General features: G+C 45.7%; 3 protein-coding genes, 4 long non-coding RNA genes and 1 pseudogene across 27 annotated transcripts; 5 read left to right on the forward strand and 3 right to left on the reverse strand.

Annotated features, from left to right (window-relative positions):
* The first annotated feature begins 709 nt into the window (after nt 1–709).
* On the forward strand, nt 710–4,771 carry LOC122462047. The gene is made up of 3 exons (XR_006284381.1): nt 710–1,499; nt 2,105–2,346; nt 3,927–4,771. It is a non-coding gene; the product is annotated as an uncharacterized LOC122462047 (long non-coding RNA).
* A 601-nt stretch (nt 4,772–5,372) lies between these two features.
* Nucleotides 5,373–34,313, reverse strand: IL4R (interleukin 4 receptor). 13 transcript variants are annotated; one of them, XM_037910592.1, is made up of 13 exons: nt 33,861–33,998; nt 32,648–32,716; nt 25,118–25,182; nt 20,938–21,017; nt 20,579–20,692; nt 15,700–15,841; nt 14,624–14,793; nt 12,678–12,835; nt 11,525–11,684; nt 10,776–10,875; nt 9,796–9,874; nt 9,563–9,648; nt 5,373–9,465 (listed from the first exon to the last, which is right to left on the reverse strand). In XM_037910592.1, the coding sequence occupies exons 5-13, from the start codon at nt 20,646–20,648 to the stop codon at nt 7,998–8,000; spliced, it is 2,433 nt and encodes an 810-aa protein (XP_037766520.1). In that variant the 5' UTR covers nt 20,649–20,692; nt 20,938–21,017; nt 25,118–25,182; nt 32,648–32,716; nt 33,861–33,998; the 3' UTR covers nt 5,373–7,997. The 13 variants fall into 13 exon arrangements, with proteins under 13 accessions (XP_037766520.1, XP_037766519.1, XP_043380059.1 ...); XM_037910591.1 differs by lacking the exon at nt 25,118–25,182; XM_043524124.1 differs by lacking the exon at nt 25,118–25,182 and having other exon boundaries at nt 32,432–32,716.
* On the forward strand, nt 33,907–66,416 carry NSMCE1 (NSE1 homolog, SMC5-SMC6 complex component). 5 transcript variants are annotated; one of them, XM_037910597.2, is made up of 8 exons: nt 33,907–34,032; nt 39,771–39,914; nt 60,212–60,333; nt 61,648–61,725; nt 63,227–63,373; nt 64,533–64,649; nt 65,539–65,659; nt 66,128–66,416. In XM_037910597.2, the coding sequence occupies exons 2-8, from the start codon at nt 39,797–39,799 to the stop codon at nt 66,211–66,213; spliced, it is 789 nt and encodes a 262-aa protein (XP_037766525.1). In that variant the 5' UTR covers nt 33,907–34,032; nt 39,771–39,796; the 3' UTR covers nt 66,214–66,416. The 5 variants fall into 5 exon arrangements, with proteins under 5 accessions (XP_037766525.1, XP_043380065.1, XP_027681926.2 ...); XM_043524130.1 differs by lacking the exon at nt 33,907–34,032 and adding an exon at nt 34,944–35,086; XM_027826125.3 differs by lacking the exon at nt 33,907–34,032 and adding an exon at nt 37,675–37,945 and having other exon boundaries at nt 63,227–63,349.
* On the forward strand, nt 43,643–44,432 carry LOC122462046. The gene is made up of 2 exons (XR_006284380.1): nt 43,643–43,912; nt 44,146–44,432. It is a non-coding gene; the product is annotated as an uncharacterized LOC122462046 (long non-coding RNA).
* On the forward strand, nt 58,028–58,164 carry LOC114020357 (annotated as a pseudogene).
* Nucleotides 66,417–66,922: 506 nt separating the features above from the next.
* KDM8 (lysine demethylase 8) lies at nt 66,923–88,908 on the reverse strand. 5 transcript variants are annotated; one of them, XM_043524127.1, is made up of 8 exons: nt 88,778–88,908; nt 85,764–86,372; nt 84,063–84,229; nt 82,124–82,256; nt 80,654–80,695; nt 73,312–73,461; nt 68,607–68,699; nt 66,923–68,511 (listed from the first exon to the last, which is right to left on the reverse strand). In XM_043524127.1, the coding sequence occupies exons 2-8, from the start codon at nt 86,298–86,300 to the stop codon at nt 68,347–68,349; spliced, it is 1,287 nt and encodes a 428-aa protein (XP_043380062.1). In that variant the 5' UTR covers nt 86,301–86,372; nt 88,778–88,908; the 3' UTR covers nt 66,923–68,346. The 5 variants fall into 5 exon arrangements, with proteins under 5 accessions (XP_043380062.1, XP_037766523.1, XP_043380064.1 ...); XM_037910595.2 differs by having other exon boundaries at nt 88,758–88,863; XM_043524129.1 differs by lacking the exon at nt 80,654–80,695.
* Nucleotides 88,909–88,973: 65 nt separating this feature from the next.
* On the forward strand, nt 88,974–94,124 carry LOC119567182. The gene is made up of 2 exons (XR_005227059.2): nt 88,974–89,132; nt 93,101–94,124. It is a non-coding gene; the product is annotated as an uncharacterized LOC119567182 (long non-coding RNA).
* Nucleotides 94,125–123,651: 29,527 nt separating this feature from the next.
* Nucleotides 123,652–124,921, reverse strand: LOC119567183. The gene is made up of 3 exons (XR_005227061.1): nt 124,871–124,921; nt 123,851–124,062; nt 123,652–123,742 (listed from the first exon to the last, which is right to left on the reverse strand). It is a non-coding gene; the product is annotated as an uncharacterized LOC119567183 (long non-coding RNA).
* Between the last annotated feature and the right edge of the window lie 17,689 nt (nt 124,922–142,610).

Consider the following 142,610-nt stretch of genomic DNA (forward strand, 5'->3'; position numbering starts at 1 on the left):
CCATTGCCCACTGACAGCTGTACAGCGCGGGGCTCACAGGCCACGCTCCCCCTTGCAGCAGGGGGAGAGGACAGCTGAGAGGAGCTAGTTCACCTACTGTACAACTTGTGGCTTCTCCTTAATGAGCCCCACTGTCAGCCCCACAGTCAGGAACCACAGCTGTTTCTTTTCTCCAAGGCTCTTCCGCTCAGCCTGGCTCCTGCCCCTTTCACAATCTGTAAAGAGAAGCTACTCAGAGACTGTGGAGAAATGGGGTCTCTGTTAAAGCACCTGCTTGGCCAGCCCCTGGAGAGGCATGTGTGCTTCGTGTGTACAGCCATATCCTGATGCCTTTACACAGCATCCCTCAGGCTAAGCTCCTGCTGGCGTCAGTGAGTTTGGCCTGAGTAAGGGTGCCTGGGCTCAGGGGCTGGCTGGTTATTGCTCTCAGTGTGTGGAAGGTAACGGTGAACTCTTGATGTGGAGGGAGAGAGCACACAATGCAGGCAACTGATGGCTATGAAAATCAGCTCCTGTCCTCTTCCCTCCCCCTCTCTCGCAGATTAGAGACCTCATCTGACATGTAGTTTTTGGATGAGAGAATCTCCAACACAGCAAGAGCAGATAAGGCCAGGTGTGGAGACCAGAGCCTCCCCTGTCACCCGGTGAAGCAGAGCACTGATACCCACAGAAGTGCAGAAGCAAAGACATATGCAAACAGACTATGAGCTCAGAGTCCCTATCTCAGCAGACCTGACAGAGTACGAGCTGTCAACATCTAGTGAATTAACATGACTACGGATGAGCACACTTCCCAGCCTTTCTAACTCATGTATATACACCTTAGCGAGAAACTCTGGTACGGGGATACTGTGTGAGGGTCCATGTGAGCCTGAGGATAGAAGAGAGACAATGAGTGCATGGAGGCGTGTCCCTCCCCATATCTGCCGAGTCTCTTTACTTCTCAAAGCAGATTTTGCAGAAACAAAGGAAAGACCCTGACGCTGACATCCGGACTGCTTGACTGTTCTCATGCCACATGCTTGGTGTCAGCAAGGTCACGCACAACCCCACTTCCCTCCCTGCCACCACAGAGCAGTGAGCCATGGCTTCTGCGCTGCGTATGACAAGGGGAGGAACTGACGTCTGGCTAGGGACGCTGCAGAGCAAGATAAAAGACAGAATTCTGGGCAGTAAATGGTGATATGATGCAGCATTTGAACGGAACAATCTGCAGAGGTGGGGGAATGGTCCCTCAGTGCATGTACACCTGTGTGTGTGTGTGTGTGTGTGTGTGTGTGTGTATTGCAGGAGTATCGTTCCCTGGAAGCGGCTGGAAACACCTGTCCCTTGTGCAATCCCCATGCCTTCCAAACATACACTTCAGAAATGTCTCTGACGCCTGGTAGCTGTACAGTCTGCAGAGCCCAGGCTGGAAGGGTTTTTCTACGGACAAAGTCCAGGAACAAAGAGAATGAGCTGTGACTAAGGAGGCTTCTGCTGGCAGATGTTCAGCACAGGTGTGAATTTCTAATGAAGCAACATTGTTTACTGAGCAGAGCTGGCACTGCAGGTGCCTTTTTTGAAGAGACAGCGTCATCAAATGGAAATAAAAGGCCTGGGTATTACCTTTGCCAAGGCAAAGCAGTTTGCGAGAACCACGGCTCCCAGCAGTGGGGAGAGGCAGCGCCTATCCGGGGAAACTCGCCTGTTTTCTCCAGAACCAGCTTTGCATGTTCCTGTTTCACTGAAACATAAGAATGAGAAATTGGAATGGGGGTATTTGGAGAGGAAGGAGCTGAAGGAAAAGTCAGACAGTGTGTGAGCAAGGAATAATGGCTTTGGAACTAGCGCTGGGTCCAAAGGACACATGGGTCTGAGAAACAAAACTAGGCACAAGCACCTGCTCTGTAATGTCCTCTCAAACCAGGAATGAAATACACTGTAAATGTGTAAAGCAGAACGTGGAGTAACGCTCCAGGGGGGCTCAGAAGGGCAGGCGCCCTGTGCTTGTTCACAAGGGTAGAGGGTCAGGGGGTTGCAGGGTTAGTGTTAACAAGGGTAGGCTTGCTGAAACCCCTCTGGCAGCGACACTCAACTTTGTTCTTTGTCTTTTCAAATACAGGCCTCTCCCTGCAGGTCAGTAATGCCATTTGATTCAGACCCAGCACCTGGAACCAAACCCCACCTCTACATATCCTCCTCAGAGCTCCTTCAACCAGCTGGATATTCTCTCCAAGCCATTAACAGGATCAGTTGGGACACTCCCTTACCCTGGGGCACAGAAGCACAGAGAGAGAATCCCTGGTCACTACAATGCAGGACAACACACGGGGGAGGCAGGGAGCGGCCTGATCTCCAGAGAAGGTAAACAGCCAAACCAATGAGTGCAAACTGTGCCAGGCAGCTTACAGCAAGAATGTCAGTCCCAAGTTCCCACTCACCCTTCTCAGGCAGAGGGTGTTAAATGGTGCACACTGTGCCTGGTAGTCTAAGCAACGCTAGTCTGCCTGCTGCCATACACAGTCAATGTCCTATTCTGTTCGACTTCTATGGCCTGTATCCTGTAATCTTGCTCAAACCTTGAACTTGACTGGCTTTAGGGAAGTGACTCATCTGCAAAGGCGGGCGTGAGGCTGGGCTTGGTCTCTTTTCCTGTTCCCTTTTCACGACATTTTGTGTGTTGTCCTGCAAAGCCACCTCTTTTCTTTAGCGTCACACAGCTATTCCTCGGCTCTGTCTACCCACAGAAATGGCACCCATTTAACTAAATCAGTGCAGTGTAATCTGTAACCCCCTGGCATGGATACTCTGAAACTGATTTAAAAGTTGTTGAAATCACTGTAGCTCAATTCAGTAACAAATCAAATACAGAGACACTGATTTTATGTACTTGTAATGGGATTTAAGAACATCCACACTGGGTGCTAAATGGGTGGTTTGTGTGTGGAGGCCAGATAGGGAGCCCTGTGCACTGAGCCCTTGCTTTTAACCCAGGAGAATGCTAGTGGTTGGCTTGAGCAGCCCCAAAGATAGGCTATAGGGGGAGTTTCCAATGCCATGTTGGTGAAGGGAGCTGTTCTGTCTTGGTTTGATGCCAGACTTGGTCCCTCGGCTAAAGGTAATGCTGCTGAACTGCTCATGCTTTCAGAGCGTTGCTCTAGTGACTCTTCTTGTTGACTTGTCCAATTTAATCCCTAATAGAATTCCACTCAGTGAAGTTACAGCCTGGATGCAACTGAATTTAAATATAAATATATGCAAAATAGCACGAAGGATCAGATTACGGCTTCAGACGCACCCAGATAGAATCCAGCCTGAATCTCATCCCAAACTGGCTGCTGTTCACATAGAATATAGAAAAACTGTTTACTAGCTTTCCACCCCACCCAGTCCGCAGCACTGCATGCTACGTGCAGCGATAACAGGGTGTGATGGACAAAGTACAGATCTGTGAACAGCACAGTCACGCCCCTCTCTGCTAGGGAGGTGCAGGCATCTTATCTCACAGGTCACTCTGTTAAGGAGGTGGCGTTAGGGTTTCCCTGTCCTCTACTTGTGACTGAGTAAGGAAGTGCAGCAAGCAGAGAAATCAGCCCCACTGGCACTGCAGCATCAGAAAACCCCAGGAAATCCTGTTACTGAGAGTGAGTTTGGCCTTGCTGTTCTGCCTACCAGTGTTCCTGTCTTTGTGTTGTGCCCTTAATAGTATTTATTCACAGTTCTTTGCCATCATCACCCAGCCCAGGGGGAGTGACACTAAGCTTGGGAACATGAGCTACATAGAGGCAAAGAAAGTCCCTGGGAAATGCCATACTTCACGTAAAGAGACAGGTGTAAAATCAGAATCACGTCCCAATACAATGTACCAGCAGTAGCAAAATGCGGCTCCACCATGCGCTCACTCTGTGGCGCAGGGCAAGTAATGTTATTACTCTGTGCTTCAGTTTCCCCAGGTGCAAAATGCAGCCAACAGTCTTGCCTGACCTCACAAGGAGAGGAGTGACTGTAAGCGTCAGTCAGTTACTGTCTGCCAAGTGCTATACCAATGCTGAGCATTATCTACTCTGGAGGGCTCTGCAGGAGGACACGTTGCTGTACAGTAGGCAAAGTACAGAAACGAACAAATAAAAGATGCACATTTACAGGTTTTAAATATTAAGATGTCCCAGTTCACTTTATACAATACAGCCTGAAAGACAACATCTGTACTCTGTCAGCCTGGCCCTTGTTACATGTTCATGCAAACAAACTGCTCAGGATACTTGAGTTGCAAAACCACTCTAATTTCTTTCACAAGGAGCAGAAGAGTGCCAGCTCCAAATTCAGCAGAGACACTGGGAAGGACCAGGGAGCCCCCAAACACAGTCTTTCTGACAAGATAGCCCAGGGGGAGTCCATTATTTTTGTGAAGGACCAAATGTCTTGATCAAGGTATAGTCAAGGTCTAGACTCCAGAGAAAATCATAATAAATAATAAGTAAATAAAAAGATTTTGGGGTCTGTTCAAAAGCATCTGGCGGTCCAGATTTGGCCCACAGTCTGCCTCTTGACTACTCCTAATACAGCCCAACAGATCCCTGAGCCCAGAGTGGGAAGTGGGCTGTTGCATCACATGAATATTAGCTTGTGTTATGTTCTGCTTGAAAAAACAAACAAACTAGATGAATTGAAATACAATACGTGCTTTTCAGTATCATAAGAACGGCCACACTGGGTCAGACCAATGGTCCATTTAGCCCAGCATCCTGGCTTCCGACAGTGGCCGGTGCCAGATGTTTCAGAAGAAGTGAATGGAACAGGGCAATTATTGACTGATCCACCCTGTCATCCAGTTCCAGCTTCTGGCAGTTGGAGGTTTAGGGACACCCGGAGCCAGGGCCGTCCCTAGGGGGTGTGGGGACTGGGACAAACCCTCCCCACCCCTCTGCCCCAGGTCCCACCCCCACTCCACCCGTTCCCCGCAAGTCTCTGCCCTGCCCCTATCCCGCCTTCTGCCCCCTCCCCCGATATTTTCTGCCTTCTTGTCTATCCCTTTGCTAATGGTTCCTAATTTTATTAGCTTTTTTGACAGCTGCTGCATATTGAGTGGATTTTTTCAGAGAATTATGCATGATGACTCCAAGATCTTTCTTGAATGCATCAGCTAATTTAGATCCCATCATTTTATATGTATAGTTGGGATGATGTTTTCCAATGTGCATTACTGTGCACTTATCAGCACTGAATTTCATCTGCCATTTTGTTGTCCAGTCACCCAGTTTAGTGAGATCCTCTTGTATCAAGTACTATGGTGATAGCTGGACTGTACTCATCCCTGGAATGAATATATAGAATATTTCACCTACAATTAAAGCTATTTTTCAATGAAAAAAATACTCTAAACCTGATAATTCTTGTATAAGTCTTTAATGTGTTCATCACCATGTTAACCATGAATAACGTGTTTTCGTTTATCAACATCCTCATTATAGTGGCGTAAGCACCAGTGTCCAAACAAATGCAAACACCCACCTTGAACACGTGCACCTTGCACTAGTGCCCTCCTGAGGTTACGCACTCCCTTTGCATGGCCACAAAGGTCTACACGGGGCACAAAACCCCTTACCTGCCTGCCCATCTGAGTTTTGTGGCTAGTTCTGCTGCCGTGAAAAGCGTCCCTTATAGAAGATGCCAACGCAGTAGCTGAACGGTGGCCACAGATACATTCTCTGAACTGGCCTACGCCTCTCTGTTTATGGCTAGAAATGGGAAAAGGGATTTCTGAATAATATGAGCTGGCTTGAAATGTAAAGAATTTGCAGTGGCCATTTAACTATCTGGACTCACCACCTTACTGTGGAATTTATAATGCCACAGTATATACTTCTATACTCAAGTGTTCAGAATCAGAGGAAAAACCTTTGGTTGTATTATCACAAAGGGCACATGTGATCCCAGCTGAATTCAGCTGTGGGAGTTGTTTCCAGTCTCTACCCCGGACACATACAGAAACCTGGTGGAATGCACACACAGCTTAGGGAGTTTGATCCTACACTAGTCAGGCTTTTTCGGCATACACAGTTTAAAAACATCTGATCTCAGTTACATTGATACCAGTGTGGAATAACACCACTGACTTCCACAGAGTTATTGCAGTCACATTAAGCTAACTGACCCTCATGAATACAGTTACTGAGGGCTAGGCAGTGCTGGCCTTGCAGCCAAGAGGGGGGCAGACTCAGGAGCCTTCTGTAAAAGGGTGGCTTGCCCATTTAAGGGCTAAAGGTTTGGGACCAACCAAGCTAGTAACTAACTAGTCACACCTGAGCAGGATCAGACGAGTCCCCTGTGAGAGCAGCAGAAAGCTGCAAGGCAAGAACGGCGCGTGTCTGCAGGAAACCAACTGCAGAGTGAGAAAGGTTCCTGCAAGGAAGACCCTGAGACCAGAGGAGTTGCCCCAGGGAGTAACTTACTAAAGCAGGGAAGACCCTGAGACACCAGGGGAGCTTGGAGGCCTACAGAGAGACATTGAACAGTGACTCAGCCCCAGGAAGGAGGGTTTGGGAGAGAGATTCTGAACTGGGGTTAGGGTCTGGAAGGCCAGTGTGTGTCAGGACTAAATAAACTGGACCCAAACAGGGGAGTGTTCTAATTACTTTTGGGCTCTGATCTGGAGTTTTTGGGGAGTCCACAAAGGGAAATTAGGCAGGGTGATGCAAAGCAACCTCTGGCCATGAGGGAGCTACAGCTTTCCTTCTCACATCACCCACGCCGGGGCCAGCCACAGTTACAATCCCTGCACTCTCCTGAAAGTAGCTAATGAGAGGCTGTACAAAGGTGTCCTTGAAAGTCAGCAAACTCCTGCTTTAACTTGCACCTTCTTTCAGTTCCTTGGGATGTGAACCAGCTTATATAGCACCTCTGAATCTGAGCTGCAGGCTCAACATCTTTCCCATGCAAGCGTATTCGGGCCAGACCAACACTGGGGAAGCCAAAATGAACATGAGTTCATGCCCCATGCAGCTGCTACTAGTTGTGGGGGTGGAATCAGGCCCCATCACAGACTCTAACTCAGTCTGTAGCTTGTCACTATCTTTACACTGGGAGAGCCACTGCTGGGATCCTCAAGTACCAACAGCCCCAAGAGATCAAGCCATTTACCAATCGCCAGCTCTGTAGCAAGTGTGACCATGACATCCCAGCAAATCTATTCTGATCTGTTCCAGAGCCCACCCAGTATCTGCATAGTGACAGCCTGCTCTTCTGGAGGGAGCGTGGGAAAACAAGCAACATTTCCATTTTCCACACTGTTTATTCCCAAAGGTTATCTTGATTGCAACCCCATGAAATTCATCTAGGTCATGTTCATATAGCAGTTACACAAGCTCCTGTCCATGAAGGTAAGTTTCACTGTTTACTGGTTCATCCTGGTGCTCTCACTCATTAGGTTCATTTGGCCTGTTTTTATGAAAAGTGACTTTTTGATCCCTCACCTGGAACTGAGCAACAATCAAAAGGACAGGGTCCTAAACAGGGGCTGTCCACAAATGGGCCACCCAGTGGCAACTCGGTTGAGTTCAGGGGCTCTGAAGTTTGATTTCTTTCTACGGATGGTTTAGATACAATAGTGTTGTGGTTCAGTGACTCTTCTGATAAATTAACTGCACGGCCACTTCCCATGCTCACAACATTCTGTAACTGCGCTTCACTTTCTTCCGCATTGACAGATGTCCTCAAATGGTCACGTGTATGACACAGCAGAAGAGGACATGGCATGTTATTGCTACTCTCTTGTATCCTTTCATCTGTACAGTCAGAAGTATAATTTTTTGTCTCCTGCATGGTCCTCCCAGTCTTCCCGAGAGCTAGAATCTAAAGACCACAGCAACTTTTTCACGCCCACAGTATCTTCATCTTCACCATCACTATATGGTTCATTAAAGCTGATAATCCAAGGGCTGCCACTGCTGTTTTGTGTGAGAGCTGCTCCTGAACTCAGACCAAAGGCAAAGCCTGTGGTAACATCTGAGTCAATGCTACAGAAAGTCTGACAAGTTTATCTCCAGGTCAGATTCACAGACAGTGATAGCTGGAAGTGTTTCTTTGAGGTTGTTGTTTAAAAGGTTGATAAAGGGTTTATAAGGCGACTCAGAAATAGCCTCACTGTTATTGTCACAGTGCGTATTATTGTCTTTGAGAGCAATACCAAAAGGCTGGTAACTAGATGGGTTAGAAACAGAGGGGCAGGAAATTGCAGCTGCTTTTTCTGGAACATGTTGACATGTTATTTGCTTGTGTATTTCTTTCTCTGGCAGGAAAAATGAAACTTTGTCATGAGCATGGGAGAAAAACCATGGAAAGTCTATGTCTTCTGAACAGATGGTTTGAAAAGCAGTCTCAGTGCAGTCACCCTTGTGGTTGGTGTAACAGCTTTGATCACCAAGGGGTTGATGGGCTTGTTCTTCTCTGTAGGGAAGTATTTGATTCTCTGGAAACTCTGCTAAGGAGAGTGAAGAGCTTGGGTTTTCCAAACACTGTGTCAAGCTATTGCTAACCGTGGACTGAGACAGCAGGCTGGCAAAGCTCTTATATGCTGTGCTACAAGACTCCGTGGACTGAGACAGCAGGCTGTCAAAGCTCTTATATGCTGTGCTACAAGGCTCTGTGGACTGAGACATCAGGCTGTCAAAGCTCTTATATGCTGTGCTACAAGGCTCTGTGGACTGAGACATGAGGCTGTCGAAGCTCTGATATGCTGGAGTATTTATTCCGTCTTTGATTATCTCAGAGGAAGGAGCATTTGGTGATTTTTTAATCAAGACCAACAAGTCATGCTGAGTCTCAGAACTGCAAAGAAAGTGTCTTTGATGCAACATGTCTGGAGGATTCTTTGCCTCGGGAGAAGCAGTGTCTATGTTAGAACTTTGATAACCAGATTCAAAAGATTCTTCTGATTGCACTGACTTTGTGCTAGCTGCTCTACAGTTGTAGTCATCCTGAGAGGCTGTAGTGGAAAAGGAGCAAGCGTGTGAAGTATCACCTGATTGTTGATCCTGGACTACATTTTCTTTTGGTGTTTGCTGTGATGAATTTTCTGATTCACAATTCTCAAAGGTTTTTTGCTCTTCTATGATGAAGTCTGGAATTTCAGTGTCATGGATACTGGTTCCACATTCTAGTAGCTTAATAAACATGTCTGCAAGTGCATCATTGTGTTGAGTGTGTTCTATAAAGCTATTAGCACTGCTCTCACAAGGTGGGCACAAGAGGATCTCACCCAGGTTGTCCTCATGGTTCTCAGTTTCAGTGTTTCTTGAAAACTCACAGATTTCAAGAGAATCTTCAATCAAAGTGATCTCTGGAATTAGAACAGCTTCATACTCTTCTGGGAACCACTCTCCACATTTATTCAGGCAACTGCCAGGTTTCTCACCACTTTTGACGTTGTCTTTCCCCTTCAAGGTTTGGCCTTGGGCATATTTTGCAAGACAGTTCTTACAGCTTCTGTTTTTGGGGATGAAAAGGAAGGCACAATTAATGTTCACTTGATAGCAAAATATTTTATGCTGTAAACCAGAGAAATGTTCTTTATTTTACTTACAGTTGGTGTTCCATGTGAGTCTGTTTCACATCATAGAAAGGTGCCTTAATTTCATCAGTGGACAGCATTTTCCTCCAGACTGAAATCTAAAAGAGGCATAAAACAGATTTAGGGTATGGTTGAATTAAACTTGATATTTCTCTGAATCACAGTCAGCACCAGAACATATGACCTCTTTCATTTTTTAAACACGTGGGAAATGTGTTTTTTTGTAAAATCTTTAAATCACATACCTGAGCTCCCTTGACATTCTTAACAACAAGATGGCTCTTGGCTGGATTTGGGATTTGATCCCACCATTCTCTCTTAACTCTGCAAAGCAAGAATCGTTGCTTACTCTTAGCTGTGTTTGGGCCCAATTCCCCAGTTTCACTACCCCTACTCTCTCTCCTCAACCAGTCTGTATGCTCCAGCAACTGGAAGCGCTTATTCTGTTTATGTCCAGGAGTGACAATGCTTTTCAGCAACGCTTGTGTAAACATTTGTGCATATATTAATGATTAACTGGCCTGAGCACAGTCACATGGTCAGATTATTATTTGAGATTGTGAGAAAACAGGAAAATCTATTAATGTGACCCAAGTCCAGCAAATTACTCCTCAAAAATAAAATACTGCAATAAGATAACCAGCACTATTGAGATACTTGCAGAGCTGGGGGCCCAAAGATGACAGATCCTGCTCTGACAAGGGGAATACTTTATAAAGATGAGGATGTTGGCTCTATTAACGTTTTAACATTATATTAGCTGCATTTGCGCTCTTCAAATTATATGGGCCAAATTCTGAGGATTTTACTCAGGCCCATTGAAATCAATAAGAATTTAGCCTGAGCAAGGACTGAGTAAAATCTGAGTAAGAACCTCAGATGCAGCCCTTAAAAATGTGTATTAGCCTTTCAACAGTAGGTCTCATGATGCTTTACAAACACTCATTAATTAAACCTCAGTAGGCTCCTGTGAAGTCCTGGCACTATCATACAGATGGTTTAGTGGAGAAAAGTGCTGTAATCTAATCTCTTTATATGCCTGGTTCAGAGAGATGATATGAAGGTTAGTTAATTCATGTTTGTAAAGAGATTGCTTGTATATCTTCAGACAATAGGTCCTTTATGATTACAAAGTACTATACTACTGTACATGCCATTACGCTCTTTGAAACCGAATATTTGGTGAACTGCTGCTCTGTAAACCCTTGTGCAGTATGATACATACATGGCAAAGCAGAAGTAACAGATTAAAATCAGAGCCGTGATCAACATGCAGGATATGAGAACAATCCTCTGCAGACTATCTTCTAAAGTTACTCCATAATCTATATATTCAGAAATAAAAGCACAATCAATAAACATAGTCATGTCAGTGATCTTCTGTACACCTTGAAACAATGCCAATTAAAGGGTTTAAAGTAAAGCCCATATATGTATCAAAATGTGCATGGGGGCCTACAGTTATGGTATGTGAGGCATTCTAGAACATAAGAACGGCAATACCGGGTCAGACCAATGGTCCATCTAGCCAGTAACCTGTCTTCCGACAGTGGCCCATGCCAGGTGCCCCAGAGGGAATGAAGAGAACAGGGAATCATCAAATGATCATCCTGTCGCACATTCCAAGCTTCTGGCAAACAGAGGCTAGGGAAACTTCAGAGAATGGTTTTGCATCCCTGCCCATCCTGGCTAGTAGCCACTGATGGACCTAATGAATGGTGGGAGCAGTGGAGTTGATTACTGTGTGGTTGTTGCCCTTTTGGTAATATGCTTTTTGTTTTCTTTGGAGTCTTTGGGCATCGGTTTACAATAAGTAAAAGTCTGAGGAGGATGATTTTATTAGCAGCCCTGGGACTCACTGGCTACCTCTCTCTAATTGATACAGAAAGGCAGAAGAAATAGTGGGATGTACACCATGTGCTTTAGAATCCTGTAAGATTCTTCCACTGTGTTGCAACTGTTACTGATACTTACCACTGTGAAATTCAACTGCATTGCTCCAGTCACTCCAGTTGGTGGAATAGCTGCCTGTATAATTACGCCGTACCCTTACAAGGTAGTCATACCCTTGCTTCAACTGCGTTGCACGAATTTCGAAGTGTGTCGTTTGGTAGGGAAGCTGTTCTACAAACTCCTGAATAAAAAGTGAAGTAACACATTTAGGTACTGTATGGAATATATGTTTAGTTTCCTGGACAGTGTTAGGTGTGACATTCAGTCCATATAAATGTGTTTACTGATTTCACTGTTATAACCATCTAATTGATACCTGCTGACAAACCAAAGGCTCAAGATGTATTTGAAGAGAAATAAACTCCTTTGCTGCACAATTTAAGGTGGATTAAATCCATTTTTAGCACACAATTAAAAAAAATATCAGGAATAATCTAAATAAAACACAGAACCTGGCTAATTTATTCTGAGAATCAGCCTATGACTGTTGAACTTTAATATGTTAAGTTTGTTGTTAACGACTTGAGTTTAATGAAATACGAATTCAGTGGCATCCAGGGCTCAAACTGGGGCAGTATGCAGTAGTATCATGTCCAAAGCTGCTATACTGTGCTACAGAATCTCACCTGGTCTGGATGGGACATGAGCGCATGGCAAACCAGAGTGCGAATGTCCACAACACTAGTCTGCCGTGCACTAATGTCTTGTGTGGCAACTGCTACAGCACACAAACAGTTCTATAGTGTGCTTTGTCATAAAGGAGGGGAAGTCATAGGAGGAGCCTGAGGAGCCCAGCAGAGCCTATAGGAAGATTCAAGCCCCACCAAGGGGACCCAAACCCAGTGGAGCTCTGAGAGCAAGAACAATCATATTCTGAATCTCAGCACAATCTACTGTGAGAGGCGTCTCGATCTGATGACTCACCTGGGGAGAGCTTATTCTGTGGGCGAAGGTCAGAAGATTACCACCAGTTCCACTCCTGGTGATGTCACTGAAGCAATGTTACCTGTGGCCATACTGCTTGCTGTCCCTTATGCATGAATGATGGGGGAAATGGTATCCAGCAGTCTCATCACCATTAACCACCTGGTTGAAAGCTCCTCAAGATTTTCTGAAGGACTTTTCATACCATGGATACCAGCTCAAGAAAGTGAAGAAAAATACAGTTTCCTACCTCTTCTGGATTCTGCTTGTTCCAGTATTTGACTTCGTAAATTACTTGCTCTCCATAGAGCATGTCCGCTGCGCTGTAGCTCTCGATCCACCTCAAGACGTAGAAGTTACCATTTTCACCCTTCTCAATGGTAAGATTTGTTGGGGGTCTTGGTTTAACTGTAAGGGGGAAACACTGACTCAGAGGAATGGACAGAAGTGAGCTATTCAGTCACAGACAATGGTGTAGTTACAGATGTGGGCACTGCATTCAGCCTTGTTTCCCTGTGCTCTGGTACAGGGATGTAAAAGCCAAAACCAGAATACTCCATACTGAAATGGGATTTTTGAGTCAGTGGAATTAGTTGTAGGTCTCAAATACATGTTATCAGTGGCCTGCTCCCAACATGAAAAAAATGCATAGAGTTGCTTCCTAGCTTGTGCTCTGGGGATGGGGATTTGCTTGTGGCATCTTCTTGGCCAACCTCTCCCTGGTGCCTATGCTCCGGGGATGTGGTCCCAAGGCACAGATTCATACTCATCCTGCTAGTGAGCAACAATGACATCAAAGGTTTCAGAGTAACAGCCGTGTTAGTCTGTATTCGCAAAAAGAAAAGGAGTACTTGTGGCACCTTAGAGACTAACCAATTTATTTGAGCATAAGCTTTCGTGAGCTACAGCTCACTTCATCGGATGCATACTGTGGAAATTGCAGAAGACATTATATACACAGAGACCATGAAACAATACCTCCTCCCACCCCACTCTCCTGCTGGTAATAGCTTATCTAAAGTGATCACTCTCCTTACAATGTGTATGATAACCAAGTTGGGCCATTTCCAGCACAAATCCAGGTTTTCTTCCCCCCACCAAAACACACACACACAAACTCACTCTCCTGCTGGTAATAGCTTATCCAAAGTGACCACTCTCCCTACAATGTGCATGATAATCAAGGTGGGCCATTTCCAGCACAAATCCAGGTTTTCTCACCCCCCCGCCCCCATACACACAGAAACTCACTCTCCTGCTGGTAAAAGCTCATCCAAAGTGACCACTCTCCCTATAATGTGCATGATAATCAAGGTGGGCCATTTCCATGCACAGTGTGGGGAGAGTGGTCACTTTGGATGAGCTATTACCAGCAGGAGAGTGAGTTTGTGTGTGTATGGGGGCGGGGGGGTGAGAAAACCTGGATTTGTGCTGGAAATGGCCCACCTTGATTATCATGCACATTGTAGGGAGAGTGGTCACTTTGGATAAGCTATTACCAGCAGGAGAGTGGGGTGGGAGGAGGTATTGTTTCATGGTCTCTGTGTATATAATGTCTTCTGCAGTTTCCATAGTATGCATCTGATGAAGTGAGCTGTAGCTCACGAAAGCTTATGCTCAAATAAATTGGTTAATCTCTAAGGTGCCACAAGTACTCCTTTTCTTTTTGCGAATGACATCAAAGAAGGGCTCAGATCACTGCTGCAGGTTAATCACTACACAGGTTTCTTGAAATATTTCTCCTAATATCTGAGGTGAGACAGATTTATCCATACAAACTATTTTAATACCAGGAAAGTATGTGGGTGCACATGTGTGTAATAGGTATATCTATGCTGACTGTATCCTGTGACATCAGAGAGACATTAACTATTTTACCAAAGGCCGTTGCAATCTACCAAGAATTAGTTCTAGAAACCCTGTTAAGCCCATTCAGACACTCAGGGTGGTGATTAAACTGTCATGAGATGTGTTGGGGGCCAAGAATCCTGGCTACAGACCTTTGTCCTCTCTCAGAAATAGGCAATGACATCTTACTCCTCATCCCTGAATTCTGTTGCCACATGAACACCACATTTTAGGTGCGTTTCTCTCAGAGGATAGGAAGGTGCTGACTGTGTGATGCTGGTGAGGTAGTTGGCTGGGGATGTGGAATGGGATATATCAATCACAAATATGTAACAAACTATATCTCACCAATGTATGCCACTTCCACAGTGTCATTCCATAGCACTGTCCCATTGGCCTGCAGTGCTAAATGATATGCGAGGCCTGCCGTGAAATATTCGGGCAGAATTATGCAAATGCAGTTGGAAACTGAATTCATGCTGCTGCCTTTTCCAGTCTCAGGGATGCATGTGTTATATCTGAAAAATATCAAAATTGATGTGATGTTTACATAGGATTAAGCACTCAGTTCATTTAAACTAAGCCCCCATTCAGTGTCATCAGAGAAGGCTCCCAGTGGGTAAGCTGAATCTGAGATGCACAAACTTAGTTCCCAGAAAGCATTTGGTACAAAAGTCTCAGCTATCTGTGTATCCCCCAGTGAAAAACTCAACGGAGAAAGCTATGGCCTAGTCTGTAAAGGAGAAATTAACACAGTGAGGACCCGTTTTTCACCTGGCTGCAAAAGAGAGAGCATATTGGTGACGGAAAGCCTTTTAGTCTGGAAAAGAAAGAGGGGTCAGCTAACCTGTTCAAAGTGACGCCACTTGCATGTCTCTGGGGAGAAACTGTAATCAGCTGGCGAGAGCAGGCTGGAACTGGCTTCTGTTGTGGGAGTGCCAGCAGGCCTCTCCACAATATGGCCAGGAATAAGGACTTGGCCCTATGTTCTTGCGCTATACGCAGAAGAGCCACTGGGCTCCAGGGGAGAGGGTGGGGGAGGGGAGGGCAATCCTTTCCCCCAGGCTGAAGACAGGGAATACAACCCCTTCTAGGTCACACAGCTACTGCTGAATACTCCCCACATGGAGCTTCATGTCCAGTGAAGGTAGCTGCAGATCCATTGGCCCTGCCACGTCCCTGGTTCACACCTAACGATCCCCTCTGCACCAGGGGTGCAGGGACGCCTGTAGAGTTGTACTCTACCAAACACAGGGGGTGAGGACCCCGAGCATTATGCCCTTCCCCATGCAGCAGGACCACATTGATTCTGCTGTGCTTCAGACCTCACCCCATGGCCATAGAGAGGTAGGGCAGGGCTGTTAATAATTGCAGCATATTTAATGTTTTAACAATGAACCCAGAAAGTGGCAATAAACACTTACACTGTCGATAAAATTTCCTTCTTGTAATAGAGCCGGAATTCCTTGGAGCAGTTTGTTTGTGCAGCCGCTTCCCAGTGACAAGACAGCTCCCTGGCATAGTCAGTGAAGCACTCAAACCTCTGTATACGCCCTGTTGCCATAACTAAGGAAAAACCACAACATTGAGCAGTGACAGAAATAGGAAACAAAATCAGCCAGAACAGGGTCTGGTGCTAAGAAGTAGAAAATTCTTCTTTTGAAACAGAACTATTAAAGGTTTCAGAGTGGTAGCCGTGTTAGTCTGTACCAGCAAAAACAATGAGGAGTCCTTGTGGCACCTTAGAGACTAACAATTCATTTGGGCATAAGCTTTCGTGGGCTAAAACCCACTTCATCAGATGCATGGAGTGGAAAATACTGTAGGGAGGTATAAAAACACAGCATATGAAAAGACGGGGGTTGCCTTACCAAGTGGGGGGGAGGGGTCAGTGGTAACGAGCCAATTCAATTAAAGTGAACTATTAAAATCTCTTAAAGGGAGCGTGAAAGCTCAATCATTTGACTTGTTCAGATTAAATGGGAAGAGAAACTAAACTTGGCCCACTACAGAGCACACCTCAAAATTCTATGGGACAAAACGAAAGGGCTGTACAATCAGAATTTGGATCAAAGACCCCAAAACAGCTCCCAGCTCACCTACTCTCAGGCCCCGAAACATTATCATTGGGAAATTAGTTTATCACAAGTTCTGTGTAAAGGTTATTAAAGATTAATCAGAAAATATCAGAATCATAGATATTAGTGACAGAAAAGATTAATTAGGTGCCAGTGCACTCTCCTAGGAATCAGAATAAGGTTCCTGCCTACAGGGCATTTTCTAGTGTTTTGTCAAACATCCCAAGCAAGCAGGCTTCCCTCATTCCCTGCGATAGGCTTCTCCATAGTCTAATTAACTTTCCTGTTTAAAAGAAGTTTTCTCCTGATACTTCATTCCCTTATTCCTAGTTATGCCCATTATTAATTAATTAATTATTATTATTAATGTGTATTGTAGTAGGGCCCAGAAGCCCCAGTCAGGATCAGGACCATGTTGTGCTGGGTGATGCACAAACACAATGGGTATGTTTACACTGCAATTAAACACCCGTAGCTGGATGCCAGCTGACTTGGGCTCAGGCTAAGCGGCTGTTTAATTGGGGTGCAGATATTCAAGCGTGGGCGGAAACCTTGGCTCTGGGACCCTCCCCACTCACGGGGTCCCAAAGCCCAGTCTGTAGCCTGAGCCAGAACATCTACACCACAATTAAATAGTCCTTTAGCCCGAGTCACGGGAACCTGTGTTAGCTGGAACGGGTCAGCCACAGGTTTTTAACTGTAGTGTAGAGATACCCAGCAAGACCTGCTCCCTACTCCAAAGAACTTACAATCTACTTTGAAACAAGATGCCATATGTGACTGTACTGAACAGCAGAAGGGAAGGGGGTGGGAGGGCAGGTGTGACAATAATCTCATGTAGTTATAAAGGCTAACAACATGCCCCGAAATTCTGAAACGTGAACTTTTAAAAAAACAATGTCAGTAAATACCACCCACTTTTCCTGTCCTAGATAATTCCTCTCCCTCTCTGGCGCTTGACCCTTTGGGTATTTGTAGACTTTTGTCACATCCCCCCAGTCCTCTCTTATACAAGCTATGCAGATCTAACTCTTCCAGTCCTTCTTTTCACGTCAGTCTCCTCCACCTCCCTGGTTATTTTTTGTTGCTGCTGTCAGAACTCTGACAAACTTGTCAACATCTTTCTTTCTAGTAATGAGGTTCCCAGGACAGAGCCTGCTGGCAGTATTCCAGCTGAAGTTACACAAGGGTTAGATAGAGAAAGGATTCCTCCTCTGCTCCAGGACAGGATGATTCTGCATATGTAACCCAAAACTCTTTTGGTCCTTTTCTTGCTGTCATATCACACCGCAAACTGAAAATTAATTTGCTGGGAAGTCCCACTCCTTAGGGTTCTTTCAGCCACTTCTGCTTCCCAGGTTCCTCTCACCCATTCAGCATTTGGGCTTGGATTAATTCTCCAATATATCAGCTTGCATTTTCTCCAAGTTGAGTTTTACTTGGTAACTTCTTGCCCATGTTTCTAATCTCCCTAGGTTCCTCTGTATTATTTCTCTGGTGTGATGGGTATTTCCACCTACTCTTTATGAAGTGTAATCTGAAAATTTCATGAACATGCCGTTCACTCCTTCTTCAAGAGCATTAATGAAGTTGTTAAATAAGACTGGATCTAACACTGATCCCTGTGGTACTTTACTAGAAACTTAAGGCAACTAATACTTTGCTGCTTATCACTGTCATTTGTTTATGGTCTTTCATCCTCATTAAATTCCATATATATTACATCTGTTACTTTCACTTCCTCTTCTAAATGCCCAGTCCTTCTAGTCTTAATCACCAAGCAGTCCCTATTCACTTGAGTAATTCCATTTACTTTAGAAATCATCACAGAAATCATAGAATATCAGGGTTGGAAGGGACCTCAGGAGGTCATCTAGTCCAATCCCCTGCTCAAAGCAGGACCAATCCCCAACTAAATCATCCCAGCCAGGGCTTCGTCAAGCCTGACCTTAAAAACCTCTAAGAGTGGAGATTCCACCATCTCCCCAGGTAACCCATTCCAGTGCTTCAGCACTGGGACTCACTTACTTGACTAGTACTACTAGCATGTGTAAGAACTGAAGCTTCAGGAATTAATTTTTTTAACTCTATAAAATAAATAATTTAGTATGTTTGGTATGATTTACTCTTTATAAACCCCAACATTCCTGCTGCTCATGGTTCCATCATCATCTAAATTTCTAAACTGTTTTGCTTGTGTTTTATTTTACTGAGGATAAACATGAATCTTATCGGTAAATAATTAACAGGTTCTTTCTTCTTTCCTTTTCTGAACATCAGTACCACATTTGCTTCCCTCGTCTTCTGATATCTCCCCACCGTCCATGTTTTTTTCAAAAACAATTGTCAGTGGTTCAGTCAATTAAGGATAAATTTCCTTCAATACCCTACAATGCATATTGCTAATTTGTATAGGTTTACAATTTCAAAGTACTCTTTAACTACTCTTTATCCATTGTGATTTTTACAAGGTCTTTCTTACTTTTTATTATTCAAACTTTTATTTATTTTTCCTCTTAAAGACAGATTTTAAAAGAGGAGTTCAGTGTATCAGTCATTTTTGAATCAGCATTAATTTCACTCCCTCCTAATTTTTAATGGACTTTCCTTCTCCCTTGAGGTGTAAAAAGCTCTCCCTAGTCTCCTAAACTACTTTGACTAGCAGCATTAATTCATTTGGCCTTTTACTTCCCTTATCTTTTCCCTACAACTTTTAACATACTCTGTATTTATTTTACTGTCTTCCTTTTTCATCTCTAGCACAGTTTTTAAAATCTCAGATCTTTGAGAATTTCCTTTTGAACCCACATACAATTCAAAGTTTACTTTCAATTTGTATAGTTGAAAAGGGGAACTGAGATACTGAACTTATTTTTTTATCTTCAACAAGAAAAATTCAACAAAGAAGCTTGAAACATGCAATTCATAAGGAAGAAACAAACCTGTAAAACCAAACATTGACAAAAAGTGGGTTAGAAAATTTTGGAAAATCTAAGCATATTCAAATTAGATGTCTTAGCCGGTATACGCCTGTGGGGCTTGATTCTTCTCCCATTTAATTCTATTGCAAAATTCCCACTGATATCACTGGAAGTAGAACTGGGACTGTGGGTAGTAAAGAAATGAGCTAATGCAATTTTTGTACCACAGACAGTTTTCGTTTTTTATTTAAACCATGGACAAATGAGGTGCTAACAAAAGACTGCACCAAAAGTAAAATGTAGGACTGATTCTCAAGAGGGTAAAGGAGGTACCCTGGCAATTATCATCCTATAAATCTACCTTCTATTCCCAAGGAAATATTGGAAAAGATATTAAGAAAAAAGTCCCCAGACATCTAGAGCCCAATCCTCCTCCTGTTAGATAAACTGCACTTCAGTGGTCTCCAGAGGATAACCAAAGAGCAATGAGCAGCACCAGCGGTTTATAAAGGTTAAATCTTACCAGAAAAACTTGATTACTTAAAAAAGGACAGAATTGGTGGGCAAAGGGCACATAGGAGACATCACATATATGGGCCTCAATCATCCCTCCCTATGGAGGCACCAAAAGGGCTGGACAGCACCAGGAAATTCTTCAAGGTTTACTTCACAGTTTACAAGAAATTTTCTCCTCACGCAGTGGGATTTGAAAGGGATTACAGTGTCACAGCCTGTAGGGGAGAAACCCCTACACACACTGAAGCATCTGTGCACTGGTCTGCTGTTTCCCCCTCCTCCCTGTCACCATAGCTTTCTCAAGAATCACGTTGCTGTTGGCTGAGTCTCCGCATGGTGGGCAGTGGTAGTCATGAGAGGACCCACCGGGAGTTTAATACTCTGTCTCTCCAGGGCAGATATCCACTGGATAGCCTTGGGCCAGCAGGGGACAGTGCTGCAGAGAATGCAGACTATAGCAATATGAGCACGATAAACAAAGCAGATAGATTAGATCAGAAAGCCAGTGGCAACAACAGGGGAACAGAAAGACAGTCTCTCCAAACATCCGTTTCAGCTCTTTATCAATTCCTGAGTTTTTCTTTGCATGTTGAAAATATTAGTGGAAAGATATACAAGAACTGAGACTATATTCTAACATATAAATATTGTTGATATTTGCAATCAGACATATTATTATGGCTACTGAATTATGGTAAAAATGTTGCTTGCTAATTGTTCTATTCACTTTAAAGTGTTGTTGATAAATTACTTTTAAATGAATTATGTTACAACATTAGCAAACTCACTGTGATATGTTGCACATGAAAAGAAAAGGGTCCATAAAGCAAGCACTGCAGCCTTCAGGCTGTCAGCCATTGTTAGCACTTGTCAGTTTCTGTAGGAGAAGCTGTGCTGAGATCCTGCCAATAGAAAACATTAAAAGCTTAGATTAGCGTACAAACTGGTTAAAGGACACAGTTCTTTCTACCCTTCACCCTCCATATTGCCCCCAGTGCCAGATGTTAGCACATCCAGTATATTCTGAATCCCCTGAAGTTTTGCCATGGAATAAACGGAACAATTTAGCAGATAAGGATATTACAAAAGAGTTAAATGAGTTCTTTAAAAAAGTCTTCACACCAGAGACTGTTGGAGAGATACCTACACCAGACCTACTCTTCTCAGGTACTAAAGATGAGGAACTGCCAGAAACTCAGGTCCCAAAGGAGGATGTACTGGAACAAACTGAAACATTTAAGAACAACAAGTCACCAAGACCAGATAGTTCAACCCAGAGTCCTGAAGGAATTTAAGATTGAAGCAGCTGACTTGCTAACAAAAACATGCAATTTCTCATTAAAATTGCCTACTATCTCAGTGAACTAGAGGCTAGCAAATACCATACCAACCTTTAACATAAGGCGCTGGGAAGATCCTGGGAATTACAGACCACTGAGCCCTACTGCGGTTCCAGGCAAATTTGTTAAAACAGTAATATGGAGTTATAAAGCACCTATATGACCATGCTATAATAGGGACAAACTAGCACAACTTCTAAAAAGGAAAATTGTGCCTCTTTAATACACAAGAATTCTTTGGGCCTATCAAGCACATAGTGGATAAAATAGATCCAAATGACATTATTTGGACTTTCAAAAATCTTTTGACAAAGTCACTTAAAAAAGCTATTAAAGAAAATAAGTGGCCATGTAGTGAAAATACTGTCTTGGATTAGAAATGGCTAAGGTCTTGTCTTCACTAGAAAAGTACAGTTAGAACACAACTTTGAAGAGTTGTGTTAACTAATACAGTTGTGACCATGACTTTACAGGCAGTGTAGACAGAGACAAGTCTTGTTCAGCATTATGTCAGCTGGTTACAAGCAAATGTTAGTCCCTTCCTCTGCTGCATATGGTCCTGTCTCCTGTCCGATATAGAATCATAGAATATCAGGGTTGGAAGGGACCTCAGGAGGTCATCTAGTCCAACCCCCTGCTCAAAGCAGGACCAACCCCCAACTAAATCATCCCAGCCAGGGCTTTGTCAAGCCTGACCTTAAAAACTTCTAAGGAAGGAGATTCCACCACCTCCCTAGGTAACGCATTCCAGTGCTTCACCACCCTCCTAGTGAAAAAGTTTTTCCTAATATCCAACCTAAACCTCCCCCACTGCAACTTGAGACCATTACTCCTTGTTCTGTCATCAGCTACCACTGAGAACAGTCTAGATCCATCCTCTTTGGAACGCCCTTTCAGGTAGTTGAAAGCAGCTATCAAATCCCCCCTCATTCTTCTCTTCCGTAGACTTAACCATCCCCAGTTCCCTCAGCCTCTCCTCATAAGTCATGTGTTCCAGTCCCCTAATCATTTTTGTTGCTCTCCGCTGGACTCTTTCCAATTTTTCCACATCCTTCCTGTAGTGTGGGGCCCAAAACTGGACACAGTACTCCAGATGAGGCCTCACCAATGTCGAATAGAGGGGAACGCTCATGTCCCTCCATCTGCTGGCAATGCCCCTACTTATACATCCCAAAATGCCATTGGCCTTCTTGGCAACAAGGGCACACTGTTGACTCATATCCAGCTTCTCGTCCACTGTAACCCCTAGGTCCTTTTCTGCAGAACTGCTGCCAAGCCATTCGGTCCCTAGTCTGCAGCAGTGCATGGGATTCTTCCGTCCTAAGTGCAAGACTCTGCACTTGTCCTTGTTGAACCTCATCAGATTTCTTTTGGCCCAATCCTCTAATTTGTCTAGGGCCCTCTGTATCCTACCCCTACCCTCCAGTGTATCTACCTCTCCTCCCAGTTTAGCGTCATGTGGGTGCAATCCACACCATCCTCCAGATCATTTATGAAGATATTGAACAAAACCGGCCCAAGGACCGATCCTTGGGGCACTCCACATGATACTGGCTGCCAACTAGACATGGAGCCATTGATCACAACCCGTTGAGCCCGACAATCTAGCCAACTTTCTATCCACCTTATAGTCCATTCATCCAGCCCATACTTCTTTAACTTGCTGGCAAGAATACTGTGGGAGACGGTGTCAAAAGCTTTGCTATAGTCAAGGAACAACACGTCCACTGCTTTCCCCTCATCCACAGAGTCAGTTATCTCGTCATAGAAGGCAATTAGATGAGTCAGGCATGACTTGCCCTTGGTGAATCCATGCTGACTGTTCCTGATCACTTTCCTTTCCTCTAAGTGCTTCAGAATTGATTCCCTGAGGACCTGCTCCATGATTTTTCCAGGGCCTGAGGTGAGATTGAATGGCCTGTAGTTCCCCGGATCCTCCTCCTTCCCTTTTTTAAAGATGGGCACTACATTAGCCTTTTTCCAGTCGTCCAGGACTTCCCCCGATCGCCATGAGTTTTCAAAGATAATGGCCAATGGCTCTGCAATTACATCCGCCAACTCCTTTAGCGCTCTCAGATGCAGCGCATCCGGCCCCATGGACTTGTGCTCGTCCAGCTTTTCTACATAGTCCCAAACCACTTCTTTCTCCACAGAGGGCTGGTCACCTCCTCCCCATGCTGTGCTGCCCAGTGCAGCAGTCTGGGAGCTGACCTTGTTCGTGAAGACAGAGGCAAAAAAAGCATTGAGTACATTAGCTTTTTCCACATCCTCTGTCACTAGGTTGCCTCCCTTATTCAGTAAGGGACACACGCTTTCCCTGACCTTCTTGTTGCTAACATACCTGAAGAAACCCTTCTTGTTACTCTTAACATCTCTTGCTAGCTGCAATCCCAAGTGTGATTTGGCCTTCCTGATTTCATTCCTGCATGCATTATTATACTCTTCCCTGGTCATTTGTCCAATCTTCCACTTCTTGTAAGCTTCTTTTTTGTGTTCAAGATCAGCAAGGATTTCACTGTGAAGCCAAGCTGGTCGCCTACCATATTTACTATTCTTTCTACACATCGGGATGGTTTGTCCCTGTAACCTCAATAAGGATTCTTTAAAATACAGCCAGCTCTCCCGGACTCCTTTCCCCCTCATGTTATTCTCCCAAGGGATCCTGCCCATCAGTTCCCTGAGGGAGTCAAAGTCTGCTTTTCTGAATACTGAACTAGAAGGTTGATTCGGCATTGCATTTCCTATTTTCTTATATTTTCTTCCTGTGTGAGGCAGTTCTTCTGTTGAAAATCACGAAGCCCATAGCTTGCATATTATCTGTTCATCTGCTTCTCACTCTGTGATGTGCTAGTGAGAAGAAGACTTCTTTGAATATTTCCTATGGTGAGAGAGATTTTTCTGTAGAGGATTTAATTTACGTTAAAGTAGAGGAGACCAGAGAACAATATTTGCAGCTGATGGGTCACTGTCCTCTCTTGCTCACCTCACTACCAAAGTAGAAGAAACTCTTCTGTACCTTCACTGGGTGTGAGTTTCACCAAAGCACAAGACAAGAACTGGCTTCAAGAGCCACAATTCTGCTGTGGAAGAAACTGGAAATACTTTGGCCTTTTATTTGTGGAAGTGTGCACATATGTGCAACTATGCAGGCTGTGGTCAAAGGCTAGCTGCAGCCACGTTCCTCCAAGCATTGCCTTTCATCGAGTGTTGGGAAGAGTTGCAAGCTGAGTTGCTCCTACATTGGTTGTAAATGATGGGAACACAGAAGACAGTGTCTTAGATTTTGTATGTGTGTAAATATTTACACACATACAAAAGCCCAGTTATAATGAAATGGAGTAAAAGCACCTGAATTGCTTAAATACATTTCAAAGGACTTCTCCTGTAATGAAGCTTCACTCCACTCTAAGGCGGGTTCCGCTGTGCTATTCCCCTCCTTACCACAAGCTGTATTAGTTGTTGAGCTATTCAAAATGGTCAGGTTTCAGAGTAGCAGCCGTGTTTGTCTGTATCCGCAAAAAGAAAAGGAGTACTTGTGGCACCTTAGAGACTAACAAATTTATTTGAGCATAAGCTTTCGTGAGCTACAGCTCACTTCATTGGATGTACCCTGAATGCACCCGATGAAGTGAGCTGTAGCTCACGAAAACTTATGCTCAAATAAATTTGTTAGTCTCTAAGGTGCCACAAATACTCCTTTTCCTTTTTCAAAATGGTCACTATTTTTTAAAATGGTATATTGTTTTCCACTCTCCTCATATGAAAAAACCTCAGTGAAAGCATTGGAAAATTTTAACCTTAACGGTTAGGGTTTCACAAAGTTATGAGTGACTAAGAATAAGGAGTTAAGATGGAAACTGTTAAGCAACCTTAACTAAGCAGTCACTGCTGATCCCACTATAAACTGCAATGCATTTCTATTTATCTCACACACACTACCTCAGAACTGACTTATCAGCATTTGAAAACAGACAAAAATTGACTAACCAAAGAGTAAGAAATAATTCCAAAAGGACTCAGCTGCCTTTGGATTTGAACAGAATTTTCTGCATCTGAAAAATAAGAACAAATTCTCCAAGATACAAATTATTCCTTCTCTGTCTGGATTTCTCAAGAGAGGAAATGGTTGATTTCCAGTCAACTGCTGAGTAATGGTGTCTCATGACTAGTGTTCCAAGAAATGCTTAAAAGATTTGGCAAAGAATTCCACATTGCATAAGCATATACAAATCAACAGAGCCCAAAGCAAAAAGATCCCCCCACAAAAAAGATTTTTATGTTTTGGCGAAATGGATGCAATGTACTGCTCAAAACAGCAAAACGTATTTTTTCTTTCTAATAAAAGCAGTAGATTATTAAATGAAGCTCAGGAATTAGGAAGACTGTCAAAATCGCAAAAGTTGTCCCATATGTATGCCCTAAAATTTTTCGTAATAACAAATAATAAAATAAACATAACACTTACAGTGTATATTTTCAAAATGCTTTACATACCCTAACTTCACAACACCCTGATGAAAACAAGTATTATCATTCTAATTTTATAGTTGATGGAAATAAGGCATGAGGTTAAGGGACTTGCCCAAGACCATAGAGGAAATCAGTGTCAGAGCTAGGAGTAGAACTTGGAATTTCCTGGTCCTGGGTTCTATGCTTAGACCATTCCTCTCTCTTAAAAAAAATGTGATGGCACACAGTTAACTTAATATAAGGCAAATAATCAATAATGTCCAGCCCTGATTTTTAAATAAATTACATGTATAAATGCATCAAATTACATGTGCACTTAGCATGACTGTACACATACTGGATAACTGCACACACATATGACTAATTATGGTCATTTCCACCCAAGATTGCTCAATTGTGGTAATTGTGCATGTAAATGGGTACCTAATTTGTTTAAAAATCAGGCCTTTTAATTTTAAAGAACAATCTGTGACACTCTTTAGAATTGACATGTCTGTTATAGTCAGAGCCTAATCAATTTAACAGTACAGAATGATAGAGTAAAACCTCATTATATCATTAATGAACTGGATGAATAAAGAGCTTAAGAATCATAAGAACACAAGGACATAAGAACCAGCTCATGTTGTATCCAAATCTGAAAATAAAGAAGCCAGGAAATAGATTTTATTGCATTGCTGTATTATTATTGCTATTTACTGTTATGTTTTGTTAAGTACCAACACAAAATGAGAGACCCAGAAAAGGAATACAATTTATAATGGGCTTTTTTTTTGTTTGCTTATTTCTTGACATGGGATAGTGATTTCACAGTGCAGACATAGGCTAGAGTCTGCAGGCCTCCTGGAAGAAGTGGGTTTTGGAAAGAATTTGAGTTATGAGGGGGAGAGAGCAAGGGATGTCATTTCTGGAACAGGGTGGTGTAGAAGGTCTAAGGGGGAGAGTGAAAGAAGATGAGACTGGTGACACTGGGAGAATGAAGGGGTGAGTGTGTGTGTTGGGGGCCACTCTGAAGAATGAACAGGGTGAATTAATTCTCTGTATTTTACTATTTCTGTTATTTCAAGGATTATTAATGTACGTGACAACTCAAATTATCGCAGCCCAAAGCTCTCATGCTTGCAATATATAAACATAAAATGTTTCCTTAGACTCTTTGCCCCTTGTTTTGTCATCCCCTTAATCTCCCTTCACGTTATTTGTTTTCTCCACTTGCACAAGGTTAGTTGCAGTAGCAAGGCCTTAGATTGTAGAGTCACAAGGCAATGACCATGTCTTATTTTATATGTTGTGCACATCCATGGTGATATATAAATAACAATAGTTCCCGCCTCATTTTAAGTTTGGCCACTGCATAAAGAAGGCCTTTTACTTCTGAACAAGGAACAAGACATTATTTGTATATGTTGTTTGTAAATGAACCTTTCCTTTTGACTTCTTCAGTACCACTCTCCTTGTCCAGCTGCCACCACTTTGGCTGTTCACAGCTCATGACATTTTACACGCCCTAACTGCCAGTGTCCTAGTGCTTGGATGCATCCGATGAAGTGAGCTGTAGCTCACGAAAGCTTATGCTCAAATAAATTTGTTAGTCTCTAAGGTACCACAGTCCTCCTTTTCTTTTTTCATAAAATGAAGTGTGTCCCCTGCAAATGACAAGACTCATTGAGACAAAGCTCTCTAAATAAATAGGGGAAAAAAGCTTTTAATCAAAAGAGGGCAGACAGTTTTTCTTCAGTAAAACCTAAACAAGTAATGTTTGTTCTTGTTGTTTTACTTAAGACATAATCAGATTTGTGCATTCCAAGATAAGCATTCAGGAAGGGGAAGAGGAAAAGGCAAAGGGTGTCATGACATGTCATTTGGATCTATGACCCACCCACTAACCTTGTCTGCAAGCAAGAAGGTATTTTCTCAGATAACGAAACTGCAAGCATCTAGCAGCTGTCTTTACTTTTCCCCAATTACATTATTGGTCTTTACTTTTTACCAACTATAAGAATTGTAAAATCATTTCAGGCCCATAGCTATGGAATTTTAATGGGTGACAGCTGTCAGGGACTCATAGTAACGGCAGATGTCATAAATGATACCTATAGGCAGGGCCCAGTATAATCCATGGCACAACTGGACCAAATCTGCAGCAAAAAATCCAAAATTCTGTATCTTCAGGACATATCCTTCATTCCTATCCTTCCCACACTCAAACACATACATGACTATGGCTCAAAGTTGAACATTCTCATTATGCAGCAAAAATATTGATTTCTGTGGTATCTTGGAAGAATGCTGTAACACTTGTAGACCAGGTACCATCTCTTGCCAAGGCTGTAGGCATCAGCTAAGCACTGACAAATCCAGAGCTGGAAACGAGCCCAGCCCACCTCCATGTTAGTATTGTTCAAGACAGGTGTTAACTTGCAAGGATGTGTTTAGTTTTTAGACTCTATAAAATGCTTGTAAGTTGCTGCATGCATCAATCTTACTTATGATGTCTGTATCCCGTGCTATAAGGTAATATGTAAGTTTTGCTTTATAACTGTAAAAATGTTTGCTCTGAACTTGTGAACACATGTAGGTGGAATAGGTGCTGGAACTAGGGGTGCTGCTGCACCCCCTGGCTTGAAGTGGTTTCCATTATATACAGGATTTACAGTTTGGTTCATTGGCTTCCAGCACCCACACTGTACAAATTGTTCTAGCACCCCTGGCAGGAGGAGTGCTTACCTCGCCCACCAAGGAGGACTATCAGAACAAAGTGGGCCATTGTGAAACAAAATGATTAAAGCTATGAGCTGGTCATGGATTCTGTGATTTTACGTGACCTCTATGACTTCAGCCTCTGGCAGCAGGGCTCTGGCTATCAGCCCTGGGTGGCAGGGCTCGATCTTCCATGATTTATTGTTTATAGCCTGCATCCTGCCAGTGACTTTTATTAAAAATACCTATGACAAAATCTTAGCTTTAATCATGATACAAAGACTTTGCTAATTGCCCCTACACAGGTTAAGTGCAGAAGGGCTTGTCCCATCAGTTTTAATTTTGGAAGAGAGAAATAAAGATAGCGGACATGAAATTTTTCCATCTCTTTGCTGTTTGGACTCTCACAGGGACAGAGCTAGGAAACAAAAGCAGAGATCCCCAGGGTCAACTTGGGTTAGCCCTAAAAGGCATTTAGTGCTGACAGACTACTACATCTCTGTCACCTTTTCGAACCACAAACTGTAACTCATATGTGTATAAATGTTGCCTGCTTTAACTTGTAAATAACTCTTGTGACGGGTTCCCCCCAGGCTGCCAGCTGGAACTGAGGTATCACTGAGCCCTCTGACCCATCAGCCTGGGCTCCCTCTCACACTGTGCTGCTGTGACAAGCTGCAGACACGCTCCTGGTCTTACACTTCCACTAGCATACACACCGATAGGACACACCCAGCTGCAGTTACATGCAGGCTCTCTGACTGGCCACTGCACGAACCAACAGTAGAAAAGCTAAAGCCAAGGTAACTCGCAGCTCCCCAGGCACACACTTCCTCTGGATCATAAACCCAAGATTATACCATCTTGCGCTGCACAAGGAACTGTACAGAATAAGCTCATAGAGTTGTCGTCCTCCCCCCCCGACGTGGAGAGGAAATGCAACAGCCTCACTGAGCTAAGAGTCCCATGCACTTCACTCCAAACTCACTGGTTTAGATTAAAACATAAAATAAATTTATTAACTACAAAAGATAGATTTTAAGTGATTATAAGTGATAGCAAACAGATCAAAGCAGATTACCTAGCAAATAAACAAAAAAACAACCTAAGCTTAATATTCTAGATCAGTGGTTCTTAACCTTTACTGCAGCCTGCACTCCTTTGGTTCTCAAAATATGATCTCGCACCCCTTAACAAAAATCATTGAAGTAGCTCAGTTCTTTAAACCTAGATATAATTTTTGTTTGTATATTACAGTAATAATTAAAAATGTATAATGTTAATAAATACATAGGTTTGATGAAACAAAGTAGTTGTACTTAAGTGCCTTTGCTTAATTTGCATTTTCGATGATTTACCATCTAAAAAAATCTGTCATATCTCGCACCCCCAGGGGGTGTGTGCACCCCAGGTTAAGAACCACTGTTCTAGATAGACTGGGTATGAATAGCAGGGCCTCACCCTAACTGCTGGTACAGGCAGACTTGTAGATTCTTAACGCACAAGCTGCATTAGCTTTACAGCTTGGGTTTTTCAGGTCTTCATACACAGGCTAGAAATCCCTTTAGACTGGGTCCAGCACTTCCCCCAATTCAGTCTTTGTTCCTCAGGTGTTTGAAGGAGTCTTGTGTGGGGAGTGAAGAACAATAGATGATGTCACTCCCTGTCTCATACAGCTTCAGCATATGGTGGGAACTCTTTGTTTCAAAACTTAATTCCCAGACCGGTTTGTGGAAAAATACTAACATCGCAAGATGGAGTCCCCAATCATGTGGCCTGGTCAAATGTCCTTGTAGAGTCATAGCAGTCATTATTTACAGGCTGTCTGGGGTGTTCCAGGTGGGCGATAAGCTTCTCCTAAGGCCTATTGTTTTCCCTAATGGCTCATTGCCCTGAATAGAATCATAGAACTGGAAGGGTCCTCAAAAGGTCATCTAGTCCAGTCCCCTGCACTCTTGGCAGGACTCAGTATTATCTAGACCATTCCTGACAGGTGTTTGTCTAACCTGCTCTTAAAAATCTCCAGTGATGGAGATTCCACAACCTCTCTAGGCAATTTATTCCAGTGCTTAACGTTTCCTAACGTCAAACCTCCCTTGCTGCAATTTAAGCCCATTGCTTCTTGTCCTATCCTCAGAGGTTAAGAAAAACAATTTTTCTTCCTCCTCCTTGTAACAACCTTTTACGTACTTGAAAACTGTTATCATGTCCCCTCTCAGTCTTCTCTTTTCCACACCAAACAAACCCAATTTTTTCAATCTTCCCACATACCTCATGTTTTCTAGACCTTTAATCATTTTTGTTGGCCTTCTCTGGACTCTCTCCAATTTTTCCACAACCTTCCTGAAATGTGGCACCCAGAACTGGCCCAGAATAGGCCCTTCCCAACCAGCTATCTAGACTGAAAGCATCTTGTCTAGTGGGCATGACCCATGTGTAACTACAATTGAAGTACAGATACATAGTCAGGATTTATAACTTCAGATACAAAAATGATACAGGCATATAAATAGGATAATCATATCAGCAAATCATAACTTTTCCAATTACACTTTACAGAACCCATCTTGCATAAAATACATCATAATTATGCTATAATTATATCATAATAATACTACTATGATGAATATGAGGTGCAGTGTCACAACTCTCTCCTTTCTTTTTCCTGGTTAATAAATCCTTAGTTTGTTTACTATGGGATCAGCTACAAGGACTGTCTTTGGTGTGAGATCTGAGCTACAAATTGATCTGGGGTAAATGACCAGTCTCCAGGACTGGAAGCAACCTGAATATTTTGTGATTTTTGGAGTAAAGCAACCATTTATCACAGAGTTAAGCTTGCCTTGGTGGCACGACAGACTGGAGTGCCCAAGGGGACTTTCTGTGACTCCATGGTAAGACTGTTTTAGTGCTTCTGGAGTTCACATTTGTTACTGGTTTGGTGGAATCTTATTATAGACCATACCACCAGTTTGGGGTCCCTGCCCTGCTTTTTGACCATCTACCCTGAGGTTGACACTCACGGTCGTGAACCACTGCAGACAGCGTGACAAATGCTATGTTCCATTTCTGCACAATCTCCAAATCCAAAGGTCCCTGACTGAAATAACTAGGACAGTTCACTCCTCTCAGAGCTATTGCTGCTGGCTCTTTGCAGAGTTAGACAGGCATCCATTCACACTTTTGAGGTTTCCTTCGCAGTCATAAGGACTAGAAATATAATTCTTTAAAAAATGAAAGCAGAGATTCTGGAAACAATTCTGCAGCAGGGGGTGAATTCTACTGCAAATTCTATGATTGCTGAATACTCAGGGCCCTGGGAAGAGTGGTCTCACATAGGGGAACTTGCAGGAGGTATCTGTCAGGAGGTTTTCATGGTGACAGATATCTTTTTGAATTTTCAGTTTTGATATGGAATAGAAAAGATTTCAACAGGCTTCTCGGGGTTAAATAACCATAAGAAAGAAAAATGGGTTTCTGCCAACAGCAAAGTTGGTACTGACACATGAAGTCCAGCCTGAAACCTTCCTTTTTAAATAGTTTAATTCTGACAGGAGTTGGAGATAAAGCTGAATTTCATTAACATCTACAAGAGGTTTTCAGTATTTAGACTACATGGACCTTCCTTAGTCAGTCATCTAAAACTTCTCTTCTACATTTACACCTTTCATATTCTGATATATCTTCTGCCCTCAGATGTGATCAGTATTGCTGTATAAGCCTCCAGGAAAGATAAGGGAACGTTCAGTAAAAGTAACTGGAATTCTATTAATTCTTTCCTGTGGTACTTGTATCCAATTCTAACAAGTGAGTAACTCTAAAGAAACCTTTTTCAAACAATTCCAGCTACAGCGTATTGATCAAAGTCCTGATAAGAAAGACAACTATTATGACTCCTCCAATTACCAATAGAGGAAGGTTGGGCATTCAGTATGTAGGAGAAAAATGGAATAGCTTTCTATACTTTCAGCAAAGATAAATGTAAATACAAGTCAAGCCAGTAAAACATAGAGTTCACAACACAACTCTCCTTAGCAAGTAATCAGATAAGGGTAAAAACTTTCTTCAGCTAAATATAAGACAGAGAGAGACAGAGAGAGGTGGGGGTGGAAGCTCTTTGGTATAACTTGCCTGATCCAATCTTCATTTTCAGGGCTAGAAAGTAAATTTTGTTATCAGGTAACTTTGTCCCAAGCCAGTGAGTGGGAAGCGCTGTTCTACTCCGTTCTTCATTTTCAGGGCAGGCACTGTACAAACTTGTTTCTTTCAATGGGTTATTGCACATTTCCTTATTACACGCACTCTCCTAAGCAGAGTGGAATTTGCATTCCCAGCCCACTCATTTACCTTTGTCAAACAAACGTCTTCTTCTTTTACATGGTACAGTCCTACACAACAGAGTTCCCAGCAACGACACTACAGAGCAGGCAGAAGGAAATAACTTGTGACTCAATGGAAACACCCACAGAGCAGGCAGCTTCCTTCTCTTTTATTCTCCTCCCCACGTGGGGCTCAGTTCTCACCAATGCTAGCATTCCTTCTTTCCTTCCCCTTCACGAGCATGGCCCTAGACAAGTTAGACACGTTTTGTGATTTTAAAAAGCAGGTCATGGGCCGGTGGCATTTCATTTTCATTTACAATCAGTGCCCTGGAAACTAACCCATATTCTCAAAATGGTGAGCAGAAGCCATGTGACACCCTTACCTTTGTAACCCCATGCAACATTTTTGAGATTTTCAGTGTACAAGTTGGATATTTGGCTTTACTAAGCACTCTTCACACCAGGCTTTGCAATTTCTGTTTATTCTTGCAGAAGTAACTTATTCTTATATTAAACAAATCCTGCATCTTGGCAGGGGGTTAGACTTGATGACCCTTGCGGTCCCTGCTAGTCCTATGGTTTTAGGATTCCCTAAATCAGAGACAGCACCTCCCATTGTAAGCCTGTGTGTTCAGTGGTCTATAACATTCTCAGATAAGCTTTTTGGGGCTGAATTTTCTCATGCATGTTTTCAGCCATGACATATTACTTATTAGAAAGTCTGAAGAAAATATGCGTTTGGCTGTAGACAGTTACAATACAGCATTAGTCTCCCCAAAGTCCATTGACTTAAACTACACTGTAACAATGGGCTTTTCTTCAATGCAAAGTTCACTTGAGTTACACCTGGAGTATTGCCCCTAATTCAAATCCAATCTACACACAAACCCCTTACCTTGAGCATGGTGGTGCTTTTAACTCAAGTAGGCTGGCCAGTCAGGAGTTACAGACTAAGGGTGAAATGCTGCTGAAACTCGAGTTGCTAATGTGACCACTTTGCCGTGTAGATGGAGGCCATAGCCACTCAAGTGCCAAAAGTGGGCAGCATGGCTCAGTGCATCTGATCCTGTGTTCCTGGAAAGGGGCTGGGAGAATCAACTAACATCTCAAGAGAAAAGGTTTATAACTTTCACTCTCCCTCAAGGTAACAGACTAATTCCCTAGGACCAATAGTGAGGGGTGAATTTCAGCTAAGGGCCAATGTTCACAGCTAGGAACCGTAAGCGAAAATACTCCACCTGATCTTGACAGCTGGGATGGCTGCAACCATGCCCATGCTGGCCTTCAGTAATGCCCACAGTGGCCCACAGCAGCATAAGGGTGGCCTGAGGCACGTACAGCAGCACGGCCAGGATAGCACACAGCGCCCAGGATGGCCCGCAGCACCCGCGATGGCCCGCAGCAGGTGAGGCAAGTGCCAGACCACAGTACCTAGAAATGAAAAGCGTGGCGAGATCATGCAGCCCACCTCCCTGCCCAGCTGCCAGGACATGGGCAGCAGGGATCGCCAGGAGGGCCTGGGGCATGGAGGTGAAGGTGTGGGAGATACCCCAGGGGCTGGAGTGGACAGGCTACTGTGCGGGGGGCTGGTAACTGCAGACACGCTCCCGGGGAATGGCAGTGCCCGGAAGGGAGGGCGAGGCAGGGGAACACTGGGCAGAGAGGCTGCTGGCTGAGGGGGGGCAGTGCTGGGGGGAGGGTTTGTGGGAGGTGGAGGGTGGGGGAAGGGGCAGTGCAGGGGAGGTTAGTGGTGAGGGAGGCGTTGTTGGAGGGGGCAGGGAGAGGTGGAGAGTGGCGATGGGGAGAGGTTGTTGGGGGAGGCGGGGAGAGGGGAAGTGCGGGGGGGGTGTTGGGGGAGGGGCAGCGCGGGGGGGATGTTGGGGAGGCAGGGGAGGGGTGGCGCGGGGTGGGGTAGCGGGGGGTGTTGGGGGAGGGGCGGCGCCGGAGGGGTGTTGGGGGAGGGGCGGCGCGGGGGGAGTAGCGGGGGGTGTTGGGGGAGGGGCGGCTGGGAGTGTTGGGGGCAGCGGGGGGGTGTTGGGGGAGGGGCGGCGCGGGTGGGGTAGCGGGAGGATGTTGGGGGAGGGGCGGCGCCGGAGGGGTGTTGGGGGAGGGGCGGGGAGTGTTGGGGGAGGGGCGGGGCGGCGCGGGTGGGGTAGCGGGGGGTGTTGGGGGAGGGGCGGCGCGGGGGAGTGTTGGGGGAGGGGCGGGGAGTGCTGGGGGAGGGGCGGCGCGGGTGGGGTAGCGGGGGGTGTTGGGGGAGGGGCGGCGCGGGGGGGGGGTGTTGGGGGAGGGGCGGCGCGGGGGGGGGGGTGTTGGCGGGGACGGGCGGACTCAGACCAGCCGAGTCATCGATGTCAGCAGGCGACAGCGGCGAGCGCCGAATCCTCGAGTCCGCCCGGAAAAGGGGCCGGGCCGGGAGCGGGGGGCAGGCGGGGTTGTGGAGGGGGTAGTTTGGACTTGGGAGGTAAGTGGGGGGCAGGGTAAGTTGTGGGGAGGGCATTGGGAGGGGGTAGGGTAGGTTAGGTTGTGGGGGATTGGAGGAGGTGGGGTAGGTGGGGGGCAGGGTAAGTTGTGGGGAGGGCATTGGGAGGAGGTGGGGTAGGTTGTGGGGGATTGGAGGAGGTGGGGTAGGTGGGGGGCAGGGTAAGTTGTGGGGAGGGCATTGGGAGGGGGTAGGGTAGGCTGTGGGGGATTGGAGGAGGTGGGGTAGGTGGGGGGCAGGGTAAGTTGGGGAGGGCATTGGCAGGGGGTAGGGTAGGTTGTGGGGGATTGGAGGAGGTGGGGTAGGTGGGGGGCAGGGTAAGTTGTGGGGAGGGCATTGGGAGGGGGTAGGGTAGGCTGTGGGGGATTGGAGGAGGTGGGGTAGGTGCGGGGCAGGGTAAATTGTGGGGGATTGGAGGAGGTGGAGTAGGTGGGGGGCAGGGTAAGTTGTGGGGAGGGCATTGGGAGGGGGTAGGGTAGGTTGTGGGGGATTGGAGGAGGTGGGGTAGGTGGGGGGCAGGGTAAGTTGTGGGGAGGGCATTGGGAGGGGATAGGGGAGGTTGTGGGGGATTGGAGGAGGTAGGGTAAGTGGGGGGCAGGGTAAGTTGTGGGGAGGGCATTGGCAGGGGGTAGGGTAGGGGAGGTTGTGGGGGATTGGAGGAGGTGGGGTAGGTGGGGGGCAGGGTAAGTTGTGGGGAGGGCATTGGGAGGAGGTGGGGTAGGTTGTGGGGGATTGGAGGAGGTGGGGTAAGTGGGGGGCAGGGTAAGTTGTGGGGAGGGGATTGGAGGAGGTGGGGTAGGTTGTGGGGGATTGGAGGAGGTGGGGTAAGTGGGGGGCAGGGTAAGTTGTGGGGAGGGCATTGGCAGGGGGTAGGGTAGGTTGTGGGGGATTGGAGGAGGTGGGGTAAGTGGGGGGCAGGGTAAATTGTGGGGAGGGCATTGGGAGGGGGTAGGGTAGGTTGTGGGGGATTGGAGGAGGTGGGGGGCAGGGTAAGTTGTGGGGAGGGCATTGGGAGGGGGTAGGGTAGGCTGTGGGGGATTGGAGGAGGTGGGGTAGGTGGGGGGCAGGGTAAGGTGTGGGGAGGGCATTGGGAGGGGATAGGGGAGGTTGTGGGGGATTGGAGGAGGTAGGGTAAGTGGGGGGCAGGGTAAGTTGTGGGGAGGGCATTGGGAGGGGGTAGGGTAGGTTAGGTTGTGGGGGATTGGAGGAGGTGGGGTAGGTGGGGGGCAGGGTAAGTTGTGGGGAGGGCATTGGGAGGAGGTGGGGTAGGTTGTGGGGGATTGGAGGAGGTGGGGTAGGTGGGGGGCAGGGTAAGTTGTGGGGAGGGTATTGGGAGGGGGTAGGGTAGGCTGTGGGGGATTGGAGGAGGTGGGGTAGGTGGGGGGCAGGGTAAGGTGTGGGGAGGGCTTTGGGAGGAGGTGGGGTAGGTTGTGGGGGATTGGAGGAGGTGGGGTAGGTGGGGGGCAGGGTAGGTTGGGGAGGGCATTGGCAGGGGGTAGGGTAGGTTGTGGGGGATTGGAGGAGGTGGGGTAAGTGGGGGGCAGGGTAAGTTGTGGGGAGGGCATTGGCAGGGGTAGGGTAGGTTGTGGGGGATTGGAGGAAGTAGGTTTGGGGTAACATATTAATCCCCTCATTTACAATGTAAAGTCAAGGGCACATGTGCATGAGACCTGAAATAGCAAGTGGGCAGGAAGAACCTCAGCATTTCCCATGCCAGCTGTGTGCCTGGGGGCTGGGCCTCACAAGCCATCTTAGTAACACTCCAGCCCTAGGCAGTAGAGAGTGAAAGTTACCTCCATCGGAGGACTCTTTTTGCCCAGTGTGACATGAATTTGGAGGATCTCAAATCATTTCATAGCATGGCAAGCAACCATGTCACAACTGGCTTTAAGTGGGTGCCCCCTTCAGTCAAGAGGCCAAAGATCACAGAGTCTGAACTGTTACCTCTGACAGAATGTCCAGGGGAGCCCTGTGGCCCATTGGCAGGGGGCAGATGAAGCTTTGGATGGAGAGGGCTGCAGTAGCTTTTGGTCAATTCACTTTAAAGAGAGAGTGAGCCCCAAACATACTGTAAACCTTTTGTGAATTTTCTTAATCCAGTCCCTAAAGCTGTTGGTAAGACTATGCCCCTGGCAATATACCCTCTGGCTGGTGATAGTGTTGAGAGTTTGGGGAGTAACTGAGCTCTTACATCTGTGTGGTGTGAATAGAGAAGTTACAAGTTCTGTTCCTGGTGCAAAGGCTACTTCCGTCTTGCAGCATATTGTTTCCTGTGGCATCATTTGGCATTGGTTAGAAAGGCCAGGGAATAGAAACAGTATTCCATGTGCCAATGCTGAAGAAAAGTAAATAGTTCAGGATTTTAACATCTTTTATTATATGCCAGTATGACTGGCAAATATGGGCAGAAAGTAAAGGAGTACTTGTGGCATCTTAGAGACTAACCAATTTATTTGAGCATAAGCATGTGTGTATAAAAGATCTTCTACACTTTCCACAGCATGCATCCGATGAAGTGAGCTGTAGCTCACGAAAGCTTATGCTCAAATAAATTGGTTAGTCTCTAAGGTGCCACAAGTACTCCTTTTCTTTTTGCGAATACAGACTAACACGGCTGTTACTCTGAAATATGGGCAGAGTTGCTCAGTACACAGAAGGGCTTAGGGCAGTGGTTCTCAACCAGGGGTATGCAGAGATCTTCCACGGGTTATATCAACTCATTTAGGTATTTGCCTCATTTTCAACAGGCTACATAAAAAGGACTACTGAAGTCAGTACAGACTAAAATTTCATAGAGACAGTGACTTGTTTTATACTGCTCTATATATTAGACATTGAAATGTAAGTACAATATTTATATTCCATTTGATTATTTTATAATTATATGGTAAAAATTAGAAATTAAGCAATTTTTCAGTAATAGTGTGCAGTGACACTTCTGTATTTTTGTGTCTGATTTTGTAAGCAAGTAGTTTTTAAGTGAGGTGAAACTTGGGGTACTCAAGACATCAGACTCCTGAAACGGGTAGAGTAGTCGAAAAGTTGAGTACCACTAGCTTAGGGTAACTAGTATTTATCACTTTGCCCTAATATTTCCTGCCTCTTTCTTACCTGGCTGTGGGTTTTCTCTCACTGAGGATGGTGTCCCAAGAGGTGGAGAAGGGTTCAGTGGGATGCTTTTATTTAGCACTGTCATAAATATAAAGGGAAGGGTAAACCCCTTTAAAATCCCTCCTGGCCAGAGGAAAAATCCTTTTACCTGTAAGAAGCTAAAGGTAACCTCGCTGGCACCTGACCAAAATGACCAATGAGGAGACAAAATACTTTCAAAAGCTGGGAGGAGGGAGAAAAACAAAGGGTCTGTGTCTGTCTGTATGCTGCTTTTGCCGGGGACAGAACAGGAATGGAGTTTTAGAACTTAGTAAGTAATCTAGCTAGGTATGTGTTAGATTATGATTTCTTTAAATGGCTGAGAAAAGAGCTGTGCTGAATAGAATGACTATTCCTGTCTGTGTGTCTGTTTTGTAACTTAAGGTTTTGCCTAGAGGGATTCTCTATGTTTTGAATCTAATTACCCTGTAAGATATCTACCATCCTGATTTTACAGAGGTGATTCCTTTACTTCTATTAAAAGTCTTCTTGTAAGAAAACTGAATGCTTTTTCATTGTTCTAAGATCCAAGGGTTTGGGTCTGTGGTCACCTATGCAAATTGGTGAGGATTTTTACCAAACCTTCCCCAGGAAGTGGGGTGCAAGGGTTGGGAGGATTTTGGGGGGAAAGACGTGTCCAAACCACGTTTCCCAGTAAACCCAGATAAAGTTTGGTGGTGGCAGTGGAAATCCAAGGGTAAAATAATTTTGTACCTTGGGGAAGTTTTAACCTAAGCTGGTAAAAGTAAGCTTAGGAGGTTTTCCTGAAGGTCCCCACATCTGTACCCTAGAGTTCAGAGTGGGGAAGGAACCTTGACAAGCACACAGACCATATGCTTGGCCTTTTGCAATCTCAGTAGACAAGACAGTATTATTCAGATAAAAATGACCAGAAGATGGATTGAACCCCAAACTGTACCAACTATTTTATTGACTGTAATAATAATACCTAGCTTTTATATAACGCTTGTCTTCAGTGGATGTCAGTGTGCTTTCCAAAGAATGTCCGTACCATTTCCCCCATTTTACAGATGGGGAAACAGAGGCACTGAGAACTGTACTACCACTCTTTTATTTGGCTAGTACAATGGCATAATGTATGCAACGTTGTATTTCGTATCTGAAAGAGTCCTGGGAAGTAGTGATAATGTTCATAACAAATATCCTAGAACATCAATGTTAAGCCCTATGTGCATTCTGAGCTAAAACTTGATAAATATGCTTGTTTGCCCTAATATAATTTCTTGTCTCACTGGTATGTTCACTTTCCCCAGGAAGGGGATAGGATTAATCCTAACTAAAGCTATATGTGGAACTCCTACAGGTACCTGTGAAGTTGAAATCTCATTTGGAATCTTTTATATAAAGATCAGAATAATTTGTGCTGTTGGGAACTTATTTTTCTTTCTTCAGTATGAGATATGGATTGATTTGATAGAAGGTATTCACAAATGTGCGTATAGATAAATATTTTGCTTGAATGTGTGCATCTAACTGCAGTTTATTCCTTCTGCAGCTTTCTACACGTAGTGTAACATTTCAATGGCTACCCCGATGACTGATGGTCATCGACGGTTCCTGCAGGTGCTGATGTCTCATGGAATAATGGAAGGGTCGGTGGCTAGAACATTACACAGGAACTGCTGTGAAATCCATAAAGGTTAGTCTCATTTCCTTAGAAAAATAGCAGTGTAGTGAATGAGAGAACAGAGTAAAATTGGGCTTTCTATTGCACCCTTCATATTCTGGGTATCCCAAAGTGCTTTCCGGAGCTACCAGTTAGGTAACATGTTGACTTTGTAGGCAAATTGTGTGCTCAGCAGTAGTACACACCTAGCCTTACCAAGACCTCTTTTACTCAGGAAAACATTGGTCAGATCATTGAGGTTATTACTGACACTGACCCATTTAAAACTGGGATCTCTCTCGTTTTCCTGGTCAGAAGCCAGTGAGATGGGCAGAGGGGATCTTGTTTTAATGCTCTAATCCAGGACTTTAGAACTCTACATGAGCAGCAGAGGTTCACTTGCACAGATCTGATGGCAGGAGTGGGGCCTAATTATACAAGCAGAAACAGCAAAACTGACTATAAATACACAGTAACAGCTGAATGAAAAGGAGATTTTCTTTAATTTCTTTGAACTACAGTAGTCAGGGTGTTATGTAGGCAGAAATATTTCAGAGAAGTGTGCTTTTTAAATGGGGAATTTAGTAGGTCCTTTCCACATGAAGTAACATGTCACTAGTTCCAGATTGCAGTGTTAAATCTGACTGTCTAACAGATGTGCATCAGCCTCAGTTTACAAACAGCTACATTCCTGGCTAGCATATACCCTGTAGAAAGTTACGTTAAAATAATGTTAATTGTGTAAACAGCCCAAATAAAAACAAAGAAATTTAGGGTTAAACCAATTCAAACCTCACCAAAAACATGTAAAAGCTTTTACAAAAATAACACGGAGTCCGGTGGCACCTTAAAGACTAACGGATTTATTTGGGCATAAGCTTTTGTGGGTAAATAACCACTTCTTCAGATGGGTGGGTAAAAAACCACTTCTTCTGTTAGTCTTTAAGGTGCCACCGGACTCCTTGTTGTTTTTGTGGATACAGACTAACACGGCTACCCCCTGATACTTTTACAAAAATAGTATCTTTAGATTTGCATATTTAAAACTTTATTCATATTTGCAATTAACAGTTTTTAAGTAATGCCTTTTTGGCAGTGTTAAATTTGCCACTTCATCCTTTATTGGAAGGCTTTTCTTTGGAATTTTATATAACATATTTGCCTGGGGGGAAAAGTATCTCTCAAGGCTAAATCCTTCACCAGATTTAACTACATATTCACTAGTCCCTCTAGACACAGTAGTGACCTCTGTACATTATAAAACAGGAATTTTGGTTTTGTGCTTTCAGTTTAATTTGAAGTTCTTTTTCAGTCTTCAGTGGTATAGGAATGTGTAATCAATTTAGTTTTGATGTTTCAGAGAGAACTGCTTACTATCTGTATTATACCTTCACTAATTTTGAAAATGTGATGGACAAACTGAAATTAAGCTGAAATGAGTAACATTTTTAGTTAATTAGTAATTTTTAGCAGTAGGTGATACAATCTGATAAAGTGAAAACTAAACTGCTGCTTGCAAAACAAAAACTGAAAGCGTCAAAGGTCACAAGACCTACATCTTTCACATATTTGCAAACAAAACTAATTGGAAAGTAATTAGTACAAAGATATCTACAGGCTTAGGACTGTAGATGCTTCTGAACCTGAATAGCTTTACCAACTGATGCTACTCCTCACGTGAGTAAAGTGTTTGTAGGATTGGGCTCTAAGGCAGCTTCTGAAAGTTATTAAGATAACTTTTTTCTATCCAAAACTGTCTTAAGTGACACTTGTTGTTGAAGAAAAAAGCCTAGTCCTCTGGATCGAGAGGAGTCAGCTGAGTTGGTTCAGGCACCTGATAAGGATGCCCCCAGAAGCTTCCATTGGAACTTTACTGGGCATGTCTCACTGGGCGGAGGCCCCAAGGCTGACCCGGGACACAGCAGGTGGGGGATATTATCCCTCCACTGGGGAATCCCCCAGGAGGAGCTGGAACCTGTTGTGGAGCAAAAGAAGGTCTGGCCCTCCCTGCTTTCTATGCTGCTGCTGCTGCTGCAATCCTCACCAGGAAAAGTGGCATAAAGGAAAAAGATGACGATGATGATGGAATCCAGGTAGCTCTAGAATATTAGTTGGCTTAAATCATGGCTCAGATTAAGTTGGTATGCGGTAGTACAGCATACCAATGCCTCTTAAGGTACTTTCTTGTTCTTCAGAATCTCAGATTTAATGGGAAAAAGTAACTCTCTAGCTGTTATGACTGCAAAGAAAACCTCAACACTGTGAACTGAATACAACCAATGCAGAAATACCTACACGAGTCTGCAGAGAGCCTGGAACGATAGCTCAGAGGGTGAACTGCCCCTTTCATCTTAGTGAGGGGTATGGGTTTGTCTACATGGAGGAGCTATTGTAGAATCAGCTAGGTTTGAATTTTAAAGCACGCTAACCCCTCCCCCCCCACCCCCATGGGGAGTTATTCTGCACTAAGGGTGCTATTTTGTGGTTTAGTTTAATCCACTTCCAAAGTAAAATCTATTCCAGTCTATTTCCCCATGTAGACAAGCCATAACTCAGGTGCCCAACGATAATTTAATTGTCACCATTGTTCCCTATGTGAGAAAGGGGAAGGAGAGATCACAGAACTGCTCAATCTGCTGTGAACTACCTTTAATTTTAGCACTATTGGTGGGGTGGTGTTTGGGAGATGCCACTACTTATTTTTGTTCCTTAATCAGAATGAGCCCAGCAAAGTCAGTGGGCATATTCAAACCCCTCAGAAGGGGAGCCAAGCTAAGGAGTCCAGTGAAGCTCAGAGAGCAGGAGTCCTATTTTAAACATTTGTGCAATCTCCCATGAGCAATATCTTATTGTGGTGACTAACATGAGTAAAACAAGGGAGAGTACCATTGCTTCCCCTATACCCCCTCAAATTCAAAACTGGCTTAATTTTTTTTCCTGAAGACACACAAGTCATTGTGCCTTGTTTGATAAAGATATGTATTGTAATTAGCAGAGATGTCCTGAACCAGAGGTCTGGATCAGAGCAACATTGAACATTACAGCAAACTTTACAGCTTGGTCCCAGTTCTGGTATTTCCAGTAGAGAGAAGAAAGTGTCATTACCACTATACAAAGCACTGGTGAGATTTCATCTGAAATACTGTGTCTCCTGTGTTCAAGAAAGATGGATTCAAACTGGAACACGTCCAGAGAAGGGCTAATCGGACGATCAGATGAATGGAGAATCTACCTTGTGAGAGGAGACTTAAGGAACTTGGCTTGTTTAGCCTAACACAACAAAGGCTGAGGGGAGATATGATTGCTCTCTGTAAATGCATCAGAGGGATAAATAACTCTTCTCCCTCCCTGGCATTTAAGTTAAGCGCCAGCGTTGGCACACATGGAGATAAACTGGCCGTCACCATGTTTAGGCTTGAAATTAGATGAAGGTTTCGGACCATCAGTGGAGAGAAGTTCTAGAACAGCCTTCCATAGGGGCAAAAAAACTAACTGGTTTCACAACTGAGCTGCATAAGTTTATGGAGGGAATGGTATGAGGTTGCTTACAATGGCAAGTGGCCCACCTGCAACTGATAGTAGCAAGTATCTGCAGTGGCTGGAGATGGGACATTAGGTGGGGATGGCTCTGAGTTACTACAGTGAATTCTTTCCTGGGTGTTTGGCTGGTGGGTCTTGCCAACATATTTAGGGTCTAACTGATGGCCATATTTGGGACCGGGAAGGAATTTCCCCCACGGTCAGATTGGCAGAGGCCCCGGGGGTTTCCCATCTTCCTCTGCAGCATAGAGCATGAGTCACTTGCTGGTTTAAACAAGAGTAAATGGTGGATTCTTCATAACTTGAAGTCTTTAAATCAAGATTGGCTGAGTTACTGAAGTCCTCAAGAGGTTATGGGACTATTAGAGGAGTGGGTGTTTGAGGTTCAGTGGCCTGCAATGTGCAGAAGGTCACACTAGAAAGATGATCACTATGATACCTTCTGGCCTTAAAGTCTATTTCTAGGCCAGTGAGCTACAGTGCAGTAAAAGGTTTCAGAGTAGCAGCCATGTTAGTCTGTATTCACAAAAAGAAAAGGAGTACTTGTGGCACCTTAGAGACTAACAAATTTATTTGAGCATAAGCTTTCGTGAGCTACAGCTCACTTCATCGGATGCATTCATCTGACTGAAGTAGTGAGCTGTAGCTCACGAAAGCTTATGCTCAAATAAATTTGTTAGTCTCTAAGGTGCCACAAGTACTCCTTTTCTTAGTGCAGTAAAAGTTAGTTAAATAATTTATCAGAAAGGGTCATCTGTCAGGAAGATTTCCTGACAACAGAGTAGCACACCATAAAACTCCCACCTTCTAAGTACAGTGTATTCAGTCTATATATATATACAGCTAGTGTGGGATGCAAAAAGGTTGTGAAATTACTCAGATGTGTAGGAGTTTTAAAATGTTATAACCACAATAAATACTCTACCTTAAAGGCCATGTGCCAAGTCAGGAGATTTTGTGAACAAAAGGATCCTGTACTTGAATCATTGAATAAAACATGATTTTACTTTCTTTACATTCATTTCTTGAGCAAACACAGCAACGTGACAGAGCTTTGCTTCCAAGGGCAAATACATCATGCTCTTCCTTGTTTTCTAACAGCATCTAAATAGACCTAGTCAGTATATGCTTTATTTATTGTAGCAGTACTGATGTATACTAAACTAGGAAGTGTAGCATTTAATGTAGTTCTTCAAAGTTCTCTATATTCCTGGGTATGGACTTCTTTATTGAAGCAATGTGTCCAGATGCACTGGATGTCGTTAAAGTGTAGTATCATAATATCCTTGAGGTCACATCAAATCTAACATGCTATAGAATTAGCATAATTCAATTCAATTAAGCTAAAGGGTTAGCCTCCCATGTCTATATCATCAGATGGTTGTATTCCAAGTGCTAGGACATTAGAGTGTGAAATTGGTTTTAAGTGTAAGAGGACACAAAAACAGCCCCTTTCAAATTCATAGAATCATAGAATATCAGGGTTGGAAGGGACCTCAGGAGGTCATCTAGTCCAACCCCCTGCTCAAAGCAGGACCAATCCCCAACTAAATTATTAGGAACCAAGTTGTAATGGGGTTCTGCTCACCATAGGTGCACCTTGTGGCTGGGTCTGGAATTGGCTTTCACCTGGTTTTGCTCCTCCTTCCATCAGTTTCTCACAGTGTGACCTCTCTCTCCATGACTCAGGGCGCTTCTTCTTCATGACCTAGCCCTCCAGCCCAGTCACTGTATAGTACTCCCCCTTCTTCAAAAAAAGTTCCACTAGACAAGCTGTCCATATGCTATCTCAGGCAGTCTTCTATTCCAAGAATAGGTCCAGTGGCTGGTAGGGGAACCCAGGTCTACCCACTGCTTCAAGTTCCAGATCCTATGACTAGCAGCTTAGGTCTGCTCAATCATAGACCTGTTGCTGTTTCCCTGGGCTCCGTCCTACCCCATCTTTTTATCTCCTGGCTTATCTTTGGGAGCATACTGTGTGCCTCATGGCTACCTCACCCTTCCCAGCCTCCCTAGTGCAGGATAGAATTCTAGAGCTTACTCTCCCCCTGGATTTCCTCCTTGTCCCTGGACAATTGCCTTTCCATCTAGGGAGTGACTGCACAGCCCTTTACTGCTCTCACTTCCTGGCTGTATACTCCTAGCCCTGCTTCTACAACAGGTGAGGTTCATCTGTAAGTAGCGCTTATCAAGCCCTGGCCTCCCTCCAGGTGCAGCATATACAGTTAACCCAGTCAAGGCTTGTGTGAGGCAAATACTCCATCACAGTTGTGCAATACCTGACCTGTGGAACCCCATAGCTAGATGAAGTGATCGCATTCCTTTCTAATGTTTGTCACGCTCACTTTTTCCATCATATTTCAAATTATTTTGTAAGTTTTTGGGGGTAGGGAGCATCTTTCTGTATGTATGTACAACACTTGTCTTAGTGGGGCTCTGATCCTGATTGGGCCTTAGATAACTACCATGAATCAATAACTCCAGAAGTGCTTTTAGAGTATATTCATCAGTAGGATTGGAACATCTGAGAGAAAGTGCTCCACATGTCTAGTGATGTATCTCTGGACTCACTCCCAGCACCCGTCATGGTGGTGCTCAGAATGACTGACTATTTTAAAACTTCAGTTAAAACACAAATATGCAGGATTGTTCAGGATAGAATTGTTTTATGTCCGATTCTGTTAAAATGCCTTTTGCTGATTAAGCTGTGGTGTAAGTCTCTCCAGTGTATAAAACACATTGTAGCAAACCTGAGAGAGCAAGGCAAACAACTGCAAACATGACTCAAGCTGTGCTCTTACTATCCCTATAATGTCCTCAGCAGTTTGTGGGGGAAGCCTTTGTCACTCCTGGTCACCTCTGTAATACCCTCTCCTCTTTCTAAAAATCTAAAGACCTGTATTTGCATTGTGTGATAGAGCCTAGCATGAACCCTTGTTAAGGTGCTTGCTTTGGTAGAAGATGGTGTAGGGGAATGGCATTCTTTTCTGAAAAGAACTGTGATCCTCCCACCTGCTGTTTCCTCATTTTGGGCTGGGGTATTTTAAGCCAGTGGCTCTCAACCTTTCCAGACTACTGTACCCCTTTCAGGAGTCTGATTTGTCTTGCGTATCCCAAGTTTCATTTCGCTTAAAAACCACTTGCTTACAAAATCAGAAATAAAAATACGGAAGTGTCACAGAACGCTATTACTGAAAAATTACTTACTTTCTCATTTTTACCATATAACTATAAAATAAATCAATTGAGATATAAATATTACATTTCAGTGTAAATTATGTAGAGCAGTATAAACAAGTCATTGTCTGTATGAAATTTTAGTTTGTTCTGACTTTGCTAGTGCTTTTTATGTATCCTGTTGTAAAACTAGGCAAATATCTAGATGAGTTGATGTACCCCCAGGGATATACATACCCCTGGTTGAGAACCACTGTTTTAACCTACCCTTGACCCCACTTGCCTCTTCAACTACCTCCCCATTTCTGTTTAATTTCTAAGTTCATTAAGTGCACTGACTACAATCATTGTTTGGAGTTCCTCTCCTCCAAGTCCATCCTAGACGTTCCCCCAATCAAGCTTCCACCTTTCACTCCACTGAAAACTCTCTTGCCAAAGTCTCTAATGACCTCTTCTTAGCCACTGCTTAGAACCAGTACTGCATACTCATCTTCCTTGATCTGTTAGCTGCCTTTGACACTGTTGACCATGCTCCTCTTCTTTAAATCATGTCCTTCCTTGGCTTCCATACCTCTGTCCTCTCCTGGTTCTCCTCCTACCTCTTTAATCTTCCCTTCAGCATGTTCTTCGGATGATCCTTCTCGTCCTCCCTTCACCTTTGTGTAGGTGTTCCACAAGGCTCTGTTCTTTGTCCCCTAGTCTTCTCCTTCTACACCTTATCTCTGGGTAATCTCATCCACAAAGACAAATTCAATAACCATCTCTATGCTAACGACACACAGATTACCTCTTTACTCCAGACCTGTCTCCTTCTGTCCAAACTAAAATTTCATTCTGTCTCTCAAAAAGAAAAGGAGTACTTGTGGCACCTTAGAGACTAACCAATTTATTTGACATCTCCTTGTGGACATTTAATATTTAAGCTCAAATTGGCTAAAACAGAGCTGCTTTTCTCCCTCCTCTCCAAGTCTAGCTGCCTCCTTTCTTGATCACTGTGGACAATACTGTCATCCTGCCTGTAACTCAGGCCCCATAACTTGGCTGTTGTCTTTGACTCGGAAATCTCTATAGGTCCTCACCTCTAGGCTTTGTCTAAATCTTATCTATTCTTTATGCATTACACCTCTAAGATATGGCCTTTCTTATCCATCCACACAGCTAAAACTCTTGGCCAAGCTGTCATTACCCCGTCTCTGGATTCCTGCTACACCCCTTTCTAGCCTTGACAAATTAAATCTTTCCCTACTCATATCCATTCCGAATGCTGCTGTAAAGATCACTTTCCTAGGCCATTGCTTTGACCATGTTGCCCCTCTCTTTGCATCCCTTTACTGTTCCCCCTTCTCTCTCACATCAAACACAAGGTGCTTGTCACTTTCTAGGCCCTTTGTGGTCTAACACGCCCACCCTCCCCCCAGCTATCATCTCCAATTTGCTATCCTGATTTTGATCCTCGCCTATGATCATCCCCTGGTGGCAGCCTCCATTGCCCACTTACTAACTTTTCTTGCAAGCGCCTTTGTGCTTTTTTTCCCATGCTGCCCCTCATGCTTGGGAGGAACTCCTCATAAACATCTGTAAAACTAACTCATTATCCTCCTTCAAAACTCTCCTTTGCCATGATGCCTACAAAAACACGTCCTACACCAGCAGATTAATTATTATCTATCATGCTGACCAGTATTGTCTCACTATTTCTGTGCGCGCCCTGTCTGTATCCATATGTCAAGTCTTGTCTTATCCTTCGATTGTAAGCTCTTTTTGGGGGCAGGGTTGTCTTTTTTGTTGTTGTTGTTGTTGTTGTTGTTCTGTTTGTGCAGCATCTAGCACAATGGGGTCCTGGCCCATGATTGGGGCCCATAGGCAGAATAGTAACAACATTGTGGACTGTATCACTGAGCTAGCAGTCACTCATTCATTTCTCCCTGCCTTCTCGTATACCAGCAAGCACCTTTCTTCTTCAGTCTTTCTGTGCTTCTTTAATAACTGGGGGGGGGGGGTGGTGGCACAGACATCAGGGCAGCTTTCATCTTCTTTAATTACTACAACTAGAAAGGCCCTGTTTCTCCCTGCCCCTTGGAAAGCACATGTTTCTCTATAATATGTGACAGGGTCGGGCCAGATGGCTATAGGAGAGTAATAGAAGGCAGATATATTAGCCCCAGGCTAAGTAGGTCCCTTTTCCCTGGGTAAGGTAACAGGGAAGGTTCCAGAACAATCAGGAACCTTCTGGAGACGATTAAGACAGGCTGATTAGAACACCTGCAGCCAATCAAGAAGCTGCTAGAATCAATTAAGGCAGGCTAATCAGGAGCTCACTTCAGTTTGTGGTGTACATGTGAGGAGCTGGAAGCAAGAGGCACTAGGAGCTGAGAGTGAGAACATGGACTGTTGGAGGACTGAGGTGTACAAGTGTTATCAGACACCAGGAGGAAGGTCCTATGGTGAGGATAAAGAAGGTGTTGGGAGGAGGCCATGGGGAAGTGGCCCAGGGAGTTGTAGCTGTCGCACAGCTGTTCCAGGAGGCACTCTAGACAGCTGCATTCCACAGGGCCCTGGGCTGGAACCCGGAGTAGAGGGCGGGCCCGGGTTCCCCCCAAATCCTCCCAACTCCTGGTCAGACACAGGAGGAGTCGACCTGGATTGTGAATTCGGAAAAACGGCCAAGCTGAGGGCTGCAGTGAAGCTCCAAGACGAGCAAATCCACCAATAAGCGCAAGACCCACCAAGGTAGCGCAGGAACTTTGTCACAACTGGTGTAAGAAGTGGGATCTGGTGTCCGCAGTGCGGCAGAAGGAGGGTGTTTGGAAGAAAAAAAAAAGGGAAGAGCATCTATTTTTATTTTTTTCACCACAGTGGAGGAGGTAGTGCGGGCACTGATACAAGCCACGGCTGCCCAGCAGGAGGCTACTCGTGTCCAGGCAGCCGCCCAACAGGAGGCAGTGTGGCTCCAGCCAGAGACTAATCGCCTGCTGATGGACCAGGCTGCTCAAGACCGGGCTATGTTGCGGGAACTGATAAACCAGGTAAAGGCCCTTACAGAGCTGAACCGCAGCCATGATGGGACGCAGATCATGCGGGCCAGCAATTGGCTGCAGAAAATGACGCGGGAGGATGAGGTAGAGGCGTACCTCCTGGCCTTTGAGAGGACAGCCCTGCGGGAGGCTTGGCCCCGAGAACAGTGGTCTGGCATCCTTGCCCCATTCCTGTGTGGGGAGGCCCAGAAGGTCTACTATGATTTGCCTGAAGAGACAGACTACCCCCAGCTGAAAGCAGAGATCCTGGCCAGATCTGGGGTAACGACCACAGTGCGGGCCCAGCGATATCATGAGTGGAGGTACCAGGAAAACAAAACCCTGCGGTCCCGATTATATGACCTCATCCATCTTGCACGAAAGTGGTTATGAACTGAGTCCCGGAGTCCGGAGGAGATACTAGAGGTTCTGGTCATCGACCGGTACATGAGAGGACTACCGCCAGACCCTTGCGCCTGGGTAAGCCAGAACGAACCCTCCCCCTATGACGAGGTTGTCGCGCTGGTAGAAAGGCGAAGGACGGCGAGGGAGCTGACCCGACCAGTTAAGGAAGAAGCACCCCGGGTTACACTAGCAGCACCAAGCCCTAGAGCTCGGGTGACTGGGCCACCAGGAGAGCCCAGGTGGAAAAAGAGAGGGGCTGAAGGCCCACCAACAGCCACAAAGAGTCGGAGCACTGAGGGGGAAGAGGATCGTGATGTTAGATTACCCATACCAAGAGACCGGGGAATGCCTAGGGCTCCATACAGATGTTACGCCTGCGGGGAGTGGGGACACATAGCTGCACAGCATCCCAATGCCGAGGAGCCTATGCAGTGTAACCTGGGGAACTGGGCAGACCCATGCTCCCTAATCCCCCTTGTGGGGATCTCCCTAACCCCACATATGTACACTAGACCAGTGAAGCTAAATGGGGTAGAGACCACAGCACTGATTGATTCAGGGAGTGCTATCATGCTTGTCTCGGGGAAGCTCATGAAGCGTAATCAGCTGCTGTGGGCTAAGCGTACGGGGATAACATGCATCCATGGGACAGTTGGTTATTACCCCACCATCCCAGTAAAAATCGAGATTCAGGGGAACACTACTGAGGTAGCAGCAGGTGTAGTCCCTAAACTCCCATACCCAGTGCTTATAGGGAGGGACTTCCCAGGGTTTGGACACTTACTCCCGGTAGGGGAATTGGAGAAAGGGGGAAGCCCTGAAAGTAGTGAGGCATCCACAGTAGACTGTCAACCCCCAATCTTCTCTGAAATATCCCCAGATTTGTTCTCCACTCCCAGACGGCGTAGAAAGATGAAAAGGAAAAGAAGGGCAGATAAGCCTTGGGAACCCGAATACTGGCCCAAAGCCAGAGGTTGCTCTCGTAGGTAGACGGACCCGAGCAGCTGAAAAGAAGTGCGGAGGTACTGTGAGTCCTGCCCGGAGTGTCAGCTGCACAGTCCCCGTCCCCACTTGAGATCATCTTTAGTACCCCTTCCCATCATAGAGGTCCCCTTCGAGCGAATAGCCATGGATCTAGTGGGACCCCTGGAGAAGACAGCCCGGGGCCACCAATATATACTTGTCGTTCTGGATTATGCTACTCGCTACCCAGAAGCCATCCCCCTGCGGAACACGGCCTCTAAAACGATAGCTAAAGAGTTGGTGGGGATCTTTGCCCGAGTGGGGCTACCAAAGGAGATATTAACAGACCAAGATACCCCATTTATGTCGAAGCTAATGAAGGAACTCTGTACACTCCCCCATATACATACCCTGAGAACTTCAGTCTATCATCCGCAGACCGATGTGCTGGTAGAAAGGTTTAACCGAACCTTCAAGGCAATGATAAGGAAAGTGGTAAGTCGAGACAGGAAGGATTGGGACACCCTACTACCCTACCTTATGTTTGCAATCCGGGAGGTACCTCAACTGGGTTTTCCCCCTTTGAATTATTATACGGACGCCACCCCTGTGGCATACTAGATATTGCAAAAGAAATCTGGGAAAAGAAACCCAATGAGGGGAGAAATATAATTGACCATGTGTTGCAGATGTGAGAATGGATAGCCCGGGTCACCCCTATTGTATGGGAACATTTGGAAAAGGCGCAGGAGGCCCAGCGAACCCACTACAATCTCCAGGCAAAAATCCAACAGTTCCAGCCAGGGGATCAGGTGATGGTGTTGGTACTCACGGCAGAAAGCAAGCTTTTGGCCCAATGGCAGGGCCCTATCAGGTGGTTGAACCCGTGGAGGAAGTAACCTACAAGGTGTGGCAGCCAGGACGCCAGAAACAAGAACAAATTTATCACATTAACCTCTTAAAGCCTTGGCACCAACGAGAGGCGTGTGTAGTGGCCCAAGAGACCCCAATCCAGGGAAATAATATGCAGGAGCAGATCAGGATATCCACTGATCTGACACCAAACCAGAAGAAGGAGATAACTGAGATGATCAACCAATACCAGGACGTGTTTTCAACCAAACCAGGCCGGACCACCAAAGCATATCACCGCATTATCACAGACCCTGGGGCAAAGGTAACTTTAAGGCCCTATCGGGTCCCAGCAGCAAAAAGGGAGGAGATCAAGGCAGAGGTAAAAAGGGTGTTGGAGCTGGGAGTCATCGAAGAGTCCCACAGTCAGTGGTCAAGCCCAACTGTGTTGGTGCCCACCTGATGGTACCACTAGGTTTTGTAATGACTTTCGCCGGCTGAATGAGAGATCCAAATTCGATGCATACCACATACCCCATATCGATGAGTTAGTTGACTGCCTGGGCAATGCCCGATTTTTGACCACCCTTGATTTAACAAAGGGATACTGGCAGATTCCCCTTGCCAAAGATGCGAAAGAAAAGACGGCATTCTCTACACCAGAGGGTCTGTTTCAATATACTGTTCTTCCTTTTGGACTGCATGGGGCACCTGCCACCTTCCAGCGTCTTATGGACAAGCTTCTACGGCCCCATACCAGTTATGCAGTGGCATACCTGGATGATGTGATTATTCACACCCCCAACTGGGAAACCCACTTAGGAAAGGTGGAAGCAGTTCTAGACACGCTAAGATGGGCTGGCCTCACACCCAACCCAGCCATGTTTGCTATAGGGCTAGCCGAGGCTAAATACCTTGGCTACATTGTAGGAAGGGGCATGGTCAAACCCCAACTAAACAAACTAGAGGCTATCCAAAATAGCAAGTCCAGGCATTCCTGGGTGTGGTGGGGTACTACCGACGATTTATTCCCCATTTTGCTACCAGAGCGAGTCCCCTGACAGACCTGATAAAGACCCGGGGTCCAGACATGAAGCAGACAGATGTCACAGAGAAAGCATTCCTGGATCTACAGACAGCCCTCTGCAGTAAGTAAGCCCTGTGCTTATAGCCCCAGACTTCAACAAAGAATTCAATTTACAAATAGATGCATCTGAAGTAGGATTGGGAGCTGTCCTATCGCAGATGGTCGGAGATGAAGTACACCCAATCCTCTACCTCAGCAGGAAACTCGTCCCGAGAGAGCAGAAGTATGCTGTGGTTGAAAGAGAGTGCCTAGCTGTGAAATGGGCCATGGAAATGCTACGTTATTACCTTCTGGGACGACGGTTTACCCTTGCGACTGATCATGCACCCCTCCAGTGGATGCAGCGAAATAAAGAGAAGAATGCAAGGTGACCTGATAGTTCCTGTTCCTACAACCTTTCCAATTCACCATACAACACCAGGCTGGAAGTCACCATGGCAGTGCAGATGGCTTGTCACGAGTACACTGCCTGACGTCCCAAGTTGCCCAACCCTGTAGTGTTGAGCAGAGTGGGGGGATATATGACAGGGTCGGGCCAGATGGCTACAGGAGAGTAATAGAAGGCAGATATATTAGCCCCAGGCTAAGTAGGTCCCTTTTCCCTGGGTAAGGTAACAGGGAAGGTTCCAGAACAATCAGGAACCTTCTGGAGACAGTTAAGACAGGCTGATTAGAATACCTGCAGCCAATCAAGAAGCTGCTAGAATCAATTAAGGCAGGCTAATCAGGCCACCTGGGTTTTACAGTGGAGCTCACATCAGTTTGTGGTGTGTGTGGGAAGAGCTGGGAGCAAGAGGCACTAGGAGCTGAGAGTGAGAACACGGACTGTTGGAGGACTGAGGTGTACAAGTGTTATCAGACACCAGGAGGAAGGTCCTATGGTGAGGATAAAGAAGGTGTTGGGAGGAGGCCATGGGGAAGTAGCCCAGGGAGTTGTAGCTGTCGCACAGCTGTTCCAGGAGGCACTCTAGACAGCTGCATTCCAACAGGGCCCTGGGCTGGAACCCGGAGTAGAGGGCGGGCCCGGGTTCCCCCCAAATCCTCCCAACTCCTGGTCAGACACAGGAGGAGTCGACCTGGACTGTGAATTCAGAAAAACGGCCAAGCTGAGGGCTGCCGTGAAGCTCCAAGGCGAGCAAATCTGCCAATAAGCACAAGACCCACCAAGGTAGAGCAGGAACTTTGTCACAAATACTATTAGTATCCTCTTGGTCATGGACTGAATAATGAGGTTTACACACTTCTCCCTCCGTCCCAGAATTGTTGACCCAGCAGACCTGCATATTCTTTGCTTTAAAGTATTTGAATTTGACATGTTCTCAGAATAAATTTGCAGTATTGGTACATACTGCTGACTCCCTCTTTATCTTTCTAAGATTTGGCCAGTCATGAGGATTTTCTCTGTTAGACTCATTAAGCTGTGAAGAAAACTGAAAGGTCAGAGGAGTCTTTACTTCTCCTTTTCTCCCCTTGCATTTGGGGAGGCAAATTCATGTTGCATTTCAAGCCACTGGCAAGTGCTAATAAGCAGCCAACCCGTGTAATGTTTGTTTTATTCATTATGAACAGTAACTGTGTAGACTGAGTTAGTTATGTTTGATATAAAAAAGGACTTCAATAAAATACACATGTGAAGGGCTCTTGATAAGAGAGGAGAGAAGGGATTAGAGAAAATTGCTCCTTTTCCCTATTTGATGTTCAAAAGGAAATGTCTTAGCTTAAAGAAAGACTAATGTAAATTACACTACAAGTGTTTTATCTAACCGGATATGGTGGCTAGGGCTCAGAAGGAATTACCCAAGAGCAGCAGTGTTACTCTACAGCTCAACATTTCTTAAGCACCAGAAATTTTGTGCTTTTTTTGTGTTGAGATCTACAGTATAATTAAAGAAAGGAGGGTTGTCCTTTTCCCCCCACCCCCATTCCCCCGAGTCATGCTGGCATCCATCACTGGTTGACGGAGCCTCCTTCCTACAATTCCGAGCAGCTTGCCTATCAGTGATATGCTACTTTATAGGGACCATTTTATTCCCAAAGCAAACTTTATCTAGAGATTCCTGGAGTTTAAGGCCAGACAGATCATTGTGATGATCTATTTTGGTGTCCTACATACCACAGGCTACCCAGTGATTCTTGCTTTGAGCCGATGATTTGTGGTTGAACTAGAGAATATTATAGAAAGACATTTATCCAGTTTTGATTTAAAGTTCTACGTCACAGAGAATTTACCAGATCCCTCGGGAAGCTGTTCCAATTGTTAATTACCCATACTTAAAAAAAATCTGTCTTAGTTCCACTTTTAATGATGATTGAGTAGATGTATGTTCCCTCTTAGTCAATGCTGAACCATCAGTATAGCATGGTAGTACTTGGGTGGTGTTTTTAGGTTCATTGTAAGCCCAAAGTCTTGGACACTTGTGATCAATAAGATGGCATGGCATTTTCATAAGTGTATTAACTCTGTTATTCTGGCCCGATTCCAAACTGAGTAATTCTGTTTTGCCTCCCTAAATTCATCCTGCAGTTGGATACCTTCTTCTTTTTCTAAACTGTTGTGTGGTGTTGCTGTGCCCTTTGCAAGCAACATTTTGGATGAAATCTGCACTGCAGATCTGTGTATAATGTGTTTGGGGGAACTGTATACATGTAGGATAACATTTATTACAAATAATGAAAAATAGGATACACATCCTAAGGATTAATAGCTAATGGTGAAGTCTAGTCAGAAGTCAAACACAGTTTAGATTGTAAGCTCTTTGAGGCAAGGACTATCTCTTAAGCACTGTACAAACACTCAATATCACCATGGGGGTGGAGTACGGGGTATGGGACCTGTTCTTGGTTGGTCCCTAGGCACCACCATAATGAACATGATACATTTAAAAAATAAAACAAAATCAAAGCCAAATACCGAGTCCGCCTCAAAAATTTCAACCAAACAAACAAAAACACAGACTTGTTCTGGTCTCTTTGCATCTGTGAATGCTGAACCTGAAAAACGCAGGAAAGCTAATGAAAAAGATGTTCTCAAGTATAACGCTGTGAATCAGTCAGTATGGTAAATGCAGTTGCAACCTGTGAAATTTTAAATCTTCTTAATGTGAAGTGCACCTAACAATAATACTATTCCGTCAGACTTACAAGCAGCTTTCGTTTTTCTTGTAGGTGTTTTGGTTTTTTTACATGTAGTAATTACATGATTTGGCAAGATTTCCAAGTGTGATGGGGCGTTTTTCATAGAAGTTTGTTTGTTTTTTTTAAAGTTTGCATTTGAGGAATAATTAGATGAAGTGGAGAAGTTAAGCATTTCTTGGTGAAACTCACCTTTAGTTAGTCTGGTGTGAAATCAAAACTGAGCACTATGGATTTAAAATCCAAAGTAATCTTAGTCTCATTTTGATTTTTGTTTAATGCTAAACCCTAAAAAATTATGAATATTGAAGATTATGGTATAGATGTCACTTTTCTTAGTGTGGTTCTACTCTGAAAAGTGAATATTACATCGTTTCTCAGTAACTTTTGCATTAAATCCATTCTGAGTCAAAGTGGAAAGATGCAATGGGCTGTTTTTACATTGTCACTTTTCAGAGTAGAACTTCACTTTTCTCTCCTTTGTAACTGACAACTGCACAGCTGGAGATTAAGTACACAAAATAGTGTAATATACCATATGCTTAGATGTCAAGTAAGATGTGTAAATAAAGGGCCTGTCATATTTCTTAAAGTCCTTACTAACATTGTTTATAATCTTTTGTCCTAAATAAGGGATCCGTAGGTTTGTATTTGTCCTTGTATGTATTCTGAAACTTACTAGGAAGCTATGGTTTCTCTGACCAATCCTATGTGGTAAAGACTCCCTTGTCTTTATCTCTGTCATTATTTTGCTATTACTTTCCTTGTGTAAAAGAGGAGATGAATATTCAGCCCAGTGTCTGAGTCAGAACGATCATTAACCAAAAGGCAAAGCAGCATTTGGTTTGCTTTATATTCACAGTCCCTAGGAGAGGCACAGAGACCTCCAGTACAGATCCAGTCCCTTGTTCCAGAGGCGACCTCCAGCTTGTGTTCTGGCCAGGGATCTGTTGATCTGGTTTATTATTAAAATAAAATCAGATTGTTTACAATGTTCCATTTAGGTACTACTCTGCTGGTCTGTCAACTGCCTTTGAACTCAAATAATTCCTGCCAAAGCTAATGCTCCAGTACGCTCCTATGCTTGTAGATAATGAGCTCTGCTTCTAATGCTGCCACATGTTATTGTCCATGTGCATATCTACTGAGTGTTCAGGGCTGGGACACATTTATTTACAAAGTGGATAAAGAACACTAGCTGGTTCTAGCATATGCTTCGTTTTCTACGCTATGAACAACTTCGCTTTATCCATTAGCCAGGTCTTGGAACAGCATTTTCCTCCCTTTCTCCTCAGCTGAAAGCACAATAAATAGCTACATCTCTGATATGGCATTAGTTAAAACGGTGTTCTACACCTTAAAGAAAGAGACAATTTATCATTGTTTCAGAAAGATCATCCACAATAATTTTTGGTAAGCTGCAACTTTCTACCAAACTGATGTAGTTTAAAAAATATAGATATAAAAAACCCAACTGGGCTGGAAACTGGTTATAGTTTGACATCTTGGAATAAAAGGGTGTCTTGGCTTAGATACACATCTTGCACCAACCTGGATTCTGTGATGCCACAAGGCATCCTTTGATACCTCCAGAAGACTGCAGTTACCAGTATAAATAATGTATTTTCCAGAGCACCCATTATTTCTAGCTATTTTACAAAGAGAAAAGAGGGCATGATCGCTGCTCCAAGGATTTTGCAATCTACAGACAGACAAATGGTAGAGGAAAGTGTACAACCTATAGAAGAGTGGTAAAAGTAGTGAGTAAATGGCCACATCTTGATAATATAAGACTAATCCTATCCAATTTTCCCCTCAGATCTGCCAGTGTAAGTCAGATAGTTTTCAATACAAAAATGATATATGATCAATTTCTGCCCATTCAGTTAGAATTGCTTTCTGTCCATAATGCACATTGCAATACAAGTCATGTAGCACAGAGGAAGGTTATGAGTTTTGCTACAGCTACTTCCAGTATCTTTGGCACACATGCAGATGTAATAAACTGTATATTAAATGGATTTTTGGAACAGGGAGCTGGAATAGTAGCTTACTCCATCCACTCCATGCATCAAGCGGGTATTGCAGTGCTGCCAGGAATGGTGCACCTCCCATCTGGGAGAATATGCTGGTTAAAAGAAAGTGGAAAAAAAAACTGTTGGGTTACTGTCTTGTTTTTAATGTTAACACATTTCTCATTTATTTGGGGTTAGTTATTTGTATTTTGTTTTTAGTAGAGGCACTTGAGGGAGGGTGGGCTGCTTTTCTTAATTTTATTGTCGTTTTATAGGCCATTTAAGTGGCTCTTTTATTAGTCTATTCTATGTAGGTGCTCCCACTGCTCTCATTAGCGTACCTTCCAAAAGTGTGTGGTTTGGATCAGTCTTTCATCTGTGTCCCCACAGGAGAGAAGTTTTTCATCCCTTTCCCCTTGAGAAAATGTCCCTGTTTTAGCTTAGGGAATAGTCTCTGTAAATGTTTTCCCCAAACTAGGAATAGTTTATAGGAGCAGAAGAGGAGGAAGGTTTGAAATACTTCCCTCATGGATTGTATTTTCTAAATGGACAACCTACCCTAAATTCTCAATTGCTGAGGGGCAATCTTCACTCATTGCTATATTTGCTTTCCACAACCAAGTCTCTGTATGACTTTTCATGAGTGTTGTACCTGAATACTTTGGATGCTAATATCTAAACTGTATTCTTAAATTTATTCACCTAAATTTGGGTTATTGCTGATTATGCACTATATGTATCTTATGGACTATCCACAAATACAAAGTTTGTTTTTAAAATTTAAGCACTATACCCAGATGTACAGACACTCTTTTTTCTTAACCTGTGTACTATATAATTTTTTAATATTAGCTTTAATAAAAAAATTTAAACAGTTTAAGTGTGGCACCCTTTATTTCTCCTACACCACCACCACCAATAGGTGTGCAAACTAATTTTACGGTTGTTAAAATTATCGAGCACAGCATTTGATTTCCCTCCATGGGAAGAGGATCTGCTAGTGCAAGCAGACTTTCATCTAAAATTCAAATGGTGTAGTTGTCGCCCAAAAGAATATTCCTCTAGTGACCACTCCTTCAGATCTCTCCTTAAGACTCACCTCTGCCATGATGCCACCTGACCATGGTCAGGCAAATTAATAATGTGCAAACATGCTTATTTTACTCTTACCTTGTTCTTCGTTTGTCAATGTCATCCACCTTTGGAGTCCTGCTAGAAACCTAGATTGTGAGCTCACTGGGGCAGGGACTGCCTTTGTATTACAGGTTTGTGCAGGGCTTAGCACAATGGGTCTAGAGCCCTGGCTGAGGCCTCCAAGTGCTCCTGTAACACAGATAATATCTCTTGTAACTGGGACAGTCTAATGCCCTTTTAGTGACCACTCTTAATACTTCTGAGATATCTTACAAGAAATAACTTTATTGGTTAAAAAAGTTGTGAAATATTACTTAATGCTGCTTCTAAATATTTAGGATGAAATCCTAGTCCCACTGAAGTCAATGGGAGTTCTGGCAGAATCTTTGCTTGGAGTTTGTGCTGTGCCTATGTGGGGAACAGGACTGGTTCACCTGCTTTCTTCCATGACTCAGTGATGTCTGTGATGTAATTTCTGCTGCTAAATTTCTTGCTTATAGGATGTGGCACCAAATGCTACAATGGCATGTCCCTGAAATCAGAATTTATTATCAATCCATGGTATGCAGGTAGCAAAGCTGTTTCTACATTTGTGAAAAACAGAGCACGAAAAGAAACCAGGAAACCACAAAAACAGAATAGAGCACAGATATATTTGTTCATTATACACAAGATTTAATCCTATATGGTAACTTTTTATTCAATTTAAAAACTCCATTCAGCTGGAATGGATAATGTTGTGGATCCCAAAGAGCCAAGCAACAAACATAAGAGTCCGTGAGCACGGCTATTGAAGTCACAAGGGCTGGACTTTTCTGAAATCTGGTGTTGCGTTTGTAATCAGCGGTGATATGAAAGGAGCACAGGACAAGTACATGCCAGCTAAATGTAAAAGACAGGTTCAAAACTCTGTCTGGGTGTCACAAGCTTTGCTGCCCAGGACTGGGTTTCCAGTAGTGTGAGATTGGCTGTCTGACTAGCTAACCACCTTTTTTTTTAAAAAATTTCCAGTCTACTATGCTCATGATAAGCTGGATGACTTCATCAATGTCGTTAACATCCATCTGCAGCCTTTCTTTATGCAGATCCGGAAAGGAATGTCTGAAGATGATGGGAAAACATATTACGCATTGGTAAGTGTGTGATATGCTGCCACCTTGTGGATTTAATGTCTAACTACTAGTAATGCTAACCAATGTCACATTTCAAAGATGCAGCAGCGAGGAGAATCATCTCTATACTTAACATAAAATTAATCTTCATGCATAACATATCAATGAAAAGTGCACATTCCTCCTAATACTTTTAGACTGGTAAGCTCATTCGGGCAGGGACTGTATTTTAGCCAGTGCTTAACAAATACAGCTACTATTTCTCTCTGTGCTCCAAATCCTTGAGTTTGAGGTATCAATAGAAGTGCTGAAACAAAGGGTTATAATAGCAATGTTATTCAGAGCAAATACACAGAATCTTATGAGGATGTGTCTGCCAGCACGCTTCTCACACTAAGTGATGTTTTGTTTTGGCTGGGCTCCTTCAGTCTTATGCTGACAGCTGCTATAGAATCTACACGTAGAACAGGGAAGTGTGAGGATAAACGGTTAACATGATAGACACAAAGGAACAGAACATGGCGGCAAGGACTGTAGTCGTGTTTGATTTATTTATCATAAATATTAAGAGGTGGTGCTGCGATAAGATTTTTTTTTTTTAAAAAAGAACCTTTTTTCCTCGCTATATGTAACGTCAGCTGGAAAGCTCTCAAACCTCCCCAACATGGGTTTTTTGCACCTGCTAATCAAAAATTCATCCAGTAGAAAAGATCTGCTAGGAAATGATTTACAAATAATTTCTGGATTGCAAATGTCAGCGAGAGAGAGAGCATTGTCTGGCGATTGCACAGGTCTGGGAATCGTGCTCTGTGCAACCTTGACCAACGCCTTTAGCTCCTGGTTCCTGTTTTCCCATGTGTAAAATAGGGCTACTAATACATCATGGTAAAAGGTGCAAGAGCAATACAAAGTATTGTTGTTTTTCATAATCAAGTAGTGCTGCCTCTTAACCATAGTAAATTACTATTTGCTATTAGGTATTTTCATGATTTTTTTGAATGTTGTTCTATTGTATCCCTTTCATCTCAACTTAATCTCAGAATCTAAACATTTATCTGAAGTACTGGCTTAGTATAAGTGAAAAATTCAGTCTCTTCTTAGTCTCCATTTGTGCACAATGTGGAGTGTTTGCCCAGGAGAGGTCCAGGGCTGGAATACGGGGGTCCTGCAAGGGCAGGACTGAGGTGTTTTTGTTAATAAAAGGTTTTATCTCAAGAAAGAATGCTCCCCTTCATGCTGTTGCAACAAGTGACCTTTGTTAATTTAAAATAATACATGCTTTGTTCTGGCTGGAAGTACAAAGGTAGTTTGAGTTCAATAATTGTTATTTTATAGGTGAATCTGGCAGAAACTGAAATAACTAAGATGGCATCTGACTATACAGAAAATGAGTTAGAATTGTTCAGAAAAACTGTAAGTACTGTAAGTCAGCTCATTACTCAGCAAATCAGACTGTTGGGGGAATGGTCTCCTCTTTAAAATAAACGGAATAGTCTGTGAAATCTGCTTGAAGAGTAAGATACCATATTGCTTTAGTTTATAATTGTTAGTTGTAACACAAATCAATTGGAAAAAATAGAAGTGTGGCATAAATCTATTCCCTCTTGGGGATAAATTTAGTGTTAAATTGAAATCAGTGAGAAAGCGCTTCTCAGAGCAAGACTTGACAGACCTGCTTTTAGTTTAATAATCATCTTTCTGCAGCAGCACTGTCCAGAATTCCCAGCAATGACTGGGTAATTCTGTCTGGGAATAGAAGGTTTCAGGACCCCTTTAATCTACAGTAGATTTTGACAATAATAACATAGTACTAGGATTTGAAGATTGCTATGAAGTGGATTGTATATTGTTGGTTTAGTCAATGAATCGTATGCATTGATAGCCATGGACAATGCCGCCTAACAAGACAGGCAGACCGCTCTTGAAGAGTTTCAAAGGTCCAGACTCCCCCATTGGGTCCATATGCAATGTCCTGCTTCATGTGAACCAATGGTGTCATCACTAGCATTTCCCGTGATAAGAATTCAGTATCTTGCTTTTTGTTGGTTTCTTGTTATAATGTTGTTTGGTTCTGTTCATAAAGAGTATAGTGAATTTCTCGGAGACTGTATATGTTTTGAGCCTACCGGTGCAAGAAATACATCTGCCCTTTATGGACAGCAAGGGTGATGTGTCGCTTACCTGGAAGAAAATCCTCGCTTGCCTCAATGTGAAGTTTGTCCAAAAGTCTCATCTACACTTACAGCTTTCAGAAATATTCCCGTTGCTGGTCTGAGACTGGTGCAGCTTCACTGATGACATCAACAGTGTAGACCAGTGTATAGGTTACCACCACTCTCATCTAGAGCTGCACTGATCAGAGACACACTGTGCTGAAAGTGCATGTGTCCTGCCTTCACTAGTGCTCCAAGATTTGTTGCCATCACAGATTTTGCACTGAAGCTAAACCAAAGATGATAGAATTTTTGAAAACTGGCAGTACCAATTCAGCCTAAGAATGTCAAGTACATTTACTTGTGCACATGAATCCAGTTGGAACAGATGCCTTCCAGATGGATAAAGATCTTTCATCAAGGAAGCATGGATCTCAGGCCAAGTCAAGACACAGATTCCTCCCTGGTGTGGAGGATGCATCATATATTCAGCATCATTGCAGTGTATTAAAGGGGCTTCAACATTGCTTCCTGCAAGCTCCTATCTTGCAGTTTCAGTTGTGGAATTATCTCCCCTGTGGCAGGTTAACACTGCCAACAGCCTCTTAATTGGTTTAATTTCCTGAAATATTTGCATTATATGTTGCATTTTATAATATATTTAAACTAGGTGCTGAAAAAAACCTCCACATTGCCATTAACCCAGAACTCGGGCTAGCCAATTGTATGTTTTTTCTCATCAGATATTTTTCTTTCCGCAGATGGATGCGATCATCATATCAGAAAATGGCTTTGCATCTTCCACAAATATTTTAAACCTGGCTGACCAACTTAAAATAAAGAAAATGAAGAAAAAGGAAGCAGAGCAAGTGCTGCAAAATTTGGTGCAGGATAAGTGGCTCTCTGAAGTAATTGCTTTATCTTGTAGAGAGAGTGGGCATTTTAGTAGCTTTGACTGTTCTTTCATATTGCTTTGACAGCCAAAAGTGCAGCTCTGCTCTAAAGAGTGACTGTAAAAATGGTATTGGGTGAGCCAATTTTTATTGTCTCAATGATGCCATATAAAATATGCTAAGTTTACAAGTCTTTGCATCTGGCTGTGCTGTAAGCTTACCCTAGGAGTTGACTCAGACAGAGCTCTTTTCTTCTCAGGTATCCTCACTTAGTAGCAAAGGTTCTGCAAGCCAAACAGTATGGTTACATTTAGGATCTCATGCCAGGCAGTAAGGTTGCACAGGTGTAACTGAGAAACATGCTGAAACACTCCCATAGTTTCCATGCATGGGACACTCTGAACACTGCAGCTCTCCTCTAAATACTGAATTAGGGACGTGGTTGTGCCACTGCTGGGGTTAGCCCCCCCAGAGAAGAGCTGGAGTGACAGCCCCACCCCGTGAGTTGGCAAGCAGAGGTGACCATGCCCATATGTGGTGCAGTTGCTGTGCTCACCCTCTGCTCTTGAAGGTGTTTCATCTTGAATCTCTACACCGTTCTCTGCTATGGGCTCCCTTGAGCTGGGGGAGACTTTCAAAAATGTAAAGGACAGGTAGGTGCCCAATTCCTACTGAAAGTCAGGAGGAAACTCCCCTTTGTGCCTTTGAAAATCTCTCCCTTTATTACATGTGTTAAGAAAGGGTGCCAGATTTTCTTCCATGATATTTCTCAATAATCTAGGTATTTTAGAGCTGTGCCAAAGAGAAGTCCAGTTGCAGAGGTTGTTACATGTTGTTACATGGAACCCTACATTTTGTTTAGAATAATCTCTTTAACCTCTGTGGTCTTTGATGGAGGATGGGTGAATGCTTGCAGGGACCTGTGGCTTCCATGGTATGCATATTTATTAAAGACAAGGGAGTTTTTTTCCTGCTGTTTTATGCTAATTAGGTGCAGTGCTTTGAGTGGAATTTGAATATTGTCTTTGTATTAGTCAGTGATGAGTCTCTGCTGGATGCTGAAAAGAAATGAACATCAAGCTTTGCTTTTGCTAAAAGTTAGAGCTCAGAAAAAGGTCAAGAGTGAATTGTAAGAAACAATATTATAGTCTCATAGTTGGTGTTGTTCCCTTAGCGAGATGGGGAGTACACCTTGCACACTCGCTGCATAATGGAGATGGAGCAATACATCCTCAGCAACTACCAAGACTTGGTGAGGAAATGTAACATCTGTCACAGCCTCGCCATTCAGGTAACATATTGGGCTGGGCTTCCTCAGTAGGTGTCTGCTGTTGAGACACATTCCTGCATGATGGTAGCTAAAGCATGTGATATTTTTCTTTGAGCATTTGTTCCATGTTCAAACTGCTGTTGTAACCTGGCAGTGGAGTCCACAGTACACAAAATACCTATTCTGTTGCTGCCACTGGAAAAACACTATATGAACTTGGAGAAAGTGAACTTAGCCAGTGAGAAACCTGCATTCATCATGTTGGCTCCTGTCCCGGTCAGCTGAACTGGGGGTGAATCTTTCCCATTTTTACATGTGCATGACAGTTGTTAGCTATTCTAAGCCACTGGACTCAACACATGGTGATTTCCCTGTCTGGCACGTGCATGCATCTTCACTCTTGCTTGCGTCAAGAGCTCTAGAATAAGCCCACAAACTGCACTGAGGAGCTGGGCAATGGCACCCCCACAAGCACCTAATCTTGTTCCCCTGATAAGTGGCTGGGACCTGAGCTCCTCTTCTCAGCTGCCGATCCCCCGTTACTCATTCCGTGCCTCCTGCAGCTACTTCTCCTCTCCAAGTCTTTCTCAACAGGCATGCTGTTCTGACACTCCTTTTCCCACCCACCTGTCCCAACACCCTTTGGCTCCCAAGCCTTCTTGCTACGAGTCTTTCCATGACCCCAACAAATGCCCGTTTCCCAGCTCCCAAGTAGTATTTCCCTGTAACCCATGCCAGCCTCTGTTTACAAGGATCCTCCAGCTGGAAATGAAGTAAAATTCTCTGGAGTTAGTGCTCTTAGTTTGGGTGAGTAAGGCAGACTATGGCTCTTTCCAAAGATGACATGCTTTGTAGCACTGAGAGGGAGACCAGAAATGCTTTATATTAACAGTAACATTTCTCATTTCAGAGTCAAGTATGTGAAACCTGTGGAATTGGAATGCACTTGCCTTGTGCTGGAAAATATTTCAAAGCTCAGATGGAACCACACTGTCCCCACTGTAATGAGTTTTGGCCACATGAGATTCCAGGTAGCAAGCAACCCATTTTACAACTCTCGTCTAATAATACCTGGGCATGGACGGAGATATTTAATGGTGATACTTAAGTTACTGTAGTCATGATGAGATGACAGTGGATTGAACTTTCTTACTTACTGGAAACTTCAAGTATTTCAGCTGGTGGATCTTGCTTTGGTAATTTTGTGCACCTATAACTGTCAAGGTTGTGCCTTTATTCCTGGAGTCCTAGTCCCTCTACTACCAGCAGTATGTTGAATGAAAAAAAATCTGGAAATACTCAGTTTGTTGAAGCAGAAGCTTCTCGGAACACCTCAATTTAACTAATGAAATGGAACATTTCTAACGGAAGTCACAAGCAAATAGGAGTTTACACATTTTTAGCCATTTAGAGAGAATTTGGAGCTCATGAAAGTGTATTGTCAGGGTAACAACACAAACCAGTATTTTGTTCACTAACATTGCATTTTTTCTTCACAGAGATAAATCGGCCAGATTCCCAGTTGCCTTCAAGTGCCCCGAGGGAGAGGAGAGGAACCTCATCATCAGGAACAAGGCGGCGTTAGAAAGACCAGCTTCGGTTAGAGCGGCCATTTTCTTTCACTGTGTTACAGATGAGCCCAATTGCAGTTTACTTCAGCGTTAGTGTAAAATTTGTCATTCTGAAAGTAGGAATGCCTAGGGAACAAAGTCAACTTTCTTTTTATGGTTTGTTTATACTCTGCTAAAACCTTGCTAGAAGTTTGAAAATAAAACTGTTCTGACCTTGGCCTCCCTGCTCTGTTCCTGCACTGTTAAGGTCAGCATAGCTGTAGTGGAGGCTGTCATGGTAGGTGTACATAGCTACTATTATTGCCAAAGGGGGGTGGGGCACTATTCCTGTGTAGGAATGGGAGATTTGACTGCTGCTGCCTCAGTTGTGTAAGCTGATCCACATAGACCTTTACACCGTGCCCAGTCCTGTTAAATTAAAGGGGGCCCAGGTGCAGCGGTCCATCTGCACAGGTCTGAATGTGCAACTGGGACAGGAAAGCTCAGTGCAGGGGAGTTTGTGCAAATCCTCCAAAAATAGAACTTTTTAAAAGACACAAGACCTATTTAGACTTCCATTTTAAAACTGTTATAAAATCTGTAAAATCAATGAGGTTTGTCAACCATTCTGTCATCCTGGTTGAATTCAGTGAAGGTGCCACTAACAGGGTTCAGTATTAACACCTCATCCCCACCTAGTTCCAGCCCTCCTCTGAAAGGATGTTTTTAAACATAGTCTGAGTATTCACATACACATTCATTCTTTATTTCTCCAAATCTGACAAAGAAGTGGCACCAGAAGCACATCTCAGGGTTTCCCAAGGTTTAAGAGCATCTATTAAGCCTCCTTTTAATACCACGATTTCATAGTAATTGTTGGTTAGAATAAATGATGCTAAGTTAGCACTTCTGCACCTTCATTTCTTGGATCTCAAAGTCCCTGCAGTCTCACAGCTTTGCAGGCACAGAAGCAGGTGCATAGTCTTTTCAGCCCAGAATGCCAGAGAGTAGAAGTTGAGCATCTCTTTCACAGTTCCTTCTGTTATAATTGTTTTTTACATAATACCCCAGAAAATGGTTTAGTGTGGGAGAGGGGAACCTAATGGGAATGAGCACCAGATGAAGGAATAGTCTCCAAACACCACATGCTGATTCCTTCACTGGCTCACTACACCAGAGCTCATATTGAAGCTTCATTCTAAGCAAACACACACTTGGGGCTTGCATAACAGTGAGAGAACTCTGTATTTGCAATGATTAGTAATATCAGAGCTTTAATCAAGAAAATGAAATCTTCATTTCATATTTCCCCTGTGAGTAAATGGGCTTTTTGTTAGATCAGCAGATGAGAAGTCACTGCAGTGCCCATGTTTTGTATATTAATGTATTTCTCCAGCAGCTATTTTTAAAAATCATTTTAGAATTGTCTGTTTCCTTACAATGGCTTGGAAGGGAGAGAAGTACCAGACACTGCCAGCTGCAACAGTAAGGATGGTAATGAATTAATTGCTGGTGAGAATGAAAGGAATACAGTCCATCTCCCTACAAAGGGCACAACACAAGTACTACAGCTGAGCTCTATAACTGAATTATATAATCCAGTGTATTGCACTTCCACCGTTCATTAGCAATAGACTTTACTGCTGGCTTGGCTCCTTTTTATTATCTGAGATTTTGTATAAATGTTATCCACCATAATGGGAGTCACAGCTATGCAACTATTATTAAATTCAGATGGATGGTAAACTTACAATGGGTCACATGCTCCCTTCAGCTCCACTTTGACAATCACACCATTTGGGGCCCAGTGTCTTGATGATGCCCATATATAGTCTTGTTTTGGGTATGTATACTTGAGCTGATAATTTGACAGATGTTCTTTATTAGGAATTTGTATTGGAAACATTCACAAAACAGTGAATGCTGCTGCAGCTACCTCATTTCTGATTCTTTGTTTAGATTTCTTGCTATGTCAGGAAGCAGAAAGAACTGGATTTCTTAACCCAGCTCTGCACTTTAAGCAAAAGATAATGAACATTCTCAGGTTAAGAAAAACTTTCCTCTGTTGAAGATCTGAAAATTCTTTCCCTAATCAAGAGTACAGCATGCTGCATTTTTTATATTACCTTAAATTGCAAAACAGAGATTTATCCACACCAAATAATGGTTTATGACCACCAGAAACTGACAGAGAAGCTGACATCGAGAGATCGTACATAATGCCAGTATTTAACTGGAATAAACAGAACCTGTCCTGGTGTCAGAATACAAGCTTGAAATGCAGCCCGTTCAAACTTGGGGAACTTAACTAAATCGGGATCCTCCACATCCACCTATAAATCAAACACACAATTTGTTTTCAGATCCAAAGATGGTTTGGTTACTTAAAATTAAATGATCAATTTTTAGATTTTAGGCAGTTATTTACCTGGCTGGTGTTGTGAAGAATTTGGGTTTCATGTGGATATAGATTTTCTGATTCCTGTGGAGAGTACAGACGGATGTATTTTCTTCCAATTACCTGCAGGTGGAAGGATATAAATTTTCCATCTGTCATTAATCTGCATATTACCTGCTGAAATAGGGTTTGACTTCAGTTAATTAGCGATCAGTCTAATGCTCTATCCCTCTGTATCATGATAAGCAGTTAACCGTAGACTATAACAGATTGCCAGATCCTGGGCAAAACAGGTAAAGTCATGATTTTTGCTACTAAGGAACAGGTACTCTATAATGAAGAATGAAATCAGATCAGATTGGGTTGTTACCTATGTACCTGGCTTCATAGAACAGGAAAGATGCTTTTAAGGAAGGGAAGGCAGCTCTTCCTCTTGAAATTCATTTTTAATTACATGGCACCCAGTCTCCAAAGTGCTGTTGGGACTAAACATAACTAGAAGGAAACAATGTTGAAAGGATTGTGAATAAAAAAAGTATTGAGTTAGCTGTGCCTGCTGAGCTGAGCCATGCTACACGCAAGAGGGTAAAGGTGATATTTCCAGGTAGCCGCCAGCTGATACTGAGCTTGCTCATACTCTACAAGGTCTAATTTTTCCATCACCATTAAATTTGTTCTCTACATGGTGATGTGTAATTGGGAGAGTAGAATTAGAAAGGCAGCTGGACTGATTGACCTGCACTTCTCTGAGTTGCAGGCAGGTGATGCTAAAAATTAATTGGCAGACTAATTAAAGTTGCTAGGCTATGAAACTTCACAAGCGCTTGTGCTCTCTGTTAGCAATAGAATAATGCCTCCATCACTGGCGATCCCTCGATTTAAGGATGAACTCTACCACAGATTTATATATGGGTCCTGAGATCACGCAGGAGTCTGATCCGGATACCACAGATCGGCCTGCAGTAGGTACAGATATTTTCTGGTGGATCAGCTGCCTGCTGGAAAAAAGGTTCTTTCTTTTTAATTCCTTCTCTTTCCTCTCCTCAGCTTTGAGGGCAAGGCACTTCTCCTTGATGTGGAGCCACTGAGGTTGGTTGGTGGCTTGTTCCTCCCAGCTTGTAATGTCCACAAGTTTTCTTTGTAGCGGTTTCCTTCACCATCTCAGGATCTCTGACCATGGGTGAGCTGAGAGTAGAGGGCTTGTTTTGGGAGGCGAGAGTCTAGCATCCACACACAATGTCCAGCCCAGCGAAGTTGATGCATGAGGATCATTGCTTCAATGCTGGTAACATTGACTTCAGTAAGGATGCTGGCATTAGTGCAGCGATCTTCCCCTTGATGCGAAGGATCTTCCTGAGGCACTGCTGGTGGTACCTCTCCAGACTCTTGAGGTGCTGTCGATAGGACACCCAGGTTTCGCATCCATAAAGGAGTATAGGAATAACAATTGTCTTATAGACCTGGATCTTGGTGTCCTTCCGTAGGTAATGGTCCATGAAAACATGTTGGAGCACTTTCCCAAAGGAAGCAGTTGTGACCCGGATCCTCTGCTGGATCTCACGATTGATTTTTGCATTTTGAGAGAGTTCGCTACCAAGGTAGCAGAAGTGCTCGACTATCTCCAAAGTCCGTCCCTCAATGGTGATTTGTGGTGGGTCATGTAAAAAGCTGCCTATCCATTCTGTATTGAATGTCAACTCCATTAGGGAGACTGTCTTTAATGAGGACCAAAATGACTGCTAAATAGATAGAGAACAAGGTTAGGGCAATAACACATCCTTGCATACCAGATAAAAGGGTCTGGCTCCAGGCCATTATAGAGAATGGTGGTAGTCATCTGATCTGGAAGAAGTCTTAGGACCATAAAAATGTTTGGGATGGCAGCCAAATCTGGCCAGCACCTTACAAAGGCGCTGTCACTGACAGAGCTGAAGGCCTTTGTCAAACTGATGAAGGCCATGTACAGGTCCTGATTTTGCTTCTGAGACTTTTCCTGGATTTGGCAGGCAACGAAGATCATGTTGGTTGTCTTGCGGGATGGTCTGAAACCACACTGAAATTCTGGCAATATTTCCTCAGCAAAGGGAAGTAATTGGTTTAAGAGGATATGGGCGAGAATTTCCCCTGCTGTAGATAGCAAGGCAATGCCTCGATAATTTTTACTCTCCAACTTATCTCCTTTCTTAAAGACTGTAACAATGCTGGCATTTCTCAAGTCTTCCAGAACCTTCTCAGTATACCAGATTTGAATAAAAAGTTTGTGGACCTTCTTTACCAGTACTTAATCTCCAAACTTGTAGACTTCAGCTGGTATGTCATCTGGTCCTGTTGCCTTGTTGCTCTTGGTTTGTATGTGGACTCATGTTACTTCTTTGAGGATGGGGGGGTGGGATCGGCAAGAGATTCTTTTTCATGTCGTTGAGGTATGGATTCATAGTGGCATCAAACAGTTGATTCATGATTCAGGAGTGATTCAAAATGCTCCTTCCATCTGGCTTTGATGGCTTAGCTGTTTTTAAAATACATTGACCCATCTTGGGCTCAGAGTGGTGTAGGAGTATGGGAGCATGGACTGTAAATGGCCCTTACTGCCTGAAAAGTCTCCTCATGTCATGTTTACGAGCGCAAAGCTCAATCTTCTTGGCTTTTTCTCACCACCGCTTGTTTTTGATGTGATGGATTTTTCCTTTGGGCTTCATCCTGGAGTTGCTCGTATGACTCTTTCTTCTCTTGATGTGATATGTCGTTTTGCCATATGCAATGAGCTTTTATTTTCTGGTTGAGCAGGCCCTGAATTTCAGCATCATTCTCATCAAACCAATCTTGGTGATGGCAGGTGACATAGTCAATGGACTCAGCACATGTCGAGAGAACGGCAGCCTTTAATCACTTCCAGAAATTTTCATTATCATCAACTGTAGGTATGGTGTCAAACCTTTCTTGGAGTTTCTCCTGAGTCACTATATCTTGAAGAGACTTGACATTGAATTTCTTTCATATTGATTTTGCTTGCTTACGATGCCTTGAGGCGATCTGGAAATTCGTGATGGATCTAACAAGGTGATGGTCTGTCCAACAGTTATTGGTTCCATGCATGGCCCTTGTGATGCGGACACCCTTCCGATCTCGAGTTCCAATGGCATCCTCCTCTTGAGCAAATGCATAGAGCATGGCCTGGTCATCACGAATACCAGCTTTAGACAAAGTGAGAAACCCTGGCTCCAGGCATTGGCACCTTCTTGACTATGTTATTGCCTCCATATATCACCATGGACAGACTGGTCAGAGTTGTTGATACCATGATTCAGGATTTCCCAAAGGATCAGAAGTGATTAAATGAGTGGGGGTCAGGTCTTCCTCAGTTACTGTATCTGTCACACTGAAACAACAGAAGAGTCTGGCATTCTGACTGATCAAGAGCTGACACAACACTCCTTTGGCCTGGAAAGCACCACCAATCTGCAGCGCCATTCCAAACCACTCATAGCCAGGCCTTAGGTAACCCTAGGAAAAGAGAAGCAGCTGAACTAAAATGGGCTGTGAGATCCCCTGCTGCCCACAATACTCCACTCCCCATTCACTGACTGAGAATCTCCTCTTCTCAAGGCACAAGTGTCACAAGGCATCCAGATTTTCCCTAATAACACTACCCTATGCAAGGCCTTTCCTCCAGAAAGATCCCAGCATGCTTTAGAAACTGTATACGTTAGGGAATTCTTCCTAGCAAAATGCAGTCACAGTCATCTCTGGGTGGAGCATGGCAGCTGTGTAACTGCACGGCAATTCTAAACAGCCATTCTTAGAAAAGTAAGCGATAAAGAATACAATCTCTAATTGAAATGTAGTGTACTTAGGTAAATAGGGCTAAGCACAAATAGCCAGGGCCTCAGTTATACGGCTCAGCTGAAAGCAATGTGAAAGAATGGAATAGCTGTATTTGTCTTCGTGCATTGACTGAGGTGTCTGTTAAGAGTCTGAAGGAGAGAAAAGAGCAACGCAGGGCTCCAGCCTGTAAACAAACTCACAGTTGAACATCTTAAATTGTAAACTCTAGGGAGGCAATCTTCATATGTTTGTGCTGTGCTAGTACAAAGTAGCCTCAATCCTGATCGGAGCCTCTGGGTGGTTCTGTAATGTAAACGTTAATAAACCTACCAGCAATAGTCTTTCATTTATCTGAGAATAGCACTAATTTGGCTAGGGTGAGAACACAGTTTAAACTCTGAATTTTCATGGAAGTACAAAAAGCTATTTCATAAGATAATCAGGGCTGATGGTGTTGTTTGCCCTTGTGCTATATATTCACCCAAAACTCTGCTGCACCCTAGAGAGGAGAAGGAAGGCTTTATGGATAATGCCCTATGCAAGGAATCTGGAGAAATGGGTTCTTCCCAACTCTGCCATGGACTGCAGGTGTGACCGTGGGAAACACAGAAAGGAGATGTGAGCCTGGGTTCCTCACCTGTAAAATGGAGCTAAATAATACTTCCCTACCTCACTGGGCATTGACAGCATAAATCTGTTAACGTCTGTCAGATGCTGAGATGTGCACATCAGGTGACATAATAAACTACTGAGGTGATGAGCACATCAGAGACATGATAAACTATTCAAACATGCCACTCTTATCAATCAAGCCTTCAGCTACCCTCATCTCTAGTACTTATGTACGTTCTAGCTGTATTGTTAAAGTTACACTTGGGTTATACAGTCATTAAAAAAACAGAGTACAGACCTGGACTAATAAATTTTGCTGTGGATCTTGATGAAGAGGTGAGATGGTTCCCTCTGGGCCAAACCAAGCATTAATGGTGATGTCATCTTCTTCCCCTTCCCCCAGGCTGCAGTAATCAGGGATGCAAATATCCTGCTTCAGTTCTGGGATCTACTCCCAGTAACCAACAACAATGCAGAAATGAAATTAATTTCACCGAATGAAATTAACAGGCAGCAGGTTTAAAACAAACAAAAGGAAGTATTTCTTCACACAACACACAGCCAACCTGTGGAACTCTTTGCCAGAGGATGCTGTGAAGGCCAAGTCTATAACAGGGTTCAAAAAAGAACTAAGTCCATCAACAGCTATTAGCCAAGATGGGGCAGGGATGGTGTCCCTAGCCTCTGTTTAGGCCAGGAGCTGGTACTGGACGGCAGTGGATGGATCACTTGATGATTGCCAATTCTATTAATTCCCTCTGGGGCACCTGGCATTGTGAAGACAGGATACTGGCTAGATGGACCTTAGGTCTGACCCTGGGTGGCCCTTCTTAGGTTCTTATGTAAAAGTACACAATGAAAGCGTGCATGGGCTGACGTGCAGAGCAGTGTAAATATGGACAGCATGTCCAGAATAGAAGACCAGGCCTCTCAAGGTGCGGACAGTGGCACTCAGATCAATACAATGGAGAGAAGTGAGACAGCCCATGTAAATCATATTTCCAAAATTATAAACCAGCTGGTTAAATAAACCACAAAGGTTGGGTTGTTCAACACAGAGTCATCAGAAGAGTAGGGCCACGATCTGTAGGAAATGTCCCCAAACTACTGTACTGTAAAGCTAAAATCTATGGGAATTCTTTTAATTCTGCAGAGAAATTTTCTTCTTTAGCAGTTAAACTCAAAACACAGTAAGAAACACTAATGAAAATATTGTTTTATTTGTGAATTGACTATGCTAATAGCATGCTGATCAAGTTCTTTATTAAAATCTTTTGCATCTTAATAGAACTCTGAAATAAAATTAACGTATTTAATCTACTCTTTTCAGATAGCAACAATAAAAAAAAATCCTTTTTCCTTCTTCCCCTGTTCCCACCTCCTCCTTCTGGCATAATTGTTAGAAGTGTCTTTACTCATGGGCTGAGACCTGCTCACTAGTTATTTGAATAGTGATAGCATGCAAAGGCTGCATTCAGGATCAAGATACCATGCTGCTTGGCACTGTACAGACACAGACAGTGTTCCTGGCCAGAGAGCTTACAATGTAAGTGGAGACATGACAAGATGAAGGAAGCCAAAATAGAGGAGGCAGAGGAAACGGTGGAATGAGAATTATAAGAATGAGTCAGAATAGTGGTAATGCATGTGTCTTGGCAGAGGAGCAGATTGCTCTTGACCTATGAAATTAATCCCTTCTCCCCATCCTTCAGTCTGACCCTTATGTCACCGCAGCATACACCCCTCACCAGACAAATCTCCCTTCTAGCTAACTGGAAGGAAGGTTCAGAAGTAACTGCACAAGTGGAGAGAAGAACAGTTTACTTTCTGAAGATGGGTAGAGTAGGGACAGGAGCCCCTAGAAGTGGGGCCTCAGTCACTGGAGTTTCAGAAGCGGATTCAGCTGTCCCGCAGTGGTGACAATGATCACGGACATGTGATCAGCAACAGAAAGTGATCCCTGGCTTACTTTAAATCAATACACAATCTAGAGTCATTCCAACCCTCTTGTCTAGTCTCGCCAAGAGCAGAGAAAGACCATTGTAAAGGAGACTGTAGCACAGGGGGGTCGCTAGGAGACACTACTGCAGACGGCTACCCGTGCTGTGTATCTGAACGCACAGGGAGGAGATGATGAAATGAAGCCTGTTGCCTACTGTGCTGTGGCTGAACCGACTGCTTGCAGACTGTTCCCTGCCCAAATTTCCGACAGGTTTATTTCCTGGGGGCAGAACTGCTGCTCCAGTTACATCCGCACACACACAAGCGACATGACATGGTCACAAAGCATTACAAAGACTGGATTTTCTCACTACTGCAAAGGTACCAGCATGCTAAACAGGATGGATCCAGGGTAGAGTTACAGACCCTCTCTATCCCTTCAAGTTACGGTGTAGGTGGGAAATCCTAAAACATTATGGAGGAGAATACAGAGTCTCCTTCCAACTAACAGTGTCCAGGCTGCAACTGAGATTCTCAGTATGACCCATGTGCTGGCAGAAAGCTGACAGGTGCAGAGGACCACATGGTTTGGACAGAGACCTTCCTTAGTGGAGGATTTATTAAAGGGGATACTCTATATCCTAATAAAGAGGATGGGATAGAAGTTGATAAAAAGTACAGTTAGATCTGAAGAAAACCAGTCAAAGGACAAAGAGTCCCATTCAATTACATTACACGAAGGCAAACAACTAAATATCAAAACGTTTTATAAATACTCGTAAATAAATGCTACAAGTCTAAGTATCAAGACGTGTGAACTGGAGTGCCTGGTTTAAATGAGGATATTGATGTAACAGGCATCACAGAAACTTGGTGCAACGATGACAATCAATGGGACACAATATACAGAAATGACAGAATAGGTTGCACTGGTGTGGGTGGTGGCACTATATGTGAAAGAAAGTAGAGTCAAATATACTAAAAAATCTTAAATGAATCAAACTGTACCACATAATCTCTAGGGGTAGAAATTCCACGCTTGAATAGTAAGAGTCTAGCAGTAGGAATATACTACTGACCACCTGACCAGGATGGTGATTGTGAAATCACCAGGGAGATTAGAGAGGCTATAAAAACAGAAACCCCAATAATAATGGGGGATTTCAACTATTCCTATATTGTCACCTCAGGAAGGGATGCAGAGATAAACTTTTTAGATGCCATTAATGACTACTTCTTGGAGCAGCCAGTCCTATAACTCAGCAGGGGAGAGGCAATTCTTGATTTAGCCTTAAGTGGAACATAGGGTCTGGTCCAAAAGCTGAATATACTTGAACCGCTTGGTAACAGTGACCATAATGTAATCAAATGTAATATCCTTGCAGGGAGGAAATACCAAAGAAACATACTAACTTCAAAAAGGGGATTTACACAAAAATGAAGACGCTAGTTAAATGGAAATTAAAAGGAACAGTCACAAGACTGAAATGCCTGCCAACTACACAGAAACTATTTACAAACACCATAATTGAGGCTCAAAGTAAATATATAACCCTGCCCCTCCCAACCCCCCCCCCCCCCCATCAAGACGACCCAAAAAATATCACCCTGGCTACACAGCAGAGTGATAGAGGCGGTTAGAGACAAAAAGGTGTTCTTTAAAAATTGTAAGTCAAATCCTACTAAGGAAAATAGAAAGGAGCATAAACTCTGGCAAATCAAGTGTAGAGGTATAATCAGGCATGCCAAAAAAGAATTTGAAGAGCAACTGGCAAAAAATGCAAGAACCAACAGCAAACACTTTTTGTAAGTTCATGAGAAGCAGGAAGCCTGCCAAACAATCAATGGGGCCACTGGACGATCAAGGTGCTAAAGGAGTACTCCAGGAAGATAAGGGCCTTGCAGAGAAGTAAAATGAATTCTTTGCAACAGTATTCACTGCAAAGGATGGGGTCCCTATTGAGTGTGGGTTGTAGTTGTCTGATGATACCCCACATGGTTTCCAGTGTGGGGTGGTAGGGAACAACTAGGGGTGTTCAGTCCGAAGGCGTTTTATTTCTGTATTGAAGCAGGTTCTCTCAGGGTATTTGTGTGGCCTGTTCCACTTTTTGTTTTTGTGTTGGATGGCTGTCATCATGGATGTCATTTCCTTATATGCCAACATCCCTCACAATGACACCATTGCTGCCTGCCTCAAACATTTACAAGACAATGGACAACACTCAAAGATCCACCCCAAACACATAGCCAAACTCATCCATTTCTGCCTCACCCAGAACCATTTTACATTCAACAACACTTTGTCCATATCGTTGGAACAGCCATGGGTACTAGGATGGCTCCCCAATATGCCAACCTCTTCATGGGCCACCTTGAAGAAGAATTTCTGGACAAATTGGGGCCGGTTTTGTTCAATATCTTCATAAATGATCTGGAGGATGGTGTGGATTGCACCCTCAGCAAATTTGCGGATGATACTAAACTAGGAGGAGTGGTAGATATGCTGGAGGGCAGGGATAGGATACAGAGGGACCTAGACAAATTGGAGGATTGGGCCAAAAGAAATCTGATGAGGTTCAACAAGGATAAGTGCAGGGTCCTGCACTTAGGACGGAAGAATCCAATGCACCGCTACAGACTAGGGACCGAATGGCTAGGCAGCAGTTCTGCGGAAAAGGACCTAGGGGTTACAGTGGACGAGAAGCTGGCTATGAGTCAACAGTGTGCCCTTGTTGCCAAGAAGGCCAATGGCATTTTGGGATGTATAAGTAGGGGCATAGCCAGCAGATCGAGGGATGTGATCGTTCCCCTCTATTCGACATTGGTGAGGCCTCATCTGGAATCCTGTGTCCAGTTTTGGGCCCCACACTACAAGAAGGATGTGGAAAAATTGGAGAGAGTCCAGCGAAGGGCAACAAAAATGATTAGGGGTCTGGAACACATGACTTATGAGGAGAGACTGAGGGAACTGGGATTGTTTAGTCTGTGGACGAGAAGAATGAGGGGGGATTTGATAGCTGCTTTCAACTACCTGAAAGGGGGTTCCAAAGAGGGTGGCTCTAGACTATTCTGAGTGGTAGAAGATGACAGGACAAGGAGTAATGGTCTCAAGTTGCAGTGGGGGAGGTTTAGGTTGGATATTAGGAAAAACTTTTTCACTAGGAGGGTGGTGAAACACTGGAATGCGTTACCTAGGGAGGTGGTAGAATCTCCTTCCTTAGAAGTTTTTAAAGTCAGGCTTGACAAAGCCCTGGCTGGGATGATTTAATTGGGGATTGGTCCTGCTTTGGGAAGACAGGATACTGGGCTAGATGGACCTTTGGTCTGACCCAGTAGAGCCATCCTTATGTTCTTGTATATGGTTATCTATAGGATTCCATTATTAAAGCTAATCATAGTGTCCAGGAAGTTGATAGTGTGGAAGTGTTCCAGAGAGAGTCTGATGGATGGGTGGTGGTTGTTGAAGTTGTGGTGGAAATCTATGAGGGAGTTTAAGTCATGTGTCCAGAGGATGAAAATATCATGGATGTATCTCAGATATATCATTGGTTTCGTGGTGCATTTCATAGAATCATAGAATATCAGGGTTGGAAGGGACCTCAGGAGGTCATCTAGTCCAACCCCCTGCTCAAAGCAAGACCGATCCGCAATTAAATCATCCCAGCAAGGGCTTTGTCAAGCCTGACCTTGAAAACTTCTAAGGAAGGAGATTCCACCACCTCCCTAGGTAACGCATTCCAGTGTTTCACCACCCTCCTAGTGAAAAAGTTTTTCCTAATATCCAACCTAAATCTCCCCCACTGCAACTTGAGACCATTACTCCTCGTTCTGTCATCTGCTACCACTGAGAACAGTCTAGAGCCATCCTCTTTGGAACCCCCTTTCAGGTAGCTGAAAGCAGCTATCAAATCCCCCCTCATTCTTCTCTTCCGCAGACTAAACATCCCCAGTTCCCTCAGCCTCTCCTCATAAGTCATGTGTTCCAGTCCCCTAATCATTTTTGTTGCCCTCCGCTGGACTCTTTCCAATTTTTCCACATCCTTCCTGTAGTGTGGGGCCCAAAACTGGACACAGTACTCCAGACGAGACCTCACCAGTGTCGAATAGAGGGGAACGATCACGTCCTTCGATCTGCTGGCAGTGCCCCTACTTATACATCCCAAAATGCCTTCTTGGCCTTCTTGGCAACAAGGGCACACTGTTGACTCATAGCCAGCTTCTCGTCCACTGTAACCCCTAGGTCCTTTTCTGCAGAACAGCTGCCGAGCCATTCGGTCCCTAGTCTGTAGCGGTGCATGGGATTCTTCCATCCTAAGTGCAGGACTCCGCACTTATCCTTGTTGAACCTCATCAGATTTCTTTTGGCCCAATCCTCCAATTTGTCTAGGTCCCTCTGTATCCTATCACTATCCTCCAGCGTATCTACCTCTCCTCCCAGTTTAGTGTCCTCTGCAAATTTGCTGAGAGTGCAATTCACGCCATCCTCCAGATCATTTATGAAGATATTGAACAAAACCGGCCCCAGGACCGACCCTTGGGGCACTCCACTTGATACTGGCTGCCAACTAAACATGGAGCCATTGATCACTACCCGCTGAGCCCGACAATCTAGCCAACTTTCTATCCACCTTATAGTCCATTGATCTAGCCCATACTTCTTTAACTTGCTGGCAAGAATACTGCGGGATTACTGTGTAATGCTGGCCCGGCTTGGCAGACCCCCTGAAACCAGTGGGGCCCGGACCCCGGGTTGAGAACCACTGCCTTACAGTATGTGCTAGCTACTTATGCTAAACAATCTGTCCCACCTTGCATTTTGCTCTGATGCCAGGAGTTCCTTTGCCAGACCTGAACAAGAGCTCTGGGTGGCTCGAAAGTGTCTCTCTCTAAGGCCAGGTCTACACTACCATTTACTTCAGTACAACATATCACTCAGGGGCATGGGCAGCAGGTATAATAGGCCAGGGGAGTCTCTGCCTTCCATGGTGCTGCTGCAGCCACCAGACCTCTGGCTGCGGGGTTCTGGGGGGAAGCTTTTGATTGATTATGCCCCATGCAGGTTCAGGGGTGGCTGAGCAGGCGGTATGAGCTATTCAGCTTTTTGGGTTCATCAGTGACCTCCCTGGACTCCTGAATAGCTGAATAGCTCATACTGCCTGCTCAGCCACCCCTGAACCTGCATGGGGCATATCAAAAGCTTCTTCTGGAATAGAGAGACACTTTTCCCCAGGCGGCTTGGGCTCTGGGCTGGGGAGGCGCATCGCAGCTGCAGCTGGCCTGGGATTCCTCCAGGCAGGCGTGGGGAGACCTAAGGGCTTTGGTCAGCCTGGGGCTCCTCTGGCTGAGGCGGGTGGGGTAGTGGGTCTTGGGGCTCTGCCTGCGGGCAGAAGGGGTGGAGCCGGTGTTGGGGTGTGAATAAGCCATCCCCGAGCAACCTAAGTTACACCGACCTAAGCGCCAGTGTGGACAGCGCTATGTCGGCAGGACAGCTATTGCCTCTCATGGAAGTGGATTTATTATGCTGATAGAAGAGGTCTCTCCCGTTGGCAAGCGTCGTCACCAGACACGCTACAGCGGTGTAGTTGTGCTGATGTAGCGCTCTTAGTGTAGACTAGCCCTCATCAACAGAAGTTGACCCAGTAAAAGACATTGCCTTGTCTCTACAGCAAGCTGAAAAAAATATTCATTTTTAGATTTACCTGATCAAAAAGCTGATGCTGGGCAAGGTATCCAATGCTATTCTGGAATTACAGGAGAGAGAAAGAGAATGAATAATGATTTATAGGGTCTGGCTTCACATTTATGGAAGTTACTTATAAATAAAGTCAATTACTGGCATAATTTATTCCAAAATGCTCGAGTCAATTGAATAATAACTGACTATTTTGGCTGTAAATGCTCCTTTTGCTAGAGATATGATGCCATGTGGTCCTGCCAGCTCAGAGACTTCTGATCCTGATGCTTGTGCCACAGTGCAGGGATGTTTAGTATCTAACCTGATGTCCCATTTCTTCATATCCCTTGTTACAGGTTGCAGTGAAATTGGATCTTATGAGATCTCACAAAGCACCAGAATCAATTAGAGGAACAGTACTGGTGACTATGGGGCTTGGTCTGAGGCTCCTGGCCTTCACTAGACTGGGTCAGGCCAGGGGCATATAGTCACCATCTGGGACAGAATGACTGCTCCAGAAATGGAGGGCAAAAAAGGGGAAGAAATGGTGAGAAATTTTCTAGAGTCCTTGTTCCACCTGTAACAGAAGCTTCAGAGCGGCGATCTGTGCAATAGCAGGATGAGGCCTCTACAGCTCCACACTCATGTTATCTGTAATATCAGTGAATATAACCAAGGGGGGAGTTTGTTTTCGAGTCACACTAACATCCCCACAGTCTCAGTGAGTCGCATACAAGACTCATGGGAAAGTGGAGGAGCAAATATGCTGCAAAGAGCACAAAGAACAGTCATGGGATGAGTCTCCTGATGGAATCTGTGCAACGATCAAAACCAGAAGGCCTCTAAAATCCCGCCTATGGCCAGGGATTCACCCTTTAAACAGGCAAAGTTTTAGATTGTTCATTGATAGTCTCATTGATAGTCACACACAGATCAATGTAACATGGGGCTTCCCAGAAGAGGGGTGATCTTAAGTCACCTGCTCAATGCCTAGAAAAGCTCCTAAAATTCCAGTTGCTGCACATTAACATCTAGATAAGGAGAAAGCGAGTCACTGGTGCAAACTGGGGCGCTTCCAATTCCTGAATTTCAGGCACCATGACTCACATAAGGCAGCTGTCCCCAAATTTTTTACCTCGCGCCCCTCTTTACCCCTGTCCACCCCCCTTCCTCCCCCTGTAACGGACAGAGGTAAGAAGGCTGAGGCTGGAGCCACAGCTGGGGACAGGGGCGAGGCCTCGGACGGGCATGGGGCTGGCAGTCGGGGCCAGCAGCTGCGTGGCGCTCCCCGCCCCCAACATGGGGGCTATCCTGGGCCCCAAACGTCCCTCCATGCCCCCCTAGGGGGCGTGCTGCACAGTTTGGGACTTCTGGTGTAAGGTATTCTGCAAGCAGCTCTCTGTTCTAATATTCTTTGCCAAGTGTGTCTAAGACAGAATTCCCCAGTCCAATACCAGACTTTGTCTGGAGATAAAACAACGTGGAAGTAACAGACCTTGTTCACGATATATTGATCAATGAAGTCATTGACAATCATGAGTGTCTGAGACCATTCCTCATCGGTATACCGGGAACCCACTTCTACAGGGACTGTGCGGCAGCCGGCGATTTGACGGAGATAATCCAGACTAGAAGAAAGCAGGTTCCATTATTTTCAATCTTTGCTCTAACGTTTTCATTATTTTTCCTGGTTTGGATGTCAGATGGAAAATCCATTTTCTGAGAGGGTTTTGTGAACGAAGAACATTAGCATCACAGAGCAGCTGCCTTTGTCCTTTGCCCCGACTAAGAAGATTATGGAAACATCCAGTGGAGAATTGACCTGATGGCACGGGCTGAGGGTGAACCGCAGGCTGGGAGAGGCTAGCCCCTAGCTGGCCCCGCCCTCCCCTGCGGCCCCTTCCCCAACCAGAGCCCCCCCGCCCCAAGCACCAGGTGGGCAGCGCATGGACCCCGCCTGCCCCTGAGTGCAGGGCGGGCAGGCAGCGCACAGTCCCCCCAAGTGCAGGGAAGGCGGGCACCTCCCCCCCCCCCCGAGCGCAGGGTGGGCGGCACATGGCCCCCCCCCAGTCCCAACCACAGAGTGGGCACCCCAGTGCTTCCAGCCCCCATGCCCCCAGTGCTGGGTAGCCCCAGCAGCACTGACAAGGATTAGCCTGTCTGGGCTGGGGCCAAGGGGGAAAGGGCAAGTGGGAGGGGGCTTCGGGGATAAGTGTGGGTGGGGCCATGCGGGGCTGTTTGTGGGGGGCACAGCCGTCCCCAGCCTATTGGATGCGCCGCTCGTGCCTGATGGGTGTCTCAGGAAGTGTTGTTTACATGCCATTTGCCAGAAAGAGTATCCCTAAGAGGAGAGGTGGAAGCTGCATTGCTTGGAATATTATTATTAATTATTTTCTATTTACACAGCACCTGAAGTCTGGTAGGCGATTTACAAGACTAATATGCAGAGAAAGCCTCTGCTCTCAAAAGCCAGCCAACCAGAGAGACCAAGGATGCAGGCAGCAAAGGAATGAGCAGTGAGGTTTGTAAGCATCTTAATACCACAATTTTTCTTCAGTTAAAAAACCCCTATTTTCTATTTGAAAACATGTTTGAGAAGAGAAAAAGAGTTTATAGAAGTACTGAGTGAATAATGAACCATAATTTATTCAGTGAACATAGCTTCTATTGTGCTTGTGGAATAGCAGCAAGCAGGTGAGGGCTTCCTCAAATTCATTTGAGAGTTTTTTGTAAATTTATTTTACTCTATAGATTAATCATGTGCTTTTGGCTACAAATATTCACTACACAATATTGAAATTTTAGGTGCATTGCTTAGTTGAATGTTAAGGTAAGTCACATGATATCATTAGGCTCAGCCTGCAAGCACTTCCAGTGTTAATATTTGTGCTTGTAAATGAAAAATTTCATTTCCAATAATTCTTGGACATGCAACTTTGAAATTCACTTTCATCAAATATTTCTCAGTAAATCTTGATTGTGTGAATGCTTGCAGAAAGAAGAGACGTGGCTGAGGCAAATTCAAATAAATAACCACGAGAATCTTTGGCAATATATGCCCAGCTCCGATGTATAGCACTAGAAAATGCATCAAAGAGAGGTTCCCTGCATTGGCTTCCGAAAAGATGGCATGGATGACAAACCAGCTCTCTTCCAACATCTGATTTCTATTATTCTATCATTAGCAAGGCAAATCTATTAGGATGCAAGTTTCTGAAATGGATCTGTTGCACCCAAGTACTATTAGCAATGAAAAATATTTCAGAAGTAGAGCAAATTATGCAGCAAGATGATGCTCCTAGCAGAAATCACTGGAACTGGCATTTCATACCTTACAGAGGCATACATTGTTCTGGGCTTAGTTAACTGGTGCAGAAAACATGCTTGCTTAATCAGGGCAAGAGACGATGCTGTTTTTAAGCTCTTGTCCTCACCTCCATTTCTTCATACATGGCCAGTGGTCAACAGTACCCTCCAGGATGACAGGCTTTTGTGGAATCATATAATTTTCTCTGAAATGCTCTAGAGAAGGGCAGTGAAGCCGTGGAATAACTTCTTCTGATTTTACTGATGGAACGGTAGTGTGGTCATTCCGGATTTTCTGAAACACAGGGATTTTTTAGCACAACAAAGTAACCTGCCCTTTACTACATCAGAAAACATGTATGTTAAAAAACAGTGTTACTCTCTCCCAGCAAAGGAGATGCTGAAATCACTTGAACTGAGGGTGTAACATAAACAGTGAAAAGCGACCATCAACCTGTGGAACTTCTTGCCAGAGGATGTTGTGAAGGCCAAGACTACAACAGGATTCAAAAAAGAACTAGATAAATTCATGGAGGATAGGTCCATCAATGGCTATTAGCCAGGACGGACAGGGATGTGTTTCTAGCCTGTTTGCCAGAAGCTGGGAATGGGCGACAGGGGATGGATCACTTGATGATTCCCTTTCTGTTTTTTCCCTCTGGGGCACCTGGCATTGGCCACTACTGGAAGGCAGGATACTGGGTTAGATGGACCTTTGCTCTGACCCAGTATGGCCGTTCTTATGTTCTTAAGCAGAACGGGGATAAAATCCTCAGCACGCCTCCAACCTGCAAAGACTTCCCAAAATGCCCAGGAGTCTAAAGTAAAACTGCTCTTATGTCCTAAGCGCATATGGATGGAGAAGCCAGATTTACAGCTTCCCTCAGGCATACTGGTGAGTGTGGGGGGAAGCTGACCTCTCCTTTGTATTGCCTGCCCTGCCTCTTTGTGTTGCATGTCAATGGAACAGCCTACAACGTCTCACAAAAATCTCACAATTAGTAGTGGTGGACTGACTTATGGAGGCTGGAATCATCAGTTCTTTTCTCGGCAGCAGGATATGGAATAGGAACAAAAGCAGAAAAGGAAGAGAGATTTCAGCAGGTCACCAAATTAAAAAAAAGTAAAATGAACAGGAAACTCTCCAAGCTGCACTGAGAGCTGCTGCAAGTGGCAGCTCCTACAGTGTATCAAAGTAGTTCTGTGTATGCAGAAAGAGTGATTCTGTGAATCCCAGGATGGGGAACCTAGAGACACTTTTTCCTGTCTTTGCCACTGACTCACTGCGTGACCTCTGGCACATCACATATCCATTTTACAGATGGAGAAACTGAGGCACAGAATGGTGATGATTCTCATTTATAGGGCCTGCAAGGATCAATTCATTCATGTTTGTAAGATCTTTTGACTGAGATCCTTGAATGGAAGGTACCACAAAAGTGTGATAGAGGCCTCCCATTAATTGGGAAACCAGAGGATGATATAAGCAAGAAGTAGATAAAAAATGGGACAGAATACCTTTAGATCTGCAAATAAACTGAGAAAACAGGATGAAAAGTTCCATGTAATAATGGAAACAAAAACAAAAAAAGAGGAATGATTGCATAAAAGCATCATCTTCTGCCTCTGTAAAGCTCATCTCATTTGTATTGCCTGAGATCTCTGCTTTTACCCAAGAACGAGAGATGCCCAGTTACATGATTTACCCCCCAAGGTCAGTGGCTTCTTGACCCAGCCTGGACTTTGGGATCTAGTTATTTGCTGGAATACCAGTTCCCATTCTCTCTGTATGTAATACAGTGGTGGACAAGAACACTGAGAACTGCTACCTTTCTACGTGACTCCTTTGTGTCTTCTTCAGCAGACCGTTTCCCATATGTTAGATGCTTCTGAAGGACATTAATTATCCTAACCAGGATGTTATCCAATATGGATGCTCCCATCAGCAGTCCCATGTCACAGACCCGAATGGTATCTGCTATGGTGCCTTGCTCACTGCACATACAGAGCACTTTGAAAAGGCAGCCATAAGAATAGACTCGTCGCCAGTCCTTGTCCACATCTCTCCAAGTCCCAATATTAAGCTTTTCCCAAGAGTAATCTATTATTATTTCACTGACTTGTAAGCAGGTTTCCCTTGTGCCTCCAGAGCAGAGGCTTCCAGGTCCATAGAGGAGGTCTCTAGCTTGCTGGAGCAGTGAGATGACACTTTCCTCCACTTTCTCGCTGAAGTCCAGTTTCAGGTCTTCCTTAGCGCTGGGCAGCAATGCCCTGACGTCTGCCCACAGGGCGTTCCCTGCTGAGACCTGATCTGCAGCGGGGCTGGAGCTCCTGGCTCGGCCCTCAGGGGAGCTGGGTCGTGACATGAGGACTCCTAGGGGCTGACTACGGCTACTGGCCAGCTAGGAGTAGGGGCTGGTTCTCTTGCCCGCCAGCTCCTGTAAGCAAACACAAATGTTACTTGTGAGCAGAGCCAAAGGGGCCCAATGTGGAAGCCAGGCAGTCACAGTGCCACACTGAGAGCACCTCCCCCCATGCACCCCTCCTTGCCCCATGCACCCCTCCCTCTCAGAGTGTCACCCTCTTGCCCCAAGAGCACCCCTCCCTCTAAGAGCACCCCCCACCCCTAGAGCGCCCCTCCCTCCAAGAGAGCCCCACGCACCCCTCCCTCAGAGCCCCACACCTGTGCATCCCCTCACCCCAAGAGCACCCCTCCTTGCCCCATGCACCCCTCCCTCTAAGAGTGCCACCCCCTCACCCCTAGAGCTCCCCTCCCTCATGCACCCCTCCCTCCAAGGGAGCCCCATGCACTCCTTCACCCCTAGAGCACCCCATCCCCCATGCACCTCTCCCTTTGACAGAGTCCCATGCACCCCTCGCCCCAAGATCGCCCCTCCTCGCCCCACGCACCCCTCCCTCTAAGAGCGTCAGCCCTCGCTCCTAGAGCGACCCTCCTCGCCCCATGCACCCTCGCCCCTAGAGCGCCCCTCCCCCATGCACCCCTCGCCCCTAGAGAGCCCCTCCCCCACGCACCCCTCGCCCCTAGAGAGCCCCTCCTCGCCCCACGCACCCCTCGCCCCTAGAGAGCCCCTCCTCGCCCCATGCACCCCTCGCCCCAAGATCGCCCCTCCTCGCCCCACGCACCCCTCCCTCTAAGAGCGTCAGCCCTCGTTCCTAGAGCGACCCTCCTCGCCCCATGCACCCTCGCCCCTAGAGCGCCCCTCCCCCATGCACCCCTCGCTCCTAGAGAGCCCCTCCTCGCCCCACGCACCCCTAGCCCCTAGAGAGCCCCTCCTCGCCCCATGCACCCCTCGCCTCTAGAGTGCCCCTCCTCGCCCCATGCACCCCTCGCCCCTAGAGCGCCTCTCCCCCATGCACCCCTCACCCCTAGAGCGCCCCTCCCCCATGCACCCCTCGCCCCTAGAGAGCCCCTCCTCGCCCCATGCACCCCTCGCCCCTAGAGCGCCCCTCCCCCATGCACCCCTTGCCCCAAGATCGCCCCTCCTCGCCCCATGCACCCCCCCTCTAAGAGCGTCAGCCCTCGCCTCTAGAGCGCCCCTCCCCCATGCACCCCTCGCCCCTAGAGCGCCCCTCCTCGCCCCACGCACCCCTCGCCCCCAGAGCGCCCCTCCTCGCCCCACGCACCCCTCGCCCCTAGAGAGCCTCTCCCCCATGCACCCCTCGCCCCTAGAGAGCCCCTCCTCGCCCCATGCACCCCTCGCCCCTAGAGCGCCCCTCCTCGCCCCATGCACCCCTCGCCCCTAGAGCGCCCCTCCCCCATGCACCCCTCGCCCCTAGAGAGCCCCTCCTCGCCCCATGCACCCCTCGCCCCTAGAGAGCCCCTCCTCGCCCCATGCGCCCCTCGCCCCCAGAACGCCCCTCCTCGCCCCACGCACCCCTCGCCCCTAGAGCGCCCCTCCTCGCCCCACGCACCCCTCGCCCCTAGAGAGCCCCTCCTCGCCCCATGCGCCCCTCGCCCCCAGAGCGCCCCTCCTCGCCCCACGCACCCCTCGCCCCTAGAGCGCCCCTCCTCGCCCCATGCGCCCCTCGCCCCCAGAGCGCCCCTCCCCCACGCACCCCTCGCCCCAAGATCGCCCCTCCTCGCCCCATGCACCCCCCCTCTAAGAGCGTCAGCCCTCGCTCCTAGAGCGACCCTCCTCGCCCCATGCACCCCTCGCCCCTAGAGCGCCCCTCCCCCATGCACCCCTCGCCCCTAGAGAGCCCCTCCTCGCCCCACGCACCCCTTGCCCCAAGATCACCCCTCCTCGCCCCATGCACCCCTCGCCCCTAGAGCGCCCCTCCTCGCCCCATGCACCCCTCGCCTCTAGAGCGCCCCTCCTCGCCCCACGCACCCCTCGCCCCTAGAGCGCCCCTCCCCCATGCACCCCTCGCCCCTAGAGAGCCCCTCCTCGCCCCACGCACCCCTCGCCCCTAGAGAGCCCCTCCTCGCCCCATGCGCCCCTCGCCCCTAGAGAGCCCCTCCTCGCCCCATGCGCCCCTCGCCCCCAGAGCGCCCCTCCTCGCCCCACGCACCCCTCGCCCCTAGAGCGCCCCTCCTCGCCCCACGCACCCCTCGCCCCTAGAGAGCCCCTCCTCGCCCCACGCGCCCCTCGCCCCCAGAGCGCCCCTCCTCGCCCCACGCACCCCTCGCCCCTAGAGCGCCCCTCCTCGCCCCATGCGCCCCTCGCCCCTAGAGAGCCCCTCCTCGCCCCACGCACCCCTCGCCCCTAGAGCGCCCCTCCCCCACGCACCCCTCGCCCCTAGAGCGCCTCGCCCCCAGAGCGCCCCTCCCGCGCAGCCCGGGAGGGGGACCCGCCTCGCACCTCTCCGCAGCGCCGCCTGCCGGAGCCCTGCAGCCAGCGCCCCGCGCGCCCCCCGCGCTCCGAGTTCCGCATCTACTGGGCCTGCGCAGCCCCGCCCCCACCCGAGCTGAGAGCGCGGCCCGACCATGGCTCCGCCTCCTGCCGCCCTCCCACTGCCCCCCCCCCGACCGCGCGCGGGCTCAGCGGGGGGGGGCGGCGCGCGGCGCGCGGGCCCAGCGGGGGGGAGGGGCGCGGCGCGCGGGCTCAGCGAGCGGGGCCCGGCCGCTCGCCTCAGGCTCTGCGCGGCCCGAGTCGGGGCCGGGGGCCGGGGGCCGGGCGGGCGATCCGGGCCCGCGTCGGACCGAGCCGGGCAGGTCCCGCCCCTGGCGCGCGCCGGTGGGTGTGAGTCCGCCCCAGCCCTGCCTGGCTGCCCCGGCGGGGGGCTCGTGGGGCGGGGGGCCCCGGCTGGGGGGGGCGCCGGGGCGGGGGGCTGGGGCTGTCGGACTGTGGGGAGCCGGGGCTGCGGGGGGCTGTAGGATTGCGGGGGGGGGGGAGAGCCGGGGCTGCGGGGGGCTGTAGGATTGCGGGGGGGGGGGGAGAGCCGGGGCTGCGGGGGGCTGTAGGATTGCGGGGGGGGGGAGAGGCGGGGCTGCGGGGGGCTGTAGGATTGCGGGGGGGGGGAGAGCCGGGGCTGCGGGGGGCTGTAGGATTGCGTGGGGGGGGAGAGCCGGGGCTGCGGGGGGCTGTAGGATTGCGGGGGGAGGGGGAGAGCCGGGGCTGCGGGGGGCTGTAGGATTGCGGGGGGGGGGAGAGGCGGGGCTGCGGGGGGCTGTAGGATTGCGGGGCGGGGGAGAGGCGGGGCTGCGGGGGGCTGTAGGATTGCGTGGGGGGGGGAGAGGCGGGGCTGCGGGGGGCTGTAGGATTGCGGGGGGGGGAGAGGCGGGGCTGCGGGGGGCTGTAGGATTGCGGGGGGGGGGAGAGCCGGGGCTGCGGGGGGCTGTAGGATTGCGGGGGGGGGGAAGAGCCGGGGCTGCGGGGGGCTGTAGGATTGCGGGGCGGGGGAGAGGCGGGGCTGCGGGGGGCTGTAGGATTGCGTGGGGGGGGGAGAGGCGGGGCTGCGGGGGGCTGTAGGATTGCGGGGGGGGGAGAGGCGGGGCTGCGGGGGGCTGTAGGATTGCGGGGGTGGGGAGAGGCGGGGCTGCGGGGGGCTGTAGGATTGCGGGGGTGGGGGGGGAAGAGCCGGGGCTGCGGGGGGCTGTAGGATTGCGGGGGTGGGGGGGGAAGAGCCGGGGCTGCGGGGGGCTGTAGGATTGCGGGGGGGGGAGAGGCGGGGCTGCGGGGGGCTGTAGGATTGCGGGGGGGGAGAGGCGGGGCTGCGGGGGGCTGTAGGATTGCGGGGGGGGGAGAGGCGGGGCTGCGGGGGGCTGTAGGATTGCGTGGGGGGGGAGAGGCGGGCCTCCGGGGGGCTGTAGGATTGCGTGGGGGGGGAGAGGCGGGGCTGCGGGGGGCTGTAGGATTGCGTGGGGGGGGAGAGGCGGGGCTGCGGGGGGCTGTAGGATTGCGGGGGGGGGGGAGAGGCGGGGCTGCGGGGGGCTGTAGGATTGCGTGGGGGGGGGAGAGGCGGGGCTGCGGGGGGCTGTAGGATTGCGTGGGGGGGGAGAGGCGGGGCTGCGGGGGGCTGTAGGATTGCGTGGGGGGGGAGAGGCGGGGCTGCGGGGGGCTGTAGGATTGCGGGGGGGGGGGAGAGGCGGGGCTGCGGGGGGCTGTAGGATTGCGGGGGGGGGGAAGAGCCGGGGCTGCGGGGGGCTGTAGGATTGCGGGGGGGGGAGAGGCGGGGCTGCGGGGGGCTGTAGGATTGCGGGGGGGGGGAGAGGCGGGGCTGCGGGGGGCTGTAGGATTGCGGGGGGGGGGGGGAAGAGCCGGGGCTGCGGGGGGCTGTAGGATTGCGGGGGGGGGAGAGGCGGGGCTGCGGGGGGCTGTAGGATTGCGGGGGGGGGGGAGAGCCGGGGCTGCGGGGGGCTGTAGGATTGCGGGGGGGGGGGAGCCGGGGCTGCGGGGGGCTGTAGGATTGCGGGGGGGGGGGGAAGAGCCGGGGCTGCGGGGGGCTGTAGGATTGCGGGGGGGGGGGAAGAGCCGGGGCTGCGGGGGGCTGTAGGATTGCGGGGGCGGGGGGGGGAGAGGCGGGGCTGCGGGGGGCTGTAGGATTGCGTGGGGGGGGAGAGGCGGGCCTCCGGGGGGCTGTAGGATTGCGTGGGGGGGGAGAGGCGGGGCTGCGGGGGGCTGTAGGATTGCGTGGGGGGGGAGAGGCGGGGCTGCGGGGGGCTGTAGGATTGCGGGGGTGGGGGGGGAAGAGCCGGGGCTGCGGGGGGCTGTAGGATTGCGTGGGGGGGGGAGAGGCGGGGCTGCGGGGGGCTGTAGGATTGCGGGGGGGGGAGAGGCGGGGCTGCGGGGGGCTGTAGGATTGCGGGGGGGGAGGGAGACCCGGGGCTGCGGGGGGCTGTAGGATTGCGGGGGGAGGGGAAGAGCCGGGGCTGCGGGGGGCTGTAGGATTGCGTGGGGGGGGAGAGGCGGGGCTGCGGGGGGCTGTAGGATTGCGGGGGGGGGAGAGGCGGGGCTACGGGGGGCTGTAGGATTGCGGGGGGGGGGAGTCGGGGCTGCGGGGGGGAGGGAGAGCCGGGGCTGCGGGGGGCTGTAGGATTGCGGGGGGGGGGGGAGAGGCGGGGCTGCGGGGGGCTGTAGGATTGCGGGGGGAGGGGGAGAGCCGGGGCTGCGGGGGGCTGTAGGATTGCGGGGGGGGGGGGGGGGGAAGAGCCGGGGCTGCGGGGGGCTGTAGGATTGCGGGGGGGGGGGAAGAGCCGGGGCTGCGGGGGGCTGTAGGATTGCGGGGGGGGGGGGGGAAGAGCCGGGGCTGCGGGGGGGGGGGTTGGCTGTAGGATTGCGGGGGGGAGCCAAGGGGAGGGCTGTAGGATTGGGGAGGGCAGCTGGGGCTGCGGGGGGGAGCCGGGGCTTGTGGCGGCCGCCCGTGGATGGTGAGCCGGGCCTGTGACGCCCTGCGGGGATGGGAGCATTAGCAGGAGCAGCCTGCGTAGGGTGCAGGAGTAATTATTCCACTCCAGATGCACTGCCAAGGCTTCCGCTGGACCAGCCTGTCCGGGTTGGGTGCTACCCTTTAATAGGGACGTGGACAGGCTGGAGAAAGTCCAAAGGAGAGCAACAAAAATAAGATGGGTAGAAAACATCGTCTATAAGGAAAGATTAAAAGAATTCAACATGTTTAGAGAAGGTGGAGGGGGCATTATAAGTCTTCAAATACGTAAAGGTGGTTAGAATGAGGGTGGTGATCAGTTCTCCCTGTGCTCCAAGGATGGGACAAGAAGTAGTTGGCTTAATTGGCAGCAAGTGAGATTTAGTTTCAATGTAAGGAAAGGTTTCAGAGTAGCAGCCATGTTAGTCTGTATCCATAAAAAGAAAAGGAGTACTTGTGGCACCTTAAAGACTAACAAGTTTAGGGTTCTAACTATAAGGAGAGCTAAGCACTGGAACAGGTTACTGTCTTGGAGATTTTAAGTTCAGGTTAGACAAACATTTTTTAGAAATGCTCTGTGCATACTTAATCCTGCCTCAGCAAGAGAGGACGTTCTAAATGACAGCGTGACAGCGTTTCCTCCCTATGATTTTATCTTCTCCGTGAAACAAACTGTGTGTGACACAACATCCTAAACAGGTTTGGGGTAGAATTCTGACAATTTTAAATGTTAGAAGAGCAGGAAGCAGCTTGGGATTGCTTCCATCAGGCATGTTTTGGCGTCTTTGTGTTCTGGGCTCAGTCTATGACATCTATGGAGGATTAGTTATCTTGGTTAAGTAAAAGAGAGGTTCCATACCTTCTCTGAATTGTTTCACATATTTATCCTTGTGTGGTTTCAGTTTGTCATTTATATCAGGCCTAATTTCCAGGGACTGCAGGCCTCTAGATTCTAGAGCATTATAAATAATAATAATGGCATCAGTCTGTAACCAATCAAGTCTCGCCAAAATTTCATTAGCCATGCCCTTCTGTCCAGGCACTGATAACCACTTATTTCCATCCCCTTTCTGAGTTGTTCCATATGGTAGTGTTTCCTAAAAGGCACAAGTAGAACCTTGATGCGTCATCACTTCCCTTTTAGCCGTTAAAATACCCATTTACAGATTGAAATTTGAACATAATGCTGTAGAATTAAAAAAACTGACATGCATATTATGCCCATGTAAATACTTAAGAGCAACATAGAAATTCAAACAAACAAAAAAAAAGTCACTGGGTTTGCAAAAAAAGAAAAATCCATCTTTTTCTCAATCTCCTTTATGTCCCTTTGATGTAGGATTGTTTGGAGAAGACAAGACCACCTCTGATCTGGACAGTCGTTTCTGCAAAATATAAAGAGAGCTCTTTGCCACAGTTGTGCTGGGATGTGGATTTGGTAAAAAGCATTTTGGTTTGAAAAACCGTTCGTCACTCAGAATAGGTTAATAGGATACAGCCATGATTTTGCTTATGATGTGGCCATGAAGAAAGTAGTAGCGTTCCTTTGTCTGCCTGTATTGTATCTGCAGCTCTCCCAGTACATCGGAGACTTTTAGTAATGTGCTGATTTCTCCCCCTTCCAGATCATCAGTGAAAATGTTAAACAAAATGAGACCTAGCACTCGTCGTGGTAGAATCACTAGATATCTGCTCCATACTTCATACATAACCATTTATTACTTCCCTGTGTTTATAGTTGTTCTGTCAGTTTTCAGTCTTCGTGACTGAAATATCCAAACTGATTCCAATTATTTTTCTATTAAGATTTTACGAGGCACAGTCTCAAATGCTTTACTAAAATCCAAATATATTACATCTACTGTGATCTCTTCAACCATTAATTTTTGCAATTCTGTCAGAAAAGAGCAATCACATTTGTCTGGCAAGATTTATATTTTATAATCCCCCAGTACTGTTTGTCTCATGACTGTTACCTTTCAGATGTTTAGTAATATTTTTTAATGAAAATGTATCTTCTGTTATTTCACTAAGGACTTACAGGACGGTAATTGAGGGATCTCTTTTCCTTCTTGTTTTGAAGACTGGTACTGAGTTTGTTGTATTCCTCTCCACTTCATGATTTATTAAAAATTATTGGCAAAATAATGTTTATGTTCATTCCTTTAACAGTTTATAAAACATGTAATCTGAATTTGCTAACTTCACATTGTAAATTTACAAGTATCCCCCCTTACCTGCTATTTATCAATACGTGTTTTTACAAAGACTTCCTAATTTTCAAAACTCATTTTCTTATTCTGTTTTAAAATATTCTGTATATCACTGTCATTTTAAGAGTTTATTAAACTGTTTTTATCAAGGATGTGTTCCTGTCTCCTTATTTGGTTTCTTTTCAGATTTTTGGTATTAGCGTCTCTGTTTGTCACTTCTGTTGCTATCCAGTAAGTATCCCCATTCAGGCCTTAGCTTATTTTATCTCATACTTAGTTTTATTGTCCAGGATCAGGCTCATTAGCAAAGCTGTGTCAGAATCCCAGGACTGGAACAGAATGGGGTGCTACAGGTCATAGTTGAAAGACATTGACAAAGCCGTATGGCTGTTGCAATCAGGACTGAACTGTATTGGGTTTAGGATTATAATATGATAGTGGTCTGAGTCAGGTCACTGGACTTTGATAGGAGAAGCTTGCAGAGCACTTGCCTGCGTTGCACCTGGGTTTGGCCATTGGTAGAAGTCTTTCCCTTTCAAGAACACTGATGGAGGAGTAGGGTGTGTTACTGGATTTGGTTAATTATTGGGTTTGTCTTGTACATCTCTGATACTATTTCCCTAATGAAGTATTTAGCTCTGTAGTGTATTAACCTGTTAGCAGTACAAGGGCATTTACAGTTAACTGCAACACAGTGGAACACAACTAAATCTGTTGTATTTAAAACAATACATATATGGTGTTATTTGTCAGTATGGATCTTGGATTTGCAGCTTGTATTACTTGGTGGTGGAATATGTGAGAACCAGGACCCTTTTTGAAGGGTAAAAGCTCTTTTGAGTGCAACAGTTTATACCAATCATGTAGAGGCATATTGATTCCTACTCTACAGCTACACAGAAAGCTAGGTAGAAATGTTTAGGAGCAGAATTTTTGCTCTGCCTATTAGAAGTGTTACATAGTCCATTACAAATTACATTTGAAAGGTTCCATTTTGTGTGAAAAACAACTTGTTCAGGTTGGTGGTATTTAACAGTTAAAATGGATTAAAATACTAACTAAGGATTATTTTCATTTTTTTTAGATAAAATGAAGTTTTAATGATAGGTTTTGCCCAGAATTGTTTGTTTTTAGCCACATTACTGGAGTGTGCATCCAATTTCTGAAAGCTGCAAAATTGGTCATTAGTCTGTACAAACAAAGCATAAGGGGTTTTTAGGCTTTGTGGAAGGGCACTGAACCCAAAACTATGATTTAGCAACAATAGGCTCTTTGCTCTTCTCACTGAAAAGCTGAAGCTGAAAAAAATATATATAACAGGCTTGAATCCTTTGGTCTTTAATTACCAATGGCTGGATCTCATCCTGCCATATAAAAACCTGGAGATGGACCAGAAAAGGAGGAACAGGTGCTGAAAATAGCTTGTCTCTAAAATGTGGCATAGCTCAAAAATAGCACATTGCATAAGAAGCAGGCTCTTTGTATTTTAAGTAATAGGGTCATAAATTACAGCACATATTAAAGAGCAGAACTTAAAATTTTCCAAGGTTAATCTCATTAAATCCATGTGTGATGGGAAATATTTCTATATAGGACTGACTTACTCTTGTGACATAGTAGTATGTATTGCGGGTATAGTAAAAGAACATTGAATTATATTTATTTCTAACCAAAATCATAGAATATCAGGGTTGGAAGGGATCTCAGGAGGTCATCTTGTCCAGCCTCCTGCTCAAAGCAGGACCAGTCCCCAACTAAATCATCCCAGTCAGGGCTTTGTCAAGCCTGACCTTAAAAACTTCGAAGGAAGGAGATTCCACCACCTCCCTAGGTAACGCATTCCAGTGTTTCACCACCCTCCTAGTGAAAAAGTTTTTCCTAATATCCAACCTAAACCTCCCCCACTGCAACTTGAGACCATTACTTCTTGTTCTGTCATTGCTACCACTGAGAACAGTCTAGATCCATCCTCTTTGGAACCCCCTTTCAGGTAGCTGAAAGCAGCTATCAAATCCCCCCTCATTCTTCTTTTCTGCAGACTAAACAATCCCAGTTCCCTCAGCCTCTCCTCATAATTATGTGTTCCAGTCCCCTAATTATTTTTGTTGCCCTCTGCTGGACGTTTTCCAATTTTTCCACATCCTCCTTGTAGTGTGGGGCCCAAAACTGGACACAGTACTCCAGATGAGGCCTCACCAATGTCTAATAGACGGGAACGATCACGTCCCTCGATCTGCTGGGAATGCCCCTACTTATACATCCCAAAATGCCATTGGCCTTGGCAACAAGGCACACTGTTAACTCATATCCAGCTTCTTGTCCACTGTAACCCCTAGGTCCTTTTCTGCAGAACTGCTGCCTAGCCATTCGGTCCCTAATCTGTAGCAGTGCATGGGATTCTTCTGTCCTAAGTGCAGGACTTTGCACTTGTCCTCGTTGAACCTCATCAGATTTCTTTTGGCCCAATCCTCTAATTTGTCTAGGTCCCTCTGTATGCTATCCCTACCCTCCAGCGTATCTACCTCTCCTCCCAGTTTAGTGTCATCTGCAAACTTGCTGAGGGTGCAATCCACGCCATCCTCCAGATCATTTATGAAGATATTGAACAAAACCGGCCCGAGGACTGACCCTTGGGGCACTCCACTTGATACTGGCTGCCAACTAGACATGGAGCCATTGATCACTACCCGTTGAGCCCGACAATCTAGCCCTAGATCACAGTTCACCTTAATTTTAGCACACTGACTATTTGCCACACCAGTAGCTGAAACAAGATGTGTGAAAAAGATTAAAAGAATCCCTTTTGGCTGCATTTATAGTATGGAAACTGATACGAATGTCAACACTTTCCACATTTGACATGAACATAACTTGGTGCTGCACAAAACAGAGGGTCATCACTGTTCAACTAGTATTGGATGCGGGGTTTGGGATAGAGCTGGATACGACAACTGATTTTAAAAATGATCCAGTCTGTAGTGTAGACTCAACCTTACATGCTGAAGAAATCCATAATTACTGCTCATAATGTAAGAATACAGGGATAGACACACTAGTTGCTGGGCAGAGCACAGTATTAGGATTCATCTGCCACATTTTCGTTTTCTTTGAGACAGCTGTATCTTCTGATACAATTTGTTCTGAGTCAGGTCCTTCCTCTTATTCATTTGTCACTTAATCTGAACATGCTGAGGAAACTTTCTGACAAAACGGAGAATCATTTTGTGATGTTTCTTGAGTGAGAGAGAGAGACACACACACACACAGGAGGTTGAAAGTGGCACAATATACAGCATTTGTCTACTGAACAGCTTGCCATCCTGGATCCTCATTAGGGCTTTCAGACACAAGATAAAAGAATGTGATGGTGGTAGAGGACTTTGACTCCTTGTAGCATTTCAGAGATGCAGGTCTTGTTTTTCCTTTAATGCCTCTTATCTATTTTCTTCCTTCAGCCTTACCAGCTAATAAGGCATTTACCAGACGTCTTCTTGCATTAATTTTATGATTACCTTTCAGACTAGATTTTCCTGATGAATTCTGTTACCTCCAGAATCTTTGATTATATTCTCTTAAAATTCAACATGCACGGAACTGGCCCATTTGAGTAAAGCAAAAAGAAACTGAACATCTGGAGAGAGAAATAAAGGAACCAGTAGGGAAGCCTTATCTACTCATAAACTACATCTACATCCATATGCAAAGTATAACCCACTAATGACAAAGAACGTAGGCCATATTTACAGGATGGGGGGACTCTATCTTGGGAAGCAGTGATTTGAAAAAGACTGGGGATCATGGTGGATAATCAGCTGAACATGAGGTCCCCAGTGCAATGCTGTGTCAAAGAGTGCTAATGTGATCCCAGCATGCATAAAGAGGAGAATCTTGAGTAGAAGTAGATTATATTACTTCTGTATTTGGAACTGGTGCAACCAGAAATACTGTGTCCAGTTGTGGTGTCCACAGTTCAAGAAGGATGTTGGTAAATTAGAAGGGTTGAAGGAACAGTCACAAGAATAATTAAAGGATTTGAAAACCTGCCTTATAGTGATTGACTTGAGGAACTCAATCTATTTCGTTTAACAAAGAGAAGGTTACATGGTGACCTGATTACATGTGAATGATAGTGGTGGGGTAGAATGATGATATGAAGAAGATGGCTATTTTGCACTTTGAACCTCTTTTTTGTTTTGAAAATGGGTTAATATATTTATAAAAACTACAGATGAGTGCTGAAAGGCTTATATATTTTTGGATTGCAGACTGTCGCATGTAGCAATGTCTACTATGGACCTTACTATGCTAATCTAATTAATATGGGAGTTGCTCAGATACTATGGTGAAAAGTACCAGTACAAAACCCTAAGATAGATAAATAGATACCTTGCAAAAAGAACAGGAGTACTTGTGGCACCTTAGAGACTAACAAATTTATTTGAGCATAAGCTTTCATGACCTGCTCAAATAGATTTGTTAGTCTCTAAGGTGCCATAAGTACTCCCTTTCTTTTTGCGAATACAGACTAACACGGCTGCTACTCTGAAATAGATACCTTTTGTCAGGTAGGGGCACTCCAGGGTTGATAAAGGGGATCCCAAATCATGAGTCAGATGCCTCTGTTTAAATGCCAATCCCCTTCTTTTTAACAGTTGAACAATAGCTTTATTTGTAAGTTGGGGGGGAGCCATTAGGTGATACCAGGAATGAACCCAGGAGGAGACCCCTCATAGGATTTACTCATTCTCCTTGTTGTCAACAAGCTCACTCAGTCACAATTTTTTTCCTAAAAATGCCATGCCCTGACAACTCTGGAAGCATCTCTTCATTTTGCTCTCTTTGATTGCCTGTAAGCCAGCCTCGCCATAGTTATCAATCACTCCCCCTCCTGTTCTACCTTGACTGGCTCCCTATCCGTCTGTAAAATCCAATACAAAATTGATCTGTTTTCAGTACTCTCTAGCTTTGGTTCACTTGCTTGTTTTGATGGTCCATTCTTGGTTTCCCCTCTCCCTTTCTCTGAGTCTCCTCAAAAGGATTGGAGCTTTTGCTGTTTTTATCCTGGCCCATTTATTTAGAAGTTGGCTGATCACTCTCAGTCATTGAACGTTAAATGTGTGCTGATGCTTTGTATGCAGACTGCTATTGGAACATTTATTGCCTTGGAAGGGGACACTTCTTTTGTTAAGCCACATTTGTCAATATTTGATGATTCCAATGTAAAAAAATGTTGCAAACTTTACTGTGGTGGACTTTCTGATTGGTCTTGCCATCTAGATTAACTTTTAAATTCCTTGAAGTTGTGAGAAAAGTAAATCTGATTCTCATTCAGTCATTGTTTCCCAAAGTTTAAATTTTATTCTCAGAAATCTCTCCACAAATTGCAAATTTGGAAAGATTTGGATTTTCTATTTTCCATTGCGAAATAACACCATGTTCTGTACACACAGTCTCTAGATTCTAGAAGAATACTGTGGTATAAAAACCTTGGAGAGGTTGAGAAGTTCTGTATGTGAAGAGCCAGTCAGGCACAGATTTAAACTCTGATTAAAAGTATTGATGCCAGGAGTATCAATGAGAGAGAAGAGAAAGGGTACAGGTCCTCACTATGCCAAGCTGGGCATACAGTGGATGGGGATTTACTTATACAATGGTTATATTGTGTTCAATGATTTGAATAGTGTAATATCTTGAAATATTCATGTACTTGACTAGGTCTTTTTCAGTTAAAATATGACAAAAGCAGATTTTTAGGCATATGTTGTGTTTTGCTCTAATGCGTTTGGCCCTTGGTTTAGAAAACATTATTAACAGCTTGCAGTGGTGTCCTACAGCTAATGCTCTGGTTGAGAGTGACACTGGTGGACACAAAATGTATTTGCGAAGGCTGAGTCATAAAGTCTTGCCATCTGATAGCAAATTGAAATGTTTGCTGTGTCAGCTGTCAGCCATATTGAGAGCCTCTCGTTGTGGATCCATGAGAGTGAATTGTATGTGCGGTTTTTCACTTCTAAGTCACTGACACCAGTCCAGCCCATGTTACCTGTGAACAATGGTTATTACCATGGGAGGGTTGCTGAGCAGCCTGTAGACATCAATGATGGGACTCTGTTTCAATTCCTTGCCGACCAGTGTCACCACCACAAGTGCCCCTGCTACCATTTTCAGCAGAGAAGCCAAGGTTTTAATAGGTCCTGGAGACTGACCCGCCCCATTACCCAGGAAGTGGTGCTTGCAAAACAGGGCTAAACATGAGCTGGGAGTCAGCAAGAGGAATCAATCTTTCACTGCTGCCGCCTGTACTTTACTAGTTCTGCAGGCGGAGGACATTCGTTCTCCAGGGATTTCGTCTTCCACTTGCACTGTAATTCATGTGGAAAATATTTATTTTTTAAAAAGGAGTAATGGATTGAAAAAGAAGAAAAAAAAGAGTCAGTAAACATACCTTGTTTTCAGTTCCTTTTGTCAACCATGGATTCCTGGGAGCCAGAGACAGGGAGCCATGGTTATGTTGCATTGCTAGTCAGGTGTAGAAAAGTGATATATTGGACCAAATGTCTGAGGATGGCTCTGCACCTACAGTCCCATTGACTTCATCAGGAATAGCAGGTGTTCAGCACCCTCAGGATTTGACTCGTTATTAGTAGCCATCTTTTCCTTTAGAACACTCTTTCCTCATTTACTCATTTGAATTAATCAAGAAAACTCTGCCGTTGGTTTTGGATTTTATTAAAATAACATCAACACATGCTCAGCAATTCAGTAGTTAAGTCCTAAGTGGGACATTTTTACTAGATGGATTGATTTTTAAAATGACAGCATCTGTTTGCTTGTACACATTTATTTATAATTCTTCCCCTGGTGATTATACCAGGAGCTTGGTGAGTAATAACCAGCTGTTTGAATTAGCGAATAGGGGAAGCAGTTATTTGATCTGTGAAGGAGTACTGAAGCCAAGGCCAGAAGTAATAAAAACTAAACAGATGCCCCAAATATATAATCCCAAGAAGGGACTTGTAAATTACTTGAACTGTTCATTGGCAAAATTACATCAGATGGGTTGGGTGAGTTGGAATTTATAGTAGAGAGGCAGCCTCCCCTTTCCCATCTCCTCCCTCATCTCACCCACAACAATCAACATGGCTGTGCGCTGCTTCTGGCAGCCAAAGCGCCAAAGGGTGTTCTGACTGCTTTGGTGGGTGACAACACAGAACAGTGACACTGGGGAGCTGTTGAGCAAGCACGTTTTAAGCAGCATTTTCCACTGGATGCAATCAGACGTGGGATGCTTCCTGCAGTGGGAGAATGTGGGGAATCTGGGTTCTCTGAATATCTCACTCAGACCCAACATGCTCTGTGACCTGTATCTTCCATTGCTATATTTCTTCAGCTTTCTCTAGCACCACAAGAGACATAGGGACTGGCTTTTATGAGTGGTATCATTTTACTGAGTAATTTTTATGGTGATGCTCCTCCCACCTTCTCAGTGCTACACAGAGAAAAGTCTGTTCTGTGCTGCTCTTCAGGCAGTTGCTCAGTTCCCTCAGCTGGTCCTTCCTTTCAGGGACTTCCCAACAGCTATCTCAAGGACAAGGAAAGGTGATTGCACGGCCAGAACTCATGTGGTAATCAGCAATAGCAGACAACACTGTACTGGGAGGAAGCATTCACTCAGACTCCCTTGGTCTTTGTAATGAAGCGTAGAAAATAGAATGTAAGCTCTCTGGGGCAGGATCTTTTTGTACAGTGCCTAGCACAATGGGGTCCTGGTCTGTGACTGGGGCTCCTAGATGCTACAAATAAATTATAATAATAAATAATGTGGTCAATGTGCAGTGCCTTCTGGAGTGTCCAAAAGACAGACAGCATTTCATATGGGCTTTAGGGAAATCTGGTTTGGGCACTTGTGGGCTGCTTCTGTTTGAAACTTTCATAGATTCTAAGGCCAGAGGGAGCCACTGTGATCATCTCATCTGACTTCCTGCATAACACAAGCCATAAGACTTCCCTGAAATAATTTTTGTTTCAGAATTACCAGTATTGGAGAATCCACTATAACTCTTGATAAATTGTTCCAATGGTTAGTTACCCTCACTGTCAAAAATGTATGTCTTTTCCAGTCTGAATGCATCTTGCTTCAACTCCCAGGTATTGGATCATGTTACACCTTTCTCTGTTAGACTAAAGCGCCCATTATTAAATATTTGTTCCCCACATAGATACTTATGGACTGTAATCAAATCACCCCTTAACCTTTTCTCTATTAATCTAAATAAATTGGGCTCCTGGAGCCTCTCTCTATAAGGTGTGTTTTCTAATTCTGTAATCATTCTCGAAGTTCTTCTCTGAACCATCTCCAATTTATCAACATCCTTCTTGAACTGTGCAGACCAGAAGTGGGTACAGTATTCCAGCAACAATTGGACCAGTGCCAAATACAGAGGTAAAATAACCTCTCTACTACTATTTGAGATCTAAGAATTGCATTTGCCCTTTTGTCCTCTGTGTTAGCCATAGATTTCTCCCAGTGTCCTTTTACTTCCCTGTTCAGTTTTCTGCAGTTCCTCATTTCTGATCTATATTCATTACTGTCAACGTCTCCATTCTTCTATTTGTTATAAATATTTACAGCTGCTTTCTCTTCTTGTCTAAGGCAGCCATTTTTTTTTAAAAGCAATTTGGCCTTCTTTTTTGATTGTGGCTTTTTGGGCATCTAGTAAAATATTCTTGAACAATTCCAAATTATTATTCACGTTTGTGTATTTAAATTCCCTCTCTCAACCAATTTGGCTCATAATTGTTTTCAACTTTGTGATACTGGCCCTTTTAAAGCACCAAGTATATATGTCATTGGTTCGGACTTTATTCTGTTTGTACATAAGAAATGTGATCACATCATGATCACTTGCACCAATGTTACCATTAATTTTTAGTTCTGTGATCACTGCCTGTTTCTGTGAAGATGAGGTCTAATATAGAATTCTCCAGTTTTGGATGCAATTTCTTGAGTTAGGAAATTGTCACCTATAGTATTTAGAAATTCTGAGGATGTTTTAATACTGGCAACATGAGACCTCCAGCATATGCCACTTAGATTGAAGTCTTCCATGTTCACACAGTTTTTTGTTATTACTCATTATAGATAAAAAACCGAGGAGTACTTGTGGCACCTTAGAGCCTAACAAATTTATTTGGGCATAAGCTTTCGTGGGCTAAAACCCACTTCATTGGATGCATGCAGTGGAAAATACAGTAGGAAGATATATATACACAGAGAACATGAAAAAATGGTTGTTGCCATACACACTGTAACGAGACCAATTAAGTAAGGTGGGCTATTATCAGCAGGGGGAAAAAAAACCCTTTCGTAGTGATAACCAGGATGCCCCATTTCAAACAGTTGACAAGAAGGTATGAGTAACAGTAGGGGGAAAAAAATTAACATGGGGAAATAGTTTTTACTTTGTGTAATGACCCATCCACTCCCAGTCTTTATTCAAGCCGAATTTAGTGGTGTCCAGTTTGCAAATTAATTCCAATTCTGCAGTTTCTCGTTGGAGTCTGTTTTTGAAGTATTTTTTGTTGGAGAATTGCAACTTTTCTCCAACAAAAAAACTTCAAAAACAGACTCCAATGAGAAACTGCAGAATTGGAATTGGAATTAATTTGCCAACCGGACAGTCCCTACGTAAAAGAATAAATGGACACAAATCGGATATCAGGAACGGTAACATACAAAAGCCAGTAGGAGAACACTTCAATCTTCCTGGACATTCTATAACAGATTTAAAAGTAGCTATACTTTAACAAAAAAACTTCAGAAACAGACTTCAAAGAGAAACAGCAGAACTAAAATTCATTTGCAAATTTAACACTCTTAATTTGGGCTTGAATAGGAACTGGGAGTGGCTGGCTCATTACAACAGCAGCTTTGTCTCTCCTGGAATTGACACCTCCTTATCTGTTATTGGGAGTGGACTACATCCACCCTGATCGAATTGGCCCTGTCAACACTGGTTCTCCACTTGTGAGGTAACTCCCTTCTCTTCATGTGCCAGTATATTTATATCTGCATCTGTAATTTTCACTCCATGCATCTGAAGAAGTGGGGTTTTTACCCATGAAAGCTTTTGCTCAAATAAATCTGTTAGTCTTTAAGGTGCCACCAGACTCCTTGTTGTTTTCAAGGTGCCACAAGTACTCCTCGTTTTTTTTTTTTAATACAGACTAACAAGGCTACCACTCTGAAACCTGTCATTATAGATAGGTGCTTAAGGAATTGGCCATTCTGTGATTTGGTGGTCTGTAGCAGATATCCACTAGTATCCATCTTGTGCTTTATCTGTTAGGACATTGATCCATAAGCATTCAAGATTATTTTCTTCAGAATTCTCCATGGCTCAGAAACAGGTAGTTCCATCTTTAACATAGAGTGCCACTCTTCCTCCCCTTTTGCCCACTCATTCCTTCCTGAATAGATTATAACCATTGATTTTAACATTCCAATCATGTGAATGATCCCATCAGGTTTCAGTAATACCAACTAGATTGAATTTATGGTCATAAATGAGTAATTCCAATTCCTCTTATTTTTTACCCAGGCTCCTAGCATTCTCTTCATGTCCTTTGGTTTCTTGATTATTTTTGTTCTCAACGTGATTTTGTGCTGAGTGCTCATATCTTCTCTCTTTTCACCCTTCCCTTTTGTTGTTAGTTGAACGTCCTCTTAACTACTCTAGCGAGCATATCCCCAAGAAGATTGGTTCCCCTTCTACTGAAATCAAGGCTATCCAGTCTGAACAGCCCCCTCTCTGCACAGAAGGTGGACCAATGTTCCACAAAACCAAAACCCTCTCTCTTACACCACTTACCTAGCTAGTGGTTCACTTTCAGAATCTTTTGCCTTCTGTCTTCCTTTGCTCGTGGACAGGAAGGATCTCAAAGAAGATCACTTTGACATTTTTCTCCTTCAGGACTCTTCCCTGAAGTCATCTATAATCTGAGAGAGATCCCGCAATGCAGTGTCATTTGTACAGATATGCACTATCACAAGGGGATCCTTGCTGATTGATTGCAGAAGCCTATCTAGTCTTAGAGTGCCGTCTCTTGTCTTGGCTCCGGGAAGGCAGCATGCCATCCCATTGCCCATCTATCCCTTGCACAATGTTCTTTTCACTCTCCTAGAAAAGAATCCCCCTGAAGAATTGTCTGTCTTCTTTGGAAGGTTGAAGATATCTTTGCAGGAAGCTTGATTTTCTTACAGGTTGGGCTGAGCAGCCACATGTGTGTCCTGTGTATGTCTCCATTCCATTTGAGCAGCTGGATCTTCAGAGATATCATTGGAAGTTTCCATGGTGAAGACCTTGTATTGATTGGAAGTTTCTACCTGTGTGGAATTACTCCTGGTTCTGTTCTCTCTGGTGGTCACAGCCAGCCCATCCTCATTTGCCTCCAGCCATGTAGAATGCCACTTCATCCTCTTGCCTCTGGTGGTGTGAACTGCAAAGCCTCCTGTCTGATTTCCTCTTTCTCTGATTCTGGGGTAGCCAGTTCCTTTCTTCCTTGAATTTGGGGTAATGACGCTTCTCGAATCTGGTTGTCCAGAAATTCCTCTTCTTCTCTGATGCCCTGTAATGTCTGCTTTTGTCCTTCCAAGCCTCATATTTCTGCTTCCACAGTTAGGGGCATTTACCTTAAATACTAGAACAGTAGAATCTTTCCTTATGTTGTTTGTTGGCAACTTTGTCCAAAACATCTCTTTGGAGTATACTCAGTGAGAGTCTGGCAGGTGGATGATCTGATATGTGGATGGTTATCATTAAGCTGAATCCCTTGAGGAGTGAGCAATGTTGGATGCTTAGCTCCTTTGTGGTTTTACCAGATTAAAGGGGATTCTCCTTCCCATTGTCTAAATCTCTAGGTTCAGTTCCTGCCATGTGTTTCCTTTCCTTGCAATAATGGCATCAGTTATGTAATAACCCTATAATATATTTCTTTAATGGGCCTTCAGCAATTTACAGTTTTCAAGGATTAAAAAACTACCTTCCCATCTCCACAAAATCCTTATCTTTCCCAGGTTAAAAGATGAAAACAAACACAGGTTCCAGCCAGGGCTGGAGAAAGCCTTTGTCAATGGCTTGTGTAAATACTGTGTCGAGTTTTGGTTGCCTCTCCTTGAAAAAATCTGAGCTGAGTTAGAAGGGGTCCTGAAAAGCATAACAAAGGTTAGAGTTTGGGACAAGGGTTACTTATGAAGAGGGAATGCAAACAATGGGATTATGTAAATAGGGAAAGAGAAGAGTTAGGGTTTTTTTTGACAGAGGTACAGGAGGTTATGAAGGGGACAGTGAAAGCGGACCAGAACATTCCTTTCACACCTTCAAAGAAGGGGTCATTTAATTAAAGTAATGGCTGGTGAATTTAGAACAAATAAAAGGAAGCACTTCTCCTTAGCGCATGTAGTTGGCTTGGGGAGCTCCCAGCTGCAGGGATACAGACAGTCAAAGTCTGCAGCCAGATTTTAAAATGTGGATGATTTTATGACCAATAATATTTGCAGCTGTGACGTTAAGGGCACATGTGTCTCAGGGGTTCAGGTGTAAGATGACTGCCCCCCGGGACAGTACAGGATTATTTTTCTCTTTACATAGATATGGACAATTGGCCTGCTGCATTAGATATAATTTTTTTTTCCACATCAGCATCAAGTATTGGCCACTAGAGAGGCAGGAACTGGAGCTGGAAGGAGTGACCTTATCCAATAAATTGTATGTCTTCATAATACACTCTTGTGGTGGCCTCTCTCTCAGTCTCATCTCATTCTGCCAGGCCTTACATATGCTGCTTGGGATTTCTTTTTATCTAGTGAAACTGCCTGGGAAAACTCTTCACTATTTCACTCGCTATTTTCAGTAGCTGCTTTATAGGCGGGAATAGGATCTGATTATTCAGTCTGAAAACACTATAGCAAGTGTTTTGATGTCAATGCTGCGATGGTCTCCAGTGGAGGGACTTTGCCTCTGATGACTCTCACAGACATTGAGACAACTCTTCTGTGCTGAGATGGACTGAGGCTTTTCATTTCAGGGTAATAAGAGCATAAGAATAGCCACGTTGGGTCAGATCAATGGTCCATCTAGCCCAGTATCCTGTCTTTTGAAAGTTTCCAGTGCCAGATGCTTCAAAAGGAACAAACAGAATAGGGAAATCATCAAGTGATCCATCCCCTGTTGTCCAGTCCCAGGATCTGGCAGTCAGAGCTTTAGGAACACCCAGAGCATGGGGTTGCATCCCTAACCATCTTGGCTAATAGCCATTGATGGAACTAGCTTCCATGAACGTATCTAATTCCTTTTTGAATCCAGTTACCGTTTTGGCCTTTGCAACATCCCCTGGCAACAAATTCCACAGGGTCATCAGTTCCAGGTCAGTAGTGATCAGTGGCCTGTGTGAAATGAAATGGGAGTCAGAATTCCATTTCTAGTGGACAGCGGTCCTCAATGCCAAATACTCCTTCACTGTTGACCTGAATTGCCTGCCCCTGATGTTGACCATCTCAGCAGAGAGGCCAAGGAATCCCCCATCATGTTTAGAAGTGGTCCCTCTATGGTAGGGATCAAGCTTATTGATGGAGAAGAGTAGGGTAGAAGCTGGCACAGCTGCCACATCACTCTGTGTGCTTCAGGGTAAATAGATGTTATCAGGCCTGAGGGCTGTCTGCTTGCACCTTCCACCAACACCAGACCCATTATGGAACCCAAGAGGGAGTAGTGAGCGAATGTAACTTGCTCAATGCCCTCAGTGCGGGAACATGAAGTGATAGTTGTCACAGATGTGTGTGTTTGTTACTATCCCTCACCTTGGCTTTTTGCTGCTGATGACAGACGATTGTCTCTTTCCCACTGAGGGAAGAAGAGGATAACTAGTTAGCGCTGCTCAGTGTGAAGATTTCAGGTGTCTTTGCTGGTTTCCTCTTCCTGCTCCTGTGGACAGGAGATGAATTATATTGATTAATAATATGTATGAAATTAATTGTTACACCAGAGTGATTTTCCACAGATAAGCAAGTTTCTCCTGCTTGAGAGTGACAGAGCCATGCATTGCAATTGTATCTTGCAGTCGAGTGTAATTGTAAAGTGAAAGTGTAATGACAGAAATGTCTTTATCAACCTGTTCTCTGCATTGTGTTTTTATCACTGCCATCTGCTGTGCTGAGAGTGGCAGCTGCCAGGTCTTACAAATAGCTCTGTCATGTACTTTCATGTAGAACAACATATTGTCATAATTTCTCTGATATTACTAGCTGGAATAACTTTAACCAAGATAAGGTGACATTATGCTTGGCACTTTGGAATGTGTTTCATTGTAGGACACAGGATGTTCTGCCACAGGACATCCAATCCCACTTTCAAAAATCACCAGAAACACTCCAGTTTTCTTTAATATCACTCGGTCAGACCTCCCGTTACCCTAGGCACCCTGTATTTACGCTCTTCACACTACTGCAGTGATATTGAACAAAATATGCCTTGTGAGGTATCATATGAAAGGTAATCACACACTTGTTATTAATATCATTATAAAATGCATGTGTTGACTTTATATGTAAAGTTATAAATTCTGCCTTTATGCTGTTTAAGGCAAGACAGCCCAATCTAGATAAAGGTGATAAAACAGGTCTGTCCTAGACAAAGGAAAATGGGTTTATCTCAGTTTACATATTAGTGGTAAACAAAGCTATCAAGCTAAACCAGCACAGGCTATCCTTCCTGTTCCTGAACTCCAGAGACAGAGAATTAGCATGACTGCTGCAGGCCAGAGAAATACAGGAGACTGAGTCCCCACGAGGCCTTTCTGACTTGTAAGACATCCCTTTAGGGATATAAGGTACACGTGGAGACTCCATTTTTATCCTTCACCTCAGGAGACAAAGAAACCAAGTGATTTGATCTCTGTGATGGGTTCTGGCCAGGTCAGCCAGTAAAAAGGAGATTGTGGGTGAAAGAAAACATCTTTAACAAGACTATACCTTGCTAGATTGAATTTTAGACTTTTAGGTGTGTTTTTAATTTTATTTGTTCGTAACCATCTCTCCCTTTCTCTCTTTACTTGGTATGATTTAATCCACGTTCCTTTGTTAAAAAAACTTATTTTACTTTTACTATAAACTAATTCAGTGCAGTGCTTCAAAGGAAGTGTGTATTTACCCCCAGGCAATGAGCTGTAATGTCTGACTTTTTAACAGAGCAAAGTACTTATTATCTTCTGTGAATGCACAGTGGTAGGAGCTGTGTATTGCAGAGAAACATCTCTGAGGAGCTCGGGGGCTGGAGTCCAATGATTTTTAACTGTGTGCTAAGTAAGGACTGGGCCAGGAGTGCCTTGAGGAGTTCGCAGGTGAGGAAGACAGACTGGTGTGGCGGGGAGCTGACGCAGTCTTAAACATAAGTAAAACTCACTCTTGCTGAGGCAGACAGGTAACAGTGGCTCACAGCTCTGGGTATCCCCAGAAGTGTGTTACACCTCTTCTGTTAATGATGACTTTTTTTAGGTGGGCATGTGATTTTGTGTCTTTTGGATGTTATAATGTTAATTGTCTGTGAAGGGCTCTGAGTACCTTTGCTGGGTGGGAGTAACATCAATTAAGTTATTATAAAAATGTAGCTTACTAGCTTTCTCTCTCTTTGTTTATTTCAATTTGAATTCACTTAGGGATTTCTTTGTATTTGCAAACGCATTCAGGGAGCTTCTTCAAAATGAAAAGAAACAAAAAATCTTTACAGCAATTGGTGCATCACATATTTATTGAAGCAGGATTTGCAGTGCCTTGCCAAGAATATTTATCAGTGGGCTGATAAATATCCAGCAGCTTTGGTGATTTATAACATGTTACGTATTAGTTTTAATGGCCTATATATCTCCAATTGCCATAGCTCCTATCAATAAACCAGTACTACAGAACCGTTTTATTTACCTGAAAAGGCAGTGCCATGCTGAAGAGAATCATCATTAACTGTGACAAATAAAAGTGAGGGGCAATGTAACAGTCTGTGATTGCAGGCAGTGGAGTAGCAATTGTTAGCAAGGAGAACATGTGGTTAATATCCTTCTTTGGAAACAGGCGTTTACCACTGGAGGCAGAAAAGTGTCTCCATTCACAAGTACAGGTACAGTTGGATTGGGAGTCTCATAACTTTTTCAGGCTTCCAGGCACAAGAGGGTGCGCTAGTCACAAACACTTGTGTAGATCTGTGGGCCAGTGGAGTACAGCCGTGCAGACACACAGGAACTGTGCTGATTCTGTCTAGACTGGGCAGTGGTTTGCGTGTGTGCGTGCACACACACTCGAGACAGGGTATTACAGTGGGTTGAGTGGACCTATGCGACATAAGGAGGTAGTGATGACTTTAGTATTTTATATGAATAATAAAATTAATAGCTGGATTAAGTAGGATAATTTTTTTTTCATAACTTTCAGGCATCAAGGGCTGGAGTAATCCAGGATACTAGAGTAGATGGACCACTACTCTGATTCAGGTATGGCAATTTTTGTTTTCTTATGATTATTAACACATTGGAGTTTGTTTTATGAATTGTACCTACATGTTACATGGGGACTTTGGGTAGGAATTAGATCACACACATCTGCTGCCCCCAAGTATCCACAGACCCCCTGACCCATGGCGCTAACGTCATTTCAAAGGGTATCATATTCTGGAGGAAAAACTTCCAGGAAGGAGCACAGGAAATACGGCATTACTGTTTAGAGAGGTGAAGAAGACTGGGACCCCATGAGTTAGGAGTCTTTACCTTCTTATTTAGTGCTATATTATTGCTGAATCTTCTGGTGCAGCTGATCTCTAGGTGACTGCTTGGAACTGTATACAAGCACCCCAGAAAGTGCCTACTGCCCATTCCCTGAGTTGATTCATGCGATGTGTCGCTTCTGAGATTTTCTTTAATCTTTTATTACAAAATAGCATTTGCCTTCGAAGAGAGGATGCTCACTCATGTCCAGAAGTGCTCTAGGGCAGTGGTTCTCAAAGCCGGTCTGCCGCTTGTTCAGGGAAAGCCCCTGGCAGGCCGGACCGGTTTGTTTACCTGCTGTAGTTCGCAGCTCCAGCCCAATGGGAGCTGCGGGAAGGGTGGCCAGCACATCCCTTGGCCCGCGCCGCTTCCCGCAGCCCCCATTGGCCAGGAGTGGCGAACCGCGGCCAGTGGGAGCCGCAATCGGCCGAACCTGCGAACGTAGCAGGTAGAAAAACTGGTCTGGCCCACCAGGGGCTTTCCCTGAACAAGCGGCGGACTGGCTTTGAGAACCACTGCTCTAGGGTGTGGAATAATTGTTTATCATAAAGCAGAGCTTTGCACCTTATCATTTCCAACTGGTTTTCGTCACGGAAAGGTTAGATTTATTCATTCATATATTTCAGTTTGTCCTTTTAAAAAAATTATTTAAAAAAATCAGAAGGTTAAAGTCTAAATCTGTTACTAGAATAAGTAAATATAAAAGAAAACAGAAATCAAATGCTATGGTTACAAAACAATCCCAAACGAAGGAGAAAACTGCTGAAATGAGGTACGTTTTGAGAGTAGACAGATCTTTTTGCCATTTTCATTTGGAGGGAATTTTTCTCTACGAGTGATAGACTAAACCAGAAAAGTTATTAACCGTTGTATGCTGGTCAGCATCTTCAGATATCATCAGGCGCTTTTACGCAGAAGACTTGCTGAGTGGAGCTTGCATCTATGTAATCAGGCATATGTTGGCCAATTAATTTCGTAAAGCACAGAGGATCCAGGAAATTCCCAATTTGTGCTGGGAACACCTACCCATTTCCCAGGGTCCTGGAAGCCACTGGGCAGCAAGTGCTTGACCGGTGGAGAGGAAATGGAAGTTTAAGTAGGTGGGCTGTCCCCCCACCAGCTGGGGAAAGTGAAACCATGCTCCTAACAGTGAGACAGCCCTGCTTCCTTTGCTCAGGGCTGTCTTTAATAATTTAGAAACAAAGATGCAAAACAAAGCCACCTAGACAGTCTCACAGCCCCTTCTCATAGCCCTTTCTCGAGGACTTCCCAGGGAAGGCTTCTCCTTACTCAGCTCCTGCTTTCTGCATGACAGGTGCAGAGCACCCCCTCCCACGTCCAACCCATTTTACCCTCTACCTATAAGGCGCAAGCCTTATATGTCATTTCCTGTAGGGCATATGACTTGGAGCAAGCTTGGAGCTGTGTAGCAGGATGGGTGGAACTGGACAAAGAGCATCAGGTTTAGAAGGGACTCACTACAGTGTGGCAGCAGTGCCTCAGAAATACGGGCCAGCCACGAACAGGCTGCTGGTCGACAAGCTCCAGAATCCCAGCCTGTAACACTGGCTCCTCAGTGTGGTCAATACAGATCTCTCCCCTACAACTTTGCCTCCTGGCGTGCAGCATCCCTTATTGCTGATGGACATTTCAGGAGAAGACAATTTCAGTAACACACATTTTGGGAGACCCCGGGGACTCTAGCCCAAGTCTTGTAGGGGGAGGAGCTGTGGGTAATGAGCACTTGACAAATCCTAAGAAAGATAAGGGCAAAGTGGATACCAGTCTCTCTGTGAATGAAAAAGCCAGTGGGACTTCTTAAAAGAAAGTGTTTTGGAAAAAAAGGCAGAATCTTTGAGGCTAGCGTAGCTGGGGTGGAAAGAACTAGAGGGGACACTAAGGGGGGAAAATAGGTAAGCTGTAATGTCATTATCTAAAGCAGTGGCCCGCGACCCTTGTGTGGCCAATCGCACACTCATGTTTTCAGAAGAGTGTGGCAGGCGCCAACAATTTTTCAAGGCTTATTTTGTATTTGTACATTAAATAATACGAAAAACATCATATTTAATATTACATAATATATGACTCCATAAGACAAAAAAAGGTAATTTTACATGTAAAAGGTATTAATTAAATTATTCGGCAATTACTCTTTCACCTTACCATGTGAATTTGCTCTTTTTTATCTACCTGTAAGAAAAATTAAGGAGTTTTTACAAAATAAATATCATAAACAGTTTTCATCTTGTTTATTTTAAAAAAGTAAAATTATTTTTTGATTGGACAGTTTTTTGGAAAAATTTAGACTAGCTGCAGCAGAAAGTGGGGCTAGTAATATTTCAGTCCTATGTATAAAACATTGTTGAACTGCTGGTCCAAATATATGTATTATTCTTACTTTACCATAGATAGCCAGTTATGGTTAATTAAAAAATATTCTTTGTATTGTTACTTGTATCTGGATTTCAATAAACAAACAAACAAATATGAAAAAAAGTTAAACACAAGTTAATCATACGCATTCATCAGCACTTAATAGAAAATAGGTATCATTAATTCACATGGTTTTTCTAATAAAGTCAGTGTGATTTTTGGCACTGCATTTCTTCAGCCAATTTTTCGTAGTTGGGAGAGTAGGACGATATTCCCATTCATAAGCAATCGTCAAGATGGGCATCTGTAAACCGAGATCTGTATTTTGATTTTATGATGTTCATTGTTGAAAACAGAACTTCACATAGGTAAGTGGAACCGAAATAAGATTTTATTTTGTATGCTACATTTTTTAAGGCAGGAAACTTTTTTCAGTCAACCAGATTCCAAAAAGTTTTCATCTGTTGCGCAGGATTTTAGACAATATCATGCTGAAGGTCCAAAATCTCCAGTTCCACGTCTTCTGTTCTTACTTGAATGAGACTCGCAATTGATGTAGCCATTTCAGTTACCTCTATTTGGCAAGTAAAAGGATTCATAAGAAAGGCAACTATAGGCTCAATGATGGTGAACTGTTGAAATCTCTTTTCAGATTGTTCCAGAAGTGTTTGAATGTGGATAACAAATGGTGATGGGTTAAAATCACTGTCACATACCATTTTCTTCATACTTGGGAAATGTACGAGAGACTTCATCTTCATATATGACATCCACAAGATCAGTTTTGCTTTGAATGATTTTACAGAACCTATCATTTGAGCCACATGTTTCTTTTCCCTGGAGCTCAAGATTTAAAATGTTCAATTTGTCAGTGATGTCGGCAAGGAAAACAAAGTCCATTAACCAGCTGGAGTCTTCTAGTTGCTCGAAGTTCTGATTTGTGGACTTCAGAAATTCTTTGATCTCTTCAATTAGGCTTAAAAAACATTCAAGAACTATATCTTTGCTCAGCCATCGTACTTCTGTGTGCAAGATAAGATCAGATTGTTTATCATCAACATCTTCCAACAGGGCCTTAAAAAGTCGGTGTTGCAAAGGTTTTGCTTGAATAGAGTTAATTATTTTAATAACGACATTCATGACATGTTGAAAAGAAAGAACTTTGATGCACAAAGCTTCATGGTGGATAATGCAATGATAAGACATAAAATTCGGAAAGGATTCATTCTTCTTGCAGAGTGCAATGAATCCATTGTCGCTGCCCACCATTGCTGGTGCCCCATCAGTGGTGATCACAGACAGCTTGTGTAGTGGCATACTAATTGAAGTTGCATATGACTTGAATAAATTACAGATGTCCTCACCCTTTGTTCGTCCTTTCATAGGCAATACTTTTAGTAACTCTTCTTTTACGGTGAAGTCAGTAAATACTATCCTCACCATAATTGACAACTGCACTGTATCCGATATATCCGTTGACTCATCGAACTGCAGTGAAAACCAGTCACATATTTCCAAGTCATCCTTTAGCTGAGTTTGCATGTCACTTGAAATTGCATGTATCCTCCTCGTAAACTGTGTTGTCTGATAACTGCAAGTCTTGTATTGCTGGCCAAATCTCCCGCTTGTTAGGAAATCCTTGAAACAGGCAATCAGCACCAGTTAAAAAATGCTTCCTTCAACAATTCACCATCTTGGAAGGGTTTTTTCTTCTTTGCAAGCAAATGAGCAATTTTAAAGGAAGCAATAGGAGCACTTTTAGGCTTTACCACTTGTCTAGTGAAAACAGATTGCTGGGCAGATAGGTTTGATTTGAGTTGATTAATTTTCTTCTCTCTCAACTCAGATTGAAGTGGATGGCCAATGTCAAAAGAGCTGTGATTAGTTTGGAAATGGCGTTCGACATTATGTTTTTCTTCACTGTAACAGTATCACCGTACAATAAGCAAACACATTTCCCTTTTTTTCAGTAAAACAATAGGATTCTTCCCACTCTGCTTTGAAATAATACGCACGTTGTCTTCTATTTGAACCACTCATTTTGGGGCAAAATGTTAAAAAAATAATAAATCGCAAAGGACGAGAAAACAGCAGCCTCAGTGCAGCGAAAGAAAACTCGCATTCTGGGCCGGTTCCAGGCACCAGCGGAGCAAGCACGGGCCTGGGGCATCACATGCTAAGGGGCGGCATTCCGTCCATTCTTGGGGCGGTGGAGTGGAGCCCGAGCGGGTTTTTTTTTCTTTTTTTTTCTGCTTCGGCAGTTTGGGCGGTTTTATTTATTTTTTTTGTGCTTTGGCAGTTTGGGTGGCAGCAGTCCAAGCCGCTTTTTTTTTTTTTTTGGGCAGTTCTGGGCAGCACGGAGAGAAGCCGGAGAGAAGCCGCAGCCCCGCGCCTGCCGCAGACAGAGAACACCGGCACCCGCGGCTTCTCTCCCCAGCTGGGTACTACTTTTCACACCGCGTCACTAGGCGGGCGCTATGGTGCCTGCAGGTACCGCATTGGGGACCACTGATCTAAAGAATCGGGGACAGGAACACTATATGTACTTCTGAGGGGAAGGGAGAATTCAGAGAGCACAGGGCGGAGCTGAGACGTTGCCACAACCTGGCCCATTTCCCCTCTTGATTGTCACCTGTCTGTTGTGAGTGGACCCAATTGCAGAGTCTCATGTGCTTCCAAGCCAGCTGGGTCTGGACAGCATATAGTCACTGTTCTTAACCCTTCTTCTGTAAGGCACTTATCCCTGGCACTGACCCCTGGTTTGAGCCCTCCCTTGGGTGGTGGGACTCTGCAGTCCAGCCACCCCCATTCCCAAATCCTGGAACCAACGCCTCAGACCTCTGAACCCCTAGTTGCTTAAACACACTCCCTCATGGTTCCTCCTAGCTGTGGCCACTCTGACTTCTAATTTAACCCCTTCCAGGCAAGTATGTCAGGAAAGCAAAGAACAGAGGCTTAGCAAAGGCATTTCTAATCACTGTCACTTTACTTTAACAAGCTCTACAGAGTTACAGAACTTTGCAAAATGACAAAAGTCCTGAGTCCAATTCAAGATATTACCTCTCACCCACCTTGTCTCTCTCATATTCTGAGACCAACATGGCTACAACATGTAATCCTTCTGCCAGGCCAAGTTGATAGCAGCAAGGGCCGGGTTCAGTACACAGGGGTTCCCTCTCATCAAAGCAAATGCAAAACTGGCTCGAGCCCCCACCCAGTGACCTGGGAAAATCTTACACACCCCTGGGCGCCTCAAAGAGGCAATACTTCCCCTCTCGCAAGCACAGAGTCTCGGTGTAGCAAGAATCTTTAATAACATGAGGTAAACGACATTAGCATTAAATTGGGGAAACACCACAACTAGTGTTCATTAACCAAACCATGAGCAAAGACCCACCCCAGCAAATTGGGCCACATCCTTTCCCTCGGGTTCTTGAGTCCCAGAACCCAAACATCTCTTGAGTCCAGCAATCCACAAATCACCCAAAGTCCAAAAAGTCCAGCCCCAGAGTTCAAAAGTTCATCTGCAGAGTGTTACTCCCCAGTCTGGCTAAAATGTGCCTGTGTGTGGGGGAAAGAGGTAAGGGGCACCTTACTTGTCCTGAAGCTGACTGCCCCACAGGGCTCTGTTCTGCTCCTCTGTCTCACAACCGGCTCCGCTCTGCACAGCTCGCTGTCTCACGAACAGCTCTGCTCAGCTCGCCTCGCCGTCTCACGAACGGCTCCGCTCTGCACAGCTCACCTCGCCGTCTCACAAACACTCCGCTAGCGTATCCACGAACAGCGCCACTGCACTCTAGATCTTTCAGCTCCCCACTACTTGACACAGTGCTCAGTGATTTCAGCTCATAGTAGTGGGAGCCTTAGTGCTGGTGCACTATAAAGCCAAAGTGAATTCAGCACAGTACCTGTAGCAAGACTCTTAATAGACCGAAAATTAGCTCTGACATTCCACAGTGGAGAGAGACAGAGGTGCAATTGATGTTTCAGGCCCTCACAAAGGGGCCCACACCACCAGGTACTAATACCTGTCTCAAGCCTCTCTCAATTCACAGAGTTTTGGAACCCATGTCCCTTGCCTAGCGAGTGCTACTTAGTTGATGGTGAGTCCCTCCATCATAACAAAAGGCCAAGTACAGTTCCAAGCACAGTTCCCATAATCAGGGTAATAACAATTTATTCTTCCCGCCCCAATAACAGAGACACTGGGGATCCCACAACAGCCAAAGTGACCATTTGGGCAGTTATGGCCTCATTCTAGGCGGGGTGGGTGTGCCTATGCAAATGAGATCAGCCCCTGAAGTTCTTTTCCACAACTTGCCACACCTCACCACCAGATGTCAGGGTGGAGCTCATCCTGACTCTGCTTACAAACAACACTGCAAACAAAAGTCTTGAGACACTGTCCCCTCCACTGATCTCATCCATCGTGTGAGTCTGAGGTTTGTCAGTGATCAGGCTGGGTGGAATCATTCTCTCACTCCTGTTTCCATGCAGTGATGATCTCCCTCTGCGCAGAGAAGCACTCCTGCCCCTTAAATACAGTCTCTCTCCTTTTGCCTTGTACCCAAGCTAAGAAGCTGTAGTTAAAAGCCAGGCTATAAATTGGGCCAGTGTTTGAGAGTCAATCAAAGTTGATGGCCCTATATTGCTCTGTGATGGACCTCTCCTGGGCAGGGTAGCAGTCCAAAATACATCATCATAGATTTGCCTTGGGTAAGGTTACACATGCATTTGGTAGCTGTCTAGAATACTGGGCAAGGTTATACATTCATTCAGTACATAGCACAAAATGGAGGTTAATACAAAATGGAGTTCACAATTTGGTACAGACATATCCCACTGTGTCACAACAGACATCCAGCATTCTGTGGCAGTCTTAGCACAGGGGAGGAAGGTGGCAGGAAATTCAGTGATAAATGTGATGGAGATGCTGGGAACAATAACGTCTTACCATTATATTACACCTTGTCTCTGAAAGGCCCATACAGGCCATCTGGAGAGGAATCACTTCACCCACTACTGAAACACAGCAGTCGGCTGTGGAGTGGATCGCAGCAGCTACTTGTCAGAGCACAGCAATGCTACACAGCCTTTTAAGGAAGGAAGTGAAAAATAACTTCACCACCAGAAACTGCAGGGGAAATTTTTGACAGGTGGATGTAATTACCCAAGTTGCAGCTTAGACACTTAGCTAATAGCCCTTCTCTTGCAAAACATGGCAGGGGATTTTAACATTAGTATTAATAATATTGTACATGCTTTAAAATCTTAAAATTATATCCAAACTCTCTCTTTCTAATCACTAAGCACTGCAGTGCAGCTGCTTCAGGGTCCACTGTGATTTCATTTAACAAGTTTACGGTAGCATGCTGCCCAGAGACGTGGAGTGCAAGCACGCACACAGAGTACATGGTGCCCGTGAGAATATGAGTTGCTGTGTTGTGTAGTGTGCTTTTTACTTTAGGATAATTAGGGATCACATAACTGGCAAATGCGTGAGGGAAGGGAAGTCTGGACCAGGCCTTGGCCACTGTCCCCTACCCTTTTGATAGAACACTAGAATAGGGTGTCTGCAGACTCATGTTAGTGATTTCCATAGCTGTGTTATTTTTGCCCCTTGACATAAGAGGGTCTGTCACTCTTGTATTAATGTAAAACTGTGACATCAAGGCGGTCAGTCCACTATAACGATTCAGTACGAAAACTGGTCCAGGGAGTTCCTTCTGGCTACAGGCACTGGTAAGAAATACTACTTCCGGTGAGATACAAAAAGATTAGAAAGAAGCAAAGAGTGGAGGGAGAACATTTGCTTTTCATTCTTGGGCCACTCTCCTTTCAAAACACAATAGGCTTTAAAATGTTCAACAGATGATCAAAGGGATAAAGAACGGAGTCAAAGAGAGAGCTTGGCAGCACTCCTGATCAGAAAGGTGTGGGATGTGGAAAGCTTTGTGGAGAGAAGAATGAATGAGACTCGGTGCATAGCTCCTCTAAATCTGGAAATGAATATTTTTCAATTGTTCCAACCCCTCATTCTCGGCCAAATGAAGGTTCATTTTGTGTGCTTTCTGGTCAGCCAAGCAGGCCGCACATGCAGTGCCAGGGTCAGCCGTAGAGATAGTGTTCACCCAATGAAAAACAGAAGGACGGTCCAATGAAAAATTACCTGACATTTACATGAAGTTGCACAGATCAGACTTGCAATCCAGATATATTGGGCCTGCAGGGGACTGCTGTGGCTGTGATGTCCTTGGGGGATGTCATGAGTCACTGGCTCAGTTGGGGGGTGAAAGTGCCCTTTCCATCAACCAGGTCACAGGGGGTGTTTTCCTTCCCAGAGCTCTAATCTCACTGGAAGTTTCTGTTTAATGTAGAATCAGATCCTCTTGGGGCTTCTCAGCTTGTGAATGCTTCACAGATTTGTTTTTGTGCTCTGGTGCATGTACTTTTAAAAGCATATGCAGTTATTTGTGTCTGAACATCCCACCCGTATTAATGAACACTGTATAATTATTGGGTGGATTGACTTTTGCTCCTCTGGCTGTATTTTAAAGATGTTTTAAAAGCTTTGCTGGAGTCTGCGTACATTTCAGAAATTAAATTTAGACTGTGATTTTATTACCCTTTTTATTTAATTTATCTTAACTGTTGCTTTCAAGCTGTGAACCAGCTGTTGACTTTGGAAAAACATTGTTCAATTTGAAAGGAGCATTTTAAAGCGTAATGTAATGGCTGTAAGTAATCACTACAGCAATTATATTCTCTGGTGTTGCGCTTCACTATAATCATATTGGAGGTTGAGAGAACATGCAGGATGTTAGGGGAAGATGTGCATCAAATTCAGACTCCTCATCCTCGCCATGAAGGCCCAGCACGAGCCTGCTGTGAACATAACCCTGCTCCCCCTGTCTGCCCTAGCAAACCTCCCTCTCCTCTCCCACTCCCCATGTTACAGCTTCTGACAGACCAGTTCCTGTGCCCTCAGACAGACTCTGCCCCATGGCCTCCCTCTCCGAGCTTCTGTCTTATGCGGTGTCTGCACCTAGCCAGAGTATCTTTCTTAGGGCCCAATCCTGCGACAAGCCCATGAGTGCCTCAACTCCCAAGGAGCTGGGCCCTGTGTGTCACTGGGTGTTGTGAACTGTAAATGTCCAGAGCAGAAAGACTGACGCTGCACTCCCTCGTCCTTTGGGTGCCGGGCAGGGGAGCACACTCAGCTCTCAGCTGGGTCTGCTTGCTCTTCCCAGGCTGGACGTGCCTTTCCTCCTCCTTTAATAGATGGCAGCTGGATCCTCATCTCCAGGGCAGGCTCATCTGCTCCTCTCAGCCACTGCCACCCCCCGCAGACCTGACAAGGAAAATGGAGCTTTGGTCCTTGACTCTACTTGGGGCGCTGTGGGGCACAGAGCCGTGGGACCCGGTTGGGTCACACACCATGCTACACGGGGCCAGGGACTGCCTCTGAGGCTCTGGTTACACTAAAGAGCTTACAGTGGTGCGGCTGCACCGATGCAGCCAATGAAGCGATGCACCGCTGCAAGTGCTCTCGTGTAGCAGCTCTAGGCCCGCAGGAGAGAGCTCTCCCCTCGACGTAATTAATCCACCCACAATGAGCAGCGGTTGCTGTGTTGTCAGAAGTTCTCCCCCACACAGCACTGTGCACCCCAGCGCTTAGGTCAGTGTAACTGACATTGCTCAAGGGGGTGTTTCTTCCACATCCCTTAGGCTGAGCTACATAGGTTTTGTGGACATAAGTGGTAGCGTAGACCTGGCCTCAGAGTCAGGAGTGTGTGTGTGGAGGGGTGGGGAGTGCTCAGAACTCTCTAATCCCCATCCCCTAGAAAAGAATAATAATGGAGGGTTAATGAGCAGTTAATGGTTTGTGCCTCTCATCTACTTTAGGAAGGAATCTCCTCTGTTTACTTGGTAACTGCTGTCGGGGCCACCCATGCCAGGGCTCTCGGAGAAAAGCCTGTCTGGGTTATTGTCAGTGCAAGAAAAGAGAAATAGTCAGGACTTAGGGTTTCCCCCTCCCCCCTTTTTTGTGTGTGCAAAAATCAGGAGGGTGCTGTGCCACTTCCTGTATTCTGGAAAATCTCTCGGTAATGGTTTTTAACCAAGGTCCAGGTTAATATGCACTTTGTGCTGGGAATGGGGTGCATTTCACCTGGAATAATTTGGGGTATGTTTTATCTTCACTTGCTTGTGCAGTGCTCTATACAGACAGTCCGACATGTTGTATGGCCAGGGATGCCTGGCCCTCTCCCCTCCTTCCTCCAGAATGCACTGGACACCAGGTTCAAGCCATATATTGTGCTAGGACATCACTTCCCCTAAGAGCTTTCTCAAGTAATAATATAGTGGAGGAAAGCCCGGAAGGAAGCTTAGATCCTGCAATGTTCTAAACCTTCCCCTGAAGATTGTTTTGTGGCAGTGTGATGGAGTCTATCAACCCCGCAATAGCCCAACAAGGATTAACCACACACTGGGGCTCAGGAGGCCACGCCCCCTTGCCCTTGCTGGGCATGCTGCAGCTGGACCCAGGGTATAAAAGGAACCAGCTCAGCTCAGTCTGGGCTGACTGAGGAGGAGAGCGGATGCATGCTGCAGGCTCCTGCTAGGGAGCTGCTAGAGCTCCAGACAGCAGAGGCCGAACACTCTGAGCCATTGAGGGCCCCCAGTTGACCACGGAGACAGATGGCCGCTGCCCCCGGAGGAACTGCCGGAGCTGGAATCACTGGTAGGAAGCAGCCCAGGGAATGCGTTTGTGGAGGTTGGAACCTGAACCAGAAACCAGGGCTACTGGTTCCACAGGGCCCTGGATGGGGACCTGGTGAAGTAGAGTGGACAGGTCTCCTGCCGTGCCTACTGCTGGGTGTGGCAACCTCCCGAGATATTAGGCACCACTGCCTGGGTCTGTGAACGTTGGGCGCTACTGCCTGAGACCAAGGACACGGCCACTAGGCCTCGCTGCCCTGAATGCAAGGGGCTGCAGTCATCGAAAGGGTGTCAGCTTTCGCTCTCTCCCACCCCCCTTTCTCCTCGGCAGCCTGACACCCCACGATGGGGTGTATCAACCCTGCAACAAGCGGGTTGTTAGATTTGAGTGGTGCTTGCTCGGTTTGTGTTTTGTTATGGAAAGAAAGATCCGATGGCAGATCCTGAGCCCTGCAAGAGGCGTCTAATGCTGACGACAGCTGAGAGAGCACCAGGGTGGGGGGCAGGAGGCAGAGGGAACTTTGGCAGAGCCAGGAGACCAAAGGGACTGGTGGTGACGATGCATTTGGTTGCCATGGTTTTAGAGACAGGATGGAAGATGCACATTGCAATGGGGTTAGCGATGGCACTCATGTTGGCTGTGGAGGGCAGTAGTCATGGTGTTGGGATTGGGATGATCATTAGGGTGACCCTTCTACTCGTCTCAGTCCCAATTTGGTATTAATAATGTCATTTTTCAATATGTAACCATGGACTTTCAGTCAGAATAACCTTCCCGTTATACTGAAATAACAGTAACGTCTGCCTGAGATGGGGAGAGAGAAAGCACTGAGTGAGTGTGTGAGAGAGAGAGAGTGTGTGTGTGTATGCATGAGCCTCCTTTGTGTGTCTGTCGTGAACTGAGCACAGAATGGCCCCCGCCTTTGCAGACAGCAGTCCTGTGACGTGTAAAGGTGCAGTGCACAGGAAATCACAGGCATAAACACAGGTACGTGTCTAAATTCAGATCACAGTCCAGGAGGAGCTGGGTGCATGATGGTGGCTGTGGCACAAAGTGAGATGGGAAGACTCTGCATCATGGTGGCAACGGCAACCTGACTTATGATTTACAGCTTATCCTTCTGCGCTGCTAACGCCTCCTGACTAGTCTCTGGGATAACCATAGAACCCCAGGGCCATGTCTCCCCTTGGGAGTCGCTTCTTGAGAGAAGGCAGGAACTCCTCAATCTCAGTGGTACAGTCGCTGTCATTAGCTGTTCATATGATTTTGAGCTCCAGCTCAGAGATGAGCAGGACTCGCTCCCCACCCCTGTGCGGTTTGCTGGTCCCAGCTTCAGGAGCTGTATTGCTGGCTACCTGCATAGGTAGGAAATTGGAGAGGGAGTATCTTTAATAAAAGCAGTTCAGAGCAATCTGGGTAAGGCCTGCTCCTCCTGGCATGTTGGGATGAGAGCTAAGCTACCAGTCAGAGCCTGCACCCATATTTGTATATAAAAGCAATATAACAAAAGGGAACTGCTGGGCTGGAGATGGAAATGGAACAGTGTTCTGGAAAGTAAAAAGCTCAGCCACCATCCCAGGGTATTTATTAATGTAGCAGCATGAAATTCCTCTCGGTGCAGCAAATGGGACATAAAGTGTAATTCCCGATGAAAGCACAAAGAGACATTTTCAACAGATGGAAAAAAACAACTTTAATACAAAAATAAAAATTGATAGACTACGCTGTTGGTAATCCAAATACCAGGTAACTCTTTAACAGAACCCCTTACCATCTGCAAAGTATATTTCAGTTGTTAAATGAGCTGCCTGATCTGTCATCATCCAGGATTTAAAATGACGAATCCTACTCTCTTCCATCTTCTTCACTGTAAAAAATTAAAAAAGATTTATGACAAATGGCTGCCGAGCTCTGTGGAGACTTCTGACCCACAGACCGTGCTCTCTGTCACTCGGGCTCGAACACGGACACTGACCTTTCAGCGGCATGTCTCCTCCCTATTTTAAAGCTGTTTTTGAGGATCCCCCATTTTAGAGTGTGTTAGTGAATTGTACGTGGCTGATGTGTTAAGTCACTGGTAACCAGTCCATGAGCTGTCCACACAGACATTGTGATCAGCAGCTAAATATCTGTGGTGTTGGGGTGGAACTCCAGACTCTGCTCCTGGACGGTGGGAGGCTTACACCTCTGTTAAAAGAGGAGAGAGCCTTTAGCAATCCTGGTGTTGGGGTTTAGAGCACTTCAGCCAGTAACATGCCCTGATCAGATCTTTGAGCCCCTCTGACACATTCCAGCTTTTGTACATTTTATGTATAGAAATGACCAAGACCTACCCACTTTTTTGGCTCAGTTTTTATTATTGTTTCACCTGCCTCTAAGTGGAAACGGTGGGTGCGCACAGAGCCGTCCCTTGTGTAGGGCGAATCGGGGCGACCGCTCCGGGCCGTGCACTTTGGGGGCCCCACGCGCTGGTGCGATTGGCTGGAGCCATCGGTCCCAGAAGACACGAATCCGTCACTTCTGCCCTGGGCCCCGCACCCTGCGAGGGACGGCCCTGGGTGCACAGAGCAGCTCCAAGCCCAAAGGCCGTGCTACGTCTTCTGCTCTTTGCAGCAAGATCCATATTCCCTGGATTGGATGTGAAGGTCTAAGGCAGGAGCTTTCCTGGCTGTACATTGTGACATCTGCTGCAGACATAGGAAGGGGGTGAGGGCCAGTTTGGCCCAGTCAGTCTTCTTTCTCTCTGCCGAGACTGCCAACAAGGGAGGGGGTTGCAATTGTTTTTGTGATGGGGCCCCATGCCCTTTAACAGCAGGCCGGGATTTCCCTACACCCCCACAGGTGTTACCCGGGGTTCCTTCAACCCAAAGCTCTTGGTAACTTTTACTCTGTGCGAGGTGGTGCCAGGAAATAAATCAGGGGAGACACGGCCATCCGACCGATCAATGGCTGTCACAAACAGATTCGTAAAACATCCCCAACCCTTGATAATTACCAAAGCTGAGTGTGGCTCTCGAGTGGCACAGCGGCAGCCTGTCTGCTAATGGGGAACACAAGATGCATCCAGAGGGAGAGTCCAGTCCTGAAGAGTCCCCCTACCTCAAACTTTTCCCCCTTATTTATACATTAGTAATAGAATGACATGTCCCTTAAAGCAAACTAGTTAAGTAAGCAGTTTCAGTGGTCAAGTGAGAGGTTCCTTCTGATTATCGATTAACCAGGTGTGGGTTTTTCCAGCGTTTGCAGCCTTGAGGCCCCAATAGACATTCCAGGGGCACATCCTGCTCTTCTAAGATGCATGTATCAGCAACTTCAACACAATTCTTATCAGGAAGGACGCGGGATGAAGCTGCCCTTTCTGTGGCTCCCAAAACCCCCCTTCCCCTCCTGCCTTGGTTAAGCTAAGCCTGCTGACTTGGCTAATTTACAGCTTGCTGACTTGGCTGCTTTAGCAATAAGCCATAGTGGTTTCAGGCACTTTACTGGTTTGCCAAAGTCTCCCTGTACACATGGGGGTGTTTATCCCCCCTTGAATCCTCTCCCCCCACAATTTTGTGAACTATTTACATGCGGTGTTGCCAATTTAGTGATTGTTTGGAAATTTGAATTGAAATTGAAACATTAATACACACTTTAAAAGCATATAAAGTGTATGATAAAATACGTGTATCTGGAAAAGTATAATAGATTTGAAAAGTATGAACATAGACTAGCTTCCTTATACAGCTGTTGTTTTTATGACCATGTCAGTGCATTCATTTCAGTGATGTTGGCCAACCTAATAATTTCAAATTATGATTTGTAAGCAAAGTCTAAATGAGCTCTCCCTGACAGCTAGTGATGAGCTAGGGGCCGTGGGGGAAGGCTTCAGGACCAGATTGTATTTACATTCACACCTAATCTACCTAGGTATCCAGCAAACAGAGCTGTGTTGCCCAAGTGATAGATTTTGGCTGGGGTTGGGTTACAAATCACTTGAATGCGGGGGGTAAAGAAATGTTGTTATTCTTATTGTATGAGTAAAGGGCAGTAGCCTCTGCTGATCGAGGGCATCAAGAGACAGGGTGGGGACAGGTGTTTTGCTTGATGGTCTGTCTGAGTCATAAGTACGATTTGACCTTCCCCTCTCCACTGTTTAAAGACACAGTTGATTAGGCTCCATAGATAGTCTTTTGTTCTGTTAAGCGATCACTACAGCTGAAATCACTGAGAATCAGGTCTAAGCACGTAGACCTGCTGTGGGACAGTGTTTCTGTGGCAGAGATGGCCCAGACTACACTAGCAGCGAGGTTCCCCCTCTGAGAGCTCAGCTGAAATCACTGAGAGCCGGTGGAACCTCAAAAGACCAACTCGCAGAGGTCACAGTGGCAGGTGGCAGCAGAAGGTGATGGCGCAGGGCCATTTGCAACAGAGCGATGGAGTGAACGGTGGCACAACGAACAACAGTGGCCAGAGCGAACAGTGAGCAGCTGGAGGAATGAGCAAGGTGCCTTCTTGCCCCCCCACCTGGGAGGTGAACTCATGTGAAAGCACCTTTGAACTCTGAGTCTCCACTCATCAGGGACAACACCGGTGCATGTTAATGAGGCTATTAAGAATGCTGGAGACACAACACAGTTCATGCAAACAAACATCGCTGTGGTATCATTCTTTCTGTTTAGGCAAGAGATACCACACACTACAAACTGGAGGCCGATGTTAAGTGCATTGTCACTTGTTCATCCTGAAGCTGAACACTGGTTCCGAACAAGACCAGCAAATGCTCACTGTCTTTCTGCAAGAAACTCAGCTGACTGGCTAGACGCATGTGGTGCAACAGCGAAAGACTCAACAGTTGAAAAAAGTGAAGAACTCTCTCACCACATTCAAAAAATTTGCATACATGGCTGATAAATGCACCAATGCAAATGGGCATCAAGTATTAAGTCATTATGTACGTTATCTTGATGTCAGTGGTAGACCAGTAGATGCATTTCTAGATGTTCAAGTTATAGAAGACAGATTGGCTGCATCTCTAACAACCCACATCTTAGAAGAGTTAAATGCTTGTCAATTGGACCCCAAACAGATGGCTGCTTGTGCATTTGATGGAGCTGCAAACTTCTCTGGAAGACATGGTGGAGCACAAGCTTTGCTCAGAGAAAAGTGTAGCCCTAATCTGTCCTGTACACACTACAGAAGCCATCTACTCCAACTAGCGTTAGTACGAGCTGCAGACTCTTCAAAAGACATTTAAAAAGCTGTACATTTAATGTCTTCACTATATTCTTTTTCAGCAAGAGTCCAAAAAGACTGAATATCTTGGAAAATATAGAAGATGCACTGGGACTGAAGTTCAAATTAGTCCATTAGTCCAACCTGGGAAAACCCTCTGGCTTTCTCATGAGTGATCCTTGGCTGTTGTCTTAAAATTACTCCAGCCATTATTACTGGCTTTGGAAAGTATCTACCAAGATGGGATGGATCTAAGTAGTGAGGCTGGTGGATTAATTTTGCTACTACGTTCAGAGAAGACTATTGCCATTCTCTCTCTTGTAAGTCTACTATTGAAACCACTTGGGTCATTAAACAGTGCTATCCAGGCATCTGCTACAACAGTAGTAGATCTTAGTTCAGCAAAGCTTTTCCAGAAGCTATATTTGGATCAATCAGAGAGCTATCCATTGAAAAAGTACTGGAAGAAGCAAAGACTTCAGTCCAGAAGTTGACTAATGAAGGCATTTATATTGAATCCTTAAGTGTAGAGGACAAGAAGTGTTTGTTAAGACAACTGAAAAAGTACACAGACTTGATTCTTAAAGTCTACAACAGCGACTTCTAGATTCTACTCAACCTCTCCGTAGCTTTTACAGATCCTTGTCTTATAAAACACCGACAGCTGAGTGGAATGAGGAACTACCAGCAATGGGGCTGCCATGTGCTCAGGCCAGAAGAGAGAATTTGAACACAGAGTGGAATATCACACGACGAATGAATGAAGATTTGACTTCAACTTCTTTTTTATCATTGCTAGTGACTCGACCCGATCGTTGTGTGCTGTTTCCTCGGCTGAAAGAAGTAGGAATTCCTCTCTTGCTACTCCCAGTCACAACAGCTACAGTTGAGCGTTCTTTTTCATCATTGAATAGAATTTTGTGTTCTGAAAGAAGTTGCCTTCTGCCTGATCATGTGAATGAACTAATGAGCATATCAATTGAAGGAATGGAAGTACCGGACACATGAGAAGCCACCAAAGATAAATGCATTGCATTCAAGAAATTCATTAACAGAGTTGTGCAAAATTATAACAAGAAACCAAGAAGGATGTAGACGTCATGCTTCATAGAAGGCTTGAGTAGCCAACTTTAATTTGTGTGATGATTTTAAAATCTAATAAAATGGTCATGAAACATTTTTCAGTTTTTACTTTGGTGCCATACAGCCCACCTTCACCCTCACGGTCTCACCCCTCATCGGCCCTGACACCCCCTTCCTCCCCATAAATTTGAACACCCCCTCTAATTTCAGTTCCTGGGAAAACACTGGCAGCCGCTTTTGCTGAGCAACTGTTTTCACTGGTTCTGCAAGGAGCTGCTCTGTCCTGCAAAGTAGCTCATTTGTCTTTATCCTCAGAGGAGCTCCCCTGCCGCTCCTGCTTTTTGGTTTGTTTTGTGGCCCTTGGGCGTGTAGGAGACTCCAAGAAGTGCAATGAAGAGGAAACAAGTTCAGTTCCTTCCCCCTGTGTGGATGTGCTGCTGGGAGGGGAGGAGCTGGCTCCCAGCTTTCACTCAGCTGGAATCTCCTCATTTATATGCCTCAGAAACAATTTCTGTGAATTTAATTAATCACAGTTTACATGCTAATAACCCTTGAAATATTTTTATGGGTAAATAATGGAAATTCCCTGCTGTGGGGGGATCTGCTGGTTCCAACCTTCAATTATTTCATAATTTCCTTTCCATATAAGGATCAGAGAGTGAGATCATGGAAACTAACAGGAAAGGATAATTAGCAGCTGTGGTGTGGACTGGTCCTAGAGCGGGAAAAATCTTATCCAATGGCTGCTAAGTGTCGATGTGTAGTAAGGAAGGCCTGACTTCTTTGGTGCCACCCAGGGAGCACACCAAGTTCAGGGTAGCCTGGACTCTGCTGTTGGCTCCAGCACTGAAATCACAGCATCTCTGGTTGTAACGGGGGAGCAAGGCTCAGACTAGGGAGGCCTCATGTTGGATTCAAAGTGTGTTCCTTGGTTGTCATGCCTGGCTGGCTGGCTACGTAGGCTTGCCTGCCTGTCAGTGGTACCAGGGTAGAGACAGGGAGTCAGGGATTCACCACGTGCTCAGGACTATATGGAATGGGGCCCCACAGACTCCTAAAATAGATACAGACGTGAGGCCAGATTGGTACGACCAAGGGGGTAGAGATAAATGTGCCTTTCAATCACTTTTACTTCCCTCCTGATGCTGGGGCTGGTCAGGGACAGAGCACCCATGCCTCCTGAGTCCGGCACCAAGTGAGGCTCGGCTGGGCCAGTGGCTCTGGCCCTATGCCCTTCTCTGTCTGAGGTGTTTGCAGAGCCCCAGCCTGCCCAGTCTCTGGGCACCGGATGAGTTATTATCCACAGGGTCACGCTGACGGATGCTATGGCCTCAAGGGAAGTGCTCCGGTCATGGCCACTTTCTCCTGGGAATGGCCCCTAAGCAAGAGGGGAGGAGAGGATGTGGCATGGGCTACAGGCCAGCTCTGCTGTACCATGGATTCCCCTCACACAGTGGGAATACTCACACAGAGGGGTCAGTTGGTGCAGTGCCTGGAGGGGGAAATTTCCAGACAACTTTCCTCTGACTCTGTTACTAGATGACATGTCTGTGGAAATTCTCAGTCCCCTTGTGGAGCAGCCGCCCCCTGGGGAAGCTGCCCTCCCGCCCCCCCTGCTTTACAGCCTCAGGGACTGCTGTGAGCTCCACACTGTCTGCACTGGAGCTTGCAGGAGAACATGACTCCCAACAGGGCAGATAGGGTTGGGCTGACTCCAGCTTTGCTCTCACTGCTCTCTGGGGCCACAGCTCAGTGCACAACCAGCTCCCCTCGGAATAGGGAGAGGCAGTGCACTGGTGGGGCTAGAATAAAGCAAATTCACATGCTATGGAGAAGAGAAAAGTGCGAAGGGATCATTCACCAGACACATCTCTGCAGCTCAGAAAGGGCCTGGTGCCACTTGTGCCCATTGTTGAACAGAACTGGCACTGCCCTCTGAGGCAAATGCAATGAGCCCCCTCGCACGGCTGGCTGAGGGCTGGGGAGGGGCTGATTCAATAATCTGCCTTGTTGCTCCAAGTAACGAGGTGACGGAGTGACGGGTACCTTGTCGGGCTGTCATAGGCTGTGAAGCTGTGGGAGGCTCCATCTGGGCGCAAAGGCCGAGTTCTCCGCTCCCTGGGGAGGAGGAAGGTTCGTCTCCCTCCATCCTATGCCAGGGGCTGGGCCTGCAGTAAGTCTACATGGAGTGGAGATCCCTTTGCAATGGAGAGTTTTACTGTGGAGGTGCCTCTCCTCAAAGGACCTGGGAGAAAGAAACAAACTCCCAAAGCCAGTGCAGAGAATTAACCTGAGCAAACCCTGCCTCTCTGCTGTGTGCGGGGAGGTTATTGGTGCATGGAGGGTGGTGGAGATACGACTTGCACAATGCTTTTAATCCAGCACCCAAATAGTTAATGAATCGTGAACTGTGTGCATGTGAACTCCGCTGGAGCCCGTGCCAGCCGATCACACTGGCAGAATCAGGGATTGGCAGGCACACAGGCTCCACGGCCCAGGGCACTGCTCAGTCTGCAGCTGGAGCTCCCAGCCTGGACAGAGCAGATCTCGGGGAGGTGGCTGGATCTCTAGCTGCTGCTCTGGATCCCTAAGCTGCTTGAAAGACTCTTTCTGGTCATCACGAAAGGGAAAGATTTTGTTAAGGGCAAGGCGTGAACGTGTGTCTGCTAGTCTCTTGTTTTTCTCATCTGTGCTTGTTGTAATGATTGCACTGTCACTGTTTGTCCCTGGTGCCTTAGCAGTGGTGGGAGTGTGAGGCACCTTACAAATAACATTATTATTTTCATCCTGTAGAGAGGACTTGAGGCCAGATCCTCAACGGGTATAAATCATTCAGATTCCATTGAAGTCAGTGGAACTAGTCTGAGGAAATGGTCCTGCATCGGTATGCTCATTACATGCCAGGTCTGCTGCTGGAGATGTTATAACTCCATGTTCCACACATAGCAAAGTGCACCCTTCTGCCAACCAGCGGAGTCTGTTGGAATAGTTTAGCATGGTCCTGTTTCCAGACCCCTTAACACACACGTGTGTGCACACACACTCTCTGGAACGTGGTGGTGTCACAGAGGGTCAGAGAGTAGCGCTTGCTAAGGCGGAGACCACCATTACTCAGTCCTCCCCCCACCCCCCGAGATACTGGTAAACGCTCCTCTTGTTCCTCCCCTTTGGCAGCAATATTTCATTCTTTTTTCTGCGGTTACCTTCTCTCATAAGCGATCTTATGTAGGGCCTGGCCTCTCCTCCATGTCCACTCTGGGTACTGCTTTGTGCCCTGCGGTCCTTTGAGGAGAGGGACCTCCATTGTTCCCAGCATTCTTCTTTCAGGGGTATCTGTTGATCCCCTCTAGGACTCTTCAGCCTTCTTGTGGATTTTAATATTCCTGCCATTGCACGCTGCTTACAAGACTGAAATCCAACGTCTCACATCTTGTGCTGCTGCTTTCAATGTCCTTCGCTGTGTGGAGTCCACCCACCTTGTAGCCACTGGCCCCGAGCTCCTGGTCATTCTCAGCAGTGCCCTCCCATTAGCATGCAGGGGATCCAGGATGGGTTCCCCTCTAGTTGGATCCTCTACTTCCTGGACCCTAAAGTTGTCCCCCTAGGAACCTAAGAACCCCTTTGGTAGGCTGAAGCACTGTGAGGAGCGCAGGCCAGACGCTGGGCTAGCTAAATGTTTGGCTGCATTTGTTATTCTGCTGATATCTGGGGAGCTACAATTCCCACGTGTGCTACCTCACAAGGAAGCCCAGGAGCATATTGTCCTTGCTGTTCTTCAGCCACATGGGTCTGTAGCAGGTGCCCACTGTCCCCAGGCTCTCACTTATATCCTCACCATGCGCCACTAACAGAGTGTATCCCACTGACTTAGTACATGCTCAGGGTGCCACCTTTCACCTCTTCCTGCCTCTCCTAGAACGCTGTACCAGTCATTGCTGTAGAGAGTTGGTGCTGATTCATTTGCCCTTGTGGCCCTTACATCAAGCACAAACGTCAGAGCTTTGGGAATTTTCCACTTCCCTTTGGAGTGCACATTCTGTGTCTTGTGCCACAGGGGCCAGTCACCATAAATGTCGGGCTGACTGAAGGTGAAGAATCGTATTCAGCGAAAAGCCATTCTGCTGCATCTGCTACATGGCTCCTGGACGGAATCAACATCCTTCTCTCTGGGCATTGTGTAGCTCCTCAGATCCTGCTTGAGCTGCTGGACTTGGTGCATTAGAGTGGTGTCAGGGATGTGGCTTTAGAAGGATTTGTTGTTGCGGAATTGTTCAGGTGTAAACTCTCAGTGTTCTGTCTCCCAGGTCCCTGATGTTCTAGCTTAAGGCATCTGCTGAGGGTATTTTCCAAAACAGGGACGATGCTGTCTAGTAAGGAATAATATAAGCTCCTGAAGAGGGCAGCATGGGTTAGCTGATGTTACCTTACAGAGAATAGTACTTTACATTCCAAGCATGTCTAAGGCAGAGCTAGTGAAATGTAAAAGAGCATTGAAGGAATCGGTAGTAAAACTCTTGGCTCTGTGATAAGATGCCTGGGTTGGGCAAACAGAGATATCCACCATTCCTGCTGCTACAGGAAAAGATCCCCTTCACCAGCAGTTTGCTACCTTGCCACAGGCTGTATCTGACAGGCAAATAAGTGCTGATTCCACAATACAATATGTGCTGTCTGTCTGTCCTACTCCTTGCATAATGACAGGTTTCAGTCATTTAGTCTGTGTTAGTCTGTATTCGCAAAAAGAAAAGGAGTACTTGTGGCACCTTAGAGACTAACCAATTTATTTGAGCATGAGCTTTCGTGAGCTACAGCTCACTTCATCAGATGAAGTGAGCTGTAGCTCACGAAAGCTCATGCTCAAATAAATTGGTTAGTCTCTAAGGTGCCACAAGTACTCCTTTTTTTTGTCCTACTCCTGGCTCCAGCATGATGGGAAAACAGACGGAAACTTACAGGAAACCCCGCCTTTTAGTAAACTTGAGCTTCCTGGAATGTATTTCCCACCATATTTTATGATCTTCTACGTTTGCTCTTTATTCCCTCCCTTTCAGTGCCAGTTATGCCTATGGCTCACACCTGGGCATGCTACAAAGAGCCATTTGACAAGAAGTGTTTATCAGCAGCACTCATACAGAACAGAAACACAGCATATCAGCTTCCATTCACTTAACTGCTTGTCACCATTTCCCAAACAGCCTGCTCCGAGTGGACTTTCTCTTAAAACAGTTGGTTACTCTTTTCTGTGTTACAAATACGCGACAGACTGCATCAGTGGAACGTTATGGCTGCACAGTTAAAATACAAAGTCAGGAAATGTAAAAGTTAAGGTTCCAACAGCAACATTAACCCGGCTGCATGGACGTTCTGTCTGTTTACAACAGACAGGGGCATAGTAAATTACACATTCCACCAGAAAAACAGGGACAGAAAATACTGCATAGGAGTAAACGCTGCGGGAGGAATCCTGTGGCCTTTGATGTTTGTTCTTTGCACAGGTGTTGTTTTGTGTATTTAATAATAGTTGCTTGGGGCTCTGCAGTTTACTCCTAGCTGAGGTACAAGGGGTGGGGTGAGTCTCTTTGCTGTTCCTATCATTTGCCTGCAGACCCTGTTCAGTGGCTTCCATCGTCATGCCTGTATCTTGGAGATAGACGTGCTGGCTCCAGGAGTATTTTCTATGTCACGCATTTTCAAGGGTTGTGTGCGGTTTTACTGTGTGTTTCAAGGAGGTCTGTCCAGCTGCCCTCATGCATCTTGTCCCAGCAAGCAGTCTCCAGCCTGGCAGGCGGGGCGAGAAGCGTTGCAGCGATGTCCCAGTTGGACAGAGAGAGCCTGGTATAAGTGGGAAGAAATTCAGTCCCCATGTGTCCTTTGTCCTGCACATGGATCAGGGCTATTGTCTGTACTCAGGACAGGGCGGTGTCCAGGCACAGGCTCCCAGTCACCCCCCTGTCCCAGGCCCTGGGAAAGCCCACTCTCCATAGGATGGAAGAGATGCTGACAGGTAGAGGGGATGGTAAGAGCTGGCAGTGCAGCTGCTGTGGGCAGGGCCGGCTCTAGGTTTTTTGCCGCCCCAAGCTCTGAGAGCGCAACTGCCCAAGCAGAGAAAAAGGGGTGTGGCCGGAAAGCCGCCCCTGGAATCGTGCCGCCCCAAGCCCATGCTTGCTTTGCTGGTGCCTAGAGCTGGTCCTGGCCACGGGGGGCGAAGTTGCAGCTTTTACAGTGTGTCCTATTGGATCTGTTGCCGCTCCTGGAGTCTCCGTGCCCAAAGAGCCGCTCTTCAGAATTGGATGGATGCAATACAGATAACGGCAGGTCAGCTGTACATGGGGACACACCGCAGTAGCTGATCAGCAGTGGAAGGCTACTAATAAGGTGGCTTCTCTTTCTTGATCCAACATTTGTCTTTTGCTCTCTTGTCCTCAGAGGCCGAGCAGAATCCTACAATAAACAAATAGCATCCATCTTTGTTGAGAAGGGCATCGGCAGCCAGGAGGCAAAGCTGCTCAGAGCCACAGAATGAAGAATTTGGCTCTTGTAGATGCTAATTAACCAGTAACATATTAGCCAAGTCTTGCATCTTTCCAATAGCTCTCATACTTCTCTTCTCTTTGCACTTATCTCTATCTCCCCTCTGGTTAGGAATCTACCCAGTTCATCAGACAAGTTTTGTGTCTTCGGGTTTGTGACCACATTATTGACGAGTAGCTGAAGGCATGTGCTGGGGGGGTGCGGGGAGTGGGTGGCATTTGGACCAAGTTCTCCACCATCTGTACAGTCTGCCTCAGACAACAATGAAATTGTTGCATTCAGATTAGCTGTAGAGCAAGGGTGGCGATTGGTGAGTTACCTCTGATATCACAGTGGTCTAGGACTCTTGGCATGGCCTAGGGACATGCCTTTCTGCAGCCATGCACCACATGGGTGTAACTCACAGAGCCAAAATGGGTGAGAACGTAAAAAAATGGATGGTAACAGACTGCAAATCCCAGTGATGACTGAGCCTGGTGATATTCTAAACAAAAGAGCCCTCAAGCATGCTTGTACCTGTTTCTGTCCCTCCACATTGACTCGACAGACATTCTAGGCTTCAGAGTGACAATCCTGGAATCTTACTGCATAGATTGTTAAGCGCTGACAGTGCGCTCAGTTCTGTGCAAGACTAAATAGAGTCCCTGCCCCAAGGAGCTTACAATTAAAAAAAAATAAGATGCTTTTTCACTGAGAGACTAGTCACCTGGGAGACCCAGACGAAGGGGTTATTTCAGTTAATTAATCCCCTGACTTGGGGAACGGCTTTCCTCCTCAACATCAGAAGCAGGGATGGACATACACTTACATCAAGCCTGTATAATAATGCTAACCTGCAGGGGAAATCCTATAGAAGAACTTTAGCTCATTTGGTATTACTGTGGATGGCCTATCAGGATTAATGTTATTACAAGTAATACAAGTGGGAATCACAATGATTAGGCCATTATTTTAATGAGTTTCCCAAGAAGGATAATGACAGTTTGTATACCTTACAGATTTCATCCATTAGCTTCCATGTGCCAAGCAGCTTGGGCACCTCACTGCAGAAAGTGGGGATTCTCTCCTGCCCTTCCAGGCTTTCCAACCATGAAGTTACACAGCGTTCATCCCTATTCAGATCGTGCTTAGCCACAAAGCCACAAGATGGCGAAGAGTGGGGTGAACAGAAGAGAAAGTGCCTCAATCCAGGTGCTTGTGTTGTCCTCACGAACCATTTTCATGCAATTATGGACAGCTGGGTGAGTTGCATACCCTGGCTGTTGTCTGCCCAGCACAGATTAGATTTCCCTGCCTCGTGATTTGGGTAGCAGGAGAGGATTCTATCTGAATGTGAGTTACTGGCTTTGGAGTACTTTAGATTGTGACAGTATCACAAGAACCAAGTATGTGAGTCTCTGCTTTCCATCTTTCCTTACAGCTCCTGGAATGGCCATTGTCAGGAATACCCCATTCACTGAGAATGTCTGAGCCCAGGGTTTCTACAGCGCCTGCCCTCTCCCCCTCTCAAATGGTGATTGAAATGAGTAAAACAAAGATCACATGAGAGAGAATACAGCACAGTCATGAAACTGCAACACGTCTGCCTGGGAAGCAAACAGAGTAAGAGGAGAAGGCATCCAGTTCTCCTTGTCCAGCTCTTAAGCCTGCACCACAGTTACCGTGTCTTTGTTAAGCACTGATTGTGCTTGGCCGTGTATGAAACGCATGGTTGCTGCCCCACAGACCTTACAGTCTGCATACTTATGGACCAAACCCTCCTGGGGGACAGCAGCAGGCTTGGAGTTTGGGTGTTCTTGCAGAATACTGTTCAGCCAGTGCAGTACCCACTTGCTCAGAAGAAAGCTGATGCTCACTCTGTTCATAACTGACCCAGCACCGAAGATCATGTATGTGAGTTTCTGGCTACTAACCTGGGAAGCTCGTGACTGTGGAAGTGAGGTCAGAGGAGAGGGAAGAGATGCTCTTTCCTGTGCTGTGTGGCTAGGCCCAGCATTTTTGGGAGTGAAGAGATCAAAGTGCAGTTGAGCTTGAGGCCTGGCAGTTCTGTCACATCGTTGGCATGGCAGCCTGTCCAGCAGCACACAGTCCAAATGCGAGTCTGTTCTGTTCTGTACAGAGAACAGTGTACTGTGTCTAACTGAAGGAAGCCCTAGACCCTTTCCAGAGCCCCAGCCTGTATTTCAGAGGTGAGCTACCTGCCTGTAATATCTTACCATCCTGGCAGCACATTCTCTTTCCCTCTGCAATTGGTTAGCTAAACAAGCAGTCTCTACCCCTGCTGCCCAGCTGGGCAAGATGTGATGACATTACCATTATTCTCAGTTTTACAATCAATTAAAAAATGAAATCAAAGGGCTGGTGTTAGTGTAAGCTGGAAAGAAATGGAAACAATTTCAAAGAGTGTTTTAAACACTGCATTTTCATTATAGACATTTCAGCTGCTTTTCTCTCAGCCAGAATCATTTGTTCCAGCTCCTATGTGTTTTGCATGCTGAGGCCTGGCAGCTGACAAGGGGGAGCATGCCATGGAAATACTGGGCAAGAGTCACTCCCTGATTCCTGCAGCAGATCATGGTTGAATAATGAGTTAAAAATCCTGGACTGATGATGTTGCCTGACAACATGAAGCATCCGAGGTGTCAGTCCTTGTGTTCTTTTTTGGGTGTAATGAGCTGAAGTAGCTGTGCACTTTGTGATAGACCCCTCCCCAGAGAGCCATGCAAGTCCCTTGGCTTTACACAATAGGGAAATGAGTTTGAATCAAGTTTCTAGATCAAAGTAGCCAAACAAAACCTTATGGCTGCAGATTCCCTGTGACTCTCCATAGTGCTTTTGATTTCTGGACTAGGGCGTATGCAGCTGCAGTATGCAAAAAGTCCTGAGTCTAGCTATATATTATTAAAAGTCTATTTTTGTGGGAATCCCCCAATTTCCTTTCCTGTCACCACAACCCTCAGGCCCTAAGCAACAGCAAAGCTCTGTCAGAATCCCCAAGCCCCCTTCAGAAGAAGTGCTGTGCCCAAATGCAACCCCACAGACCTGCACTATTCTTCTGTGCAGGAGCTGCTACACACTAACAATATCTGAGCCTGTGGGGATGGACTAGATGTCACTCAGAACTGGCAGATCTTTTCCACCTCTGACTCCTATAATTTGGATGCCTAACAATAGAATTGGCCATCTGGATAACACCAGTGTCCCAGGGGTTAATGTGGTAGCCTTGTTAGCCCAGAAAGCCCTTTCAGGTCCACAAATGCATTTATTTATGAGAAAAACACCCATCTGTACCTTTCTGTTGTATTTTAAATACCCCCAAAGCATGAAGGGCAACTGGTAATCTGTATTCCAGCAAGGCTGTGCTTTGTTTCTTTGCCACTTGAATGCTTAAAGAAGACACTTGTAGTTTTCGCAGATTTGTTCAGGTGAGCTGTTCTTGGAGAATGGAATCAGTCCCGGGGGTCTTATGGTCAGGTGCAGAAATGGAAGGTAATGCAGGTCAGTAATAATTAACTACCTGCATTCTGAGCACTGTCCATCTCATTTAGTGTAATTATTGCTTTGCTTATTGGTTATGCCCTGTCCTTTGAAAGATTTAGTTATTGGGATTTTTCATATTCAGTTTTGCATATTTTTTACCTACGGGGCATGTCAAACTCAGCGGTAACTCCAAGTGTAAAGCCAACCTCTGTGACATGGCTGTTGCTAGTTCCAATAGGAACCTAGCTGGCGGACCCAAAAGGTTTGTGACTAGAGAACTGTAAGTCTTAAAAGGTTTGGGTGTTTGATGTTATCCTTTATGAGGGATGCCGGCTTTGCTTAGCTTTCCTCTCGGTGCTTTCTGACCCTTATTGCTTTCTTGGAGAAGGAAATAGCTGATGCAGTTCTAGATGAACTTGGTCCCTTCTGAGAAGTGAAGAAGTGCACAATGCAACACAGATTAACTAGAGATCTCTGTTGGGGAAATCAAATGAAATGTCTTGACTGACGATAAAGACATCAGGGAACTTTTTGTGTCATCTTGCTTAAGCATGTTGGGTCTGTTGTCATCCTCTAACAATCAATATGCTACTTGCAGTTCTTCTTTTTTTTTTTTTTTTTTAATCAAATGAGACCATGTGAATGCAGCCAGTTCCTTTCAATGGATGTTGGGGCAGAGCCACAGTTGGAACAAATTGTTGTAACTCCACTGAATTCAATGGGGCGAGGATGATTGGCACCAGCTTAGAATCTGGCTCTGCTTTCACTTTTCTGCACTCCTGCTTTGCTCTGCACTGGTTTAAAGTGAGGACAGTCAGATTTTTGCCCTGTGTGGATTAAATCGCGCATGCTAAGTTAGTTCCGTTTTGGGTTGATGAGGCAGCAGCACAACCTAAAAGCAGAAGTTCAGAAGGGTAATAATAATAATGCTTCCTAATTTGATTCTTAAAGCATGGTTCTCCCCTCCACATCCTCCTGATGCGGCACAAATGAAATTAAAGGAGGGTAATACATTGTACAATGCAACAAGAGCATTATAACCAAACTGGCCCCCTCTAACTCTAATGCTAAAAATCCAAGGGGATTTAATGCAAAAACATAAAGGGGAAGGGAAGGATGTAAATAGGGGCTGAGTTACTGTGATGGAACAAGGGCTAAGGCATCTTTAAAAGCAGGGAAGGAAGGATGAGATGGATGCCAGGAAGAGCCATGCCTGCTGCAACAAAAGGACAGTGTGGTGAGCTCCTGAAAAGATAGGCAGTGTCAGAGCTCAGAGTCCCATCAGAGGAGGCTGAAGGAGGCCAGAACCCACATGGTCAGGACTCTAGTGATTCTGCAGCCTTTTCCCTGCTTTGATCCCTGCTTTTAATCACCTGCTTCCCAGCAGCCTCAGGAGTGATGGATGGCACCTTCCTACACCAGGGCTCAGCCACTCTGCTGTCTACAGCCCCTGCCCAAGTCGCTGTAAGCCTGGAGGGAGAGAGCCCTGTGACTGGCACAGATGGTGGGGGAGGCCTCACTGCAGGTACCCTTACCATCTGTGACCCTAGCAGGAGGCAGACGGAATCACAGCGCGCGCCAGACACACATGGGCCGAAGCTTCTGGTGCCAGAACTCAGGAGCTGTCACAGCTTTGGCTGTAACCTGGCTCATTAGCACAAATTGTCAGGCAGTCTCTGAGTGGAGCCCGGGACAATAATGACAAATTCTATGACCCCAGCATCCAGCCTGAGGCCAGGGAGGAGAGAAAATCTTCTCCCGCAGGCTGCAGAGTAGCAGGAGCATCGCTCTGTGCCTGCAGCAGCCCACACAGCCCGTGCACTCCTCTGCCGTGGGACAGATGAATCTAGTGGCCGGTGCTTCCTCCAGGACTTCCAAGGACCTAGATCATGCAGGGAGCCCTCCTGCAGGAGCCCTGGGAGAAGACCAGGTGTTGTGCCCAGCCACGTGGGTGCAAGGGGAAAGGGAGAGGCTGTGGGAAGAGGAACAGGCTGAAGTCAGCAGAGCAGCGACAGTTTAACTAGCGACCTTCGGACACCGATGATGTCATGTGACCCCAAACCTTCTATCTCATCTGCTGATCGGCTGCTGGCTCCCATGAGCCCCTCCCATTCACGGCTTGTTCACATCCGCCTAGTTCCACCTGCCCCCGTGGCCTGCACCCTCCTCCAGCCCTCTTCGTTTGTTCTTCTTTGAGCGAATCCCTCCCAGCCGTGCGCTGCCGTAACTCAGGGAAACCCAGGCAGAGATGAGATAAAAGACCAACCCTGGAGTAGGGCTGCCCCCTTTCTATAGCAGCAAACCGAACACCCCTGCCCTGCCCCTTTTCCGAGGCCCCACCCATGCTCGCTCCATTCCCTCTCCTTCCATCGCTCGCTCTCCCCCACCCTCACTCACTTTCACCAGGCTGGGGCAAGGGGTTAGGGTGCGGGAGGGGTGAGGATTCTGGCTGGGAGTGTGGACTCTGGGGTGGGGCCGGGGATGATCAATGGCTCCATGTCTAGTTGGCAGCCGGTGTCAAGTGGCGTGCCCCAGGGGTCGGTCCTGGGGCCGGTTTTGTTCAATATCTTCATAAATGATCTGGAGGATGGTGTGGATTGCACTCTCAGCAAATTTGCGGATGATACTAAACTGGGAGGAGTGGTAGATACGCTGGAGGGGAGGGATAGGATACAGAAGGACCTAGACAAATTGGAGGATTGGGCCAAAAGAAATCTGATGAGGTTCAATAAGGATAAGTGCAGGGTCCTGCACTTAGGATGGAAGAATCCAATGCACCGCTACAGGCTAGGGACCGAATGGCTAGGCAGCAGTTCTGCGGAAAAGGACCTAGGGGTGACAGTGGACGAGAAGCTGGATATGAGCCAGCAGTGTGCCCTTGTTGCCAAGAAGGCCAATGGCATTTTGGGATGTATAAGTAGGGGCATAGCGAGCAGATCGAGGGACGTGATCGTCCCCCTCTATTCGACACTGGTGAGGCCTCATCTGGAGTATTGTGTCCCGTTTTGGGCCCCACACTACAAGAAGGATGTGGATAAATTGGAGAGAGTCCAGCAAAGGGCAACAAAAATGATTAGGGGTCTAGAGCACATGACTTATGAGGAGAGGCTGAGGGAGCTGGGATTGTTTAGTCTGCAGAAGAGAAGAATGAGGGGGGATTTGATAGCTGCTTTCAGCTACCTGAAAGGGGGTTCCAAAGAGGATGGCTCTAGACTGTTCTCAATGGTAGCAGATGACAGAACGAGGAGTAATGGTCTCAAGTTGCAATGGGGGAGGTTTAGATTGGATATTAGGAAAAACTTTTTCACTAAGAGGGTGGTGAAACACTGGAATGCGTTACCTAGGGAGGTGGTAGAATCTCCTTCCTTAGAGGTTTTTAAGGTCAGGCTTGACAAAGCCCTGGCTGGGATGATTTAACTGGGACTTGGTCCTGCTTCGAGCAGGGGGTTGGACTAGATGACCTTCTGGGGTCCCTTCCAACCCTGATATTCTATGATTCTATGATTCTATGAGGGGTTTGGTGTGAAGGAAGGGGCTCCACACTGGGACAAGGGGTTAGGGAGCAGGAGGGGTGTGAGGGCTCCGGCTGGGGGTGTGGGCTCTGGGGTGCTGCCAGATATGAGGGGTTTGGAGTGCAGGAGGGGGCTCAGGGCTGGGACAGGGGGCTAAGAGCGTGCAGGGTCCAGGAGGGAGGGGACTCCGGCCTGGTGCAGGGGGTTGGGGGTGGGGAAGAGGGTTTGGGGTGAGGGGTCCTGATGGTGCTTACTGTGGCTCCTTGAAGCGGCTGCCAGGTCCCTGCAGCCCGTGGACGTGTGGGCGGCCTGGGGGACTCCGTGCGCTGCCCTTGCACCTGAAGGCGCTGCCCCCGCAGCTCCCATTGGTCATGGTTCCTGGGGTCTAGGGGCCAATGCGTCTAGGGGTTGCAGGGACCTGGTGGCTGCTTCTGGGAGCTGCATGGAGCTAGGGCAGGCAGGGAGCCTGCCTTAGCCCCGGGCCCCCGTTGTGCCGCCAACTAGACTTTTAATGGCCCGGACAGCAGTCCCTTTTCGACTGAGCGTTCCGGTGAAAAACCGAATGCCTGGCAACCCTAACTTGTGGAGTCTGCCTGATGCTTCCAAACCAGCGCCCTGCTTGTATGTTCCAGCCCTCCCCTCCTGGCTCTGTTTCGACTAGTCCGACTAAGCTCTTTGTGGCAGGGACTGTCTCTCACTGTGTCTTTGCAGCACCCCACTATGGGGCCTGATCTTTGTTGAGGTCTCTAGGTGCTACCCTAATGCAAATTAATCAGTCAACATCTGGTCTAGGCCTCCACGCAACCCCAGAGGAGGGGGCAGGAGCTGGCCCTAAAAAGTGACAAATTGCAGAAAATTAGCACTTTCCCTGTGAAGTGCAAAGAAGCTTGTCTCGTTTCACCAGAGCAGGGTGGG

This window comes from Chelonia mydas, chromosome 10, assembly GCF_015237465.2.
Source record: "Chelonia mydas isolate rCheMyd1 chromosome 10, rCheMyd1.pri.v2, whole genome shotgun sequence".
NCBI lineage: Eukaryota > Metazoa > Chordata > Testudines > Cheloniidae > Chelonia > Chelonia mydas.

Coding starts and splice junctions, on each gene's coding strand:
- KDM8 (XM_043524127.1), bottom strand. CDS start 86,300: ATGTCACGACCCAGCTCCCCTGAGGGCCGAGCCAGGAGCTCCAGCCCC. Junction 84,230..85,763: donor CAAAGGAGTCACGTAGAAAG/GTAGCAGTTCTC, acceptor CCTGTGTTTCAG/AAAATCCGGAATGACCACAC. Junction 68,512..68,606: donor TTCTTCACAACACCAGCCAG/GTAAATAACTGC, acceptor TTTGATTTATAG/GTGGATGTGGAGGATCCCGA.
- NSMCE1 (XM_037910597.2), top strand. CDS start 39,797: ATGGCTACCCCGATGACTGATGGTCATCGACGGTTCCTGCAGGTGCTG. Junction 60,334..61,647: donor GGAAAACATATTACGCATTG/GTAAGTGTGTGA, acceptor GTTATTTTATAG/GTGAATCTGGCAGAAACTGA. Junction 65,660..66,127: donor TTGGCCACATGAGATTCCAG/GTAGCAAGCAAC, acceptor TTTTCTTCACAG/AGATAAATCGGCCAGATTCC.
- IL4R (XM_043524121.1), bottom strand. CDS start 34,114: ATGTCCTGGCAGCTGGGCAGGGAGGTGGGCTGCATGATCTCGCCACGC. Junction 12,836..14,623: donor TGTGGAAGTGGCATACATTG/GTGAGATATAGT, acceptor TCCCCCTTACAG/TTAAACCAAGACCCCCAACA. Junction 11,685..12,677: donor ACAAGCAGAATCCAGAAGAG/GTAGGAAACTGT, acceptor CTTTTTATTCAG/GAGTTTGTAGAACAGCTTCC.